We start from the raw sequence: 129,084 nt of genomic DNA on the forward strand, positions 1-129,084 counted from the left end.
CTTCATTAGAACCTATTAGGCCAATCAATTTTCCTCCTTGGTTATCGCTTTGTTTAAATGTAAAGACTGAATTGACATCAAAGTTATTCAATAAAGATAATATCCCCGCATTAATTATTAGTGCTAAATTTAATATTATAATACTCGAACATTTCATCATCGGTCTATTTTTTCTGCGACGATCTCCTAGATATTAAGGAGGGGATGAAATGTGCAACTTACAACCTAGACCAGGATAATAAATTTATTATTATTATTAAAAGTCTTATTTCTCAAATTCTATATCTCCTTACTACTGCAATAAAACAAAACAAAGCTTTTTTCTTTTTTTGAATACCTAGTCATATAAAAATAAGAGCAACGAAAAGCTGGATTGCCTTGCAAAACAGGCCGTGACAGGCAAACTAGTCAATAATTTATATAGTAAAAATGTGTTTAAAAATTATCTTACAGGCATCTTTGATAATCTGGTTAAAAAACATAGGACTTACTAAAAAACAATCATTCTGTAATTTTTTTATTGAATTTGCCGTTTCCGCTGTTAGTGAACTTCTGTAAACAACATCTCCATAATCCATAATAGACAAGACCAAACTGTTACAGAGAAAATATTTTGTCATTGACGGTATATATTTCTTAATGATCCAGAGTTTCCTCAAACGCATATAGGCAATACCTAGTTCCTTCATTTCCTACTTTTCTTTCCTACCTTTTCGCTTCACATGTGCATTAAAAGATTGTTCAGAATCCAGATAAATACCTTAAAATGAAACTTCCTTCACTATTGGAAGGCGTGTATCATTTATTTTAGGAACAAAATTCTCGGACACTCTTAAATTTTAGTTTGGTACCATCAAGAAATATTACAGACTAATTAGAAGGGTTAAGTTTTAAATTGTGATTTTTGGCAAAATTATTAAGATGATTCAAGTCAGTATTAAAACAGCTTTGTGCGGTTTGCACCTTTACTAATTCTAATCTTTTAATGTTCTGAGGGTAAACTTTTCTTTAGTTGAGGGAAGCTTCTTTCGATTATGCCTTTTTTTCGTGACGAGCCAACGCCTGATTCCTTAACCATAATCCCTAATAACACCGTATTATTATATTTGGACATAAAATGCAGAATTCTTTAGTCTTAGAAATCTACTGGTCGTGTTCTGAACTACTGAGCGTCTATCAAAGTAAATTCTTCTTTTGCATTACATGTTGCCTGTACATTTATGCTAAAGTAACCTCTTCTGTTATAGTATTCGTCTTCATGCTCAGATGGTTTCGGAACACTTATATGTGTACAATAATTAGCACAAAATGCACAAGGAAACTGATACTTAGCACTCCACTCTTGTTGTGCTTCAGCAATATTATTTAAAGAAAAACGTCACCAAATAAGTGATTTTAATTAAAACAAATTTCCCAGTTTTACTGACTGTTGTTCGATGAACACCTTCATCCTTTTCGACTCCAATTTGAAATCGAGGATCACTTAAAAATTGATGAAATATCTACAGTGCGTCCCAGGATGAGCGAATTTATACGTAAAAATAACAAAAAATGTTGTAGTTAAAATTTGACCGTTTGGCATCCAGCCCTGCTTGATTCAAAAATAAAATTTAGCATATTTTTATTTTTTAAAAATCAAGCATGCCTTGATACGAGCATTTTTTAAAGTTTATGAGCAGGTAAAGTAGTATTTTTAGGCAAGATATAAAAAAAGTTGTTTAGAATGCAAAATTATGCCCGAATACCGAATTTCATAAGCATAGGCCTACTTTCATTTTTACATTTTGTGTACCAATTAATGTTTTTATTCATAATTAATTATTATAACAAAAATTAACTAATCTATTTATCTAATAGTTAAATCACTGATCTAAGAGTTACAAACCGTCCTCAAAAAAATGTTTGTAATAAAATATACATGTAGTACGTCTAATTTAACAAGAAAATTTATTTCATATATAGGGTCTACCAATAAGAATGATATAAGTTTAAATTGTTAAAAAATAAAAACGAAATGGTTAATTTCTATGATTGATATTTCATGTTGTAGTTTATTATGTAACATTATGTTTTAAACAAAATATCATTAAGATGTCTCCCTCGGCTACAGCGGCAGACGTTTAGACGATGAACCCAATTTTCAATCACTTTTTCTAACATGTTGGGCTGAATTTCGCGAATAACCCTAGTTATGTTAACTTTCAATTCATTGATGGTTTGAGGATTGTTAGAATACACCTTCGACTTCACATATCCCCAAAGAAAAAAGTCCAGGGGAGTAAGATCACAGGACCTTGGTGGCCAGTTGATATTGCCATGTCGCAAAATTATTCGATCTTCAAAACGCTCTCTTAATAAATTAATTGTGGCTCGGGCGGTGTGTGATGTTGCTCCGTCCTGTTGAAACCAATTCTGTTCGAAGTCTCCACCATCAATAATTGCAGGCCAAAGAAAGTTTGTTATCATGTCGTGGTAGCGCTCTCCGTTGACTGTCACAGTACGCCCCCCTGCATCCTCAAAAAAGTATGGACCGATAATTCCACCGACATGCAAAGCACACCACACAGTCACTTTTAACGGGTGTAATGGCACCTGTACTAATTTCTGGGGATTGTTCTGACACCAGAAGCGGCAATTTTGCGTATTGAGAACGCCACTAAGACAAAAATGGGCTTCATCTGAAAAGATGATTTGTTTCCCAAAATCGGCATTTTGTTCCAACTGCAACAGGGCCCAGTCGGTAAACGTTCTTCGCAAACCATGGTCAGCAGGCTTCAATTCTTAAGTTAGAACCATCTTATATGGATGTAGGCCTAAGTCTTTCTTCAAAATGCGCCACAGAGACATTGGTGAAATGCCTAATTGCTGAGCACAGCGCAAAACAGACACATTGTTATTCGCGTCAACACTTTCTCTTGCAGCGGCGATATTTTCAGCGGTCCTTGCGCTTTTTTGTCGCGTTGCTGGCTTATTATCCAGAAGAGTGTACTCCCGTTCAAACTTATTAATTGTGCGCCTTATTGCAAGCTCTGAAGGCCGTCCACGATGGCCAAAATCTTCTCTAAGAGCACGATAACAGGCTCTAACCGATTGCGCATTTTCGTAATACCTTTTCACGATAGCTATACGTTGCTCTTGACTTAAACGATTCATGATGAAATGTCAAAGTATACTTAACATAACTGACGCTTGATCCTCGTCTTGACACATACCATTTTGCGTACATGGCCCACTAAACTTCTATCACTTCTATTGGTAGACCCATTACTTATTTTAAATTTATTCAATGTAGGTAGCTACTTCCATTATAGAAACATTTTTCAATATCTTTTCTAAATATTTAAAAAGAATTTCTAATTTCTTTAATTACAAGCATCTCTAATTCTTTGTTTTAGTAATTCCCTGTCATTTGGTAATGGTTCGGAATAAACAGTTTGCTCAGAATTGCTTGAGCCGGGCGGCCCCATAAATAGGAATCAGAAATGGTTACCTCAGGTGACCTTGATTCTATTCAACCATTGTTCTATTCAACCATTCTGCTACTCGAATAGTGGAGTGCGCTGGACAGCCGTCGTGTTGAATATAAAGATATATTCTTTGATCAACTGGTGAAGGTTCTAAGTATTTTTCAAAAAATCTTTCCAAAATTTGAAGATACGTTTCTTGATTAAGAGATCCTTCAATAAAGTATGGTCCAATAATACCTAAATGGTAAGATATGGCGCCCTATACGTTGACTTTTTGAAAATATTGCCTTGGATTACAAAATTTGGCGTTTCATTGGACCAAAACCGACAATTTTGGGATGAAATTACAGAATTTGTCGTGAAAGTAGGTTCGTCCGAGAATATTATTTTTTAATGAAAATCCCTGTTCTCTAAAATTTTATCGCCTAACCAAGCAGAAAATAATAAACGGTGCGATTGTTGGCATGATAAATCTTTGTAATTCAGATTTGCTTATGTTCAGCACCGCCGAGCTCTCAATGACATCCGAGGGTTCTCAGCAATTGACTCCAAAGCAAGGATTGTAGCAGCATCGTTGTCATCGTATCTCTTTTTCTGCTTTTTTTAATCTCAACACTACCCGTGGCCTCAAAAATTTTAATTAGTTGTCTCGCAGAAGATATTGTTACTTCAACTTGCGGATATTTTTCATGAAAAAGATTTAAAACGTATTTTAACGACATACTATTTCCACTACCATACGATTGCACAATGAAAATTTTCTGCTCCAGATTTAACATTTTTCTGTAAATTCTGATAATATCAATAACTTTGATAAACTTTACAATAAGATAATGACATAAGTATGTTTTTTGTAAATAACTTTGACAGTGACAATGTTTTATAATATAATAAATAATAATAAATAATTTAAACGTAAAAATCAAAGTAGGCCTACGGTTGTAAAATTCGGTATTCGGGCATAATTTTGCATTCTTAACAACTTTTTTTTATACATTTTTTTTATATCTTGCCTAGAAATACTCCTTTACCTATTCATAAAATTTAAAAAATACTCGTATCAAGGTATGCTTGATTTAAAAAAAAATAAAAATATGCTAAATTAATTTTTTTAATCAAGCAGGGTTGGATGCCAAACGGTCAAATTTCAACCTCAATTTTTTTTGTAATTTTTACGTATAAATTCGCTCATCCTGGGACACACTGTATATTTTTTATCTAGAATTTAAGGCTCCCCTGCTTGCTTTTCCAGTATTTTTAATGAAATTTTTTGCTAACCACTCCACAGCCGAAACTCAGTCCGTTGAGAATAATATTTTTACCACAAAAAAAAACAGAACATACTTAAAGCAAACAAAATAAACTTTAGTTTAAGCTACAGCTTAATATTATTCACAAAAATTTTAGCTTTTGCTATAAAAAAGGTAGTTGAAGTTCATACTAGATAAAATTCTAGTCTATTCACACTTTCCAAACTCAGCCGCTTGCTGTATTTTAGATACACATGATTTGAAAATACATAATTAAGAACAGAACAGATTTTCACTGTACAATATAGCTAAATGCTGTATGTATGGTCACCGTAGTATTATATTTTATTACTGTATATATTTTTACAGGAATAAATTAGTCTACCTTTAAAAATTACTGGACACATTTTAGGCTATTATCATCGCGATAACCTTCCTAAAAATAGCATACATTTAATTATCATTCCTTTAATTCGGGAGGTCGAGTTTTACTACCTCATTGGCATTGTTCTTTTTCTTTCTCTCTTTTCAAACGTCTACTATCTCCGTCGAACAGCGCAGCATATTGAACTATAGCGTGGCGGGACCTGACATTTAAACTTTACTGTTTATTTTTGTGTGTGTAGTCCACTCGGTTTAACCGGACGATAAAAAACTACATCAATGTGATAAACTTTTATATATCGACGTGATTTTAGTAAATTTTAATTTTGTTATTTTTAAATATGTGATGTCCCCGTGAATACCCAGTGTAAGTTTTTAGTTATTTAGAAATAACTGGTTGGTGGTTCAGTGATAAGTTTGTTTGGGAAGATATATTTTCTAATAAAAAAGGTAAATACAAATAAATTAAATTCTGTCTTCAAATAAACTTAAAGTCTTTTAGGTACAAACTTTATGTAATTGATTTTGGAAGCCTATAGGCATAAAATCCATCAATAAACCTATATATATATATATATATATATATATATATATATATATATATATATATATTTTCCTAGGTTTTTATTTGTATTCCTATGGCTTAAAGGGAATATACAAATTGTATAGTAATTTTTGTCGAATTATAAATAAGTGGATATTAATTGCTGAGTAGCGCAAGTCCCTATAATTTTTTTAACAGAAACTTGGCTTATACAAGTAGGGTATAGGATCGCCCAAGAGTACGTACTTAATTAATTTTGTTTAGTCAAAACTCAACAAAACTCAAACTGTTTTAAACCAAAACTTTATTTAAAATATTATGGGTTATATATTAATATAACCTTAAAATATAGACCAAACGATAAGTTTTAACACTGAACAGAAATATGAAGATTTTTATAAAAATAAGAAAATGCGTACTTTTAGATCCTAAAGAGTATGCAAAACAAAATAATGCCTAAAAACTATTATTATATGTTTCTATATGGCTTAATAAAGCCGAAAGTTAATCGCTATTTTGCTTATCAGAATCAGCCTGAACTTTTCTTTCTGCGCCCTTCTTTATTTTCTTTCCTTCGGTTTCTTGTACTAAACTTTCTTTGTAAAAACTTGACGATGAAATTTCGGATTTTCTTGACTTGTCTCTTCTTACTTGCACATGAGTTGCTTTCGGAAGAGGCATGATCATTTTAGGTGTAAATCGTAAAACACTTGGACCGGGTTCACATGGTTCAACCACTGTCTTAAAAGTAATTACTAATTGTGGACTACGCATTCTAGTTTGCCTTTTTTCGGTCAATTTTTAATTTTGTAAATTTAGTATTTGATCCCGTATATCCGCAAGAGTGCTTTTTATCCTCTTCATCAAATAAGTTATTAATAGGCGAACGGGTCGCTTCAATTTCCGATTGGTTTTCTTTAGTCACCTCCAGTTGCGGTCTATCTGTGATATCCGATGGCGCAAAATCTGCATCACTGAAAATGTCGGGATTATATGGATATATTCCTGTGCAGCTAAAAGATTTTTCGCAAATTTGGATAGTGGCTGCTTTGGAATAGTGGCACGTCCAGGTTTGGTAACCATCCATTTATCACATTCATTTGAAAATGCCCTTTTTAAAGGAAATGAAAAATCCCCTATCCAATGGTTAAATCTTATGACTAGCATGAGACGGTATAGGGTTAATAAAGTTATAAAATTACTTCTTGCGAATAAAATGGCACTCAATGAGCAATGAGATATATGATTAATCAGAAATAACTCAGTGTTCATGTAGCCCGAATCTGATATAATTTTTAAGGCCCAGGTGGTACTCCAAAAAAAAGTTCATCTTTCATTGGTTTCCTTCCAAAAATAAGCCCTGGTGGAACCCAACCCCTGCTGTTACTAACTGGCTTCGTTCTGCTGACACTATATTTAACACAGTTTTCTTGCCTTTTGTAGCATAAACATTAGGAAGCTTGTTTGGCACGGTAGATAGTCCTGTTTCATCTATATTAAAAACTTTATGTGGTGGGAATTTAAAATTTTCGTACACTGTTTTTAAGTTTTTGAAAAATCGTTCACATTGAACCCTATTAAATCCGATTGCGCGACCCAGACTACATTTTTTCCAGAGCTCTAAGGCGCAATTCACAGTATTCGCACAGAAAGGGCGTATGGCGGTGGCGTGGGACTGGCATGAAGCTGGAATGGAGCAAACGTGACGCGCACAATTCACATAGAAAGGGATTTAATGTAACGTACATGACTGTGTAGTAAAGTTACAATACTTTCGGATGACGAAGATGATCAAGATATGTTGAACCTTGTAAATTTAGCTAACATTCAAAGGCAAAGGAGTTACTGAATACATCCCTTGTGGTTAGATAAAGAAAAGACTGGTGGTTCGTTTAATGTTATGCGGGAGCTCAATATGTACCCTGAATGTTTTTAAAGTTTCTATCGAATGTCTGTTCAATGTTTCTATAAAATACTAGTAAGGGTTTAGTAAGAGTTAATATTGAGAAGAAACCTACAAATTGAGGAGAACTTGTCAGTTCAGAGAAAAGGTTGTTAATAACGCTGAGGTAATTTGAAGAAAATATATTTAAGTGAATTTATTTCTGGTTAATCTAAAACAAAAAAAATAACGATAATGTTATCCTAATATTAATTATTGTATTGTATAAATCTACTCAAATGAAATTCATCCGTGTTCCTGTGCGGTACTGAATCTAGATTTCTATTTACCGAATCTTCAATCCAAGATTGAGAACTATCCATTGGGATAGTAGAGGCTTCAGGAATGGTTGAGGATAGTATTTGCTTGGCTAAATTCAAAATTCCAATTTTGAAACGCCGCTTCTGAACAGAATTCATGGACTTAAAAACGCCAGGTCTAGGTCAGGAGGATCTATTATGGCATTCGTTTTCGTGCTGTCTTGGATCTCTAGCAATTGTTGCGTTTTTTCAAAGTACTGGTAAGCTTGCTGGTGGAGCTCATTAATAGCGGTTGAGGCTGCTAACTTCTTTTTTTTCTAAAATCATCTTTCTGTAGTAGTATTTTAGGTGCTCTCATTGCTATCGGTTGATCATCGATGGATGTACTGGAAGATGGTACAGGTAACCGAGAGGAACGACTGGATAGAATGTTATAAGGTGAGAGTACATCGGCATTGGAGTTGTCTTTAGACTCATTAGATTGTGACCCCGTTTCAGCTGCGTGGTGGCTCGATGATACTTCAGACTCTTGATCCACGTTGCCTTTGCTCTTACAAGACTTTAAGAAAGGATCCAAAAAGGAGAGACGTGAAGCCAAATAATATTCTTTGACTCGTTTTATTCCTTGTCCTGATTTTGTTTTTAATTTGGCTTTATATTTTGAGTAGCTTTCTCGTATGTTTTTCCAGCGGTCTTTACACTCGGTTACTGAAACAAAAGTATAATTTCTAAGGTTAATACGAGTTTAAACATCTTTTGTTAATAAACACGTACATACTTACCATTTTTACTGAATTTATTTGTTATTTTTTCCCATGCTTGATCTTGTGCACTTCTATTGCAGTAATCCGACCTTTTATAGTCGTATAGAATTGCATACTGTTGCACGTCTTCACAGAACTCGTATTAAATAAATAATCATCCCGCATTTTACCAAATAGACAAAAAGAAGCAATATAAACCGCTGTTTCCGCTATTTTATTTTCGGTATTAAACCTATGCAGAATTTTGTTTACTATGGCATATTGAAACGCCATTGACCTAACGTCTTTCATACGCAGACCATAAAACATTGCATCCAAATCTATAATATGGTCAGCTAACTCCTTTTCTTGCTCTTTTGAAAATATGGGTTTGAACCTACCCAAACTAGAAGGAACAGTGCCCTAAAATAAAAATTTTTACTTCTCGCAATCTTTTTCCTAATGTACACTCATTTACATCAAATGATCTAGCAACTAATCTTTTACTCTCTCCTTTTAAAATACGATCTGTCGCCTCATCAAGCATTTTTTGGGTGAATTTTAACGTTCTGTTGCTCTTAGGTTTGTATTTACCCATCATGAAAAACTAAAAAAAAAACTAATTGTAGAAAATAAAACCTATATCGCATGTGTACTCTTTGGGTGCGTACTCTTAGAACTCAGGCGCAGACTTCAGCATTTTAAATACAAATTTAGGCAACCAGCAAAACTTCGATTTATGCCGGTAAAGATGGAGTGTAGGAATCATTATATGATAATATTAAAGTTTTTAATCTTAATAATATTTTTGAAAAAGTATTAACTTTTAGTATTATTCTCATGTCACTTACCTAAAGTCTAAAAAATTACAAATAAACACAGAAAAACTTTTTTTTTGGGATAAACTCGATCTATTAATTTCAAATAGCCAAGAACAAAACTTACGCTTTTCAGACGGCTGATAACGAACTGCTGACCACAGAACACAAATATATAGAGAAGTGGTGGTTTCATACAAACTGAAATTCTTTTGACAAATCAGCTAGCGTCCTCTCGCTTGGCAACGGAAACTGTTGTAACTAACTTGACAGTTTAACCTGCCTAATTGGACCAATCAAAATGGTAGAAAGGCGTGGCTAAATTAAGGCGGGAAATAAAATTTCATTTAATGATAATATCTAAAACAAACGCCTAATCAAAAAGGTTACTCATAGGGAAAAGAGCCTTTTTAATTAGGTGTTAGCATCAGATATTGATCTAAATAAAAATAAAACTTTTCAGCTTTATTTTACATATCTAAATGAGTTAATTTACTGCAATAATCAATTGACCATTGTGTACGACATATCACCAATTGGACAAATGAAAATAAAACAACGTTTTTCTTTAATACATTTATTATTTAATTTTCCTGAAAAAAAATTACTTAAAATGATATACATAATATACAATAATTTATTATAACAGACATTATATAAATTAGAATTAATCTAAAAATGTTTTAAAGTATTTTGTTAGCACTGATCTACCCTAATTTTAAACAGATTAGAAAAGGTTGTCAAAATTTTTGTGCTAATTTCTCATCATACATCTAGAGGCATTCCCATTAGGTTAATAATATCCTCATTTTATTTACACATTGACTCAATAGAGGATGAATTATCCTTATTTAATATGTACTTGTATCTGTTTCCTAAAGAAAAATTAAACAGATTTAAAAAATTAATTAACAATTCTATAGCAGTATTATCTAAACAAACAATATATCCATCTACAAAACAAAATAAACTCTTTGAAAATGAAAAAAACTTTTTAATAATACTAAATATAATACTAAAATATAATACTACCTCTATACTCTTATAATACTAACAACATATCTTGGAACTATAATATTAATAAAAACTTAATTCAAGGACAGATGCTTACATAAAATAAAAAGAAACTCTTAAAAAAACACAAGTTGTAAGAAAAACATTACGTCTGATGCATTCCGGGTGCTCAGGTCCATTAGTCCATTAGTCTCTATACCTATGTCTCGTCTCAGTGAACACAGGAAGTGGTATGATACGAGCATGAAATATAATAAAAAAATAGGCAGTGCAAACCTTATAAATCAATTTACTAAATGATTCATGTGAAAAAAAGACAAAAAATTTTTTAAATAAATATGTATTGTAGTGTAAAGCCAGCAGTATCAGCATTATTAAAATTTGTGGAGAGAACTGATCAGAAGAAATTCCATAGCTCAAAGTCTTAATAAAATTTACATTGCATATCGCTCTCCATGTTTTTCTTGTAATGGGAACTGAAGGAAATTAAAAAAATCTTTAAATACTATGTTTCTCGGAACTATTTAAAATATACATATTCTTACATCAAGGAAATTTTCAGGAAAATTTTAATACATTTTTAATTGTGGAATAGAAAATGAGGCCATACATTTTGTAATATGTATTTATAATAATCAAGTTAAAAATTAAATACTTAAGTTAAAAAAGTGAAACTTCTCCATTGAAATCAACTGAATTTGATTTTATTAAAGACTAAAGATTGACAATACAAAAACATAATAGTAATAAATAAAATCAGATTTTCTTACCAGAAACCTGGAATTGCTTGCTGCAAATCAATTAAAACATTACTCCCAATATTGAAAGAGAACTTTTTAGAAAAATGTCATGAATTTAAAATAACATCCTTAAAACAAATAGCAAACTCAACTCACGCTTGCATTCATTGAAATGAAAAACAAACTCAAATGGTATGACAATGACAAATGATGTTCTCAGTCAATGTCAACAGCTGTCTGTCAATTTTGCCAAGCAAGATGGCCGACATACGATACCGATTTTTCGTTATACAAGCATCATACATGTGCTGCTGACCATAGAACACTAATATAAAGCTAACCAAATGACTACTGGAAGAGTTGGATAAGTATGCAAAAATGGTGACCACGTACTCTTAGGAAACGCGTACTCTTGTGCGATCCTACCTTACCGTTTTATACATACAAGTTAAATAGGAAATAAACATCATTTGACTCTTGTTTCTTCTGGTTTTACCGGAAATGACCATAAGTATTTTATTTTTAACCAGATAAGCACAATATTGTTACATCTTTTGACAGAAAGTAGAAAATGTGACCGATGATATCCTACTAGCCATTTTTTGATATTTATTGAATATTTTAAAAACTAAAACACAAAAATATTTTGTTTTTAGTTTTCCACGTATTTTGCCTGCCAGTAATTTTCTAATTCCTATTATGATATTAAGCTACATTTATCTCATTTAAAAACGAGCCTGGAGGTATAAATATGGTTTTAAACATTTCATGGGACCTAAAATATGAAGAAAATACATAATTTTAAAGTAATATGTCACAAAAAGCTAAGTGTCGCAAAAGTTAAATATCAGAATTTTCATTACAACCAAAATAAATGACTATATGGAGTATTACATTTAAAACAACTAAGTTATAGCTTATTTGTCCTTTTATCAAGATATTTATGACAGATGCCGAATTTCACATTTTTCACCTTATACACCACAGTTATTTTTAGTTACCATTATATTTTAAACAAATTGTTATATTTTGTTAACTAGAAAAACTACCATCGTAGACATCAATTCGAACTCCTAAATACTAACATTCTTTACGGGCAAATAGCACGGGGGACATACAATAAAAGAAAATTTAATATTAATTAAAACACTGTACGGAACGTTATACGCAACCAATATAATTTATGTATAATCAATTATTAATAATGTTTTATGGAGTATGTGGTAAAAACCCATCCCTAGTCCAATTTATGCGTCATCCAATTCAACCTAGTTAGAATATTATTAATAAATAGTAAAATATAGTACGTTTTATTTTAGTAGATTATTATAGGAAAACAATGGGAGTGGTGACATATTGAGGTCTGAAAAAAAATTAGCATTGGATACTTCCAGTTAGACCGAAACTGGTTGTCAACTAGTATATTTTAATTATCACCTTTAATATTTTTTAATTTTTAAAAGTTTCGCCATATTTTGTTGAAGTACGTATAATTGATAATTATATTAACGGTTCTACAGTTGTCATTTTGGATACTTTAAAAAATATAAATATAAAATTTAAACGGTTTATTATCTTAATTTTTATTATAGGCCAAACAACATAATTAAATACTTATGCCACAGTCTAACACATTCAAGTCACTTGACCCTTTTCGACTAACCGTCCGCACCTGCCGACGCCGTCCCTCTCGCCTATCGGAGTTTATCGATCCCCCGCATGCGGGGGATTTATACCGGTTCGTCGACGAAATGTGGTTATAGGGTTGACTCGGTTCAGTTTATTTTCGACGTTTACCGAGTGTGCCAATATTTTTTGTTTTTGTGAATTTAATATTCTGTCATTTAGTGCTAGTTTTATGGACTTTTACTTTAATATAATTTATATTAAATCCTGGAAAATGGAAAATATATGTATATAAAATAATATATAAAATATGGAAAATCCCCAAACAAGTAAAAGTAAAGGATTAAATAAAGGGTGTCTAAATTAAGTGTCTGAACCAAATGATTCCTCTTAAGTAACCAGGTCAATCAAAAAAATAAAGATAATCGGTACAACCCTACGTTTTTATTATTGAGAATAATAATGCTGGATTGAATAAAATAAGAAATAAAATAAGACTAAAATAAGAGTTCAATTTACACAAACCCCCATAAGGCATTTATACAGCAAAATAAAATAAGAAGTTGACCAAAATGCAACTAATTTTTATTTGAAAACGAAAGTACGCACGGCGTTTTGGTCAGAAAACCCATTGAAAGACAAAGAGATAAAATTTACCTGGTATGTAATTGGTCAATTTCTTGAAATATACCTGGCATGTGATTGGTAATTCCTTATTTCTTATTTTATTTTATTTTGCTGTTTAAATGCATAAATGTCAAATAAGGCCTTATTTTATTCTATTTGTCTGTATAAATTCGGCTTAACTAGTCGGCAATTAAGGTATACATTTAGGTTTACACCCTTTATATTAGGTACACCTTTATTAAGATTAAAGGGTTTTTACGGGATTCTAGTTTTCTTAACAACATTCCTAAGGTTTTGACTCAAATGTAAGCGTTTTATTAGTATTATAAAAAGAAATAAAAGCAAAGAAAAATGGCGACTGAATGCATACATAAATATATTACCTATTACCTAGTTGTTGTTTATTTAATGTGTCACAATGAATAGGCGTCAAAACTCATCAAAATATTTTAAAATAAAAAAACCTTGATTTTACCCAATAATATTATTAAACTTAATACTTTCCTTATTGCCCCCCGTAAACGTATTTCTAATGTGAACTTTGTGGACGGACTTGTATCCTGTCATGCGAGGGGTGCCGGCGTAGTTTACGAGTGATTTACGACCGCTTATAAAAAAAGGCGGCATTTTGAGGCGATCAAAGAAGTGATTCTACTTGTTGAAATCTATATACTTTGCTTATGCCGTATTATGATTGTACTATTCATCTGTGGTAACTGTAACCGCGAAGAAAGGGGGAAGCAGGCCATAAATACTGTAAAAAAGCAATTTCGGACTTGGTCTCGAGACATTCTCAGTGGGGCACACTATCAATAAAAAAAATATTGGATATTTTACCTGTTTTTTTATTTTTATAACCAAGAATAAATGCGATTGATTTTGTACACCTGTATTATTGGACTAAGGAAATTTCTTCTTAACACATTAAACTTTCAAGACACACGAAAACGCGATTGAAAGTAAATTTTTTAAATGTTTTTATTTTCATCATAGAAGCAGCAAGGGCGGTGTTTTGTTAGAAATGAACAAAATATTCAGAAAAAAAAATATATTTTTTTTAAACCATGGCGTACCAATTTAGCGTACATGTGCTGCAATTCCGTCCCTGGACAAGTCAAATTACTTACAATTCCTCAAAAAGTTGCCTCACAACCTATCATTTAAAACCTAAAAAATTCATTGAAATCGCTATCGAAGTGTTTTTAATACAGAGGGAAAAAACGATTTTTTTTTTTAAATTTCAACACTTTGTATTTTGGAAACTGAGCACTTTCGACCATTGATGCCCTATCTCAAACTACTTTTTTATGGCTTTTGTATATAATGTAGCATTTTTGACTATTTGAAAGGGGACACCCTGTATATTATGTACTAGTATTATGTATATAGGTATCGCGGTGATGATCATGAACGCATATGAAATGATAAATGTTTGTACAATATGTATGTTTTTTGACTATTTAGGTTGGATATTGTATTTACTAGTCTAGAGGATTTCCAAGGTATATATATTTTACCTTGAGAATTTATTTAAGAATACGTTTTTACAAAAACTTAGCTGTAAACAGCGTTATGATAAAAAAATCAAAAGAGTACGTAAATTTATGATTTTTGCACCTTTACAGTCATTATCTAACACTTTTTTTAGTTTTTTGAATACTTTGAGTGCATCCAGTTTTACATTAAATTAGTTAATTTAATAAGACTACAATTGTTATAATTGTGTCAATAAAAAACCATATTAAATTTCAGAAAAAACTTGACAATATAAATAATGCTTGTGAAATCATTAGCGTTAAGATTCAGCACAAAAAAAAACAAATATTTTCTGCTTCTATCTACCGCCCACCCTCCTCCGATATAAATTTATTCATGGATAGTTTAGAAGATCTTTTAAATTTGTAGGTACCCTTTTATGATCACGTAATTCTCACAGGAGATCTAAATATTAACTTACTACAGCAAAGTAACTCTACATCAAGATTTTACACTTTACTCCAGTCATTTAATTTAAATCAGCATATTACAGACCCCACTCGAATAAATATTAATGCTCAAACCAACACTCTTCTAGATGTAATTGTATCAAATAGTAAATTTTTTCCCAAAACCACTAAAGCAATACCAATCTCATAATATTTGTCTGATCACTGCCTAGTTTACAGTGTTTTTGATCTAATTGTTGACGTAGGGGAACGGTATTTGGAATATAGAAACTATAATGATCTCCATTATAACACCCTTGAATTAGATGCATATTGTTTGCCATGGGAAGATATTTATCACGTGAGAGATGTTAATATAAAATTAAAATTATTTAACTCCAACATTTTAACTTTAATCAATAAGCATGCTCCTATTGTTTGGAAAAACACTACTGAAAGAGAAAATAGACCATTGATTACTCCTAATATTAAATTTTTAATGAAATTGCGGGATAAAGCTTATAATAATTATCTGAAAGATAAGAGACTCACGTTTACAATATTATCGAGAACTGCGAAATTATACCAAACACGCCATTGTGCGGGAAAAAATTGCATATTTCAATTCAGTCAGTTTAAAAAAGGGAAGGATTTCTGGGCAACCGCAAAAAGACTTAACATTACTCAAGACTCAAAACTTCATGTTCCTTCTCTCTTGGCTGATCTAATTAAAATTAATAACTATTTTTCGAATTGTAACAATCGAGCTGATATTTCCTCCCATGATAAAATTTAATTTTACAGACACAATATATATGACAAAGTGATAAATAATTTTTTTATATCATTATAAGACGAAACAAGTCTATTGAAAATTGTAAATTCTATAAAAACAAATGCAGCCGGTGAAGATGGAATTTCTATACGTGATATTAAACTTTCTTTTCCATTTTGTAAAAAATCTTAGAAAACGTATATCTAGATATATGGAAACAAGCAAATATTATACCGTTACCTAAGATATCCAATACTGTAAATTTTAAGGATCTAAGACCAATTAGTATTTTACCTGCAGTTTCAAAAATATTAGAAAAACACATAATATCTAATCAATTAACCATTTTTTTAAATCAATGAGTGTAATTCCTGATTGCCAGTCTGGTTTTCGAAAAAAATTCAGTAGTACCACATCTCTAGTAAAATTCATTAATGATCCTAGAACTAATCTGGATAAAAAACAAATTTCCAACATTCGTTGGACTTTTTGATTTTAGTAAGGCTTTTGATACTATTAATCATGAAATGCTTTTAGCCAAACTAATATATTTTTGATTTTATAAGGATACAATTTGTTTTTTTTAAATCGTATCTTAAAAACCGAGCGCACTATGTTTGTTTAAAAACAGAATTTGGCAATACCATCAAATCCAACTTTTTAGACGATAGACAATAGACTTATCTAGATGACTCTTAGATATACCTTTCTTTTTCTCCGAGTGATTTTCCCATATTTCAACAAACTTTTAATGAGGAACTTAACATGATTAATCAGTATGCGCAAAATCATAAGACTTAATGCAAACAAATAATCGATTATTCTTTTTGGTAACAATAAAAATTCTTTTACATTAGGAAACTCTAAATCAATTCAAAAATTACAAAATACATGCATGCGTTTTTTATTTGATATAGCTTTCAAAAATCACATTACCCCACATTTAAATAATAATTCGATTTTATCAATGTTTATAATAAACGCAAATATCATATTTTTTGTTTATATACCGAGTAATAAAAAGTGGAGATCCACCATATCTAAGGGCACTCTTTAGTGCTCGTGACCATACTCACTCTACTAGAAATAAAACTGATTTTAATATTCGATTACATAAATCAGCCAATTTCCAAAAATCTTTTAGCTATTTTGCAATACAGATGTGGAATAGTCTTCCACATGATGTAAAAAAAATGTCGCCTTACCTTTACAAGGACTTAATTAAATCGGGTCTTCTGGAGGAGCAAAGGAGATAATTTAAACGTATTTATTTTAAGCATGTTGATATATTTGTATTGCATATCTTTAGTGGTTCTAAAAAGCTCCTCATAATTTAAATTATTTGTTTTACATTATTTATTTTTTGTTGTTGTTAATGTTCGCCTGCCTTATGCATATCTTGAGTTTCCACTAACAATTGAAATTTACATTTCATTACTTTGTATTTGCCTGGTTCTCGGTGTTCTTTTCTTTCCTTTTGCACACTTTTTTTCTGTATTTCTTGCTCCCTTTTGTGCCTCTTACCTTTAGCAAAACAAAGGTAAAAACACAAAGTCACGGTCTCATCAAATCCATATAATTTTTTAAATGCTACACGTGTTTCGCTCCTATCGGAGCATCATCAGGCCTAAAAAATACATTAAGATATTTTTCACAAAAATAACGCTTATATGGATTTGATGAGACCGTGACTTTGTGTTTTTACCTTTGTTTTGTTTTCGTTTGGTCTCTTAGAGAAAAAATGGATGATACGTTTCTATTCTTACCTTTAAGATGTATTAGTTTTTTTTCTAACTTACACTTATATATGTCAAATTTATATTTAATTTTATTTTATGTGTTAACCTGGTTCTAATATTTTGGATTTGAGCTATACCTCTATATTGCTTGTAAGTATTATAGAAAGCAGGGCTACTTCACACAAGCTTGTATTCAAACGAGTCTTGTGGATCGGTTATATAATCGCAAGGTGGTCCATATTTGTCATATTTTTTTTTATTATTGTGTTATAGCTATAACTCTGTATCTTGAGGACAAATAAAAAAGTTTTGAATTTGAATTGTTAAAGGCTATGATTTTTTAAAATTTGAGAAAAAAATTATTATGTTTGTATATTCAAAAAAGAAAATGAAGCTTGAGGAAGAGAAACAGTAGGTAAAAATATAATATTTTTTAAAAAATCACCAAGCGTGACATAGTTTTTTCGACTAAATGTTACAATTAGATACTGGAATGGCCTAAAACGTCACTTTTAATGAAATATGTCAAGAACCGTAAATTTAAAAAATACCAAAATATACAGAATTTTATATATATATAATAAGGTAACTTAATATCTATTTCCAAAACTAAATAGACAACCTATCCAGGCTACCAGAAATAATTTTCGTCAAAATTATTTCCTCACACTATGAATTTTACATTAATAAATAAGTTGTTATATATTTTTACATCAATGATAGTTTTAAGCAGCTTTTAAAATAATCATTTTTCCCCAAAGTTAATTTTTTTTTAATTTTTAATTCAAATTAAAAAAAAAAACAAGTAAAACAACCAGTTATAGAAATTTCTTCTTCTACCAGTTATGCCCTTAGGTCCATTCGGTCAACCAAATTCTTCAAATCTAAGTGCAATGCTAACAGTCTTAGATAAATGAAAAACAGTCTCTGATTATAAAAGAAAAAAAAACGATTACTTAGTATAAAATCATATAAGCAAATTACTATTAAAAACTATTTCATCATACTATTTGAACAAATCTGCAGGATATTAATCACGCTCATTACTAGGGACAATAAAGAAACGATTAATTATTATAAGGTATGTTATGTTGTTAGGTAAATGCACCTGAATGGCTTAACAAGCATAAAAAATTATCTTAAGTACGGTGGTTGCTCATCCTTAAAATTTAATAGATCGATGAGTATAAGTGGTATTTACAACTACAAGTCATGGATAAACCTCTATTATTATCTAAAATTACTGTTTTATGGTTTCTATATAGAATGCAAAAAGACATTCGCAAACCGGGCTTTTTATTTTTTTTGTTTATACTGACATAGAATTTGCCATTGTTAATAAGCTATGGTACGAATATCGCCATAATCGAATAGGAACAAGACCTTAGTTTAGTTTTATCCTTTAATCATTAAGGCATTTTGTATCTTTTCCCGGAATTTAAGTAAATGTCTTTTTCTGTTTGATCTTTTCTATGACAGCAAAAAGTCTTAAAATAAATTGTATTTAAACCTTTTCGAGTTCTTTGCAAATCTGTGAATGATCTTATTAACAAAATATTCTTACTTACACAAACTTACCAGCACTGTAATGTCATATTTAGTTTTTAATTGTGATCTCTTGCCCTAGCTCCCCTTGGAGACGGCCTTGAAAGGAATGATGAAAAAAAAATCAGAAAAAGACATAGTTATATTTTTATGAATTTCAATAAATAGCTGAATTTTTTGTGAGAAAAAATGAAATAAGTGTCTTTTGTAATATTTAATTCTTTAATAAATAGATTTCATCTCTGGATAATAATGATCTCCAAATTTAATCTAATTATTTAAGGCGCACTCCACAAACAATCTAAATTTAGTTGTGGTATATTTAAATTACACGACTTAATAATGAGCCAATGTTTACTTTACCTGATGTAAACATTGCGATATTAATAAGAATAAATTATTTTAAACTGGGCAATCTTAAGATTAATTAGTATAAACATAATCCTAAAGATGAACACAATATACCTAACAATTAAAAAAAGCAATATATGATGATGAACAAATTACCTCAAAACCTTATTATACATTATTAAAAAATAGCTTTTAACATAAAATGATTGAATAAATTATTTACCAACTAAGTTATTTCAATATTTATTATAATTTGTATTATGATAAATGATGGGCATCTTTGTGCAACGTCCATACTATGTAGACATATTTGAAATGTCACGCGTAAAGTTTATAGAACATGCCATTCCCATTTATAGGTAAAAGTTAAAGTATCATCCAGAAATACACTCAAGGATGTTCTACGTACGTATTAATGACGTTATTGGAACCGTCCAAAAACATATGTGTTACATAATATATTTCATATAAGTATCATCTGACGCTTAGTAAGGTGTGACATGAATTTTTGATAACGACTTTTCAAGTTAAGAACATTTCTTAGACAAAGGCGTAAAAAAGTTCTCTTATTTCATATATTCTTATTATATTTCAAATTGAGTGGTAATAGAAAATCTGATTTTTCGTTTATACAAATAGATTTTCACTATTCTTTGTACTACAAATTAAAACAATAATTAACTGGGACGAACAAAAAAATAACAACAAAAACTTGTAAAGACTTGTTGCTAGCAAATTTCGTTTTACTTGACCTGCAGGTAGTAAAAATATTTATTATATACCTAATAGATTATCAATATGTAACTCCATGGCCATAGATATAACATATTAGGGTCAGAGTAAAATGATATTCAAGGAGACATGGTACAAGGCTAATGATATATAATAGCGAGGTTATGGTGTACATACATAAAATAAAAATAGATAGAAACAAATAATAAAATCTATTTAAAACTAAATATTAAAGCTATATGGTAGCGTACTAGCTCTAGTTTCATCTAGCTCCCTACACCAATGGGAATAAACCAGGAATGGGCATTCCTGGTTTAACCTAAATAAACTCATTCATTCCAATATATTTTCCTTAATTTATCTCTGCAATGCAAAATAGGTATACTAGGTATTGAAATACACCCGCATGACAGAATAACCTCTACCCAATTTTAAGCCACACTCAAAAACAAATGTCCATCGAAAATCCAATTTGTCTTCTCGTGGTCATCATCTAGATATTCTTTTAGCCAATTGTCGTTTAATGTTCTCGCCATATGACCTATTAATCTACATTTTGTTCTAGTTATGTGGTCAACTATATTCTGTCTATTTTAGTGATTCCAAGCATGACTCTCTGCATATCTCTTTAGCCTACTCTCAGCTTCTCTGCTGACTTTTTGTTCTTGTTAAAGTTTCGGCTTCACACATTGTTTATACACTTTGCTCGTCAGACATATGAGTATTTCAATTTCCCAAAAGACCGCCTGACCCAAATCTATTCTAAGCTGTAACTCGTGCGTTTGATTATTCTATCAAATTTGTATTCCATGCCCGAGGTATTTTTACATGTGTGCCTCCTTTATCTCAGTCACCTATTCTGGTTCTCTGTGCAGGCACTAGATTAGTTATTATTTGGATTTTACTTGCATTTATTCGAATATCGATACTTTTGATGAGGCTACATACTATTGCTTCGAGCATCTGTACTACTACTTTGTTATCTGTGACGAGAAGGATATCATCTGCGAATCTAAGGTATGTTAGACTTTCACCATCGATATTGATGCCTCTCTATTCTCTCAAAGCAATGATTTCATTGCGTATTCGCAATGCTGTGAAATGCTTAGGCGAAATGGTTTCCCCTTGCCGAACCCCTCTGCCCACTTTAATTTCGCCTGTTGATTCAAGTATTGCAGTTGTGGCATTATTATATATTCCATAGGCCTTGCATATCTAAATTCCTCCAGTGCTGCTATTGATGTTAGTTCGATCATGTCGAATGCTTTATAGAAATCGCTAAATTCCAATGCTAAAGGTTTATTGTACTCCACCGACTTTTCTATTAGGGCCTTAATTGCTTGTTATGGCATTGTTTCATTGCAATGGGATTATTTCGTTTTCTAAGCATATATTAAATAAATCCTTGATCCGTTTAGTATCTTTTCTCCTTCAAGTTTTACAGCCTTGATTTCTGGAAAGTCCTCTGATCCTTGGTTTTTATTTGTTATTGCTACACCTTGGCTGATTTTTAGTTTAAAAATCTCTCTTTTTTTCATTCAATAGTTTCTTGCGCAACACCTTTATATTTTTGTTTTTTTTTGTAGTTCTTTAGTTCTTTTGTTCAGCTGTCAGGTTTTCAGATGTACTGTTTTGTTTTAAAATTTTTTCTCATAAAAAAACATTTTGCGTATTTTGGGTGAGCTTCTGTTGTTTGTCTTTATTCTGTTTGCAGTGGTGTTTGTCCGCTTCTTTAATGCCTTTAATTATATTGCTATTTATGGTTTCAATATCAGGTTGGTTATTTAGAGTCATTTCTTCTAAAGGAGCTATAACGGAATTTTCGTATTTGGAGTCGATAAAAATTATTTCATTACTGCTACTTAAAAATATTGTAAGAATGGTACAACTCATCTTATTTTGAACTTTAATCGTTTCGCCGAAGAATGAAAATTGGCTCAATTCTTTGCAAGCCTATACCGCCATATTTCTATATTATGGTCTGGATTATCTGGAAATTGTAGTCTTTTCCTAGTACTTTGCCCAATTATGTACCAAAAACATAATTTCCTTGTCATTCTTAATTTAATCCTTTGAGGACCAGTGGTTAGCTGAACTAACCACAATTTATTAAATTTGTACGTAAACGTCTAGCGGTCATTTGATCTAACCACAATGCATAGTGTGTTGCCTAAGTAGTATATTATATGGAAATATTACATGCATGCTCTAGATGGCAATAAATTCGGTTTTTATTTCGATATTTGGTTAGTGTGAAAGGATTGTTTTGTTTTGGTGTAAACAAGTGCATTTGCTTCACGTTTTGAAGTGGTTTTGGTAAAAAATGGCAGGTAAAAACATATTTTCTTTATAATTATTTGTTAGAAATTAATTGTTTCGATAGTTATCATCAATTTGTTAAGCCCATTACTTTTATTTTTGTAAAACAAATGTGTGGTATCCCGGTCTAACCACCAGGCATCAGTAACTCTGAGAGGTATCAGAAAAGTTTAAGAATATTGGTTTACAGGAAATTTACGAATGGTTTGAAATTGAATATAATAGTCTCAGGCGGTTGGTTCTTGGTGATTTCGAAATCTAATAGGAGTTGAAATATTTTGAATAATATACATTTGCTATGGATATTTTTTATTACTAGTGATTTATTTCACAGAGGGTTTATTTCTTTTTTTTTCAGGTCCGTCCAAAATTACTTGGAGGTGAGAAGAATTAGAAAATCTACCTCCTGGCGATTTTGAAAATTTAATCAGTAGCATACCATCTGATAACGAATCAGAGGTGTCTTCCGTTACCGAAGATAATATTTGTGCCGGTGAGGACATTTTGGATATTATGGCAATGGACGTTGATATATTAGAAGATGTCGAGGAACAGCAAGATATACCTGCAGCTGTAGTTATACCGAACTATGAATGGGAATCTGAAGATGAGGTTCCTTTAGCGCAATTACAGTTACAGCTTAGAAATACTACAATACAGTGGACAAAGCAGACAACATGTTGTACACCCGTTATACCACAAGATCTAGAAAGTCCTACTGATATTTTTTTTGCATTTGTTTACGTTGGATCTGATCGAAAAAATTGTATTCGAAACTAACCTTTATACCGTTCAAAAACAAGGTGGCAATTGTAGTTCATTTTTGCCAACAACTTCAGCTGAAATAAAAGTGTTCATTGGTCTGAACCTTCTGATGGGATTAAAACCTATACCCAGCTATCGTGATTATTAGTCGTCCAGAATTGAACTTAGAGATGATTATATAAGTCCTGCTATGTCCAGGGATCGCTTTGGCTAGTTGTTGAGCAACTTACATTTGAATAACAACGCAACTGAACCGAAAAAGCAAGATGACAATTATGACAAGCTTTACAAAATTCGCCCACTCCTTGATGCCTTATCAAATTCTTATCAAAATTCATTTATACCAAGCCATAGACGAATCTATGATACGTTTTAAAGGAAGAAGCAGCATTCGACAATACATGCCGATGAAACCGATCAAGAGGGGATACAAGGTGTGGGTAAGAAGTGACGAAACAGGATTTATGTCGCAATTTCAAATTTATACGGGTAAAGTTTCAAATCTTACTGAAAAATCCTTAGGTGCCAGGGTTATAAAGGACTTATCTAGAGAATTAGTTGGTAACAAGCATAAATTATACTATGATAATTTTTGTAACTCGGTTAAACTGCAAAACAGTTTACTGTTGGAAGGCATTTATGCATGTGGAACCGCCAGAAAAAATAGAAAAAATATGCCAAACGACTTGCGTGACGATAAGCATTTGAAAAGAGGAGAATCGGACTATCGGGTATCTACAGGAGGAATTGTAGCCTTGAAGTGGATGGATAGAAAAAGCGTTCTTTTTATTTCAAATTTTCACGATCCTGCCAACCTGGAAACTGCTTCTAGAAGAAAAAAAGACGGCTCTAAAGAAGATGTAGAATGCCCATCACTTGTTAACGATTATAACCGGCACATGGGATACGTCGACAAGTTTGACATGTTAAAGTCACTGTATGAAATAGATAGGAAGTCACGAAAATGGTGGCACCGAATTTTTTGGATGCTCATATGCCCATTCACACTACTTCTCTTAGATGTGCCCAATGCAGTAGCCGCAAGGAACCACATCGAACCGTATGGAAGTGCTCAACATGTAACGTCGGATTATGCCTAAAAGATGTAAGAAACTGTTTTTACGATTTCCACAAACCATAGTGAGTGACTAGTGGTTAGTCCAGATAACCGCCGTTTATTTTTTTTTCAAAAATAGACACTTATTTTTTTTACTATTTTATGTTCAAATACCCATTTAAATAAAGATTTTTTGGTAGTAACTGTTTTCATCGTAATTTAATTAATTCCATCCTCAAAGGGTTAAGTATCATAGAAGAATAACATAGAATAATAAACCTTGAATTCAATCAACCTTTTTAAAACTATTTGAATTTTTTTTTCTTTTATGATTAGTAGCACATAGATCTTTTAAAGAATATTTTTAGTGTTTAGATACAGAAAAGTTACCGGACAACTTTATTCAATTTTTAAACAAATTTCTTTAAACTATTCTATAAACTCTTAACACACCTAAGAGCTTACGAGGGCATACAATTCTATTATTAATGAAAACAAATAAATTTTTTAATTTTGTTAAAATTGAGTATGAAAGGACTGGTATTTTTTTGAATAAAGCAAGAGCAAAATTTTTAAATAAAAATTGAGCTCTTTAGGTGAATTGCTTTTTATTGTTTAAATTAATTTTTTTACATGAAACTATGGACAGATGTTTATGCTTAAGATTACTGAAGATAACTAAAAAGTACTCGTGTATTTTTAATTTAAATATACATAGAATGTTTAAAATTTAATTATTATTTTAGTAGCACTAAGAAGATTCTACGAATAATTTTATTTTTCCTGGGTCTTCTAACTTACATTACCTGGGCTTTCCCTGTAATGGAATATAAGTAATTCCTTTTTATCATTAATTGTCCGTAAGCTTTTATACAAAATAAGCATTTTATAACATTATTACAATGATAATATTTTGATTCATTGGTTTCTAATTGTGGATTAAATTATTCCTGTGTAAGAAAGAGCTAGAAGTTAAGCTTTAAGAAGTAAAAGTTTCTCGATCGCACTTGAAACAAAATTAAAAAATCGTATTTCAAAAGAATATATTATTTAGTCTTAGTAAGAACACAAATTAAAAAATCTATGTAAAAACAAGTTTTGTAATGTTTCTTAATTTTTATCATACAACTTCCTATACATTATCATGATATATTTTAATTTATATATATGCACTTCAAAGGTTGCACACCTAAGCGATATGTAGTGAATACAAATGTTCTATTAAAAAATGCAAAATTTCCTATATTTTTTTATAAGTTTAAAAATAACATATTAATTAAATGAGCAGGTTGGTTTCCGGTGCAGCTTACTATTGTTAGAAAAAATAAACGAAGGTTCTACATGGAAGCAAACCAATATTTTACCTTGAAAATGCATTAATTATTTTTATACTACTATGGACCGATAATTTCAATTTCAGCGCTTTTAAAGTATTCGAACGGGTCGAGGCCAATGCCAATGCCAAATTGATATTTGATAGCTGCATATCAAGTACGTACTCGGTCATTACAAGTTCTTGTTAATTGAAAATCCAACAAAAAATATTTGCTTATGCTCATTAAGAGATTAAAAAAAAGTCATTTTAGGTCATAGTGTAATAAGTATGGCCATGAACTATATGATACAAAATATAATTTATTTATTGGCTTATAAAGATATACATTTTATAAGTAATATGTTCTTAGGTACAATAAGAATCTTATACTTCACTAACCTTAATATTATTATTTGCGCAAGAGTTTTAAATGTAACTTTAGCAACAGATTGAACCAAGTTAACACCTATTAACATTTCGAATGTCGAGCCATTGGATTAACAGGACAATAATGCAAATACAATGTACGATAATAGAGTACATGAAATGTAAGGAAAATTACTGTCAGGGCATTCAGTACCCCAACACATATAATTTCCTAGTACCGAAGGTCTTCCGGGATAGCACCTGTTGTCGAAATAATAATTGGGACCGTTTGGACTCTTTGCATCTTCCACACCCTCTTTAACTGTATTTCCAAATCTCTCTGTATTTTTTCCTGATGTCAGTATGTAGCGCGACTCGATACTGTCGACACAATTCTGGCTCGCAGAGGCATTGCATGGTCTACCTGATCTATTTAATGCACGATGCAACAAAGAGGTCCGTGCCTGTTTCTGAACGTATTATCGCAGACTGGCTATTTGGCCATCCAGTTGATATCCATGAGTCCTTTTCCTCCAAGATATCGAGATACTATTGTTCGCTCCACTACACAGGGAGGGTGATGTTTGTATGCTCTTGTTAGAAGGGTCCTAATATTGTAAGTTCTCGATAGTGGACACTCCAATTAAACCAAGTGCTGAGCAAGCGTATGTGTTTAATACTTTAAACATATTTTTGCTGTTAAAATTGGTCCGTAATACCTGTCTCACCTTTTTCACGAACCTTGTGGTTAGTTCGTTCTTTATTGCTTGATAGTCCACTTTTCGCGTCAACTTTACACCTATACAGGGTGGTCCATTGAACTTGAGACATCGCAATATCTCGAAAACTAAACATGTATCCAGAAAATGTTTCATGTGAAGTTTAAATAGTTTTCAAGGAGCCATAAAATGACGTCATTGGTTTGACCTTGAGTGGACGTCTTCAAAATCAAATGAAGGTCAACTTCATTTTTTTGCATAGAAACCTCTATTTTTTTTAATAGTATCTGATTAAGCGTTAAAAAATAAGTAACTTTTATCTGACACTTTTTTACATGCGACCTCTCCTTTTCAAGATATTAATTCTTGATTCTTTTACGAATTTTTTCCTTGACAATGACATTTGAAACAGGAATAGCTTTGGTTCAGCAATTCTTCAATATTGTTGTGACAAGGCATTGTTGATTAATGATCAATGCAAGTTGTTATGATGCGAAAATTTTCTATAGTGAACAGATCTCACGTGTTTATCCCAGGTATTTCAGGCGATTGTAAACAAATACTGATGAATAAAGTAAATGAGAGATTATTTTGGTTTACAGTATTCGTTCAGTTATCAAGTATTTGACTATTTTGTTAAGTGACTATGGAATGCCTAACAATAAATGAAAAAGTTGAAATGGTCTTTATCTATGGTGAATCTGAACGGAATATTAATAGAGCCATTGAACTGTATACCATGCAACATCCTCAATGGCGAGTGAAGTGTGAGAACGATAAATCAATCACGAAAGAGAAGCATTTCCAGTGAAAATAATGAAATTACCGTCTTAGCTGCAGTTGCCCATAATTCTGGTGTCAGCTCACGATCAATTTCTTCTGCTTCTGGAATCTCCAAAACAAGTATCCTGAGAATTTTGAAACGCCACAAGTTTCATCCGTATCACTTGTCGTTACATCAAGAGCTTCACGGGAATGATTTCCAAAATCGAGTGTTGTTTTGTGAATGGACCCAAAATCAGTTGCATGAAAATAACAATTTCTTTATGCGCGTCTTATTCACCGATGAAACTTCATTTACAAACTATGGTGTAGTTAATCGTCATAACATGCATTATTGGGCAGTTGAAAATCCCAGGTGGTTTCGAGGGATAGAACATCAGCGGCCATGGGAATGTCTGGTGTGGCATCAGCAATGATAAAGTCACAGGACCTTATTTTATTAATGGTGTCCTTACAGGCCAAAAATACCGTAATTTTTTGCTGGAGATTGAACCAGTATTTTTAGAAGATGTGTGTTTTGAAGTGAGACTAAATATGTGGTACCAGCATAATGGTTGTTCTGCACATTATTCACGCGTTGCGCGCCAAGTGTTGGATCGTGACTTCAATGGACGTGGGATAGGTCGCGGTGGTGCAGTCCACTGGCTACTACGGTCACCTGATTTGACGCCCTTAGATTTTTTCTATGGGGTTATTTGAAGGAGATCTGATATCGCGATCCACCAACGACTCCCGAAAAAATGAAGCTGCGAATCACGGAGGTTTGCGGGCAGATAACTCCACAGGTGCTGCACTCTGTTTTGCGATTGTTTAGAAAACGAGTCGAAATATGTATAGCAGTGGGAGGTCAAACACTTTGAACATTTATTGCAATAACTTTCTGACTTTTTTTGTTTCAATTTCTTTTATTTGAACTTTGTACGTTTTATTTTCAAGTTTTCGATTCTGTTGATAATAAAATTCTATCACAAGATACTTTCACCCCTTTTGATAGATCATCAGATACTACCTACAAGGGCAAATATCATTGTCAAGGAAAAAATTCGTAAAAGAATCAAGAATTAATATCTTGAAAAGGAGAGGTCCCATGTAAAAAAGTGTGAGATGAAATTTACTTATTTTTTAACGCTAAATCAGATACTATTAAATAAATAGAGCTTTCCATTTAAACTTCACATGAAATATTTTCTGGATATATGTTTAGTTTTCGAGATATTGCGATGTCTTAAGTTAAATGGACCACCCTGTATATTTGTAAGTTCGTCACTACCCAATGCCTCGATGTCCATATCGTACCCCTTCAATCGTATTTGTCCTCTGATTGTATTGTATATTATAGTTGAATTTAGCCGGTTAGAGGATTCATTGCAAGGCAAAACTTAGTAAGTCGCCTTGAAAGATGCCTTTTTTTATTGGGACACGTTCAGTCTCTATTTTGCTACCATAAGGTACTTGCAGCTCCATAAAAATTTTAATTATTTACGGCAGAGTCGAGTCTTAAATAATTATTATTATTGTTAATACTTCAAACCATGTTGATAAGAACTTTGTGAACAAAACTTACAACAAAGTATGGCCTTCTACTTATAAGAGTAGATACGCCAAATATGAGACATTCACAAAGATCAATGAAAAGTTCATAAAATAAATGTATCTTGTTTCTCGTTACAATATAATTACAATTGTTTTTTGTCCTAAACAATATTGTAGTGAGACCTGATAAATTTACTTACCTGACTTATCATTATTTAAGCACCAAGAAAAAACTGAATCAACAATATTCTGTAAGTCACATCCCACTAGCCACATCCTGCATGCTTTTAATAGTGGCATACAATTTCATCAGAAAAGAGTATGTAGTTAAAATATAGCTGGCTTGCAAGATCACTGATAAAAATGTTAAAGAAAGTCATTTCAGGCGAGACTTCTGGGGAACCCCGGACATTGTTAAAAATGGAAAAAAAAACTTTAAATTCAACTTTAACCCGCTGGTCTCTTTTATCGAATTATGAAGTCAGCAAAAAAAAGCAGTTTATCAGTGGTACCGTCAGTGATGATGGTCAATGATTTCACCTAATACCACACTATGTTTGAGTAACTTTTTCAGCATGTTTGATTATTATATTAAAAGTAGTTATTTCGAATTTAACCGAAATTTCTATCAAGAAAGTCTTGGACTTAGAACCGATAATTGTATATCATTGATTTGCTCAGATGTAGTGATAACATAATTATAAAATACTTGTCTGATCAAACTATCTTTTTTTTGTGCCATTTTTTTCTGTGCCTACGGAGGGTGATGGCGAGATTTTTTAAGCTTTAAATTCGTTTCATCCAAGACTATAGTTTACTTTAGAATTTAAAGAGAATCACTCTATCTTATTTTTGGATACTAGAGTCATAAATGCCAATAATAGACTCCTCGTAGATGGGTATCATAAACCTACATGATACCCATAAAATGTATATGAGATATTAATAAACTATTTTTCAAACCACCAAATCCAACAAAATATTCTCATTATTAGAAAATCGTGCAATATCTCACTCAAGACAAATGAGAAAATATTAATTTTATTTAAAAATTCTTTATTAAACATATTACTTACCTGCTCTTATTAGGAAGGAAGTATATAGTAACTGAACTACACATTCGTCAACCAACACCAGATAACGATAACAATCAAATATAAGAAGACATATTATAAGCTGGTCTACTGACCTAGATCATAGATAAGATCATATTGCTGATCTACAATTATCTCTTTGAAATTGTTGTTCAGGGTTATTGTAGCATTGTAGCAATATGTTCGAATAGTTTTGGAATTGCAGAAATAATATTAATTGGTGAGTAGTTTTTAACATAATTTTTGCTAACACTAATAGTGTTACATAGTTTGGGGAATATATCAGAATCAAGACACTGCTTGAATAAATAGTACAGGGATAAGAGAGATTTCTTATGATCCAGCACCCTTATTAGCATTCAGTTCTAACGATACAATATTTTGTTTGCGGTTTTGCATATTACCAAAGTGAATACATAAATACTTTATGCAGTTGATGTATCTGCAACGCAATTATATACAATACGGCGTGCGAAAAAATCATCTATTTAACCAGTTTTCTTATTAAATTTACATATCTGTGACGTAAATAATAAACAAATTAATGTTTATTTGAAACTTTGTTTTCTTACTCAGATGTGTGTTTAAACACCCGTCTCCTGCTGAATGATTTAATTATGCAAAATAATTATATTTACCATTAACATAAAGAAAAATATATAATTGCCTCTTTTTTAAGTTGATGGTTTTTTAAAATTAAATTAGTAATAACGTTATTGGTAAATAACCCCTTGAGGTATTAAAATTTTTTATGTATTTTTAACATAAAAGTTGCAACATTTTTATCATTTAAATTTTGATACTCTGTATTAAAGATAAAAAGAGAGACGTTGAAGAAGTTATTGATTAGGGTCAATTGTCCAGTTATTGACCAGTTAAGGAAAACTTTGAAGAATAGATTTTTAATGTATTTTCGTTTTACCATTTTATACAAGTTTAGTAATTTTTCTCAACTTTTTGCACTAATAGGATTCATGCTAAGTAAAAAAAAAATCGGTCTTGCTTTGTAAAGTGAAAAGAAAAAAATAATAGATTGAAAAGACCCACTTCTAGTAATTGACCAATTGATGCTAATACTTGACCACTATATTTTAGTAATTGACCATTCTTTTATTGAATAATTATTGAACAAATTCATACAAGCCAAACGGCACTTGCAATAAAACACAAGACAAATTTCGAAGATTTTTATTAAAGGTGATTATAAATAATTAAGTTTTGTTTTAAACAGAAATAGGTTTAGAAAACTTATATTTAATTCTATCCTCAGTACCAATTAGTTCTGGGGTTTCCAATACACATACTATTTGAGACTTATAATATATAATATATAATAGCTCTCACATCATTTTCAATAACAGAAAAAATAGTCTTATAATCCCCGGTTGGTCTTAAGGCCTGAACCTCTATTTCTTCTTCACTAAAAAAGTTCTGTATTATACAAACATAATTATATGTTTTCTTCTTTCCAGGAAAAGCAGCAATAATAAATTCTCCTTTTCTTTTTAGATCATTGAAGTCTTCTGGCAAATCCTCATTACTTGAACCCGAAGAACTCCATTCTTCATTTTCACTTTCTGAATCTGAGCTTACATTTTTAATTTTTTTTTAGTTTTGGTGGTGCTTTTACTGCTTTTTCTAATTTTTCTTCTTTTTCTTATAAGTGCTCTTTGTGTCTTTGCTTCCTCCTTTTCTCTTTTATTTTTTTCCTTTTCTTCATGAAATGAAATCCATTTTTTTGATGTCGCAGCATATGGCAACCTTTCTCTATATTTTGTTTTAGCTATGGACTAATTTTTTTCAGGAGTTTCCTCGAGCCATAAAATATAATCTAAAAATGCCGAACTAATATTTCGTGAATCGACATCAATAGTACCGCTTAAATCTAAACCTAAAAGAGGACTTTGAGGTTTTACCAGAGACAAGGTGTTAGGTGTTGAAGAACTAGGCTGAGAAGGAGAGAAATGACAGGATGACTCCTTATATCCATCATAATTGATTTTATTGAGAGTTTTATTTTGAGAATGTGATGTACTTGGTGTTGCACTAGTTGAATGTGGTGAAGAATCTCTTTGATGTTGATGTAAATTTGGTTGTTTCATTGGAGTTTTTTGTTGAATTTCAACTATTTTAGCAATGGGGGAAGATGGCAATGGTAAGGTATTTTGGTTACCGTTTTTGTTTTCTTTTATTTCGGCATTTTTACAACACAATCTCAGTTTTTTCCAAACATAAAATAACTCCTTCAGATTCTTCACCTCTCCACTTTCCTGTGGCAGCTAAAGCTTCCCTAAATTCATTAGCTCTTTTAGGTAACATTGTTGATTCTAAGTATAATAAATGCGGCACGTCGAATTCAGAAGCTTTACTAGCTTTATCAGGTTCTTCATTTGAATCCATTATTTTCTGACTTCGTGATTCATCGTTCATGCATTTTGCAAAATCAATTGCTTTAGCATTAAATGGGAACAGCCCACATTTTCTAAACCCATTTTTGATTGTTTCTGCGGAGATGTCAGCCACTGCAACATTCAGCAAAGCTGGAAAGACTGCCTTTGTAACTGGACTGTTATAGTTTTTTCGTTTCCAGCTAATAACAGTATTTTTCCAATTATTTTTTAAAGGCCTAAATAAGGAGACATCTGCCGGCTGTAAAATGTGAGTTGCATTAGGATATAAAGCAAATAACAAAATACCATTATCCTTACAGAATTTGGAAAGGTTATAAGTAAAGTGCGATTTGTGACCGTCAACTAGATAGAGTACCGGTAATTTAACCCCCATATCTTTTAGTTTTGGTAACAAATTGTTACATACATAATTGTAAAACGTCTTGGAAGTCATCCAACCTTTTTTTGACCGTACAATTATTCAGTCTGGTGGTGTGTTGCGACAAACTTCGGCCGGTATCCTTTCATAAGGAAGAACGAACATTGGGGGATAAAGGTTACCATCTGCTGATCTAGTAAAAAGGACTGTTATTTGTTCCTTCTCAGAACCCGATTTTATTTGATAAAAATTTTTTATTCCTCTAGGTCCAAGCACTAGTCTGAACTTGGGATTTGACTCGAAACCGGATTCGTCGGAATTAAGGACTCTTCTTGGACCTTCAAATATATCCAGGCAATTTTCTGTTTCTAGGTACTGTTTCATTTCATTGTGCCACTTTCTAATGCTTTGCTCGGTGACAGCTGCCCTAGCATGATTAATAGATTCAGCATGTCGTTGACTCAGTTGAGGGTGACGTTTAAGAAAAAGCTGGAACCATTTATCGCCTGGAACACCATCCTTAAATGGAGTTTCGCGCTGACAATATCGGAAACTGTTTGACAAAGAGCATTTTTATTTAACGGAATTCCTTTTTTTGCATTGCTTACAACCCATTTAACAATAAGTGTTTCTTCATGAGAGGTTAAGCATGGTTGTGGACCCATTTTTCTTGTATCAGAAATGTTGTTATTCTTAAGTTTATTTATAATTGTGGAATGGGGCACATTATATGTTCTTCCCGCCTCACATACACCACATATTTTTAGTTTTACATCAGATATAGCTTTAGTTAGGTCTTCCTCGCTATATTTGAAGAAGACCTTTTTTGACTGGGCAGCCATGTTCTAAAAAAATATATGTTAGCGTTCTCTATCAAGTGATATGAATCACTATTTGTTGACCACCCAGTACTTGACCACTATAGAAAAGTGGTTAAATACTGGAAATCAACAACAAGAAGACATGTTTTTAATAGCAATGTATTTCTGTAAAAATCTTTAATTTTTTTAAATAGAGAAGCAATGAATTTCCTTATTTTACGTAAAATTCTAGTTTTTGACCACTTTTTCAACAACTGGTAAAACAAGTATTTTTAAAAAGCAGTAGTTGACAAGTCTTTTTATCTATATTTAATAATAATAAAAAATAAAACTATACACATAGAGCTGATCACTAATCTTTACTGAGCATGTTAATAATAAAAATGTTTTTACACCTAGCGTGATGGCGAAGATATGAAGAGATTTTAAGGTCAGTATCTACTTACCTTGCTTCTTATTTAAGTTAGAAAATCCACACCCGCGAAACACCCTTACTTTGTAAAATTATAAACACACTATAGACCGTGAGGCCAGTGGACAAAAATGGTTCATGGTAGAATACCATGTGCCATTTGGATATATGAATATTATGTATGTAAGAATTCATTTATTTTTAAAACTACACTCCCCCCCTGGGCTTTTCTCGAAAAACCAAATGAAAAGTTGTATGAAAATTTGTTGTTTTTTCACGGTAGTATACCATGTGCCTATCGGCCTATCGGAAAATCATCGGCACACGTGCAGGACTGCCCCTAAGGGGTCTAACGGATCCCTTAACTTGTTAAAAAAATTACAATTTTTTCATGGCAATATACCATGTGCCTTTACAAAATATTAAATAATTTTGACACAAAATGCACGTATACTAAATGGCACAGTGATCGGCCGAGCCAAAATATTTTTTAACCTTATAAACATTTGTTAAAAATTTAGGTTAAGTTTTCATGGTAGTATACTGAAAAAAACTTGTTAAAATAAAACTTCAGATCGTGTATAAACTATGTATAAAAAGGCACAAGTTTCTCGTTGAGCATTATCCTAAAAATGAATTTAAATAACTTTATTAATAAGCAAAAAATGATTATAAACAAGATTTTCAAAACTTTTTATTCATACGTTATGTTTAGGGAAGTAAATTAATTAAAACTAATTTATTACTGCCCTATAAATTATACAAAAATTATTTCTCCATCATCAGCTTCATCATATGCATCACTTTCTCTACTGTCCAGATCATCATCACTAATGTCATAATTAATTTCTTCCTGTTCCTCACTTCCTTCTCCTTCACTGTCATCATCTAAATCGTCTTTATTATTATATATATAATCGTTTTTATTTATTAGTGCTAGCATTAATTCAGTTTGCTTTTCAATGTATTGTATACGTTTAATTAACTGCTTAATTTTTTTAATTATAGGTAATTCGTTATTAGGTACTTTATAAAATTGTATTTACCTCCTTCGGCAGCAATTTCAGCAGCGATTGCAGCATTACGATGTTCGGGAGTTTCATAAACTGAAAGTATTTTTGTTTAATGTATTTTTATTGCTACTTTTGCATGGCTACAATTTACACCAAAACGTTAACTTTTTTCAATCGATGGCTCTAACAAGACGTCTTTATTTGTTTCTGAAAATTGAAAGGTGAATTTAAAATGAACTTATAGTGTGTATAAGTTCATTACCTTCTTCAACTGATGCATTTAAAATATCAATAACGTTGTCTGGCATTTGGTCCCCTTTAAACCATTCAATACCGTACTGTTGTTCGCTTTTCAATATCCATCCGTTATTAGGTGGATTTAATATGGTGGGTGCGTATTCGGTGGTTCTACACCACATGCTACTGATATACATTGTAAGCAATAAATGTTGCTGCAGCTCACTCTGACATGGAGGTATCATACTCGGCTCGAAGTTGGTCACTGTTGATTTAAATAATTCGGTGTTGTGACTCATGGCAAAGTTCTACTAGAACAAAGACTTACGAGCGGCATTCACCGAGTTGCACTTAATCAAACCATTTTTTTTTTGTGGCGTACATCTCGCACCCAAATTTTTCCATGATTTTTAAGCAGGACTCGTACGCTTTACTATTTATATCGCATGCGACATCGCTTATACTTGCCAAGGTATCAATGTATACTTCGTTACCTTGAAAAATTTTCCATAGCTTTGCTTTACCCATCCTGAAAAACGACGAAGTTTCCACGTATAGTTGTAAGTCAAAGTTTAATTGCATTACGAACGTACATTAAGCAAAAAAAAAGTAACGTTGCGAGATGGCTTCTTTTTGAATTTGTTAATGTTAATGTTAATACTAACCTTATTCAAATCAATTTCTTCTTTAGAAGATACAACAATTCCTAGAACCCTAGCGAATAGGTCTCTGTGAACCTTCATTTCCTTAATCTTTCCTGCCACCGTCACCTTCCGTTTCTTTTTGGAAGAGCTGGCAAAATTAAAAATTTTGTTTCTTTTAATTTGATATTTACCAAAACGGTTTACGTCTTCGCTGCAGGAATGTATCATGTCTTTTCTCATGGCTTTGCCATTCTGTTTAATGTTTAAACACCATTGCTCAATTTGTTCTGAAACACTTTCGCCAGTAGCGATTTGAAACAGTTTATCTTTTCGAACATCTGTTGAAAAAGGATTCATCTTTGACTTAAAATTATCCATGAGGTAGTTAAGTCGCTCTTGAAACTTTCGAATTTGACATTTTTTTAAATCATTAGTGACGTCTTGTTTATTTTTTAGTCCGCAGTCTTCGAGCACTGCTGAAAAATGGAAATTAAAGTACTACGAATACCGGGGTTGAAACACCATCTTTGTCGACCTACGATAGAATTTAACAGATATGTAAAGCCATTTAACGTTCGATCGAACGTCCCCGAACGTCCGAACGAACGGCACGGCACGATTCGACCTCTTGGAATCCTTGACTTTTTCAAACTTTAGAATTTATTTTCAGGGTTATGCTTAAAGAGAACATCGTGCCTTTTTAAAAAACACTTTATTTTATCATTATCTAATAGCAAACAAGATGGCACAAGGTATACTACCATGAAAACCAAACTTAAATTTTTGGAAACTTTAATGTTCATTTTTGAGGTTATGCTTTACCAGAACCTTGTGCCTTTTTAAAAACCACTTTATTTCATCATTATTTAATAGCTACCAAGATGGCATAAGGCATACTGCCATGAAAACATAACCTCAATTTTTGACCGGTTTGTTTACCTGTGCCACTACTTAAGAACAGTATGATCGATGTGCCAATACAGCATATGATTAATACATTCTTATTTTGTATGTTCTTAAAATGGCATATGGTATACTACCATGAAAACTTAACCTAAATTTTTAACAAATGTTTATAAGGTTAAAAAATATTTTGGCTCGGCCGATCACTGTGCGATTTGGTATACGTGCATTTTGTGTCAAAATTATTCAATATTTTGTAAAGGCACATGGTATACTGTTATGAAAAATTTTAATTTTTTTAACAAGTTAAGGAATCCGTAAGACCCCTTAGAGGCAGTCCTGCACGTGTGCCGATGATTTTCCGGCATTTGTTTATTGTAAACTTTCTTTTACGAACATAGGCATATGGTATGCTACCGTGAAAAAACAACAAATTTTCATACAACTTTTCATTTGGTTTTCCGAGAAAAGCTCAGGGGGGGGAGGAGTGTAGTTTTAAAATTAAATTAATTCTTACATACATAATATTCATATATCCAAATGGCACATGGTATTCTACCATGAACCATTTTTGTCCTCTGGCCTCACGGTCTACTAGAAACTGGTCACTGCTAGAAAATTGCGGCTGGCAATAAGAGTTGTATGATTGGCCGTCCTATAAGACCAATCAAAATGGATAAAAAGAACGGCGTTTTCTTATTTTAGGCGGTAAATTATAAAAATGGTCAAGCACTGGCTTCTGGTCAATTACTGGCAATTAACCCTATAATGAAATTTCGAAAAAAAATTGGGAAAATACAAGTAGCTCTAGGTGACGTATCTAGGGATATCTTTTATTTTTTAATAACTTTGCCTTATTTTGTGGTGTAATTTAATTTCAAGAGACTAAAATTAGCGACCGCGCAATCTTTAAAATAAAAAATTATGGTCGAAAAAATATATTAGAAAACTTTTTAAATAAATCTAAAAAAAAAACATTTAAACTTCTTCAAAAGTATTAGACCTAATAATAGTTGTAAAAAATAAAAATAAAATAGAACAATTTACATTTAATTTTAAAATGGAATTAGTCTCGGAATTCAAAAAAAATATGCCAAAATATAAAATGATTTTGCACCACACTATAAAAGTTCCCCAAGAGAGTATTTACAATTTGTAATGATATTGTCGTTTGATATAAATATAATTTTATTTATTTTTAAAATTTAATAAATATATTTTGCATCTTTTTTTGTAGTATCCCGAGGATCACAATATAAACTTTCTAAATATCGTGGTTCACACAAAAACACACTTCTATGCTTTATGTTCTCTTGACCATTAAAATTTTTCTTGATTTTGAGTAACTTTTTTTTTGTTATAAAATTATTAATTAAATATACATATTTTTTTTCATGTCATATTTCACAATATTATTCAGAAATACGAGATAATTCTGATCATAAATTTTTTAGTAGATAATTATCCGTTAGTAAAACATTATAGCTTTTTCGATCTTTTTTACTACAAATATTATGCTATATTAAATATTGTGTAACTCCCTAGAAGCCACTTTTGTTATACGAGTTTAACAAGGCACTGTTCTAAATTATAAGGCAATTTGAGTCAATTTATTTGACCTTCTTATGTTAAGGAATATTATTAACTCGTGATGAACCGTTGCTTAGTTTAGAGACTTTTTCGTACGGGACAGTTGGAAATCCACATATTTTTTTATTTTGATTGATGCTGAGTCGACTTCTTACTTAGAAAAAAAATTATCATTAAAAAAATATGTTACTAATGATCAAACCCTTTGACACCCTTGATGAGGAAAGATATCTGTATGACATTTCTATCCCCTGATTTTATACATAGTATAGGCTAATCGTTTATCCATAAGTGGACAGGCTCAACTGCCTATGGGTCATAGAAATTAATAATAACCAAAAAAATAACCAAAGCAAAAGTACAATTATTATAAGAACAAAAACTTCTACCATATCAAATTACATAGACAGCAGTTAAGAAAAAAATGAGTAATCTAAAAATCATGGAAGAAAGAAAATACTATTTTTTATTTTATCATAAAACTAGCATTGAAAATGGACCTAAGCGAATTTGGAAGACCATTAAATACTGAAGCAGTTTTAAAAAGAAAACAACTGCAAAGTAAGGCTGATCGAAAACGAATATTTATACGCCTTAGATTGACGTCCTGCACATTTATTCAGAAACTTAATTTTGCACAAGGGTAACTACAGCAGTTCATGTATGAAACAGCTAACTGATGTAAGAAAGGATCTTTTACATGCAACCAACCAAATATTAATTTTTTTTTTCAAGTTTCGGTTATATTTTCATAAATTAAAAATAAATTTACTTTACGATATTTGCAGTTTTTGCAAGTGTTCAGGAAACATATCATAGGACTTTGTATTCAAATAGCTTTTCAATCATCTGTCTCCGATTTAGGACTTGGTCTCTGGTTCCTCGACCTGGCACAAAACCTGCTTGTTCTGGGTCTATATTAGGAAAAAGATAGCTCCTAAGTCTTTCTTGTATGATATGCAATAATATTTGGTTACGTGATTTATTTGGGCGATGGTTCTGTAGTTATTGCATTTATCTTTTGGGCCTCTTTTGTGTAGTGTAATGTATACGGATTTCGTCCATTCTTCGGGCCATTTTTTCGTCTATAGTTTTTGATTTGATAGATCTGGTGCAGCAAGGTGACACCTTTGAGATCAAGAAATTTTAACATCTCCGCGATGATATTATCTGAGTCAGATTATGTGATTTTGTGTCTTTAAGTTTTTTGAGTGCTTTCTCAACTTGTGACGTGTGACCTGTGACGAGAATGTGAAAATACTTGACAAATCTTGATATTACAACCTCCGAATATATCATGAGCTTTAAAAGAATAATAAATTAAATACTGCAATATTTAACAATCTTTAACATGTCTCCTATATACAATAATTCTTTTTATCAATAAATACCTTTGTAGTGATTTTTTTTATGTATTAAATGTTTTCTAATTGATTAAATATTAAAAGGAGCTAAATCACTTTAATTAATTTATACTGCACAGATGCCGGAATGACAGAACCTTTTATCATTTTACTGGACAGCGTACCATTGAGTATAAAAGTAAAAAGATCCAAAATGCGCTTGCTCGACTATGCTAGTAACTCGGGTTTGGCTTAGAAGGAAATTTTTAATCACAAAATAAATTGGCAACCTATGTGACCTGCGAAGTTCAGTCTTGAATTCTGCTCATCAAAAATACTGCTTTGTCTAATGATCTTAAGATTTTAAACCGATTAAATCCTGCTATAAGAAAAACTGAAGAATTTTGAAAGTAGTTTTAGTAATACTAATGAAAAAATTTGACAAAAGCCAAATCATTTGGGAGTTTATCATTTTTTTTAGATTTTAGTTTATAATTTTGGAAGAAATAATTAATTCCAGGAAATTTCTCTCTTAATCTCTTAAGAAATATACATTGATCTTAGAATTTTTTTTAGTGTTTTTTAACTTCCGTTTGATTTTTTTTTAAGAAGATAAAAATATTAAGGTAGACGAGTGAATTCGTAAATTACACTATGAAGAGGCAGACACTTAACCAGAAGACAGTCATGATAGTAAAAAAGAAGCCAGGGTATGCATATGAATAGGCGTGAAATGTATTATAAATACGAGCTAAAAATGTTCTATTTGAACTCATCTTAAGAAAACTGAAGTCATAACTGAATTTCTGCCATTTTCAGACCATTTTCAGGTTTCTTTCAAATTATTGTTAATTATTTACTACTTTTTTATAAAAAAGATATCCAGTAAAACCCTCATTCACAGTGCTAAACTTAAAAAGAAGGGAAGAAATAAGAACAATCCACGAACTCGGACGAACCTGCAGGTTTTTTCTCATATGAGGCAGAGAATTAAAGATCAAATTTGATAGACAGAAAAAACTAAATTCCCTTGCAGTATGAAGACTTCTATAAAGGCTTAAATAAAACGTTGGAAGTGAGAAAGAAAAAAAAACTTTATCCTATGTGAAATTAAAACTTATTCCCTATGTGAAAATGTCCCTCGAAAAGGAGGACTAAAGATCATCGAAAATCAGCTGGTTTCTTTTAAATCATGATGTGGTATTTATTAATTTTCCGAAAAAATGATGCTGCCGCCATTCAGAGGTCTAAACTTAAAAAGATATGGAGAATTAAGAACAGTACACGAACTCTGGATGAACCTGTATGTTTTTTCACAATCTCTTATATAAAAGAAGTGTAGTATCAAAGACCAGATGTGATTCACAGAAAAAACAGCATTCCTTATGAATGAGATGACTTCTATAGAGGCTTCGATAAAATGTTCCTTGAAAGGAAGGACTAAAGATCATCGAAAATCAGCTGATTTCTTTTAAATCATGATTTGATATTTACTGTTTTTTCTAAAAAGCGATAGGAACGAACTAATAATCGAGACAACAGAAATACTTAAAATATGAAAAGAGTATTTAATGCAAAATGCGGTATCCAAGCAGCAGAGATCACAACATACCAGACGGCGGAAATAGATGTAAAGAAGCAATAATAGTGGCATCAACAAACTTAAAAATAACAAGGCTGCTGGCTACGACACAATACCAGCAGAATGCCTAAAGTATGGAGGAATACAACTTCACATAGAACTATATAAATTAATGCTAGAGAATGGAACGAGGGTCTTATTATCGCCATCCATAAGAAGTGAGACCTCATAAAATATAACAAATTCAGGAGAATACTCTCCACTGTGTTATTGAGCTGTATATCATCATATGCGGAACAGCAAGTTGGTGACTATCATCAGTGTGGATTTAGACCAAAGAGATCCAGATATTCAAAATCCGACAACTACTGGAGACGCACTGGGAATTCGATAAAAACAATTATCAGCTGTTCATGGACTTTAGAAAAGCTTACAATACGCGATAATGCCTGGATAGCCATGACAAATATAAGTATATACGACAGAAAAACATCACTCTTACGAACTTATGCATGAACGATATCAGGTGTTGTGTTAAAGTAGGACACCATATAACAGAAGAATTTTTGGTCATAAGTGGATTGAGGCAGAGAGATGGACGGTCGTTCTACTCTTTAACATAGTCCTAGATATGGCTATAAAGAAGATGAACATTACTATAGTCGGATTACCGAACAGATGGAGTAAATGATGTGCGCGAAATATAGGCCCGCCCATCGATGCAACCTTGGCAGGTTTAGACGAGGAGAATTATGCCTACTTATTTTATATTATTTTATCGTACATTTTTGCTTTGTAACCAGCTTTTTTTTTAATATAATACGGTCGCCTGCAAAATGGGTCCAAACCGATGTTGAGGTTGTGCCAGGTAATGATATAATAATCCCTTTTAAGTAATCGTGCCAGGTCAAACATTTAGGGTGTAATTGGCCAGGTTCATCAGAACCGAGCGCTACCTGAGCGCTGGAAGTTTTGCCTATAATAGTAAGGACCAATAAAAATTGTCATACCTGAGCAACAATCGAGCGCTCAGGGGGCGCTTTTTGATCATAAAATTATATAAAATATAATTTTATGATCATAATCTGGTTTTGAGAATTACTTAAGTAGCTTTTATCTTTTTTTAAATATGTGTTTTAAAATGAAAGAAGGAATAACAAGTTAGTTTATTTAAAAAAGGAACAATTACTACATTTATTTTAATACATTTTTTACACATTATGTTTATAGTTATGTAAAAAAATTAAAATTATTTCATCATCTCATCCTGGGATACACTGTATATTAAAAATATTTATTACCTGCTGCTTCTGCTGTGAACTGGACTTTTTTCACTTTGTTGTATGCTGGATGCTAGTTATCACATGTTTTATATATGTTCATAATCACTTCCTTTTCCGCAATGGTCAAATGTTTTCGTACTCTTTTCTTGGGGGGTGACAATGGAGGTGTACGTGGCACGTCAGCCATTATTTGTTAACAAACAAATTAACAAAAAAATAAACACAATCTCAACTTTTCAATATTGCGAAGATTCAAATATTCGAATAGCAGAAAATTCATCCAAAACGATCTAAAGCCGCTCGACTAATAAAATTCAATAAAACCCCAAGTCATAAACCCTATCGAGGCTCTAGGCCACACCTCCGGCGCAGAACGATCACGTGCCACTTCATCTGTTTGGTAACCCAAATAAACAGAAGTATTTACTAATCAGGCGCCAGAGATAATCCAATTGCGGATGACATTGACGTGGATCGAAGAATAATATTGTCGGAGTCAAGGAAATTTTCCTAAAACTCAAAAAGGGATATAAGAAAATGGACCTCAACATCGACGAGGAAAAAATCAAATACATGCACATTACCCGACAGCCCTCTAGGGACAGAATTGGTCAGAATATAAGGATGGATACCTATTGCTTGCGATAGTGTTGAAACAGAGGATCTACCAGGCTGTCGCAAACTGATCATCTTATATGATTGTGAGACATGCATTCCTACAAAACACAATGAGCTTCTACTAAAGCGGGCTGAAAAGAAAATCCAGAGAAGAATATTTGATTTCGACAGGGATCCAAAGAAGGAGCAATATCGCATTAAGACGAATGCACTACGATAAACAGAAAAAACAATGATTGATGACGAACTCCAAGACCTATACTGAAAGCCAGAAGATCCTAGTCTCTGAGGTAGGCTGCACATATACAAAGAGCACCTAATGACTACCGATCAAGATAGCGTGGAAAGGACACCCAGCAAGGAGGAGACCCAGATGGAGAGACTTTAAAAGAATTACAGACCATGCAGATATATGGAAGGGACCGGGACGCGTATTTACATACTATACTACAGCACAGAGCTCCATATAGAACTCGGCGGCTCTGCACTGCAGTATAATATGTACTTGAGAAATGCGCTAATTTATCACTACATACCATACTACGGTACAGAGCATTAGAACGAAAAATGTTTTATGTGATTTGTTTGGTGCTGTAAAATTGGTAGTAACACATTGAATAATGTAATTATTATTTTACGTAGAATTATTCATACGTAGAATTTCACGAAATTTAAAGATGAATAAAAAAAGGTGCTTTCATTTGAAAAAATGAAGTTGATGGTCGTAATTTATTTCTGAGCAACCCTGCATATACAAACTTCACGTACAAAAATGCGCAACTTGAAATAAAAATCGATGGGTCCAAGCGTTTTTTTTTTCGAACACATCACTGAATTTTAAATGAATTTAGACATAACTTTTGGGATACACTGTATAAAAGACACGTAGTATCAAAGACCTGATCTGATAGACAGAAAAAATTATGGAAACTTTTATATAGGCTTCAATAAAATATCTGTTGGAAGTGAGGATAGAGGATCATAGAAAATTGACTAGAATGGGCATCTCTAAATCAGTCATAGCAGATGCTGTTCGAGAAGCAATACTTTCGAGAAGCAACCTACATATCGCAGAATTCTGGAGACTTCTGGCAAGCAAGTATATACGTATCTTCAACGTACATACGGTGATCATTGCTGTAGACTCAGAATCACGTTCATACTTAATATGAATTTGCACATCATAGCCCACTTCTAGAACCTATAATTTTGTAGAAAAGAATTAGTATAAACTTACTTCTTGAATTCTTCTTGTACTTTGACGACTTCTTTGAATATAGATGTGGCTTTAAGGATTTTTTTAAGTTAATTGTAACCGCTTGCATCGAGATAGTTAATTTCAATTTAAAGGAATATAAAATTATGTAAAAAATAGTTTAATGCAGGAAAGACTAAATAATTTTTTTGAAGTCGGGTTCTATTAAGTGAATTTTGATACAGTCATAAATTCATTTGCAGAATCAAAAGCAAGAAAAGATTTTAATTAACTTAAATAAAATATAAAAAACTATTAAGTGAATAAAGAATAAATAATGCTTGGAATTGTATTTTCCTTTTTATGAATTTTAACCTGTATATTTCTAATAATATTAATTATTATTTTATATCGCATGCTGAATTTTTCTTAAAACTTGCTGGTAAAATACAGAATTCATTCCGCAATTATAAGATCGTAGAACAAGTATTACATTTAAAGTACTACTAAAAATTTCTTTTATATAAAACATTATTTAAAAGTTGCTATATTTTTGCCCAACCATATATTTGTATAAAATATTTTTTTTTAATTAAAATTTGAAAACTTATCTTTGGCTTCATTCTTATTAAAATGGTTGCAACCAAGTTATTTAAAGGCCTTAGATAACACTGTTGCCAGAGAACATACTTGTTCAATCAACTGTAAAGGATTTTCTGAAGGGTTAAAAACTAAATTGCTTTGCAATTAATTTGTTAAATAATGCAAAAAGTTCCTCGTTGTTATCTTTTGGAAGTGCGATATACGCATACTTAATAAGAATATTTTCCTACTACAAAAATTATTTTGATTTTACAAACCCGATTTTCTAAAAAAAAGTAAATCCTCTTAATAAATCGATCAATTCAGCTTTCTCACACGCAATATTGTTAATATTAAGCAGAGCACAAGGATCTGAAATAAATTTGCTATCGGTTAAAAATAAAAAATAAGCATATCCTATAATAGATCTGGACAATAGAGTTTCTTGGTATTTATAGTACAAAACCCCAAAAATAAAGTTGTTAAATTTAAAAATAGATTTTGTATATATTAGTCAATCAAGGGATACATAGAAACGATTACGTAAAAATGGGTAATTTGTCAATTTTGTGTATAAATAAACGTGTGTCAGGAAACCAATTAATTCGATAAATGAACGTGACTGTTTTATATAGATGATATTGTATGTACATTACATTACATTTACCATATGTTTTATTTTACATATCATACCACTTATTGTATGTGTTGATATAATTACAAAATAATTTTTTTGTTAAATTTCTTTAATTCTTTTTGGGTAGTCTTGATACTAGTTATCACATACTTCTATAATGCCCTGAATTCATTAGGAAGGCAAATAATAATTATTTTCAAGTACACTTTACCTTCTAAACTCATGTAAGCTAAATAAAACTAAAACAGAACTCGCCATAAAAATACCCCTAGTTGACATTGATGAAAACAAGAGTAATTTTTTTTTCGGTTTCAGTGTCTTATGACCGCTAAACTGCCTTGACACAGAAATCCGAAGGAACTCATTACTTACTCGAATGCAAGTAATTGATTTATTAATGCTAAACATGGCTTTATGTTTAACATTTATTGCTTGTGCAGGTTGATTTAATTTATTTTTCTTTTAAATGATTTATAAGACATGACGTCTAAGTATTAAATACAGTAGAGCATTGTGATAATGTTATGGTTTTAAGTTACAAGAGTTAAAAATGGATAACTAACCGCTTATATGGCATACGTCTTAAAAATCTTATTCTCACCATGTAACTCGTAAAGTATAGAAACATTTCAGTTTTTTAATAATAATACGCATTAAAAATGGCTCTAAATATATGCAGGGACAGATCCGTGACTTTTTTCAGAAAGCGGTTAGGTATGTGCTTTCGTTAGGAAGGAGAAAAAATCCTTATGCTGAGACCTGCAATTTGGAGCTATTTTGATAATAGATAAAAAAAATAAAGTTTAATATTAAATAAACTCTGCACAAAAAGATTTAGCCACTTATTAATGTAAACTAAAATTTTACGTAAACCAAAAATACTTATAAAATAGTGCAATTGTGTACACTATGTCCCATTTTGTAATTGCAGGGTATCTCCGTTATTTTAACAAATGTATTAACGTTAGAAAATATGTCAAAAAATATTCAAAGTAGCTTTTCCCTTTCTTCATGCTTTTCTCTTTCTATCATATATAGGATGTGAGCCATGGCAGAACACTAAAAACTGAAATTTTTCATTTTCATCCTGCCTCGAAGCGACAAGACAAGTTAGTTTGAACCTGTTTGCAACATTAATACTTTAATGAAAAAATAGACATAAGTATGCAAAAACTACAAAATTCTATCTTTGAAGTGTTCTTCTAGGCATTTAATGCATTTTTTTAGTTAGTCACAGTATCTCTAATTTCCTTGACTTTTCTCCGATGAATTTTAGTATTTTCAAGTGAAAAATTCTAGTGTTCAAATTCCAGTTTTTAAGAGTTTTCCGTTTAGGCCTTAAAAAACATTTCAAACAAGTTAAAACAAAATTATAAACAATTTAAAAATAAATTAAAAATAAAAATATTAATTTTTTTTAGCAATAAATGCTAATTTATTTAGATTATTTAGAAAAGCTATCCTGATAAGAAAAATTAAAATATAAGTTCTGTTCTCGTGTGCGTAAATGACCTTTTGTATATGATGTATATGATTTACCTTTTGTATATGATGGTATCATATACAAAAGGTAAAAATAAATGCATCAGATCCTATTTAGGTAATTAATATTAGGGGCCGTAGTGGCGTAGTGACACATTTCCGGACATGGGTTCGTATACTCAAATGGATTCTACTGTTGCGCTGAACAACCCCTAGAAGTTTGATCCCATAGTTCTGAAACACCTTGTATAAAGTCGAAATCTTTACTTTACGTTTGATAATAATTATCATAACATTTAAGTAACTTAGCATCAGTATCTAAGAGGTCCATAGGTTTTACACTCATACTTCTAATCTTGTGGTAGCGGTTGGATTCTCGATGAGTCTTATGTTTTTCAGTTCTACTTTTTTTTTACAATTATAACGTAAATTTTTGTATTTATTTACATACTGTGAATGTTGTAAAGTGATTTTTAAAGGTTTTTAGTGTTTAAATTTTATTTTATTTCCACTGATTTTTTTGATTTTAGGCCTGACTATGCTCTAGCTAGAGCGAAACGCATATAGACATTTATTATATTAATATGAAAATGTAAATACGTTAATTATTCTCCTAGTTTTTGTACTGTTTTATTAGTATTCTGTAGTTAAAGTTGATTCGTAGGGTTTATTTAGGGTTCTACTTACGTTTGGCTTATTATTTTTTCTATAATGTTTAGTTTTTAAGTAGTTCATTATATTATTATAAATCCCTGTAGTTTTAATTTTCTAAAATTTTAATACTTGCTTGCTTTAACTGTCAGTATTCTCCTAAAATTATTGGTCTCTTTCGGCAAAAACAATGAAGATAATTCTAAATATTTCGAAACTGTTCCATCGGTTTTTAAAAAGGACGCGCTTCGTGATATTTCATTCAGTTTTAATTGTTTAGTCAGTTTTTACCTTGAAAACAATTAAACGACAGCCAAGGCGAGTTAGGTTACTGTTTTTGACGTTGACAATAAAAGTGTGTTCCCGAATTTCGTTACAATATGTTGTAAGTCTATGTCTGTTTTCGTCGATTATTACTTTAAAATATTTAAATAAATAATTTTACCTAAAAAACTGTAACTACATGGAAAACCTACTAAGTAAGAACTTAAAGAGTAAATTATTTTTAAATTTTTTTCCAGATATGTGTTTCGCTTAAGTTGCTTTAAAAAACTAAAAATCACTGAAACTACCTATTTATCTATAAATTCCATATAATTGAAGATACTTTTTATTATTTTTTATTAATTCGCCGCCAGCATTTCTTGGGAAGTATCCTTTTATTAAAAATACCCATCCTGATACTTTATCCTAATGATCACCCCAAAAATTTCAAATATCAAGAGGAGTCGTGGCATGCCTTATTTTAAAGGTCTTTTTTTGCTATTAATTTATTAATTTTAAGCAAAGGGAGCACCAAATGCTTTTAACTTATAAATAGACGAAAATAAACACAAAATAAATCTTTATGCCTGCAATCTTTTGTTATACAAGTACCTATCCAAAGAATTTGAATTAGTTGGTTACTAGAAACTACTGGTACTTTATTAGAAAATGAGCATTTATTTTAATAAAGCAGACAAAAATTCAATAGTTTAAAATATTAACTAATATTTCTTTACATAAGTTTTTTTACGTGGAGAAGTACTGTATTAACTTCTATGCTAACTATAATGGTTTATTCTACTGCAGAGAGAGTTGACATGATAGAGTTTTACTTTCGATACAACAATTGTGCATCTAGTACGATACAAGTATTTAATGATCTTCATTCAGAGAAACGCGTCAACAGAAAGACATTCTGGATTTAGTGGCTAAATTTCAACATGCTGGTATTGCTAATGAAGTAATGCAAATAGCTGTCCTAGATCAACTTCATGCCGAACCAGGAATAGGTGGCGACGAGTACAGGAGTAACCAAAAGTTGCGTTCATAGGATACTTAAGCAAAACAAATTCCATCCTTACAAAATTCATCTGGTGCAAGAACTAAATGCCGACGATTATGGCAGACGAGCGTAATTTTCTAAGACCCTTAGTAAGTTATACATACATAACATGTACGTTTTTACTTAATGGAAAAGTAAATTGTCATTACTGCCGCTACTGGTAAGATACCAATTCTAAACAGTTTCGCCAAGTTCATACCCAGTTCCCTGAGAAATTAAATGTATGGGCAGGAATCTTTGGGGACTCCATTATTATGACGTTTTTTCTACCCCGAAACTTTAAGTAGTGAAATGCATCAAGATCTTTTGGAAAATGCGGTCAATCCAAGAATATTATAAATTATTGAGGACGGAAACGATTGGAAGGAGGGATGACCAGCTAGGTCGCCTGATTTGACGCAACTTGAGTTTTTTTATGGGCGCATTTAAAAACTAAAGTTTTCGCTACCCAACCAGAAATTAACGCATTTAAGATTAAAATAGATAACTTACTCAAAATGCCTGTTTCATTTTTTGCTATTTTTAGAATTTTGAACAGCTCTTATATCCAGAGAAATGATAGCAGCCCCTTCAAACTTAGCAGTTATATTCAGAATTAAAAGAACTTTAAAATAAGCTATCACACGACCTTTTTTTATTTAGAATTTTAGGGGTGATTCAGTTTCCTAGGGGGTTACTGGCATGAGGGTGCCTTGCTCACTGAAAATTGTTCCCCTCGAAAATAAAATTGACGATATTATTCACACCAAAAATGCATGTATTTCGTTTTCGCTGAGACACTCTATATAAACATACTATATGAGACAAATCTATATAATAATTTTTAACGTAGCACTTATTACACATAATTTGCCGAGTAAAGATTTTACGATATACTGATAAAGAAAGTAAAAGGAGCCGACTAAGTAGTTAAGGCGGATTTGGAAATTAAAACAGATTAAAATCTTTTTCGTTAAAACTTTTATCCGTAATTTAACCCGTGTAATCCTTGTTTTATAATTCCTTTTTTGCTAAATCCGTGTAAATAAAAAAAAAATATTAAGATACTAGAAGTTATAAAAGTATATCTTATCTATATTATATGCTTTTTTGAAGATTTTAGTCTGCTCTATTAGTGGTTAGGGAAAACTAGAAATTTTAAAAGTAAGTATTTTAAAATAATAAAGTTACATTATCTCGCGGCATATATTTGATATAATATTTTGAAAAAATTGCTAACAACAACTCCCTCACAGCAACACGTCACATGAAATACATCTTGTTATTATCTCTATTAGTCATTATCTCTCTTGTGACTTCTTAACAAAATAATTTTTTTTTCGTCATTAAAATCTAAGCACTGTACTTCGCCACCTCCTACTTATAGACCAACCTTAATGACTTTCGCTCCAGTCCAAATTCTTCTGCGGATAGCATATGAAATTCTCCAGTGAAATAGGAGAAAGTGTCTTACCCTTAGTGTTCTCACAAATATGCAGTAGATATAAACAAGTATTTAGCATGTGTCAAAAAGAGTCCAAATATGTTAGAAACAGTCCAATAACTACAAACCAGTACTAGACTACCTATCTCCTGGCTACCTTGATACGTACCATGCAATAGATTATTGTAAATAAGAAATAGGGTAGATATAGATAAGGAGTCCAATAGAATACTCTGCACTATGCCAATGCTAATCACACTTTCTGCTAATATCACCCTTTCCTTCCAAAACCTACTGCCTTATACTGCCTGCCTACGTGTTATCACTAGCATCAAAATTGCCTAAATAATGAGAATAATTTACAAATAAGATATTATTTACCTTTTGTTTATAATATTAGTTATTTATAGGGCTTATTTAAAAAGCATATGTAACATAAACTTACGGAAATTGCATCCTTTTTTTCTAAGTTTTACTTCAAAATGAATTTTCTATTCTTTTGTTTGTAATATTACATTTTCAAAAGTTATTAACAGTTTCTTATTGCTTAGTTCCTTTAGTCTTACTGACTGAAACAAACAGGTAGAGAAAAATTAATAAACTATTTTTTAAGGAAACTTTTTAAACCAAATTTATTATTTTGTTAAATGAATAAAACCCTTAAATTATGGTGCCGTATGTTGGGCACCAAAAATGGTGCTAATGTTTGCCACGATTTTCTGTCCTTAATTTCTCTATTTTGAGTAAGAAATATCCACTTCAGTTGATAACCTAGGCACAATTCTAAGATTGATGATTTGTTGGTGAAATATTTTATGATGTATTGATCAAAAAGTAAAAGGAGCCGACTAAGTAATTAAGGCAGGTTTAAACAATTAAAAGAGATTAAAATGCTTTCCGTTAAAACATCTATCCGTAGTTTAATGTAATGTGTAATCCTGGCTTTATAATTCCTATTTGCTAAATCCATGTAAATAAAAAAATATTAAGATACTAGAAATATAACACAATTCAAAATATAACTTGTCTATATTATATGTTCTTTAGAAGATTTGAGTATGCCCTATTAGTGGTTATAGAATAATGAACATTTTTAAGGCAAATATTTTAACATAATAAAATTGCATTATCCCACGGCATATACACACATCAAAATGGTCTAAAGAACACATACATATATGTTAATATTTTTGAGAAGTATTTTGTATTTAATTATTGCAAAGAAGTATTTAATTATTGCAATTTTTTTAGATTATTCGAATAAAATAATAATATAATTATTAACTTTTTTTTGTAGAATATAATTTACTCATAATTTAGGGCCCAAATAAAAATAAAGAACAAAATCCTATTTATTACAGTTTATTAAAAAAAATATAAAAATAAAAATTTACCAAATACAAATTAAACTAGTAGCCAGTTGGTCCACCTCTATTATTAATAACACTTTGGCATCGCCTAGGCATACTTAAAATTTAATTATTAATTAATTCTTGGAGCAACTCCTTCCAAACATGTGTCACAGCAAGACGAAGCTCCAGAGCGCTTCGAAAAAAGTCAAATCGTTGAAGAAGTTGCCTTTTTAACCAATCCCAAACATGCTCAATTGGATTAAGGTCCGGTGAGGTAGAGGGCCAGGGTAGAAGATTGATTTGATTTTCCTCAATAGCGATTCGTACAAGCCGTGCTCGATGTAGTGGGGCATTATCTTGTTGCAACAACGAATTTGGGCCCATTTCGCGTAAATATAGAACAATTACAGGCAGTAGTATATTATCCCTATAACTTATTCCAGTCAATGTATTTTCCACAAAAATGAGGTTCGTTTTTCCGTCAAGTCCAATGCCACCCCAAAACATTAGTGATCCACCACGTTGCCTTACTACTTCCCGGGCGTGACGCAAACGACTTTCTATTTCCTTCCTCTCTCCAGGCACGAATTCTACCAGAATCAGGATAAAATGAAAATCGAGACTATCGTAGACATCCGTAAAAAGAACTGTGGCCCATCTTTCTTGATTCTAATTAACATGTTCGTGGCACCACGTTAATCTTGCACCTCGATTTCCTAAAGTTAACCGAGGAACCCTTAGGGGTCTTCTGGCATGAATACCTCTCACATGCAAACGATTTCTAATAGTTTGACCTGAAACCTCGAAGTTATGCACTCGTGAGAGCTGCTGAACCAAAACAGAGGCTGTTACCGTGGGATTTCTTTGAGCTTGCAAAGTTATAAAACGGTCTTGGGCAGGTGTGGTAACTCGCGACGGGCCTTGATGCCGTTCTCTAACATCATTTGTCTCTCTATATCTTGTCCACAAACGGTTAATTAAATACACTGGGAGATGTATCTAAAGCTCTTGCAACGTCTCTTTGACTTGTTCCTGCCTCAAGCATTCCTACTGCTCTTAGCATTTCCTCTCGAGTTAAATGTCGTCTTTCCATTTTTATGGAATAAAAACTAAATCACAATTGTTCGGTTGGAACCACAGAAAATGCGATATTGCGTTAGAATTTAAAAATTATAATCTGCGTTATTTCGACAAAATGTGCAAGTAGCAAAAAACGCTGTTCTGGCATGATTGTTTGTACCCAAATATTTATTTTACTTCGTTGGTATCTTAATATTATATCTATTCTTATATCTATTCCGTATGAAAATATAAATATATAAAAATTTATAAGGCGAAAAAAACTATTTTTCTAAGTATTCTTTAGGCCATTTTGATGTCTATATTCGATACACACTTGCTTATATGCACTTTTCACTAATTATTTTATAGTGTTTTTTATTCAAAGAAAATACAGCTTTGTTTTTTTCACAATATTTAAAAACAGTCCAATAACTACAAACCAGTACTAGGTCCTTGCCTGCAACCTCAGTAACATCCTTTTGTCCACCTTGACAGGTGAAATGGTGGTATAATCAGCAAACAGTGAAAACTTTTCTTCTTATTTACTTTTCTTCTTTTACCTCTTATTGTAGATAAGAAATAGAGTACATGTAGTCCAGTACAATAACTTAATTACATCCAAATACTAATCACACTTCATGCAATTAAAAATTATTAAACTATTTATTTTAAGAAAACTTTTTAACCAAATTTATTATTTGATAAATATATAAAACCCTTAAATTATGTTGCCTTATGTTGGGCGCCAAAAATGTTGCTGATGTTTGCCAATATTTTCTGTCCTTAATCTCTTTATTTTGACTAAGAAATATTTACTAAATTTAACCGACTTTAGTAGATAAAATAGGCACAATTCTAAGATTGATGACATTTTTTCAAATAATACTTCTATCATTCTAAATAAATTTTTATTAATAACTAATTTTTTACTTAACAGTTGACTACAAAGTATTTTTCAGGAAACAGATTAAACGACGAAAATATTAAAAATAGTAAATTATCAAGTTCTAGATAATGGTAATCATCATGCATAATAAAAAGAGCAAACAGACTTATTATCAGAGGTATGCTAACAATACACTTTATGCAATCTGTTTTATAATTTCGGCTTTTAAGACGGTACAGTTCGATTCAATACATACTTTTTTATATTTTTTAGGGTTCTGTGATAACATAAATCTTTGTATAATTTCTTCAAAATTTAAACTCTAATTAATACAATATCACATTAAATTTTCTGATGATATTTTACCACTAAATCCATTGATTTATTTCTTAGAATTTGTCGCATTTCTCGCTGTAAATGGTTATACTATTAAAATTAATTTATTAAAAACATGAACTGAAAACTTTTATTTCCAAGTTAGTTCTCTTTTATACAAATTAATTAATTAGATTTTAAGCTTTAAACACCACTCTTATTGCTGTAAAATGAACTTCGTAGTTTTGTGGGAAATAATAAACTATTAAACATTGATACTAGAAGATTGTATTTACATAAATCATTTTTCATCTTTTTTTCTTGTATTTCCAATTTTTTAAAGATCTTTGTTTTTATCTTATACATTAGTTTTTGAATTTAAATATTTATTACTTTTTTTATATTTCTATAAGGAAATGTCTTTTCTATTTTTATAGAATAACCGAATAAGTTTCTGTAATAGTAAACAAAATATTGGTTTCATAAATGAGGTGGTTTTTTACATTAATTAGTATAAAAGTTGGAAGAATGTTTTATAACTAAATTATGAATAACCACAAATTCTTTTGATAAATAATTTCTATATAAACAGGGTAAATTTAAAGTTAAGTTATCTTTTACGACTCACTTTATTGATTTTTACTTAATAAAGTTTATATGGATGCAGTTTCAAAATATGGGATAAAAATGTTTACAATTCAGAAATTTGTTTTTGTAATAGATCCTTTTTTGATTTTTTTTGTTTTATAATTTATTTCTGTATTGATTAATCTTTTGAAATTAAAGATATGAATAATAATATTTCTGGAAGTCATCGTTTTCCAAAGTTTAACCGAATTTGATCAAAGAGCTGTTTACACTAAAAGTGTTTGGGATCCTTTTGATCTTTAAAGAATCTTGGTTTGTTTTTTTATTTTCTTTTTTTTCATTTAGCTACATATTCAAATTTTATAATGTTCAAAATTACTGTAAATCTTGCTTAATAATTACAAAAGCATTCCCCTAGATGCCTAGCATCCGTATGGGAGGAAATTTTAAAAGAATTACCTTAGTATTTAGGTATAGGAATATGACATATCATCTAAAATGGGTTTTACTATTTTTTCAGATCATTCAATATTATATAGTATGTTTCATAAAAATGAGTTATGAGCATTTTCTTATCTAGTGGTTAAATCATGCACCTTAAGCGATCTTGTATAATTCCAATACCTAAATCAAACTAATACAGAGAATCTTGAGACACAGAAAAAGGCTTAATTAAATAAATGTCTAAACTAAAAAAAAATAATCGATAATTATTAATTCAAAAACCGTTAGAATCTCAGTTTCTCCTTCTTGATATTCGTTTTTCAATGTGCTTAAAGGTGATGCGAATTTTTGATACGAACGGCAACTTTGCATCGCGAAAAATAATGAGAAGATAGTTAGATCACGAGCAATTAATTCAAATTCATTTATTGGTGTAAACTTGCCAATAGCCTAACACACGTCAAAGATAAAAGATGGATAATAGTTCTACTGAAAGACATTTAAATGCTAGTTACATATAGATAAGAAAAGATATATACAAATAAATAAAACACACAGATCAAAATTGAGGTTTTAGATATTCTTCACTACATTTCTCACTAAAATTTCCTTACATTTACTTTTAAATTGAGTTGTGGGAAGATCTTTTATATTACATGGCAATTTGGTGTAAAATTTAATTGCCCAATACCCTGGTCCAGTCTGACAACTCCTTAGCCTCCAATAGGCTGGAACAAGGTCACACCTCTGTCTAGTATTATGACCGTTTACACCTCTGTGGGTCTCAAAGTGCTCCCCATGCCTTTTAACAAACATAAGGTTCTCAAAGATATACAATTAAGGGTGCAGTAAAAATTTCCAGAGTCCCATCGGCAAATCTACAGTCGTCCCTAAACCCAAGGCCTAGGGTTTAGGGCTGCAAAGAAGACCGTGGTGTCATCGGCGAAGAGTGTGTATGTAGCGTTTGATTCAATGCTTGCAAGGTCGTTAATATAAATTAGAAATAATATGGGTCCAAGGACGGAGCTTTAAGGAACACGTTTAACAACACTCTGCCCCGACAACAGCCCAGACACCCTCACAGATTCTAGCCTGTTCCTGACGTATGACTGGATCAATTTGACACTCGACTTGTAAACTGAAGTTGTACCTCTGTAGTTTTTTCAGAAGTATCTCATGGTCCACACAATCAAACGCAACCTTACTCAAGTCGCAAAACATAACAGTGCTGAATTGCATGCTATGAAAGGATTCCTAAATGCAGGACACCAGGTCAAGAATACCAAGAGTTGTGGCCCTGTTCTTTCTGAAACCAAACTGTGATCCAGAGAAATAGTTGTTACTTTCAAAGAAATTTGTCATTTGCAAAGCCATCATCTTTCCTACTATTTTAGAGAAACTGGGGAGCAATGCAACCGGTCTATAGTTCTCAGGATCGTCAATTTCTCCTTTTTTAAATATGGGTGTTATAATGGCTTTTTTTAGAACTGCTGGAAATGTATTCTCTTTGAAACATTGATTTATCAAGTTTGTAAGAGGGCTTATAATAATATCTTTTATCACCTTAGTAATGCCAACGTTCAAGTCATATATATCACAACTTTTTTGCCTTTTAAGCTGCCTATGATATCCAGGGTTTCGTTGAATGACACCTCAGAAAAGGAAAAACTCTTTGAGTGATTTACATTGATGTTCTTTAGATAATCCGCGTTTAAGTCAGTTATGTGCTTTTTTAAGTTGTGAGCAATCCGAGAAAAATTATTATTAAACTCATCTGGAGTGATGTTATTAGCTCGAGGTGAAGCTGCAGGTATTCCTCGTTGCCTATTTATTATACACCACATGTTTTTTGGAGAATTTCTTGAGGTCAGAATTACTCTGTCAGTAAAATTAATTTATGCCTTTCTTATTTCATGTTTGTAAAGCTCTTTAAAATCATTGAGTATTTGTAAGTTGTTTTTAGTTTTGTGTTGTATGTAGTACTCACTCAAGAATCTGACATGTTCTCTCATTGCTCTCAATTCATTTAAGAACCATGTAATTTACCCAGCTTGGTCTGACCTTACTTTAAATACTTTTTGAAGAAAGAGTTCTGAAAAACATGATTCAAGAATGATATATACTTAAGATGCCAAATTTTCAAAAAAATCCAATGTCCAAATCAATTTTTCTTGAACGTGTAACTTACCATTGACTGTGATAAACCATCCACATCTAAAAAATCAAATAATAAAATAGATAGACATAATATACTTTACCGACATGCTTAACATTGCGGTACGCATTTTTATCTGCTCTTTTACCTTACCCTAACGTACCATAAAAATCTTCTTCTAAATATACAAACAAATATTCTACAAATCTTTTCAATATAAAAGTGATCCAATAAACAAAATTTACTCCAATTACCCATGTATCATTATAAGGATAAACACGCAAAATGACGATATAAAGTTCATTTTCGAGCGAATCTGCCTATAAACGCGATTATCATGTGATGGAATCATTATAATCAGCGCAACGAGCAAAAGACATACCGACATTTAACAGTTCTCTCTGGAGGTGTGGTGAGGTAGATTAAATTTTAAAAGTGCGCGGGTGGACTTTTAAACTTTTTATTATTAAGGTAAGGCCCTTTGATAACTTATAACCTATTTCAGCTCATTAAAATTTAAAATTTTTTTATTAACAGTCATGTATTTATAGCTTGTTTTTTTGGAAAAGTTTCTTAATATGACTGATGTTAACTTATTATTTAAGAACTAATTAATTACCTGCTATTAACAAAAATAGCTTTTGTTTTATGGAAGATTTAATTGGCATTGAAATGATTAAAAAATCCATTTGTTTACTTATTTGACTGTTAAAAAGGATGGTATAAAAGAATATCACATGATATGTTCAAACAACCGATGCGCGTGACTGTCACAAGTGTAAGTCGTTCAGCTAGACGAACAGTGTATAATAAACGAATAAATTAACGGGTCAATTTAGTTATTAGACTTAATTATATAAGAATTTTGTTGCTGGTTTTTAGGTGTTCACATTTAATTATTTAAATAAATTCTAAAAAAATAATGAAAGTATTTAAGCAATAATAATTAAATTCACTAAAACATTTTCGTCATATTTTGTTAAATAATATGTGAAGTAAAATGCGTCTTTTTTAATATGATGCGTGCATTTTTATAAAGTTTGGTTATAATTGCTTTGAAATGTTTTCATTCAAATGGTGTTTCTTAAAATAATGAAATAATTAGGAGCGAGTCCTTTAATAATAATATCTTTATTCAAGCATAAAAACAAACGTTACATAAAATAAGAAGGCAACGAATAAACAAGGCCACAAAAGGTTACCCTTATTCGTGAAAGATTTAGAATAATCTAAAAAATATAAAAACTGATGAAATAGAATAACGAAAAATAACAAAATCAATAAAACAAACAATTAAAAAAAAATGAAAAGTACCTACAGCTAAAAGATTTACAATCGATAGACAGGGATATATTTAATTATAAAAACTAATTATTATATATTTAAAAATATTAAAACTAGTTACAATTATAAGAATTTACTTCCTTTGAAAAGTGACAGATTGACTACTTGCATTTTATTCTTCTTTCTATTTATTTTAAGCTGCTTTTAATATAATTTAAAGCTTTATTTGGAAGTTTTACATGTATATAGTCTAAATTGGGTTGCATAAGAATATTACGTCAAGTCAGAATATGCGTTTTAAGTGTCATAGGGAATTCTCATTCTCTGAAAGAAATATTGATTAATTAATTTTTAATATTTGTATTACTATCTATAAAGTTTCGCGAATGTTCAAATATCCACTTTTTAAGTTTTGCCTTTAATAAATAAATTGAATTTATTATTAGGAAATCTGGGGAAAGTGAAGCATGAATATTTGGACTTATATGCATGTCACAACATTGTCCTAATGTAGTTTTAACTTTTGGTAAGCAGCCAGTAATTTTTTTAATTCCTGTTGCATGTGTAGAGGTTATGGCATTTAATGTACCATATTTTTTTAACGTTTTTATCTTATTTGAAAATCAATGGATTTTAAACTTGGTAGTCTGTTTTTAGCTTTTTGGAGAGTCTTTGTGTCCTTGAATTCTAGAAAGTCGGTGGTGACAGTGTTTTGTGATCTACCCAAGGCATTTAATGGTGTAGATCATCAAATACTGTTGTCTAATCTAAATAAATATGGTTTAAGGCATTGCAATCCTATCTATCGGGTCGTACTCAGAGAATACGATTGGAGAGTATCTGGGTGTTTGTGTGATTTTAGATCCCTTGAGTCTGGAGTAACTCAAGGTTGTTTGTTGTATGTAAATTAGGCTCATTGAGACTGCAGGGCAAATTGGTTTAGTTTGCTAATGATACTATCATATTGTGATAATAAAGATTCTGATTACATAAGTTTTCAAGGATTTTAAAATTTTATCAGGGTGGTATATTTCAAACAGGTTATTTAATTTATTATGGATTATTATTGATTGTTTATTATATTATATTGCGACGACATTAATTACGAAATAGGAAAGCGTTAAGAAATGAAATTAACTGAAAGAAATAATTATAAAATAATAAAATATAAAGTAAAAATACTATCCTGTAGTATCAAATTTAAGCATTATGGCGATGCATAAATAACATTTGAGTTGTTTAATTTTTTAATAAAAAGCATTTAGTGAGATAATAATAATAATAATATAAATAATAAAACATCTAAAAACCTATATAAAGCCATCAGCACGTGTATTCGTTCGGGGTGGTATCCTGGTATACCACTGACCTAGATAGCATTAACAGAAAAATAATAACACCTCTGACAAAATTTAGAATGAGCCACCCAAAAACTGTGATAGAGAGACATACTCTTCCAAGAGAACTACATCCAATCTTCCACAAGCTACATCCAAATGCCGTAATAATATAGAGTAATCTCGTAATAGGATAAAGGCATCATAAGAAGTGCCCCATAATAGACTAGATATAACTGTAATAAATAGAAAAGAGAATAAAACTTACCTTATAGATATTTTCATCGTACACAATAACAACGTGGATATTAACTACAGAGAAAAATTTTGAAAAGTATGTGGAACTATTAATTGAAGTGACGAAAATGTGAAGATTGCAATTTGTCATTATAGTTTCAATCACAATCTCGGCCACTGGTGTCATACCTAGTTATAAATGCAAAAAGCAGCAATACTAAAAACCATAAATCTTGTAAGATCCTTTTTACTTCAACTCTAATTGATGGAATAAAATATGTACTTAGAACAACAAGAAAAAACTATGAAAAAAAATGGTAATAATAATAAGCACTAGATAACGTTACTATCACTGAAAAAAAGTTACCGAGCAACATCTCACCAGGTACTGGTCAAACATATGGGCTATATCGAAAGAGCATAACCGAAATGCAAGATGGATTCAGACACAGCGGGATGCCATTATAATACTTCAAATGAAATTTTAAAGCTTTACAAAAAAGTCACCAACCAAGAACACAGATAATTGGAAGTCGCCAGGAGTAGGCAACATCCACAATAGTTGGTATAAAAAATTTGACGTCCTCCATGAACATCTCTCATGAGTTTACTGCAATTATGCACCATCCAGAAAGAACATCTGCATTTTTTATACTGGGATAAACAACTATGCTCCCGAAAAGCAATAGGACATATAGGTCCGTCCCAATATCGACCCCTTACGTATTAAATTTACTATCATAACCAATAATCTGTTAGCTGAAGAGATGCATCATAGGCTGTAAAGAACAACTTGTCATCGAATCGGTAATATTAAGGCAAGGTCAGGAAAAGTAACAAAACCTCCACACCATCTTTATAGACAATAACAAAGCATTCCATAGAGTGCTCCACTCCTGGCTCCTGGACGTGTTGGAGATATAAGATTGACCCTACCACTATTAATTTCCTAACCACTATTAAGCAATAATACAGAACAAACCTATATCTATTTAATGCATCACGGTCTCTCCTCACCAACGAAATATATAATATTAAGAGAGGAATTTTTCAGGGTGACTCGTTGAGCCCACTCTGATTTTGCTTGGCCATGAATTCTCTGTCCAGGATGTTTAATAGTAAAGAAAGAACAGAGCAATAGGAACAATAGAGCTAACAGAGAAAACCACCAAACAATCTTCCATCATACATTGATGACATCAAGCTCTACAGTGCAAACGATAGGCAGATAAAAGACCTAATTGATGCGATTTACACCTTCTCAAACGCCATTTGGATGAAATTCGGAATAGAAAAATGTAAAGTTGAAAGGGGCAAAGTTCATAAGGGTAATGTTGCGCTACCAATAGGGATATACTTCAAGCTACGAACGAGTGAGATACTTACAAATCTCTGGGATTTCAACAAGCTAAATTGCTCCAAGGCGAAACGCGGAGCAAGGATCAGTACGTACCTCCAACGAGTAAAAGCTCTATTAAGAATAGAGTTAAATGCAGGGAGTCTCATTATAGCAATAAACACGTACGCTGTGCCTGTATTGACTTATAGCTGGAGTTCTAAAATGGACCAACACCAGGTTGAGGAACTGGAACAAACCTTAACTATACGAGTAACTTTACCTAGAACAGAAGGTGGACAATCACTGAATAACCTAATAAATCTGCACCCTCGATAGCTAACGAAATTGAGAGAGTGCTCTTCAACAGTAAGGTGCAAACATCAGATGTTCACAGGATCAATATATTGAAGCCCAAAAGAAGGATTAATGAAGTCAAAAATCATGACATGGACGACACTACAACGATTTAAAACAGTCACAGAGAGCGATCCAACAGGTGGCTGTAGGATGGGGTACTATTCCCTGAAATAGAAGGATTCGTAATGGCTATACAAGATCAAGTCGTGAACACACGAAACTACACCATCACTGGGATTCTTAAAATTATGATTCGACACGATTACTCGATATGACTAGTTCTAAATAAAATTTTCAATCGTGAGTGTCTTGCGGATTGCCTAGTTTTTAACGATTTGTCAACGATACGCTTGGGTAATTGTAAGCACCAGACGATATAGCTTCTTCCTTATTTAATACGCGCATAATGTGTCAGCATCCTTTTTTAAACGTATTTTTTTCATTAATTGTTTACCAATACCAGGTTTTCATTAGCATGTAACGTAGTATGTATTCAAAGTATATATCAAGAAGTTTTCTTAAACACAACAACTAGTAGATCTAATTCGACCCTATTTTCCACAACCTTCTGTTAATAATCGAGGCAGAGGAAGTAGAATTATCATTGAATAAGCAGTTTTAGTATGTCAAGCTTTTATGCCACAGATTGTTTCCAAAGAAGCATTGTACAAGATTTTAAATTTGGAATTAGCGAAACTACTGTAAGTCGTTGGATCCATTAAATTACTGAAATTATTGACAATCGCCTTGCTCACCGTTTCATTAATTTTCCAAATATAAGAGATAAGAGACAAATTAATAAATTAACATTTATAGAGAGATCCAGTTTTCCTGGTGTTATAGGTCCTATTGATTGCACCCATGTTGCCACATTAAACCCAAAAGTGGATGAACGCAACAAGTTTTTGTAATTTTCCATCATATTCCATTATTACTTTTCAATGGGTAGTGGTGGATTTAAACGACATTTTTTTATTATAAAGAAATAATATAGGCATATATTTAAATAAAAAAAAAACGGAGGCGAAAAAACTTAACAAAATAAAATAAATTAATATTCTTAGTGTTTATCAATAGAAAAGACAATTGACGTTTCCATCTGTCAAATATTAGGGAAAATAATAAATATATACCAAAAAAGATAAATCATATCGAATAAAACGAGTTTAGCCGACGAAATTGAAATTTAGAATCACCCTTCTCGTCACAACTGAGTCGCGATCGAATTTAAAGTCGTGATCGTATCGAGATCGAGTCGTGATTTTAGAATCACAGCCCATGTTTATTATTAAAGACAAGTTCATTGAATCTGATAAGTGCAAAAAATGCAACGAAAGATGACCATCCAACATATAACAGCTGGCTGTACTTACTTGGCTAATGTTGACTACCTGCAGTGACACAACCGGATGAGCAATATCATATACCAAACGTTAGCTAATAAATATGGGTTACTTAACAGCTATGTACCCTACTATAAATACCAGCCTACTGAAGTGCTTGAAACTGATTCCTTTAAACTATTATAATTGTAATTATTATAACCGACATACGGGTGACGAATAATGACCTGATGTACTGGTCAACAGGGGAACGGAAACAGCATATTTGATTGATGTCGCCGTACCTAACCACAACAACATGCTGGACAAATACCAAGAAAAGAAGACCAAATACGCGGGCTAGCCATCGAGATGCAGCAAATATGGCAATTAGATATGGTTTATGTAAAATAAGCACTAGGTCTGCATTATAACACCTTCATCGACATCCAGAAGGCAGTTCTGCTTAGCACCTGCGACATAGTTAGGAATTTTTACAGGACACCGACGACACCGACGACTAATCTACTTTTTTTGATGCATGCATCCGGGAGAGCCTATAAGCCGACTTCTGTTGAAAGACGGAATGTGAATTCTAAATAATAATATTAATTTGTAAATTACACTTATGATCCACACGTTTAAAGGTGTGTTTACTTATTAGCCACCTTAATGTAAAATTTATTTAAATATATCTTATTAATCCTTAGTAAGAAATGTAGATTTCATCAAAATAATTTTTGATGAAAATCAGCTTCGAACTTATTGGAAAATATTCAGTTTACGAACGCCACTGGTAAAATATAAAGAAGCAGTTAAATAGGATGTCCTGGTTTAACACTTTTATGGGTATCTATGCTGATTTGCCATTTTTCGCAATGCTTTGCTACGTTTTCGTGAAATTTAATATGCCGACTTATGAATTTAATATCCACCTTTATCTCTTTGATCTTGCCTTTTCTCTTATTTTTTATTTAAGGCCTTAAATAATTTCTCACCTTCGATTCTGTTTATCCTTATCTGTTTCAAAGTTTTTATATGCAGAGACATTTTAAAAATTAACTTTTATTTTACTTTAAAATAATTTAATTAAAAAATAAACGTATTTTTATTAATATCCAAAATTTAAGCCTGTTAATTTTTCAAAATTTTGCAATTTTAATAATATTCCGTGTTAATCACTTATTTCTAAAAGTTATTGAAAAAAATGGATGAAAATTTTTCTGTGAAGAGATATAAGAGAAAAATATAAAAATAAAACATTCAAATTATAATATTTATTTAAGGAATTTACAGCCACCATTCAGAAAAATCTTTTAATACAATTTAATAAAATTCCATTATTTTATAGTCTAATTATAATTCGAATAAAAATAAAAATATATTATATGCATGCACAGAACTAAATACTATTAATTTTTAAAACCATGAAAATTTCTGATCATGCATTAAAACCATTCTTAATTTTATACGCTACTCGACTAATTAGCTATAGCTTTTGTCTACATGAAAATGTATATCTAATGACGAGAGAATAGACATTACCCGATTAAAATCTATTTTAGGAACTTGCTGTTATAAATCCAAAAATACCATTTTGCATGTAATTTTTTGAACTCTTTAAAAAAGTTTCTTGATACTTTTTTTAATAATCAAATCGAAGTTCGAATATTCGAACCTCATAAAACGGTTGTAGCGGAAACCTACGTTCTAGCTTCTAGCAGTTCCATGTTAAGTTTCTATCAATAAATTGTTTATTTTAGCCAATAGAGCTATATCAATATTTATGCTTATCACCGTTGTGACACCATCCGCTATGATAACAATAGTTTTTATAGCTAAGTGATAGATTTGGAATGTCTTTTTTCTACTTTATTTATTTATTTATCTTTTTTGCTTTCAGAGTATTTATCCTAAGCCACCAAAATGGGGGCAATGTTCAGAAGCCAAGAAATGGCCCTGGCGCAGCTCTTTATCCAGCCAGAGGCCGCATATTTTGCACTATCAGAGATGGGTGAAGTTGGTTGTGCTCAATTCAGAGATGTGAGTATCTTTACATTAAAAACTAAATTAATTAACTTATTTTTTGTATGGACTCTATTTTCAGCTAAATAAAGACATCAATGCATTCCAAAGAAAATTCGTAAGTGAAGTGAGAAGATGCGATGAGTTGGAAAGAAAACTGCGATTTATAGAATCAGAAGTTCGTAAAGATAACGTCAGAATACCCGATGTCAATGAACTACCAAAAGCACCAAATCCAAGAGAAATTATTGATCTTGAGGTAAAAACAACTAAATTTCTAAAATTTTTCCAACCTGCTTATAAATGCCAGATAAATTTAGAACTCAACCTGTACACAGTTAATTTTAATTACAACTTACACATACGACATATTTTTTGGTATTTAATTATGCATTTACGATATTTATAGATGAAGTTTGAACCACAGTAGATACGGATGTAGTATTAATGAGCTTTCATTATTGCATACATAATTTTAATAATAAAAGCCTTAATTAGATATTTTATTTTATTTTAAAATCTTAAAAACTTAAAAGATATGAGGTCAGTACGGCTATTATAATAGTTGCGTGATTTAATGCTTTTTAAAACATTAAAAAATTACAATAAGCTAAAAAAAACGAAAAAATCTGACAATAGTTAAAGCACTAAAACAAAATAGCCTCTTTAATTACAATTTCAATAATATATTGCCCTTGAATATACTATTGAATCTTTACAGAAATCTAAGTATTATGGAAATTCATCCAAAGATTTTATTAATTTTAAAGTAATAATAAAGGTGAAAAGTCCAACCAAAACAGTCATTACAAGTTTACTTATAAATACAACTGTTTTGGAGTTATTGAATGTTTTTTCAATTAATTAAAAAAGCGAATAGAACGATATTGTCTGCGAAACAAAGGAAGCTCACGTGTTCTCCATTTATCTGTATCCCTTTGGAGTCCCCATCAATTTTTTTAAACATATTTGCCCTACCTGACTCCTCTGCTGAGTTTAATTTTCATTTTACAGTCCTTCAATGCAACTCGAAAATATGCTTTATCATACATATTCTTAATAAAAGTTGTATATCTCTACTTGGCATTTACTTAGGGCGTTTAATACAGCCTATGTTTCGATGGAGTCGAACGCTGTTTCATAATCCACAAAAGCTCTCCAAAGAGAAAGATTAAATTCATTTGCAAATCTACGATTGTTCTTATAACTCGCTCTTTTTGGAAATTAACACTACACTTTTCTAGTCCGCAGGTACATCACCTGCTTGCAGGTATTTATTATAAGGTATATTTGGGAGCTTTCAATTTGATCCTATCTTCTCCTGCTGCTCTTCCTTTTGGCATAATTGATGTAGGTATTTTAATCTCTCTACAACTTATATCTTATTTATAACTTACTTCTTTTGAGCTCACATAATTATCTCTTTTTGCTTTTCGTTTGATTCACTTCGCGATGGAGTGACTTAGCTTTCATATAGGGATCGATAGAAGTCTTCTGTTATTATTTTTATTACTTCGATGTTATTTTTGTTTATGTATTTTGTAATGTGGGCTCGACTGTGAAATCTACTAGCATTTTCAAACTCTTTTAATCTTGTAACGTCTCCTTAATTTAGTGAATTTTATTTTTTTTTCTTTCAAGTCTTATTTTTTTTCTTGTGGTTTTATTTGTTTCAGTAATTTCGATGCGACTTACCGTCTCTAGATCTATTGCCTGGCATTTCGGAATAAGATCTATAGTTTCTTTCAGAAGTAGAGGTTTTTTTATCTGCCACTTTATGTGCTGTTTCTGGAATTCGCTATGATATTCGCTCTCTATTCAAGAGAGTCCTATGGTTGGAACCTTTGGAGTGACACTCAAATCACAAAACAGTTTTACCTCTATTTATTTTATTCTCGACACGTCTTTCGCTATTAGCATCGCCTGATTAGCATCTTCGAGAGAAAATTAAAACTCGCTAACATCGTGTTGAGTGTATAGAATAAAATAAAGAGTTTCGGTTAGTGGTAAATTTGTTTTGTGCTTTTTCTCTTTAAGATGTAAACAGATTGAGTCTGTAATATTGTTCTATCGATGTTGTTGTTCAGTTGGTGCTAGTATTAGTCCTGTTTCAGTTTAAGTTCCTTGATTTCAATACTTTTAGACATTTCTGTGATGGGTTTTTGATCGTTCTATTTGTGTACTGAAATATAACTTGATTGATTGAAATATATATTGATCTAGATTTGATCATTCGATGGTCGCTCTCCATTTTGAGAGATTTAAGGATACTTGTATCTAAGAAAATGTTTTTATTATTGCCTGTTGTAAATCTCATGTTTGCTTATTCCATTTGGGTGTTTCCAAGTTCAACACCAACCTTTTCTTCCCTTGATGTAGGTATTCATAATATACAATTTATTTTTCTTAATGTAGCTTAGCAGCATGTCGCCTTTCTCCTTTCTTGTTCCTAAGCCAAATACACTTACTCCTTTTTCTTCTGGATCTAGTCTCTTTCTGACTTTCACATTAAACTCTCACGTTAAAAGGACGTAATGTACCCTGCCACAATTTACAGCTTTATTTATTTCTTCATAAAATTTCTTGACTTCCTGATCCTCGTGGTCTCGCTTCATGTTAAAGCTATGACAACAGGCACCTAAAACCCTCTACTATCAGTACGGTCCACTAACTGTTACTTAAACGCCGCAGTGCACCATCTGCTACGACCGATCTATCATTATAACCAATTGAAATATTCCCTACAACAAGCCGAGTATAATAGTTCGACACAAAAAGAAGAAAGAGGCGGTGATTATAGATATAGCAATACCAAACACGCATAACCTGCTGAAGATCAAATAAGAAAACTGTGGAGACCTGAAAAATTAACGGTTCTGCCTATTATATTATTATCCATAGGAATCATACCCAAAGACCTGCACAGAACTGAGATCATTAGACTACAGACTACATAACCTCTTTCAGCTACTACAGAAAGTCGTGATTTTAAAAACACACGAATAGTCAAGAATAGGTGACAAACCTTGGTATTGCACCTGCTTTTCGCTCTAAACTTTAGAAATATCTAGAAATAATAATTGCAATAAAATATAAAGTTTGATTTTTTTTGTACTAGCACCATTCACGTTTAACTATCCTGTTAGGAGACATAAAAATATGTTGGTCACTTCAGAAATTATTTTGCAAACGTATTCATTGGTAACTCGTAGATCTAATGATATTACTCTCTCGCTTTTACATTGTATGACGTAGTTTGCTATATTTTTTTTTATAAGAATTCTTACTCTATTGATCTTGCTCGTATAGTTTCCTCTATAAAATAGCATATCGCTGTTTTGCAATGTGATGCAACATGCTAACTTCCGACAATCCAACTATATGCCAGTTTATATCTTTTAGCTCTTCATCTAGTTCTATTATCCTTTCGCCAGTAGATTATGTACTGAGTGTTTAAATAAATTTTGAATTCTTTTATCTTTGTTAAAATACTAATATAGTGTGGTTTTTAGGCTCACTTGGAAAAAACGGAGGGTGATATTAAAGAACTAACCGAAAATTCGGTCAATCTGAAGTCTAATTACTTAGAACTCATTGAGCTGCGCCACGTCCTGGAAAAGACACAATCGTTTTTTCTGGACCAGGATGAAGTTAATGGACATGATCCTGTTCATAAGGTATACTAATCAATACGTCATCTGCTTAAACATTTTACTAAGATATTTATTGAAACAGGCTCTTATCCCAGATGAACTGAACGTCTCAATACGGGGCCATCTTGGTTTTGTGGCTGGCGTGATCAATCGGGAACGAGTTCCTGGCTTTGAAAGAATGTTATGGCGTGTCTCCAGAGGGAACGTTTTCCTAAGACGTGCTGAGATCGAAAAGCCTTTAGAAGATCCACAAAGTGTAATCTTTTATAAAAAAACGAAAAAGCTCTGTTTAATATATTACAATTTTAGGGCAATGAATACTATAAAACTGTTTTTGTTGCGTTTTTCCAAGGTGAACAACTAAAAACAAGAATTAAGAAAGTATGTGCTGGATTCCATGCTTCTTTGTATCCCTGCCCCAATACACAAAAAGAAAGAGTTGAAATGCTGCAGGGGGTGAAGACGAGGCTGGAAGATTTACAAATGGTTTTGAATCAGACTGAAGATCATCGGCAAAGAGTACTGGTAAGTACACTATCACAGATAAAACAGGCTTTAGTTAAAAAAATCCTTGGTTCTGTGCGGAATAATTGGTTTCTTTTTAACTTAACTAGCCTTTTAATTAAAAGAACAATTATAACATAAAGGTGTCATGTGGAGACAAATTAAAATACAGGTTTCGGGAATTTTTTTTCTGAAGATGGATACATCGTTAACAAAATATATGCAAAATAAAGTGTTTGTAATAGTCAAGTTTTTTTAGTAAAAAAGAAATTATGTGTATTTAAATAAATGCTGGTTTACTCGTGAATTTACGAAAGTCCTCTGTGGCTAAAAGAAAGATGGAACCGTCTTTAACTACTATGTTTGTTTCTGATATCTGCTTACTAGGTATGCCTCCGTATAACGGATTAATAATCGCCTTAATATCAAGATTAAGAACTTCTAAAGCTAAAACTAAACTTCTTCACTATCTACGTAGGGATTCAGAAGTTTTACTGGCGGATAGTATACACCCGATATACCCCTGGTACTACAAAAATTATCAAAAAAATAAAATAAATAGGGATGACTTTATAAGTAGATCAAAATTGAGGAGATAAGCTACAATTTTTAAATTGCTAAAAATCTATAAAAATCGTTTTTTTTATAAAAAAAATATTTTTAATTTATACTTGATAATAATGACGAATTGTTGATGACAAGCAGAAAGTGAGTGAGATGTTAACTTCACTCCACAGGGAAGCATTGTTAGGGTGATTAGGTTGGTGCTTACCAACCTAATCATCATGTTTGCTTAAACAGAAAATAAGTCTTGCCCTATTAAGGTTATCTTCTCGAGATGTACTGAAGGCAGTAAATCAATTTTCAGCTCATGCATACAAGGTGAAGAATGCACTTTACCATTGTGCTGAGGAAGTTTTTGAAGAAAAGGAGGAAGGGAAAATTAACTTGATAATTAGTTATGTTCTTTACATAACCAATTTCACCACCCCAAGAAACTAACGAAAAAACCGAATCTAGACCTATTACAAGTTTTCTGTTTTAATGTAGGTGGCTTGAAAACAAAAACTGATGAACTGCATGGTTCAATATTATGCTGTAATTATGATGTTTTTGAGTTTGTTGCGAGTTGGCTTTCAGAGCAGTTTGCGGATGCTGAATTAGCTGTGAATACCTTCAACTTATATTGTTGTGATAGGTCAAGAGCTGCAATAAATGTCCTAGAGAAGGCGTAACTATTTATGTTAAAGGTTACATAAGGGCTAAGAAATTTAGTCTAGAATACGATTTAGTGAAGCACTGATTTTTACGCTGTAGAATGAGTTGCAATGACTTTATTATAGGTGGGATACACATTTACCCTAATTCAAACACTAAAAAAAAACGCGACGCGATGTGAGAGCCTACCACCTCCCCCGGCGCTTTTACCTGGTCCAAGCATCCGGGCCTCTCTGGCAGACGTTCTTTCGGGCCAGAGGCCTAATAAACCCTACAGACATCTCGACGTGAGACTACAGACCAGCTCACATTCGCCCTGCACCCCGCTATACGCATTAAGCGGGGCTTGGGTCATCTCATCCTGAAAAGGAAGAAGAACATATTTCTTGTTAGCGTGATGGCTTACTGTCGTCCTTGTGTTGTTCTTCGGAGTTCTCTGTCGCGTGTTGTCCTGGTCGGGACGTCAGGTCCGGGGGGGCCGGTTGGTCCTAGAGGGCTGGTGTCCTGGAGGGCCGTGCGGTTCTAGAGGTCCGTTAGTCCTAGAGGACCGTTGGTCCTAGAGGGCTGGGTAGTCCTGGAGGGCCGGGTGGTCCTGGAGGGCCGGGAATTGGGATTTAGGCCTTCAATGGTTCGCTCTTCTTCGTGCTGCTGGATTGGCGTCGTAGTCCAGTAGTTCTTCTAGTAGTGGGTGTCGTGCTGCTTTCACGAAGTACTTCTGTGCCTTTTCCTTAAGGTGCTGTCTCAATGGTGTCCACTGGAGGTCTCTGAAAATGATTGTGTTACGCACATACCAGGGTACGTTCGCTGACGTCCTCGGGAGCCTCTTCTCGAATCGTTCTATCCTGAGCAGGTGTGATTTAGCTGCGTATCCCCAGGCTAGGGATCCGTAGGAGAGCTGGCTTCGGGCAATCGTCCTTATAAGCATGAGCTTGGTCTTCAGGCTCATGATACTTTTACCGCACATGATGGGGTAGAGCTGGGCCATTGCTTGCCTAGCCTTGGTCAGCACCTCTGAGGTATGCATCCTCTAGGTCAGTTCTTTTTGTAGAGTTACGCCAAGGTACCTTGCTGAAGGACTCGTACATCATCCTGCTCGATGGTGACGGGTCGAGGAGACGGGCGCCTCCTTTTGGTAAAGAAGACGCCCTGAGTCTTCGCTGCGTTGATCTGGATCTTCCAGGTGATGCCCCAATCAACGATCCTATCCATGGCCTCCTGCAGTATTCCACGAACGGTTTCACCAGCGATGGCAGTGCAGGTGACGGCAGTGTCGTCGGCATAGATCGCCAGTGTTGTCCGCGGGATCCTGGGGATGTCATGAGGAAAGATGGATTATAGGAGGGGCCCCAGGACTGATCCCTGGGGAACTCGCGCCTCCAATTCATAGACTTTCAAATACTGATTTGTATGAAAGACATTGGCACACTCTAGGTATTCTCATACAACAATATGCTCAGTATAATTTTTTATATTTTTGGTGATTTTAACGTCCTGGATACCTTTTGGGAGAATGATGATTTTGGGGTGATTGTTAGCTGCCCCCTTAATTCAAATGGGTTAATTTTGAAATGAACACATGCTTTTCTTAGTTTTTTTTAGAAAGAATGGATACTATATCACAGGCTTATGTATTTGGATCTTATTTTTACTGCAGCAGGTTATCTAATTGTAAGTGTAGCTGTTGACTACCTTTTTAATGATGCATAAAATCATAAGGTTTATAATTTTCAAATAGAATTGGATAAAATAGAAATAAAATCTTAAGACTTTAGAAATGCTGACTATATTGGACTCATTTGTGTCGATTTGATTCTAAGTTTATGATAGATATTTGTTACTAAAACTATATTTTGAATTGAGATCACCTATTATATCTGACCCTAAAGGCTTCGACAATAACTTGGCTGTGACAAAATTTCAGATGGCTTTGCTCAATTTTTATCTACTGTTTATAGTCAAAATGATAATCATGTATCTTTTCAACAGATTAGTGAGAGTATATCCATTCCTAATTCATATTTTACAGTAGAATTAATATTTGACAATTTATCTCAATTACCACCAAAGCTAAGTTCAAGGCCAGGCAGTATACCAAATTACTTTTTGAGGAAGTTTGTAGGTACTCGTGCTTATCTTTTTTAGAAGATCATTAGATTTAGCATTATTCATTTCTAACTCATTGGAAATACAGTTTTTTGATGCCAATTTTTAAACCTAGGAAAAACATGGTTTTGGTCATGGTAGGTCTACTGTGGCCCATTTGCTGTTATGAGAGTTGACAGAGTTGCTCGATATTCTGTTGCATAAATTATCCCAATTAGGCTTTTCTTATGGTATCGTTTCTTGAATTGAAAGTTTTTCTTCTATGTTTCAACAGTTACGGATAGGGAGTGCTAGATCACGCCTTATCAGTGTATATATTTTTCAGTGTAATTTGTTGTAATATTTTTACCACATATTTTTACCAGTGGAATGCTTCCAATAACTTTATTCTTAAGTGTTCAAGTAATATGACCGTCCGAGATTTAAGAAACATTTTTAAATAAAACTTTGCATACTTTAGGTTTATTTCCATTTTCTAGTGGTAAATAGTAAAAACGAGTTTTTTCTCTCCTTGATTCCCCTTCATTCTTTTTTATGACGTCGTAAGATATTCAAAACTTCTATAAAAAATGAATATTTGCAGCTTAGAGATTAAATGATGTTAAAAAATAGAATTCCTTCATTACAGTTTTCTTTAATTTTTTAGTAACCTTAATATAGCACTTTAATGAGCAATCGCTATGAAAGTTTTGAACGGTCTTGGCAGCAATTATTTTACCTTGCAAATTAGGATGATCTTCTTCTGTTGGTTTTTTTCTTTTGGCAACAGTTCTGTTGGGAAATAACACCATTTTTTGCCATGAAAATGTATTCATGCAATGTATTCATATTTTGTTTTATTTTGTTTATGTTCACAATTTTATGGACAACATCGATACTTAAAAAGTTCCCACAGGTCATAAAATAATCAGTTTCAAGTGATAACTTTTAAACGCTAAGACCATAAATATAACCCCTGAATTTTCATGAAACTGACAGGCTGGTAAGAAGACACAAGGTCAAAGTTTAGTTGTTACAGTCGATTTCAGTTGTTGTTACAGTCAAGTTGAGGCACAGTCGCCGAGAAGTAGTGTGTGAGTTGAGTCGCGTGTCGTAATCGCAGTGGAAATGAGAAGTTGCTCACGGAGTTTTCCCTATTATCCCTAATACCCAAGACCAGTTTCTCTCTTTCTCTCTCTTTACACCTTTAGTGACCAAGTTTATGATCCATGATCCCTTATAACCCAAAAATAGGCTATAGTCAGAAGTGCAGTTACCTGCTAAGAAGCAAAAGTGAGTGTAAATAAGGTTAAATTAAGTATACATAAAGGCAGAAAAGACAATTTACACTTGGTTATACTTATAGTGTAGTTGCTATTATTATAGTTTACACTTGCCTACTGAAAAACTATTCTTTTTTTCTACCCATAGATCTAGCAAATGAGCATATTTTGTATTGTACAAGCCTAATTCATTTATTAAAATAATAAGTTCAGCGTCATATAAGCTGTGGTCCTTCGATGAAGAAGAAAAAGTAAATAAAGACAATTCACTTGTATTCTCCAGAGGCACAATCCAACATTGTATCCCCCTTTATTTGGAAAAAAACCAGACAGGAGTTCTTTTTTGAATAATTTCTTTTAGATATTTTTCGAAATCCCCATCTTTTTGGTTATGAGAGTTCAGCTAATTTGTTGGAACTGGCATCTTGGTCACTAGGTTGGGATTCGGAGCCAGATTCTGCAAATGGGTCTTCTGTATCAAATATGTTGATATCTGAAAATAATAAAGATAGGCCACAATCATTTTACCTACTGCATCTTCAAAATTATTTTTATATTACTACTATTCTCATATTAATGCATAGAAGTCTAACCGACGGTATATGTGGGTTAGGGCGACTTTACATTTTAAATTATGAAAATAATTTTAAATGCCTAACGAACTTACGCCCACATCTATCGATGGATAGCTGAAAATACTTAATTAACACATACATTTTCTGTAATAAACGTTATTTGGTAAATTTGTGTGTTAAACCACTTTGCATCTCAGACCGTCATTTGTAGGATGGTATTAATCTATTTCATTTACTACGCAATTAAATTTTATTTAAGTAATGAATGAAATAGTAAATATCATCTGAATAAAAAAAAAAACGCGTGGTCTGTGCAAACCTGGGCGGAATGAGATTGTTTGCTAAAATGTGGGATGCTGGGTACCTAGTTTGAGTGTGGACAGAAAATCAAAATATATATCGGGGCGGATCTTTTAGGTTGCATCTGAGTTAGAATAATTTGTGGTATTATATTTCAGACGACTTTAAGTGTTAAAAATAAAAGTCTTAGTCCCTATCTTTAGCAGTTATCTTTTAGATTGTGTAGCTTGTCAAATACATATATTACAAAGCTGATTTCTAACTGGCAATATTTAAAAAAAAAATGAAAGTTAGGATAAAACATAATCTTATAGAATTTTCAACATTTCTCCTACCTAAAAATTAATTATAAATAATTGCTTCTTCTAGGTTAGTGTGGCAAAAGAATTACAAAACTGGAGTATAATGGTTTGCAAAATGAAAGCAATTTACCACACTCTTAATCTCTTTAACATGGACGTTACTAAAAAGTGCCTTATTGGAGAGTGTTGGCTGGCTTCTTCCGAAATACCAGTTGTCCAGAAAGCTTTAGCTGATGGCTCGGTAAATATTCATTTACAAAACTCAATTTTTTTTTGGATAGATTAAATTTTCTTAGAGTGCCAGTGGAAGTTCCATTCCTTCATTTCTTAATATAATTAACACCAACGAAATGCCACCAACGTATAACAGAACCAATAAGTTTACCAGAGGATTCCAGAATCTTATTGATGTTTATGGAATAGCATCTTATCGCGAGTGTAATCCAGGTAAAAAAATTAAACACTAAATTTTAAGATATACTAACCAATTTAATCTATTTTTTTAAGCATTATATACGATAATTACTTTCCCATTCCTATTTGCTGTAATGTTTGGAGATTGTGGACACGCAATTATAATGGCAGCTTTTGGTTTATGGCTAATCGTATCAGAAAAGAAAATTGCAGCGCAGAAAGGCAAAAGCGAAATTTTCAATATTTTCTTTGGAGGACGTTACATTATACTTCTTATGGGCATCTTCTCATTTTATACAGGGTAAATATGGCTTAAAGAAACATTTACTTTATTAATAATTTTTTATTCTAGGTTGGTATACAACGATATATTTTCGAAATCAGTAAACATATTTGGATCGGCCTGGCGAGTTAATCAGTCTACACTACCATCGGATTTTGCTTTCCATGGAGAAGCACACACTGATACAACTTACGAGGTACAGCTTACTCCCAAAGATAATTATCGTGCAGGATCTCCGTATTTTCTTGGTTTGGATCCAGCCTGGCAGGTAAAATTTGTAGATTTTATTAAAATAAATGTGTTGTTATAAATTAGTTTCAAATATGACTGAAATTCGATGAATCAGTAATAGAATTAAAATTTAAAAAGCTTTTGGTCTTTTAGTAGAATTCGATTTAGAAGTCAAGAAGGGCTCAAGTTTGAGCCTCGTCATTGACATCGTGGAAAACTTAAGTTATGCAATGGTTATTTAAGTATGCAAAAATTATTTTTTTCTGGCGTAGGTTCAGTTTTTGTTTCTTACAAGATTTAGAAAATCAAAGTAGTAGTCTTTTAGTAGTCTCAATGTAAAAGTCTGATATCTTGATGGTAGTTAAATATGTTTTTGAAGGTGGTAGACAATGGTACAGTGAAAACATCTTGTCGAACTTGCATTGTCTTATTTATATAATATATAATAAATAAGACAATGCAAGTTCGACAAGATGTTTTCGGTAGTTAAATAGGTGCATACTTATTCTTATTCTATATTTTAAATAATGAAAGTTTATCTTACTCCTTTGTTCAGTTAGGATCTATTAAACTGGCGTGGTTATGTAGGCGAATAACTAATCACCAGCAAAGTATCTTAGCCGTAATTTTAACGAATCTTATGATGTATCAAGATTCTTCTTTCAGAGTCACTGATTTTTTGAAGGCATTCGACAGAATTTAAAAAAAATAATTAACATTCAGTTATGATAACTAATCTAATAGAAAAAAGCACGTTAAGAGAAACTGTACTTCCCTTAAATAAACCTAGTAAGAAAAAACGTAGAGTTTGATGATATTAAAAATCTCTAAAAAATCAACTAGAATAATTTAATAAGCCATACACAGAGCGAAACAAAAAAAAACACATTACTGGTTTAATTACGCGGAAAGTGTCAATATCAGAAATCAAAAATCTTCAATATTAATCAATATGGTCTGATGCGATCACAGCGACTAAAAAATAAATCCCATGGAGCAATTTAAAGAGGTTTCCATAAATCTTTAAAATAAGCTACCAGAAAATAGAGGGATTACGTAGGTTAAGTAAGAGTAGCCACACGGCTAGACTTCGCCTCTCATATCCCTATAGAAATGTATGAATGATACTCAAAACTGTAAATTATTTGTTTGTTAAATAAAAGACGTTTATTATTATTATTAAATCGCAACAACTTATTCCGTTAATCAATAGTCTAATATAGACGGTTGTCTGAAGATCCTGCAGAAAACAATCAATAATTCAATTATCGTGAATGCTTGTTTATTGTTTTTTCATTTTATTTTAAATGTACTTATTTTTTTTATTCTTAACTTGAATTTGCTTTTTATACGTGTTAATCTACTAAAAAAATTAATTACAGAAAAAAGACTAGAAAACCTAAAAGTTAAATGACAAAAAAAATATTTATCAGCATATAATTATTTTGCTATTCTGTGATGAAGTTTCTATCATGTAATGATTCATTTAAGTTTTTTAATAGTGTGATTCCAGAAATAAGTTCAATAGGGCGTAGAGAATAATGTGATATTGTACTAATAACTGTTTACAGTCCACCATTATGTAATGTATGGGATTTTTATAAATTTTTAGACTTCTTAGAGTCTTAGAACATTGAAAGGCTAGAATTAGCATTGCCATGGAACTATGGTCAGTTGTTTTTCTTGCAACATATCTAAAGTAATGATGCCAAATGCTTATATAGAAATGGAAAAAAATACATTTCATAATATCATAAAAATTAGTCACCTATTTTGACAGGCACAAAACAATACTACTGTTCCTCTTTAACAAAATATGAAGCATGTTCTGTAATTAAATAAAATATGATACACTATAAAGACGTTAATATTCAAAGTTAAATAAATTTAGATAACGTCCCTATATTAAAGAAAAAGGCAACAGCGTCACAACGCCGCTAAGCGGCGATCACTAGATTCCATTGACATAAGAAATCTTTACCAGTGACGTCGTAAAAAATATTTACATGAAAATATTTATTAGTAATAGATTATGCTTTAAATAATAATTAAATTAAATTAACTATATTACCGTTTATGAACTTTTTATACGTTTTTTAATGTACTTTATTAGAGTAAGTACCTATCTAACAAAAAACAATTTTTATGGAAATTAAATATTTTGTAATTATTATAGATTTCTTAATTAGTTTTTATTATTCTACGTTTATGATGACGGTCTCATGATGTTATGAAAGTATCTGTATTTACTTGTGAAATGATCGGTTTAAATCACATTGTTTCTATGTTTTTACCATCGTAACAGTTCACAAGAACACTCAAATGCTTCCTTATTCCTTATGCACCCAAAAAGTAAAGAAAAAACACAGAACTTCACAAATTCCGAATATAAACACAAATTCGTTTGACAAGATGACATTTCGAAAGATGACATCAGTTTTTGTTTGCGGTATTGCCATTCGAAACGTTTTAGAAGCTGTTTTAGAAATAAGAATGTTTTAAATTTTTGCTTGAAAGATGTTACTTCTGCGCCTAAAATAAGATATATCTATTTCTACTTTTTATTTTTAATCTAAAATCTTATGTTAGATTTTGGATAAGTTATATTAACATTATTATATGTGTTGGACAACTAAACATTTACTCGTTTGAAAAAGTGTGTAAATTTGACAATAGAGAGCATCGCTGTATATGTTTGTAAACAAAACACCCCTTTTACCCGTGTGCACATATTGAACTGAAACAAAGTTGTTGTTTACTAATTCTAGTCTTTCAATGTTGTAAGAATACGAATGAGTCTTAAAACGATCCTAAATAGGCACTATTACTTATTTTTTCCCTAATAACCTTAATAAGGTATCTAACATTAATAGGAGATATTTCGACTAAGTTCTATGCAGACATGGCTTGTAAAAAACTATATAGCACCCTTATAACACTTATAGACAGGTCTGTATGCGCGTTAAAAAATAGGAGTGATAGATTTCTTTGCTGGTATAATAGAGAAGTAATTGGCAAACTTAAATATCATATTTTCTTGAGTTTAAAGGAGTAAGGAAAAGGACAGATCAATTAATGGGGCTTGCTTATTATAAATATATGTCCGGTATAGAAAATAAAGTTTTATCTGATCCCAAGTCTTTCTGTGGATATGTCCATCAACGTAAATATTAGTACAATACTAGCCTGCATGTTATATGACAACAGATCGGTAAATACACCAATGGAGGTTGTGACTCCATTTGCAGAATATTTTGGAGTATTTATACTCCTAGTTTGGAAGGGAATGAATTACATTTTAATTTGCGGATGAAAAGCAATAGTACCATCAGTTTCCCGAGCAATAAATAAGTCATTAGGGTCACTAAACGGCTAAAACCAAAAATGTTTAGTTATCTGATCGATTACCCAGTCTTTTTTATCAAAGACACTATCCCAGTCTTAGCTGAACTGTTGGGTAAAGTATTTAATCTTTCATTGAGCAAGGGACTTAATCCTGAATACTGAAAACTCGGAAAATTCTGTCCTATTTCTAAAAAGAGGATTAAGGAAGATATTTAAAATTATAGGTTAGTTTCTGCAATATGTGGGTTCTTGAAAATTTTTGAGATGCTTTTGCATGAAGTATCTAATTACAAGGATTGTACCTCTGCTTACGTCAAACCAACACGGCTTTCCGAAAGGTCGGTCGACGGCAACTAAGCTTGTTTATTTTTCACAAATTCTTCCTAATATTTTGGATAGAAGGGGTCAGGTGGATGTGGCGTTTATCGACCCTTCTAAGGCCTTCGATAAGATTAACTATGGTATACTACTTATAAGACACGAGGCTTAAGACTGGTATATCAAACAGTTTTCTCATTTTCTTAAGATCTTATTTGCAGGGTCATAGACAGTTTGTTTCGTACCATTTGGATTTAGATCCGCATAATTTGTAACAAAATGGAGTGTGCCGCAGGGCAGCAATTTTGGCTCCTGCTATTTTTGATCTTTATAAATGACATCGCCGATGTCATAGTTGTCCACTTTCAATTATCTGCAGACGATTTAAAATTGTACTTGACCGTAGAGACTTTTTGACGAGGCAGACGAAGCTTGCAAGAAAATCCAATGTAGCTTAGATGCTGTTCAGGAATGGTGTGTTCAGAATAGGCTATTGTTGAATGTTGACAATTGTTAGTGGGAAGAAATATCCTATAAAATAAGATTGTCATGTTGATGATTCCCATCTGGTCAGAACGAATAGCGCATGAGATTTGGGGATATTAATTGGTCATCAACTTTCTTTTTCTGATGCAAGACAGATGCTAGGTTTTAATAATGTCAATGCCCTTATAGCTCCGTTTAACTCTTTAGTTAGAAGTAGACTAGAGTTAAACTCTAGTCGTATTATATATTTTATTATAGTCATATTATATATTTTATATATATATATACTATAATTTTTGAAGTACCGGACATTTAAGGAGGATCTAGTATATCGCCCAAGAGAGTCAGGTAGTAAATAACTACTATAAACATTTCACTTTTAAAGTCTACTCAAACACAAACAATTACAGTCAATCTAGTTTTTTTATAAGTTATTAGGTGGTGTCACTGTGTGTCGCTCTTTGTTGAGCAGAATTAATTTTAATGTCTCAGGAATTTCTGCTAAGCAAAGCAACTTTTTCTACCTACCATAAACTTGATTCAAGCATTACCAGTGTATGGAGTCTGCTGGATATTCAATAAGGTTGCAAACCAAATTGATCTAAGATGGCCTTACTCGAGATTCATTCGAACAGTTAAAGATTTGTTATAAATGTGTATGCTGTTTTTTTGTCATTGTGCGCAGGGCCGTATCTGGACCAAAATTTTGGAGGGGGGTTAGGCCAGTGACATTTGAGATATTAGGGATAAAAAAAACTTTAATTATAAATAGGTTTTACTAAAAGAAGATACCAGTTTAAACTAAAAAACACATTTAACAACGTTAAAATTTAAAAAATAGTAATTATAATAACAACTGAATATTTCTTTGCTTCTCCCTCGCAAAACGATTTAAGACCTCTGCGGTATCAATTATAATATTTCTATCCACGCTTAAAAGGGCAAGTCTTGTTAGCCGCTCTTGACCAGTTGAATTGCGCAAATAGTCTTTTAAACGCCTTAGCGATGAAAATGATCGTTCTGATGAGGCTGTAGATACAGGTAACATAGCCAGAATTTGCAACAGAGTATGAATATTGGGAAACAAAGATGGATTACATGCTGATAATGCATCAAGAGCATTTTTTGGCCTTTCTGCTTGAGGCAGCTTAATCCATTTTTGTTTCCACAACTGTAGTTCTGCAGATAACGTATCTATAATATAATATATATAATATAGGTCCAAAAATTCCTCATATGGTAACAAGTCTTCCATTTTTACAATGTGTGCTTCGCACATATATGGTGCTAGACAATATAACAATGAAAGTGGTTTTTCGTGATTTGCAAATCTTGCAGATTTTCATCAGTTCTTCTATAAATTGATCAAAAAAAGGAATTGCAACTGTGATTCGAAAATATTCCTCTGCAGTAGCTACCATGGCATTAGAACGATTCTGCTGTCGTGAAACTATTCTAGGTATTTTTATGCATTTTTCATTATCTATAGACTTTATAATAGCTTCAGATTTTTTACAAATATTTTTGAATTCTATATTCAGTCTCATATTCCTGACCTGACTAATAACAGTATTCACATGCTCAACAGCGCTAAATAGATCAAAATCCACAGTCTGGAGAATTCTACATAACGGTAGAGTAAAAGCAAATAAAGTGGACGCTGTTAACATACTGATAATAAACTCACTGGTCATAATAGCTCGAAGGAACTGCAACGCTTTTGAAGAAGTTTCGATGTCTCTTACTTGTTTTAGTTCTTCTAATGTTTCAATAATGGGTTTAAAAACTTCAGTAAACCTAATTAGTCCATCATGATTTTCCACCCACCGAGTTTCACACATGGATGTTAACTTACTCCATTTACTATTTGGAACATGTTCTTTAATTTTATTTTTTAATATCTCAGTGCGCATACATAGCTGATATTTATATAAAATTTGCAATAGATTTTATTGTTCCAATGCAATTTCTGATACTCTGAACCTTACAGGAATGGGCAAGAGCTAAATTTAAAGAATAAGCACTACAGTGCACATATATTGCTGCTGGATATTTTTCTCTAATTATAGCCTGGACACCTTTAAAACTTTAAAAAGTAAATTTTAAAAAAAGAGTTATAGTTACCAGTGGTTTCAATTTTATTTTACGTTATAAGATTATCGGGGGGTGGGGTTGAATCCCCAAACCCCCCCCCCCTAGATACGGCCCTGATTGTGCGATATACAATGTAATTATCTAACTCATATAATTATACTGTCACAGTACTTTAGATTAATTATTATTTTTTATTTATTCATGTAATGTTATACCAGCCCTATTAGTCGTTTACTTTGGGTTGTTTTTTAATTAAATAAATAAGTAAATTCTTTTCTTGCCTAAAATAATCAAATTTATTAATTTTTACGTGAGTTAAAATACATAAATAATCGGAATTTTCGGATAGTTTTAATGTAAAATGTTACGTTATATTGTTACTTTCTTTGTTTAAATAAGTTTATATGAATATTTAAAGTTATAATTCTAAACTAATTTTTTGTTCTCTTTTAAGGTGTCTAAAAATAAAATTATCTTTTTGAACTCCTTTAAAATGAAGCTGTCTATCATTATTGCTGTGGTTCATATGATATTTGGTGTTACAGTCAGTACATTCAACTTTGTGTAAGTATATTTATATAGTATTTTTGGTTAATGGGTCATTATGCCAACATTTTTTTATAAGTAAATTTTAGAAAAAATAATTTCAGTCTTATACACAGTTAATAAAATTAAAAAGAAACTCTGTATTTTGCTTCTTTATGTAAATTAAATTAGGTTTATTTAATTTAGTTTTTTATTTAAATATGTCTTCTTCAAAAATTATGCATCCTAAATGTTAAGCAATTCAATGAAATGCTCAGAAATGATCAAAAAAATATTTTCATGAAATATTGATTTCTTAAAAAATGTGTTAATATATTTTTATATTCCTTCTTTATAGACATTTCAAAAAATACTCAAGTTTACTCCTGGAATTTGTTCCACAAGTCCTGCTTCTGTGCTTCCTTTTCTTGTGGATGGTGATCATGATCTTTATTAAATGGACATTATATGCTGGTACCAACGACGGCATTGGTAAATACCCTAAAATTTAGTAGTGAATATATTTATTGTTTTTTTTTAATAATACCTATAAAACTATAAAATTTAAAAAAAATTATATGGCAATGTTTTACAACAAGAACAAAGTATTATCACTTTAAATGGGGGGTAAATCAACTTTTTCTTAAAATCTAAACTTACAAATATATATTTGAGATTAAGTCTCTAGGTTAAGATTTCATTATTAACTATTTACTTAAAATATTTACAGATTCAAAACACGGTTCAGCTTGTGCGCCTTCAGTACTGATCTATTTCATCAACATGATGCTGTTTAAGGAATCAGAGGCGCCATTCACAGGTTGTGATGTTTACATGTTTGAAGGTCAGCCAATCGTCGAAAAAATTCTTATTTTTGGTGCCTTAATTTGTATGCCGGTCATGTTGCTCGGAAAACCTTTCCTAATTATGTGTACTAGAAAAAACAGTAAAAAACTTGAAGTTAATGTAAGTTTTCCTAATTAATTTTAGAACTAAGCTACTAAAGTTTTTTGTTTTTAACATCTTTAGGCTAAATCAAATGGACGTAATGGCGATGTTAATCAAGGACTGGAAATGAATGAGGTTACTGGAAACGGTCCGGAAGCAAGTCAAGTTGTTCAACACGCGGATGCGTACCATGAAGAGGAAGAACATGAAGAGCCCATGTCTGAAATTTGGGTTCATCAAGGAATTCATACTATTGAATATGTGTTGAGTACAATTTCTCACACTGCCTCATATCTGCGTTTATGGGCTTTGTCTCTTGCTCACGCACGTAAGTTAAAACACTATAATAAACAATCTTTAACAACTATTCAAAAATACTGTCAGTGACCTTTAAATACATTCTACTTCATATGCGCGAAGAGCCCTTGTCGCTTTTCCAAGTGATTTATGTGTTTCTTTGACAAACATTGCCGTATTTCTAATGCATCGAATTAGGGCCTCCCTCCGAGTGTCGACTTTCACTTTGTACATTTCATTTTTAAACCAGCCCCACAAACAATAGTCCAGTGGTATGAGCTCTGGATATCTTGAAGGCCAACTAATAAGACCACCGCGACCAACCCATAGTCCTGTAAACTCTTCGTCCAAATAATGCTTGAGCCGATGAGCGAAATGTGCGGGAGCTCCATTGTGCTTATAATACATTTGCATTGTGAATAATCGACTAATAAATGAGATAAAACTGTGGACTGTAAAAAAAGAGAAATGTTGATATTATCCACCATTAAGCAGCGAAACAAAGGGGCCTTAACGACTTATCCGTGAGGATCTAGTTGCTGAATCTTTGTGCACTTTATAGTTGTCATGAATTTGAGGCGCCTTTGTTTACACTAATTTTGAGTTTGTAGAATTAAGGTTTTTGCGGTACCCAAAAAGATAGTGGTACTTTCAACGAACAAAACGAGAGAGATACTGCTGCTTATTGCAATCCAAAATTCTTCGCGCATAGCGTATGTCGCACAGGCCATCTTTTTTTACTAACGCGCAAAGATACCGAGTGCAATGATATATTAAAGTTACTTTATTCATTCCTTGCAATAATCAATTATAGATTAATTTTACTGATATCAATCCCAACAAAAATAATTCTCCATACTATAAAGTATTGACCACTGATGTTTAGAGGAGCTTCCTCTAATAATGCTTTTATCCCATTTTGTAAAAAAGTAATTCTCTATGAATTGGTTTTTTAAAATATGTAGGTTAATTAAATAGCTATCAACCATACCATACCACACACCTTATACCGAAATATTGGGCTAAAAATTAGTTTCGACTGTTGCGAGAGGATTTTCGTCTAACCATACATTAAAGTTGCGACTATTATTGCCATATTGAGTGAATATTGCTTCAATTGTAAAAAGTATGCGCGATACAACAGGAGAACTATTATTTATCCAACCACAAAATCGCTTACACCTAACATAATGTTCCTGTTATAGGTGTACATGGTATGAATATAGGCTTTGCACGTAGAGCCTGTTGATAACTCATTTGTGTAGAATGACCAATAGTCAAAGTCAAACCAATAGTTTCAAGTCTTCGTAAGCTGGTCGTTGCATCATTTTCTATCAAACAGAATATTTTCTACTTCTTTTAAACCTTTTCTAGTTGAGATGTTATGTTAGTACTGGGAGTTCCAGTCTCGCAAAGTTTCTTAAAAACTCTGATAAATACGTTTTTGTCAGCTGTAGCGGCCAAAATTTTAATAGATGTGCGGCAATTTATACGACTTTAATAGTACAAACTTAAAAATAAACCCGTCAAACACACTGGCACTAACACCAATGCATACCAGCACAACGATGCTGAGCAAAACGGACCAAACAATCGGTACCTACGGCACTTGTTAACTATTTAAGACACTGGTAAACTATTTAAGAAATTTTTGTTACGCTATAATTTAAAAACAAAAGAAAAACGAAAAAGAATATGAGTTTTTAAAAATACTCACCTGGAGTTTGGTGCGTTTTTTCTGGCGCACCTTGTATAATACGAGTATCACTAATAGATAAAGCTAAATTATAAAATTTTACAAAAATAAGCAACTAAGCGCTCATTTCCTTAATTAAAATATTTTGTAATGTCAATGCATTAGATATAAATGTTTCAATTTAAAACTCATCTCGCTGCATTAGGCAACGGTAATTAAAACCCTAGTTTTGAATAAATTACCCCAGACTCGTTTAGTTTTCTAGACCAACATCCAATAAGTCTTTCAAAGTAATCGCCTTGCACAAAGCCTTGCATACTTAACTGCTACTTCAAATAATTCTAATTTGCTGAATGGCATTGTCTTAGAACATTGAAAGGCCTTTCAATGTTCTAAGGGCATTGTAGAAAAATATTGCACACTTCTTCTACTGATAAATAAATTGAAATAGAAACCCGTCATGTTTCTATTTTTACTGAAAGTTTGAAAACGTTCTTTTATACCCATAGCTTGAAAAACTGACCAAAAGAATCATTCCAAAGTTGGTCTATGATTTGCATCCCTTGGAGTTGGTATTCTTGTTTTTTTGTTTCTTTTTACATTTTAAACTATTTAATATACCAAATAAAGCTAGAAAGTCGCATATCTGCTTTTATTAGGTATGGCGAATTCTGCTTGAAAGCCATTCTGCTAGAAGAGCCATTGTTATACAGGTCTGGCCAATTCACGTCTTAGATGCGGAAATACCCATGCATTATTATGCAACAGAAAATTATAGGCAAAGCGTTAAAGAGATGTCGACGATGCTTTATTAACTCTATTTGATCATCACTTATTAAAAAACAATTTTTGTTCATATAAATCGATATTTCATTTTTTCTTTTATTGTTTCTCGCATAACTTTAAGTTGCTTGTTTGTAAAGAAAATTCATCGACTACTAGATTTATCGGTTCAGTGTCATGAATTCAGTGTCTTTGATTCCCGCCAGCTGCTGCGGCTATTTTTCGCTTTTTAACTTGTTACTTACATCTTCATGGCAAGTTAATACATTAATTTCCGTACCCATGGTCTAATTCAGCCGGATCGGAATATGAATGTGTTTGTCGAATTATTATTATTTATTTTCAAACCACATTTTAATACTTGTTAATACAAGGAAATATTAAAGTGAGATTTGTCCAAATAATACCAAACTATCGATCTGTAAAAATAAGAACTTACGATCCATAGCCGATTACCGATCTCTACCGACTCGACCAAGTCTTTCTAAAAACTGTCGGTCTTTGCCCCTAAACTCAATAATAGCCATTTTCATAAATGCTCCATTCATTCCGGGATACGTTTCACTCTTTTCAATATTTTTGTCGGATTATGTTACATATTAATCCGAACGAGTCAAATACTTCAGCACTATTAAATGAAAAGCCAGACTAATGAAGAAAGCTTTATGGCTATTGTGGTGACGCTGCAAACAAATACCCTAATTTAAATTAAAATATTATTAAAAATATCTGAAGCCGACATATTTATTAGCCTTTTAAACCTTAATATTGAATTTCATAAGTTATACATTGAATATTCAATATTACGATTATAAAGTTAGACATGCTTTAAATTTAGCGTCATAATACGTCAAGATTTTTAATAATATATTTTTTCTTTTTAAATTTTCTTTCAAGTTTGAGGAAATTTTAGTCTCCCAATATATTATGGGATTTAAGAAAATCATTCATGTGTTAAAATTCCCTAAATCTCGTAAATTATTTTTTATCAGCCATCTCGAAATACTTTTTACTATAACTGCAATGAACACAATAGATACCGGGGACTTACGTCCAAACAGTTTTTTACTAGCCAATAAGTAATATGAATTATTAACGGTTATTTGACTTAACTTGAAATTGCAAGAAAAATTCTTAGTATACCCCGCTTTTGCGTTTAAATCCGAATGCGACAAGGACAATTCCCTTAGATTTGATGATCTTTTTGATTTCACCATATCGCCCAATTTAGCCTTAGTTATTCATTGTTTTTATAATGTGACCGTGTAGATGTTTCCTTGTATATATTTAATTTTTTTATAATTTAATACCATCTTTTGGTCAAGCTTTAATAGGAAGTGACAAATATTATATTTTAAGATATATATATTGGTAAATGAAGCTGTTAATAATAATTTACATATTATAGTTAAGGCTATTTGGAATTTAAAAGATCTGATGATGCAATTGAGCGAAACACTTGTAAATTAACCTATAACTGTTAACTACATACTTGTGAGACCTATTGATATTTTTGGCTTTGCTTGGATAATGAAGTAATATGCGTTTATGACTGCATTTCATACATTTCATGATTTCGTCGTTAATATTCCTTAAATCTCATAAATAATTCTCTACCAATCTTTCTTAAATACTTTTTACCCCAACTGCAGGGGATACAATAGACCAATAGGATACAAAAGTTGCAGTAAAGGCGTGATCCGCTTGGCTATTGTTTTGAAAAAGCTTAAGCAGGATGATAATATGATAGTGTATGAAGATATACGGAAATTAATATTTTCTCGGGTAATAATAAATTCATATAAGAGAGTTGTAGTATGTAATATGCATTGCATTTTCTTAACTTTGTCCACCAGCTAAATAAAGATACATTTCTTATCTATAATTTTTTGCTGCTTTAAATAATTCCGTTGATTTAACTGTTAAAGACGATTATATGACAACTTCAGAAGAAGTATTGCCTATATATAAATTTGAATTTTATTTTTTGTAATACGTATAAATATTCTTTTTTCCAGAATTATCAGAAGTTTTATGGGGCATGGTCTTCCAAATGGGCTTAAAAACAGAAGGTTGGATTGGATGCGTCTTCATCTTTATATTTTTCGCAGTTTGGGCGGTATTTACTCTCGCTATCTTGGTACTAATGGAAGGATTATCAGCCTTCTTGCACACCCTCCGTCTGCATTGGGTCGAGTTCATGTCCAAATTTTACGCTGGTCAGGGATATGCCTTTGAACCCTTCAGTTTTAAGAAGATTTTGGATGAAAACGAAGAGGAAGCCGGTTAGATTTCACAATATTGTACAGCGATGTTTTTCATAATATTTTTTAAATATGTTAGGAATTTATATTTAAAATATATTTCTATGCGAAGCATATCATGAGCGCACAATATTGTAGTTTACGTATATAAGTTATTTCATCTAACTGTAGTTAAAGAGGGACCACAATTAAGCATTTTAATTCCATAGACTTATAATAGTGCCTAAGTGTTGAAATACTTGTTTACATTTTTTTTTGTTTGTCTTATTCAGTATTTGAAATGTTTATTTTATGTTTTAATTACTTTTAATTTTGTGACGATATTAAGTCTTTTTGTTTGAATTTATATAAAAAATAATATATTTCTCCTTCAATAGTTTACAGGATATTTTAGTGAAATAAAATTTTTTCAAAACTTTGCTTTTGTGCCTAATATTCAACTAAATTTAATAGCTAAATTAGCTATATATTTAAAATTGCGATTAAATAGCAGGATCATAATACCGTAAGAACACTACATATTCCAATAGTATTCACCGAAGTTTGGTGTATGAATATATTCTATTTAAAAAAATTAAAGTAGTGCGACAACTTAAATTACTCAAGGACATAGGTGTATCGGGATAGTCCATCATAGTACAAGTCGAGAAGGAAAAGAAAGGATGGTACCATTATTACTTACGGAGAATCCTGAAAACCGAATGAATATTATAACATACTTTGCTTTTTTTAGTGTATCCGGCAATAAACTTTCTTATCTTATCTATAAACGCTTATATTTCTTGAAAATTTAAAGAGTTTTTCAAAAATCAACAAAATCAGACTTATTTGCTAAAAAGAGACTTAAATCTGTTGTAGATCAACTTAAAGGGTTATTGTTTTTTTTTTGTATTTGTTTTTGTATTGATTTTGTATTGTATTGTTTTTGATTTTGTATTTGTTATTGTAAGATGTTTGGAGTCTTTGAAATAAAGTAGATATCGTACTAAAGATATTTTATCTGTCACTATCTCTTTAGAAAAGTGTGATATACTTAGTGTATCAAAATTAGTTTTTTTTAGATAAATACACCTTCATGACCTTTACCAACTGAAAGAATCGGCTGCTGCCATAAAGTTATAATAAAAAATATAGCCATTAAGCCAATATTAATTTTTAATAAGCAGACAAAGATATTTTGCCAAATGAGTACCTGTGATGGAACCATGAGTGTTGATGCTATATATATAATTAAATATTCTTTTAAGACTAGACGCACAAATTACTTATGCGTGTGTCATATATGTATAATTATCAATTATTAAAAATAAGCAAATGCTTTTAATTTGTCGTTAGTCGGAACAATAGAAAATGAGAAGAAAATGTACGCATCTACATATATGAAAGAATAATATCGTAAATTATTCTTTATTACTGGCACAAGTATATCTTCTTAAAGGTTTAGTATCCACAAGTTAACATTTCGATTAATTTTAGAGAATTTATTATTTTTTAGTTTCTGAGACAATCGATTATATTTTTTGGGAGCTAAGAAAACCATACTTTTTTAAACTGCGGTAATGGATTGATGTATTAATATGAATTTTCTGGTTACTAAGGTGTAATTATGGTGTTTAAATATAATAACTCGGTATGATGCATTATATTTTTTGAAAGAGATATTTTAATTTTTTTTCCCAGTTAATTTTAAGAGGATTCAAAAAAATCTTACTGGCAGCTTCCCAAATACAAATTCCATAGTTAATAGTACCAAACCATTATATATGTTTACTATTATTGTATAGGGAAACTGGGTAATAGTGAGACACGGGGAACAATAGGACATTCGAAATTGCTCCGGTTCTTTATCCAGTCAAAATATGTCACTACTTGTGTATCTTAGTTACATCCTATTCGTTTAATTTTCATTCGTGTTTGAATTGAATTCTGTCGCGTTCACGTGCCTTTCGTGTGCAAAACGTAAATAAAACAGGTAAGTTGAGACTTTTTTGTAAGTTGAATATCTAGCTAACAGAATAAGGCAGTTTAATAGAGCAAAAGAAATTTGTGGTTAGGGTTATGATGTTTTTTTTAGCTTTAGCGACAATGCGTAATAGTGAGACATGTCTCATTCTTACCCAGATATTATTAAAGAATATAGAACGGTTATAGTCGGTTCTTTTTTTTAGAATTTTATAAAAAAAGTTTTTAGAATGCAGAGGAATCCACCTAGGAAAACAAACTATGGAACATTTGTCGAGAAAACTATGAAATGGGCAGTTTAAGCTATGCTTAGCGGACGTAGCACTAGATCTGTTGCAAAACAAGGAAATTTCAGTTTCCAGACCTTATCTAGGTAAAAAAGTTAGTTTAATCACACTTACCAAATACATACAATATCTATTTTTAGATATGTGCGAAAGAGAAAATCCAGTCATGATGAATTGATTCGGTGTACACCTAGTTATGCAGTAAATAAAGTATTTAATACCGAGCAAGAAAAAATGCTGGCTGATTATATTATTAAATGCTCTCCGATGTTTTATGGGTTCCCTCTTTGTGATTTCCGTAAATTGGCCTTTAAGCTAGCATTCATAAACCATTTTAAGATGCCTCCGAAATGGTCCGTTAATAAAATAGCAGGAGAGGAGTGGATGAGAAATTTCATAAGAAGAAATCCAAATGTTTCTTTAAGAACTCCAGAAGAATGTAGTCTGTCACGGGCCACATCCTTTAATAGGCATAACGTTAATATGCTTTTTAATAACTTATGCAAAGCAATGAAACGCAATAAAAGATTTAGCGATGGGACGCGTATTTTTAATCTTAATGAAATGGCTACAGTGACTGTTCAAAAAAGGTTTTAGCCGAAAAGAGCAAAACAAGTCAATAAAGTTACAAGTGGAGAAAAGAGCGTTCTTGTAACAACATGTGCAATAGAAAGTGCTGCAGGAAATCATCTCCCTCCTGCTATGGTTTTTCCACGGGTTCACTTCAAAGAACACATGATTGTTGGTGCTCCGGCTGGTACTTTAGGTCTGGCATCTCCGTCTGGTTGGATGAATGCCGACTTGTTTTTAAAAGTAATGGAGCACTTTATTAAGCACAGCTCTAGTTCGAAAAAAAATCTAAGCCTTTTACTTTATGACAATCATAAGAGTCATCTATCCATCCAGGTTATCAAACTTGCCAAGGAAAACTGCGTCACTATTGTGACATTTCCACCACACTCGACCAATAAGATGCAACTTTTAGACGTTGGCATTTTTAAGCCTTTCAGTATTGCTTATAATGCTGCTATGGAGAGCTGGCTGATGCATCATCCTGAAAAGCCAGTTACCATTGATCAAGTTGCAGGTTATGTGGGGGAAGCATATCAAGAAGCATTGATTTCAGCAAATACTACCTTCGCTTTTAAAAAATGCGGAATATTTCCTTTTGACAGAGAAATATTTACAGATATTGACTTTTTGCCATGCTCAGTCACTGATAGACCTCAACTAGAACTGGGTAATCAAACTCCTCCTCGTGAACCAATTGATGATGAAACTAAACTAAACGCAAATAGATTTATAGCCCTGGAAGAAATTCGCCAGTTTCCTAAAGCTGAGCCGAGAAAAGAGACATCCAAAGGTAGACAAAAGGGAAAAAGCATGATACCCACTGATACTCCTAAAAAACTTGAGCTGGAAGAAAGACAGGCTAAAAAAACGATACCTTCAAGCTCAATAGATGTACAGAAAAAGAAAAGTGTGAAGCGAAAGATTCAGGACAGTGATGAAGATGATGAAGAATGGCATTCTGATGCATCATCTGAACATCTTGAACCTGAAGTGGATCCAAAAGTGGATCTCTTCTGGTTGAATTTAAACCAGAAAACACAAAATCAAAGTCTGTTTACTACATAGAAAAGGTGCCTTCTTGTGTTACTGAGACAAATGAGGCGAATATTAGTTTTATGAGAAAAAGCCAAAAGACTGATTCAAAACTTTATTTTCCCGTTATCCCAGACATTGCCACAATATCAGCTAAAGACGTTAAAATGATTTTAACAAGACCCCTTAATTACGGTCATACTAAGCGACAAAATTAATTTTTTTCGTTTGAATTAAACTTTAATTTGTTGCATATGCGTTAATTTTCTTTTAAAACATGTTTTCTTATTTTAAAAATTAAAGTAAGTTTAAAGCCACAATTTCCTTTGATGTTCTGTTTAAAATCAAAATTGAAATAAATTAAGTTGGAGTTTTTATTTTGTTTTAATCACTAATATTTGGGCAATTACATATAGTGTCTTACTGTTACCCATGCATGGGTAACACTGAGACAAATGACAACTGGATTTTATGTGTCAAATTCAGAGATCTTAAAACAGGTACTGCTAAATTATATGCATATTGTGTTAATAAAAGGATGTAAACATACAGTCATTAAAATTTTTTTTTTATATTTGATAGTAATGATCTTATAGTAAAAAGAAGAAGTGTCTCACTGTTACCCAGTTTCCCCTATGTGACAAACACTGTCTTAGCATATAGAATTTATAGCTCTTTTATTTTACTCCCATTTTAGATGTCTATCGAAGTATACACTCAAACAACCTTACAAGAATTTTACCTGAAATAAATTGTTCTATTATTTGTTACACTGATGATACAGTAATTCTAGTAAAAGCAAAATCATGGTCAGAAGTGCAAAAGCTAGCTGAAAAATATATCACATTAATTAAACTTTGGAAATTTCTCGATTTATAACAGTAATCAGCAAGAAGAACCTGTGGAACTAACAATACATACTTTTCCTGTTTTTGCAAATCAGATTGAAAATTGTACTTGTGATTCTAAGATTTCTTCAGTTTCAAACACAAAATACCTCGGCGTTCATATTGATAGAAATTTAAGATACAATATGCACATTGATTACATAACTAAAAAGATAAGGAAAACAACTAATAGGTTTTATCAACTACGCGAATTTATGCCTCGTGAGTTGTTGGAAGTGGTCTATGAGGCTCTGGTTGAATCCATTCTAAATTATAGTATAAGAATTTGGGGCAGTGCGTGTAGCACAATGTTAACAAACCTGGTTATCACTCAAAAATATATACTTAAAATAATAAATAAAAAACCACAAAGATACCTAACAGTTAATTTGTTTTTGGAAAGTGGTGCTCTGACTGTAAGAGAACTTTACCTGAAGAGCACCCTTAACTTTATGAAGAATAAAAACATTTATAAGATTTTACCCCAACGCCTTAATATTAAAATCTGTCACGAGAGAACATGTTTTCTTGAATAAGATAAAATTTGTCAACATCATATTTCTTATGTGGAGCCAAGATTTTTTAATTTTATACCACACGCTTTTAAGGCTATAAGAAAAAAACTGTTTAATATACGCGTAACCGAATGGATCAGGTGTAACTATAAAAATGTTTTGTTATAGCTACCTTTTCTAACGTAAACAAATGTTATAATTAAAGGTATATTTGCAAATATTATTTATTGATAGAATAGAAGAATAAATTAATTTAAATATTACTTTTACAAATTTAATCTAAGTTAATTTAATTTGGTTTCTATAACAAGCTCTCAAATTTATTGTTAAATAATTATTGTATTCTGAAATACTGTGTCCCGATAAGTCACTTGTGACTTAGGGCACAAACACTAACTTTGTAACAATATTGTACAATTTTAAGTAATATATTTGAATTTGAATTTCAAATATGTAATTTCGTTGACAGCACTAATCCGCACACAATTACAAGGTTTTACTACTGTTTGTAACAGTCGCAAGGTTATAAGGTAATCCTGCTTTTGTCATGAAGTGACACATGAAATGATTCTAGTCAATACTAAGCGACAATAAACTAAAATCTAGGCTTTTTTTAAGCTTGACAAGGACTTGTTCGCCTTTTTAAAATATTTCATTTTATGCGTCACCCCTGGCTATCAGATCGGTATTCTCAGCATAATAGACAACTTGCACATTCGTTATTACCGAAAATATACTATAGAGAGTAAACAATATGGGCCAAGGACCATGCCCTGTGGAACACCACGTCCTACTGAAATTTTGCTGCTATAAACATCGCCTATTTTAACTTGCTGGTAACGATTTTCGAAAAATTAATGTTCTTAATAAATTTTATGGCATTCCTCTTATACCTAGCTTCTAAGCGTTCCAGCAAGATGTGGTGTGGCACTGAATTAAAGGCCTTAGCCAGGTCTAGGCATATTTTTATATTAATGATGTCGTTAGTTATCGTTAACATACCTCTCTTAAAACCATACTGATTTGCATTTAGTAGGTTATTTTTGTCAATATAGCTACACAATTTCAATTTAATAAATTTTTTTACAACCTTGCTCATGCTGTTGGTGAGAGCCACATGGGTCTGTTATTTTGTCTCATCCCTTGGGCCTGATTTATGAAGTGGTATAACTTGAATTACTTTTTTTGGTATTACCCTGAAATATGTTTTAATATTTCAGGGTAAACTTAGACTCAGATAATATTTACCAGATGTAAAAGAGGTACTATCAAGTAATTGTTATATTATATCATATTTAATAATTTTCTTTATAAAATTATTAGATATGCCATCATCAATATTTGAGTCTCTATTTCCCAAAGATCCAATTTTCCAAAATAGGTTTATGAAAGAAACTACTTTTACAGTTATTTTCAGGATTAATAATATAGTTTTGAGGTTTTTTATTTTAGCAGCTAGTTTTTGCCCTTCCTTACTAAAGTATTTATTAAATTCTTCTGATATTTTTTGATTTGTTGTAACCAAACCTGACTCCTCCGTTACACTAATTATTCTCGGTTTAGTTGATTTTTGAATGGTGGCATGTTTTATGTTATTCAACAACTTTTTTTTTGCTTTGTTTACAAAATTTAAAAAATTTGCTGAAATATATAGTTTTAGCTTTACTCATTACTTTTGTTAATTTTTTTTTGTAATTTACAAATATTTGCTTGGTATTTAAATCATTGGGGTTAACTGCTGATATTTTTTTTTTGATTTTTGATTTCCTATATAAATTGTATGCATTAAAAAAAAAATGATACAGTCCGGTCGAGTTGTGATGCGAATCGAGTTTGAATTAAATAAAGATTTTAGTGATATATGATTGCATCTTAGCTTATAACCCTCTTACAAAAATAGTTAAACAAGTATAATTATGAAAAAGAAAAACATGAATTTTCCAATATTAGATGTTCGGGATTTTAAACTGGAAAATAAAAAATTTCTTCCCAAAGAACTGGCATTCTACGATGAAGAAAAAATTGGTCATTTTGTGTTTAAACCTCCATTCGCTTTGGATCAATTATCGAAGCAAGTGATTAAGGAGGCAAAATGGACAATGATCAAACAACACTATATTCCTTGGTATGAGGGATATAGCCCAGTTTATGAATTTTCAGAAATAATTAAAAATCTAACAGATAAGAAAAATATAGAAAAAGTTTATATAAAAGGAAATGAAATGTATACATATATTGTGTACATATGGTATTCAATAACACCAGTTATGGAAATTAAGGATGTAGAAGAAGAAAAAGAAGAAGAAGAAGAAAGAGCAAAGAGAGAAACGCTTTGTTTCCATCACTTTCAATCACCTTGTATTTGTGCCCTTTTCAATATATATACAGTAATGGCCAAAAGTAGACAGACAAATGGTTTTTTAAAAAAATCAAAGGAAAAAAAAATTTTATAATAAAGATATTTAAGTATATTATGGGCAATATAAACATGTATAAAAATATTAAAACATTCTTTAGAAACAATCACCTAGTTTGGTAAATAATAAGAAATAACTAAATATACGCTGGACAAAAGTAGATAGATAAATTTAAAAAATAACCAATACTCTTTTTTTTTCGAAGTATTTTTTTAAATTACAAACTAAAACATCTATAATATAGACAATAATGGGTATTTTGTAAAATACCCATTATTGTCTATTACAGCCTGACATCTACGTGGCATTGATTCAATAAGATTGTCTATGAGTTTAAAACCAATATTTTTCCATTTCTGTTGCAACCGTTCGAATAATTCACCTTTATTTGAATAGTTTGTATCTCCAATATCACGATCTACAATTTTCCATAAATTTTCGATGGGATTAAGATTGGGTGACTGGGATGGCCATTTTAAAACTGGCATTTTTTCTTCTTCGAAAAATTGCTTCATATTTTTGGAGGAATGCTTCGGGTCATTATCTTGCTGGAATTTGAATCTTAATGGTAAATTGTCTTCGACATAGGGCAACATGACATCTCTAAGAATATCCCTGTACATAAACCTGTCCATTATGCCCTTTATGCGATGTAACGAGCCCATTCCATAATCTGAGAAGCAACCCCAAACCATCACTGATCCACCTCCATGCTTAACTGTGGGTTTTGTGTACTTGGGATTGAAACGCTGGCCAGAAGGACGTCTAACATATTGAATTCCATTGGAATTAAACAAATTATAAATTCTATTCGTCGCTCCAGCAAACACGTTTTCATTCATGCTTTGTCCAGTTTATATGCTGACGAGCAAATTCCAATCGGGCTACGCGATTCTTTTTTGAAAGCAATGGTTTTTTTGCTGGCCTACGTGCAAATAGATTCTCTTCTACCAACCTTCGTCTTACTGTCCTTGAGGACACATTACAAATCCCTAGAGCTTGTAGGGTCATGAAAGGGTTATTCTGGCTAATTTGTTTTAATTTGCGTACAGCTCTAATGTCCATTTTTTTTGGTTGACCAGATTTATTTTTTGGCTCTAATGATCCTGTACTTTCATATCTTTTGATAATTGCCCAAACAGCTTTTCTTTTAATATTAAATCTACGATCAATATCAATTTGACGATCACCCGCGCGATATGCATTAATAATGCGTTGTCTTAAATCAAGAGAGAATCTAATTCCGTGTGGCATGTTGCACCTTGAGTTAAAGAGAAGGAATACTATACTAATTTTATTTTATAAATATCTAGACAAAAAAATAATTCCAAAATTGTTTTTGTCTATCTACTTTTGACCAGCTATATTTATATTATTGCTTTATCTGATAGCAAGCAAAATATTTAACTGAAATTTATTGGTATCTTTTTATAGACCGCCTTACAAATAACAATAATTTAAAAACTAGGCGACCTGTGGGTAAATCTTTAAACAATTATATGAAAATAATACTTTGTCTATCTACTTTTGGCTACTACTGTACCTTCTATAATAAGGTAAAAAAAACAAATTTCTCTCTCTCGTAATCATTTTAATAAACTACCCGTCAACCAAGATTTCTTCTTTCTATATTTACCCTTAAAATAAGATTCTTTTGTAGATAAACCAATGTATGATTTTAATTTCCAAAAAAATAAATAAGCACATTCACCTGGTCATTTTTCTTCAAGAATACTTTCCCAGTTTTCTGGTCAAAAAAATACATTTAATTCTTAATCAACTCTTTTTAAAATCAAAAATCAACTTTTATTAAATAATGAACTATATAGTCAATCTATTTTAGTAAATTCATTTATTTTGCTTTTAAATTATTGAGATGAGACTAAATTCTACCAATTAACCCAAAGACAGACAGTTAGCATACAGAGTTAAATGATAAAAGCATAGACTTATCGGGATGCTCCGTACGATGGAAGAAACAAAGGTGATACCTGCAGACATGTGTTTCTGCCTATTGGTATCTAAAGGGGAACTAGAAAACCAAAAGAAAATAGACAAAAGAAGTACATAAGAGAAGCAAAGACGATGAGATTTTCTTTAAGACTATGTTACCTATTTTACAATTCTTAAAAAATAATAGACATTTACCAAGGAAACTAGCTTAAACATATTAATCTAATATATTTTACTTAAATTTTAGGTGCTTCTATAATTTTGCATCCCATATAGATTACATTTCTTGATTTGTGGAGAAGGAGATTTAGATTAGCAGATATGGCGTCAATGTTATAAAATTTAGATTCCAGATACAAGCAAATTAAGAGGCATAAATTCCAAAGTGCTAAATGCCATTAAGCCAATGTGACTCCGTATTAAAATATTTAACTTTCGCCTTTTATTTGTTTGACCCAGTGACACTGAAATGACGTCAAGTATTCTAAATGGGTAATAAATGAAAGCAGAAAAATAAAACATTTTTGATCTATTAAAAGAATAACAATTTTCTAAAAAAACAGGAATATTTTTGCAAGATTATAATGGTTTGTGGCAGTAGTGAGATCTACCTTTAGCCAATGTTTTGCTTTAAAATAGTGAAAACAGTGTTGATATACTTAAAAAAAAACCTCCTTTTTCTCTCCCTCCAAACCTCCACTTCCGACAAATATACAGTGAAAATTAAGATAAAAAATAGAAATATAATATCATTACGCCTAATCTTTAATTACCTCTTTCTTTCGTATTTCATTCAAAGTATTATGCATTTTAAAAATATCAAAAAATCAGCATCTTGTATGGCATCAAAGCCTTTTGAAAATTTTAATGTATGCTTGTAACTTTCGATATAATTAAAAAAATTTCCCTTAGAAAATAAATGCATCATATTTGGTTTTCTCCAAATCAATCAAAATTTCTATTTTTTTTCATTAAACTTGGTTCACACTATTATACCCGTACATGTGTTCAATGACTTGCCATTAAAATCATAATTATTAGATAGAACTGTTTCATAAAACAGGCCCACTTCACATCAAATTATTTTCAAACACCCACTAATTATCTCTATATTTGATGTGTGAACATTATGACTCTAATTTGCTACTAATTAACGACAGTACTATGGCATGGTTATAATATTTATTAATTGGCAGATTTAACATAGGTTTAGATAAATATAGAAACCATAATTTTATGCAAAATGTAAGATCCGGGTGTTAAGTTCTTAGTAACTTAATTGAATAGATTTAAAACGTATTTATTAAGATTAGATTAGATTAGAATAAGGATGAAGTTATATTAAGATCTATAGTGTGCATCTTTGTAATTACTGCTTAATGTTAGTCTCAAGTACTCAAGTCATTTCGTACAATCCTATTGCTTTGATAAGGGTTGGTAATTGTTATAACAGCTTTAGTGATGGAATGATTCCTTCTAAAACTGTATAGCTACCAGTGTGCTACCACATGCACGATTTTTGGCAACGGTTTCGCATACAGTTACTAGGTGTTCTGGGGTCTCTTCCTATTCCCCGCTGAATCTGTGTTACACTTCCTTATTCTAGTTTCAATTTCCTGCGGTGCTCAATGCCCCTTTAAAAAACCTGTGAGAATACGTAGTTTACTTTGAGTTAAACTTACTAGAGCTTTGGATATTTTTGATTCGATGGTTTCAAGGAATATTTTGGAGCGTTCTCTACCACCCGATGAAAAGATTCTAGGTCAACTATAGTTTGCGTCTTATTGTGCTTTACTTTGTTGAGTCATGTCACACCACTGCCCCGTACGTGATTATGGATTTTAATATCATGGTATACAGGGCGTCCCAAATTCGAGGATGACCATTGGGATCTAGGAAACCGTAAGTTACGGGATCGGTTAAATGAAGGCAAAGTTGTGCAATTTGGAGCTTAATAAAATGACGTTTAAAAAATATTAAAATTCCGGGTACTTCCGGAGATATAAAAAAAAACGAAATTTGTCAAAATCGTTTTTACCTTTTACCGACTTTATTTAAAGAGATATCGGAAAACTAAACACAGTTTATCATTGCCACTTTTTATACTCTACAACAAGACGCAAAAAAAAATAATCCGACGTTTCGTTTTTTTTTTCGATCATCAACTATATTTTTTCTTATAGGCGCCATATTGGATTTTCTCATTTTTAAAAGGTATTTTTAATTGCCTTTAAAATGAGGTATGGCACTTACATGTCCGTACTTCCCATAAGAACTCCATGAGTGCAAGAGAGAAAGATATATCAATGGGATTTGCAAATAAATTGATTTTATATAAACTAAAGCTATAAAATACACTGAATTTGATATAGTTTTGTTTTAAACCAATTTAATGAAAATGTATCCTTTTCTAACCTAATATTTTTATTTTTTTTAATTTTTATAGTATACGGTTAAACTTAATAAAATGAAAGGATACATTTTCATTGAATTGGTTTTAAAAAAAAATATATCAAATACAGAGTACTTTGGAGTTCCTATGGAAAGTACTAGAAGGAGTAATCGAAGTGCGATACCGCATTTTAAAAGCAATTAAAAATACTTTTTAAAAATGAGAAAATGCAATATGGCGCCTATAAGAAAATATAAAGTTAATGATGATCGAAAAAAAAAAACGAGACGTCGGATTCATTTTTTTTTTGCGTCATGTTGTGTATACAAAGTGGCAATAAAAAAGTTTTCAGTTTTCCGATGTCGGTAGCAGGTAAAAACGATTTTGACAATTTTCGATTTTTTTCGGATAACTCCGGACGTATTCGGAATTTTCAAATTTTTTAAACGTCATTTTATTAAGCTCCAAATTGCGCAAATTTGCCTCCATTTAACCGACCCTGAAACTCTTACGGTTTCCGAGATTCCAATGGTCATCCTCGAATTTGGGACACCCTGTACATCCATGGCAGTATTTTGGGAAAACATCCCAGTTTTTCCCCGCTAGGTTTCTGCAAATCAGCTTTAGTGGCTTTATTTACGGTAATTTCTAGATGTTTATTCCAACAAAGTTTGTTATCCAGTATCACTCGCAAGTATTTATTAAACTATAATGTATAATATATACAGGGTGATTCGCGACCCATTGTACATACTTATGTGGAGTATAAGGCATGCCTGGGGTATAACGAAATGCATATTTGAATTGACTAATTCGGCTTTATTTATATATTTTGGTAAAAACTTATTCACCCTATAGCCCCTAAACAGCTAAGCCGATTTTTTAAAAATTTTGTATACAAACACCTGTTGGGCATCTACACATATTTCTAAAGAAAAATATGCCACTATGTTGAGTAGCACACTAACGTTTATATACGAAAAAAAATCTTTAGATGATACATACGTCTCTTTAGCGATGTGTGCATTACAGCTTTACCTAAGCGGTACTAATAAAAACATTAAGAAAGCTTTAATGTATATATACTTACGGTTTCTAAAGAAAACATCAATTAATTGCAATAAATTTTAATGCCTTAAACTAATCAAGTAAGTCTGGGATTTTTGACAGACGTTTTTAAGATAACATTTATGTTGTACCTATTTCGTTTTTGTTTGACGTTGCTTATTAAAAGCACTAATTATTGTTCTCCCTTTATAAAAAGTTTGTACGTTTCAATTGTAAAAATGATGTTTTTTACAAATTTTGATTATCCACATATCGTATTTGTATACGGATTTTGTAATGGTAACGAAATGGCTTCAGAAGAATACAGAAGACGATTTCCCGAACGGAGAATTCGGAGAAACAGAGAGAAAGGTAAGTTTCCCTCAACCGATGTTCATGTTGAAAGAGTGGGTGCAAATAACGTGGTTCAAAGAAGAGAATATTCTCAACCTTGTAAGAGAAGATCCAACCACTAGCACTAGGCGGATTTCCGCTTAATTAGCGGTATACGAGTATCGAGAACTATAAAATATTAAAATTTATACTCTTTCCATGTATAAGCGGTACAAAGATTACAAGAAGGTGACCACTTGCCTAGACTGAGATTTGCTATGTGGATAACAAATTACCGAAGTAGTATTTTCAGAACGTTATTTACTGATCCGTTATTTCTGAACTCCAATTCACAAGGGACGAAGTCTTTAATTTAAAAAAACTCTCATATATGGGCAAATAAAAACCTCCATCTTGTACGATTGACTAATTCTCAACGAAAGTTTTCGGTGAATGCTTAGTGCGGCTTAATAAATGATCCTTTTGGACCAAATTTTTTCCCCGAACGACTAACGGCTGTTGTGTATTTAGACTTTCTTCAAAATATTTTACCGAACTTGTTAGAAGAATTAAATTAAAGAGGCATCTACTTCCAAGCGATGGGGTAACCGGTCATTTTAGAATTGATGTCAAAATATCTTGATCAATAATTTGCTGATCGGTATATTGGACAGAGAGGTCCACATCCTTGGCAGCTAGGTCGCCAGACTTTAATCTAGCCGACTACTTTTTATGGAGCATCTAAAAAAAAGTGTTCAGTGTTCTAATCGAAACTAGGGATCAATTAATAAATCGGATAAATGTGTATTGTGACGAGATTAAAGAAAACCGTCAAATGACCGCTCGATTGCAAACCTAGAAACGCGTGCACAAAAATGTACAAAGATGGGTGGTAGGTACGCATATTGAAAATATTTTATAGATTTTAACGCATTAATATGCATCTCCTGACATGTCTTTTATGAACTAGCCCCATTTGTAGTTTTGTCCTTATCTAGGTTTTGGTTTTATTGGTTTTTTTTTGCAACTAAAAATAAAAATCAGGTCAAGCAGTTAACATTTTTATTTCATGGCGTAGCTTTAATGCACACATCGCTAAAAAGACGTGTGAACCATCTAGAAAGATTTTTTTTGTATATAACCCTTGGTGCGCCACTCGATATAGTGGCATATTTCTCTTCAGAAATGTATGTAGTTTTTAGGAAAAAGGTAAACAAAAGTCAATTTCGATGTACAGGGTATCTTACAATTAAAGGGCTATTTGGGAATTGACTAAATCTGGCCCTGGAACTTTTCTATTTTCTAAGCGTCAAAAAGTGTAGATGCTCGAAAGGTGTTTGTATAAAAAAAATTAAAAATCGGCTAAGCCAATTAGAGACTACAGGGTGTATAAGTTTTTACTAAAATACGAAAATTACCCTGTATGTAGGTAATAAAGCAGAATTGGGCAACTTAAATATCCATTTCGTTATACCCCAGCCTTATTCACCCTGAGTCGCGATTCACCCTGAATAGTATATTCGTCAAGCAGGAAAACTTTTTTAAAACCTAAAAGCTCAAGAAAAAATCACTAATAGAAAAGTTCTGATGAGAAAAAATTAACTGCTTAAAAATTAAAGAGATAAGGACCTTTCAAATATCCTATAGTGTTTCCATATTTACAACTATGGCTCCGTTAACTATAAAGAAATAACTATTAAAAAATGTAAGTTGTTAGAACATTGAAAGGCTAGAATTAGGATTGCCATGGAACTATGAGCAGTTTGCTTGCTTGTAACATCTCTGATGCAATGATGCCAAATGCTTGTGTAGAAATGAAAAAGGAACACGGTTTGTAATATCATAAAAATTTGTCACTTATTTTGGCAGGCGCAAAATAATACTTTTCCTCTTTAATAAAATATGAAGCATTTTTTTTTCATAAAATATAATAAGATACTCTATAAGGAAGTCATTTAAAGTTAACTGAATGTAAATAACGTCCTTATTTTAGAGAAAAAGGCAACAACATCGCAACGCTGCTCGATCGCATTATTGATTTTGCCGACACAGGTAATTTTTACCAGTGACGTCGTCAAAAAATATTTACATGCTAAATATTTATTACTAACAGATTCTGCTTTAAATTTTAAATAATTTACCATTTATGAACTCTTTATGCGTTTTTTTAACGTACTTCATTAGAGTAAAAGTACTTATCTAATAAAAAGCATTTTTATGGAAATTAAATATTTTATTGGAACATTATTATGAGTTGATATACAGGGTGTCTTACGACGAATACACAAAGAAAACCAAAACTTACCAATAAATAAAGGCTACTAAAAGGGAGTAATCAATAATTATGTTAGAGCTTATAAACATAGGTTTTCACATGAAATTAAAAATATGTCAAAAACGGTTACACTTAGGTATAGGACATTATACACAAAATATACCTAGAATTTCACGTGGAAGCCAAAAATGTAAAAATATATAGGGTGTCATATTTAAAATAACGAAGTTGACACCTACTTCCGGTATAACCGGAAACGTCACAACTGTCAAAATATTTTAGTTGTGTGGCCCCTATAGACCGTGCCATGTTGATAGATTTTCAAAATTTTTAAAAAATTAATTTCCGAAATATTGATCGCGTCTATTCGTCGTGAGATACCCTGTATAGCTGAAAATTTCCTCTTTTGAGAATGGGTGTAAAATTGACAACAGAGAATCGATAAATATGTTTGTCAACAAAACACCCTCCTTGCCCCTGTGCACATGTTGCACTTAAAGTTGTTGTTTACTATAATTCTGGTCTTTCAATGTTCTAAGTGTAAATTGTTATTTTCGAGATTTTTAGAACGTCTCTAACCTGGCACAAAGCCTATAGAACTATTACACTAATACTTAGGAACTGCCCACACCTAATACCTTTAACAGACATATATTTTATTTTGATCTTATTGGTGATGCAGTAGGGAATGCCTCTAATATAAAAAAAACAAATATTTAGGAGAATAATAAACAACAAGGATCCAAGTATTTATTTTCTTGTTAAATTCAAAATATTTTATTAATATTTTTTTAGTAGATAGTTAAAAATTAAATAATGCGTAAAATCAGCTTTTTTTTTTAAATTTTAAAACGTCTAATATGAAGTTTGAAGTAAGGAACAATTTTTTTATTAGTTTATTAACTCGAAAACATGTTTTAGGTAATTGGTTTTCTATTGCATCAAGGGGTCTATTTGGTCTATACATTTATAATAGCCTGCTTCATACTATTAGGTTTCTGCTTTTTTTAGGTAATTTCTTACTCATTGTAGTTGTACTAGAGCAAACTTACCTTTCCTGTCATGAAAAAAATATCACAGGTATAACGAAACATTTGTATTTGTTTATTTGCTTGGTTTAAATGTGTGATAATATGCATGCCACATTTTGTATTTGGAATTCTGTTTCTTAATATAATTAATATAATATTAAGAAACATTTTATAAATCCCAATACTGATTAATCGTTTTTTTATATTGTTTCTTCTGATTTTTAAGCAATTGTTTGTAAAATTGAGATCTATGGATATTTGCTAATTTTAATTTGAACTTACTATTATTTATCTCAAACATACCAACATGAAACCAATAGTAATTACAAATCCACATTTAGTACATTTTCAAGAATTAATTTTTATCTTTGACTCAATGATTGTTATGCTTGTAATCTGTAGTAAGTATATGTAAGAAAAAAAATAACATTTTAAGGTCTTCCAGATAATTTTTTGGTTATCATGCATCATAGTCTAAGCAATATTTCAGAATCTGTACTGAATATTACCATATAGGAAAAATACTATTAGTTAATTGGATTCAGACATTCACAGAAAAAAATTATTTCGTAAAATTAGATAAATTAATATTTAAATTATTTTTACATGAAATAAAAGGCAGTTTTTAATGTTATAAATAATAACTAAATTAGTTTAAGCCTTGTCACGATACTTGATTAAGTTAAAAAAATTATTCAAGTTAGTTTATCAATTACTACCAATTGAGCTACTTACCAATACTCGTATATGAGTCAGCCCTCATTGAGCATTATGAAATAGTAATACTCTTCTCTGATAAAGATTAGCATCTTGTTTACGTTGATATTAACACTTTACGGAACAAAAAGTCTACAAAGGAAGCGTAGTGTAATTAATTTTTTTATCAAAGGTCCTGGATTATTCATTACTAAATACGGGACTAAGTCACCCTTGATCTTACATCCTGTACATTTATTTAGAATAAAAAGTATTAAATAATAAACAAATATCCAATGAATATTTTTTGTTTTATTTTCCTACCCAGTTTTTTGGTTCTAGGCGAACTGGTTTGACTATCCTTAATCTTAACCCTAACGTTTAACCTAACTATCGCAAATGTGTAGATATATTTTTGTCAGCTATATATTTTTCATAAATTTTATACAAATCCAAGACAGTTATGCCGAGACATCATTAAGATATTTTTACACTGATTAATAATCATGATATTTGAATAATACTCATACACTCACTAATATTTCCTGTCTAAGTTATATTTTACCGATAATGATGACGTTTTACTTTCTCACAACCATGTTGCAATTCTGAATATTCTTATATTCTGTATATCCTTTTCGGAGTATTTTCAAAATTAATTTACTTAAAGATTGCTAAATAAGAACAAGAGAACAAAAAAAGAAAACAAAAATTATTAAATATTAAACCACTTAATTAAAATAATGGGTTTAAGCAATACATTATTATATTGAGAATCTTTCATTTATATAGTTAGCTGAAAATGGGACGTACGCAATATTGAGACCTTCAATGCATAAATTTCATTATTATTTTCTCCAAAATAATTATAGTATATACATTTAATTAACAACATACGACAATGCGCAATTACAGTTTGATTATTTTTTTATCATTTTTTTTAACACAAATCAGCGAAAATACTCTCATTAGTCTGAATTATCTTGGCATCAGGCCGGGAATCACAAATTAATAACAGGGTTTTAACCTTGACCGCCGGATAAACAACTCGAGTGCGGAAGTGGTTTACACATCAACGATTTATCTCTATAATATAATTAAGTAGAATGTGACCACTCTGATGTCACACAGTAAACCAGAAATATTTAGAGGTTTAAACAACCAAGCAACAATTAACAACAGTATATTTTATCAATATAATTCTACAAATCTACTTGTATTAATATTTGAAGCATTTTTTTACGATGATAGTACTACATCTTGCTATATACAATTATATCAGACGTAAGAACAATAGTTCCTTCTTATAAGGAGAAATGGTAAATTTCAGTTTTTGCGCTCATCTGAGGTTAATTCCGGTTGAGGACATAATGTTTAAGCATACGTTGATAATCTGATAACTCAATTAAAGAACGTGATAAGGACAAACTCTTATAAGACATTAAATGCTCGTTATCAAGTGGGCGAGAATAAACGAATAAATCTCAATCCTCATTTAGAATTATCAAGTCATTTAAATAAAAAAGTAATTAGGATGATTACTCTATAGTTTATTCGGCTTACAGTCATATTTAAAATGTAAGGTTAATAACAGTTCATCATTGTATGTGCTAAAAAGTTCTTTGGAACCTAATTACTTTAAATTCTAAGGTTTTTAGTTTACATAGATTGATCAAACTTGATTTTTAAACATCGTAATTGTGCCTCAAAAGACGAATAATGGTGTGAAATAGGGCATAACACTCTCTGACAACCCTATTGAAATAAACTCCTAAGAGACAATCCGAACTAACTTTGTACAGGGCAATAATTTGCCCGGTAGTTACTTATGATAGCGAAACCTCGACTCTCAATCAATGGGAAATAAATAAACTTCTTGTGTTTGATAAAAAAGTTCTCAGAATGATGTTTGGACCCGGTAGAGATTAAACAACAAGAGTGTGGAAAAGAAGCCACAATGCTGAATTGGCGGTAACGTTTGGCAGTGAAAACATGGAAAGACTATTTAATCAGGTATATAAAAGCAAACCGAATAAGATGGGTAGGTTATATAGTAAGATCTGAAAATTACAGATTGATAAAGGCAGTATTCTTTGAGAAACTAGATGGAAGAAGATCAATGGGTAGACCGAGGATAAGATGAAATGATACTGTCGCAGCAGATTTGTCTAGGATAGAAGTTCAGCAGTGACAAGTGGAGGCATAGGATCGTAGGAGATGGAGAGCAATAGTGGATGCTGCTACGATTCACAGAGTTGTAAAACCAGCAAAAAAGAAAAACAAGAAGAAGAAGAAAAATAAGTAATTGGGCCTTTCACTATAAGAAAGAAGAAACAATCGGGTTAAGACCAACCCTTATTCAAATCTAAAATTAAATCATCTACGAAGGAAGCAAAATGCTTCATGAAAAAAAGCAATGCTTTGCAGTTGCTTGAACAACACTAAAAGTCTGCCTTTAAAGCCTGACTTGCTTAGTTATTACGAATGCCTTTACAAAGATGCTGACAGCTCTATCTTAAGGAACTGGCTTAACTGATCAAAATGAAATCAATATAGCTTCTGAACAAAATATGCGACTGGATTGTGAAAGTTCTCTCTACAATTATGCCATGAACAATAACTTATTATACACCAAGCAAATAAGAAAATCTAGAAAGGTAACAAAATGTCGCTGAAAGAAAAGGATATTCTTATCATGATTCCGACGATTCCAAGAATAGTTTAATATTCACTAATTAAAGCTAAGATACACTGTATAGATATTTATTCATTGGTCATAGATTCCAGGTAGAAATACATGTCGAAAATATTGTTCGAGGAAGGGCTTGGTTTTAAAAAGGACAGAAATGTTTCTACTGTGGGGCCAAGTGGATAGTGGACCTAAAGGGAGTAGAGAATCGAAGAGACTAGCGAAGTCATATGCCAAGACATTATGCTAGATTATTAAATTAATCCAAATGATACTGGGATAGGTATTTACCAAGTGCCTTCATATCGAACTTCATTTGAAGGTAATATGCTTGGTAAGAAAGACATAATGGCTCTAAAGGAAGTATATACTGACACTTCAGACTGAGATAGCACATGCATGCTTGGCGTGAGAAAAAGTGATAGATTGGGCATCATTATTAAGTGATTAACTTAAGCATCAAATTTAAAAAACACTCTCCTCAATAAATTCGTTAAAATCATTAATCAAATCAAGATTGTTAAAAAGGTCAAATTTTTTGACGAAATTATAAATATATTTGAGCCATTATAAGTAATTCTGAGCCAATATTTAGTTGCAATAGATGATTATCTGATCAATTCTACCCTAACATACTACAATGACAATACTCTAATGACAGTTAATACGACAGTCGTATAATGTATTGCAATAGTGCTAAGATCCCACCTAATTTCAGTGGTGGCTCATGTCTTTTATGAAAACCTGACTGAGGTTTACTATCAAATTTTACTAACTTAAGATATAAAGCTCATTTAAAGAAATTACGGGATGGGATTTTTTGGGATTTTCTGCAGCAAGTTGGAGGATTTACGTATTATCTAGTATCCTACTATTATTTTTTTTAAATGCTCGGTGATACTAAACTCGCTCCTTGAATATTGTTAGATTATTCTGAAACTGATAGTTTCAGAGTAGTCTACTTAATTGTGATAACTCTTGTAAAAATAGCAACTGCCATATCAAAAAGAAAGTTTTTTTTCGGATTTTACTAAATAAAGAAAAAGTATTTTTTGATGCTTCAACTTCATTAATGATTAACTAATAAATATTCTGTATTTTTCATATTTGATGTAATATATTTACAGGCATGCCAACATGTCTTAATATAAGGAACGGTATGGCAATATATTAATCATACTAAACAATAAGTCACTTTTTCAGTTCCACAAAATCCATTTAGGTATCAGCGACGCGATTAATTGTGCGATATTTAGCAAAAAATTTTCAGGAATTTTCCAAAGATTTGGAGCAAATTTAGGCGGCCGCTGATAGATTTACAAGTGGAATAAAATTGGTCCATGTGGATCGGAGACATTATTCCTGTGTGGTTGTAAAAACAAACACTTGAAGTTAGATATGAAAGCGACATCGATATTTTTATCGTTACATCGAATTATTTGACAGGAAATTTATAAAATCCTATTGAAGTTATAGATTATTGTACTGACTGATTTAAAAGGTTTTCAAGTTACCATTATTTCTATTCTGCGATAAATAATAAAATACAAATTTTTATTTTTTAATGTATATTAACCGACAGCATTATTTAATAAATAGCGTAATGAAAAATTTATTGTATGACCATAAAAAAAACAGGAAGACTAGACTTTTAGTAACCTTTAATATTCTCCAAATATCAAAATCAAGGACAAATTTTAAAATATAAAGCTACAAATTATTATTAAATCCTAAGAAAGAACTTAACTAGAAAGATGCTGTCTACCTCGAAATACCTAGCTAAAAATAAAATCCCTGTGATTTTTATTAATTAGCAGTTAAGTGTTATCTGTATGGAATGACTTCAAGCAATCTAAAACTGAAACTCCAATAGAACTCAAGGCAAATAAATCATAGTAAGGCACTTCTGAGAGCACATAACAGGATAAAGTAGGTTCATTAAAGCCAATACTCTTTGATCTTCTTTAGTTTTTCTACCAATGTCCTTAAGTTGACCCTACGAAAGGCCTTAGAAAAGTCAGTGAAATTGTTAACTTCAAAAATTTGAAATCTTCACAGCACTTTATACGTCGCATCAAGCTACGAATCTTTCGTAGATCTTTCGCAGTAAAATCCTGATTCGCTAACTAGTTAAGCCATCAAGTTTAGAATGCAACTACTAGCATGCTCACTATTACTAAACAATGCTAGACTTAAATATTAGCGTAAGTAAAGTATACTTCCAAGATTCCGAAAAAGTAAAAGAGGGGTAAGTGAAAAATTAATTGGAGAGGCTAAGCAATTGTAAAAACAGAATTTCTTAAAAACATATTGGGTATATTACTTTCAAAAATAATCATTCGTAACTGATATTTTAAACATACACCGTTCAAAGTCTACTTAACATTGAGACATTGTTGAGATTAATTTCTTTTATTGCAGCACAGTGCCTAAATTTTCAATTAAGATCCTTATGCAGTGTTGTTGGCCATTTGAATATGTGCCAAAATTATTTAAAAGCTTGTAAAAATAAAATAAAATTATTTAAACATTTAAACATTTTGATATTCTGTTTGATAAAATAAGTTTAAAAATGGTCTTAAAAATATTAGCCCGAATGATCTTTTTAACAAAAAACCAAATGTTTTCATTTTAATGTTTAGATAAACTTAACTAAAGAAATAAGGCAAAATAATTTTCCTAAGAAAATTTTTAGTCTAAATTAATTTTATAGCTATAGAACTCGTCAAAAAACACATTTTGAAGAATCTATCTTTTTGTCACTATATTATACTCTCTTATCTTTTATATTTAATCTACTATTACTATTTTTCTAAAAATTAATTTCATACGTATATACAGCAATGGAAATATTTCAAAAAAATTAGAAATTAAAAAAACATCGCTATAGCTAATGAAATGAAAAAGAAGTTTAGAATACACTCTAAATACCTAAGGCAGAGACTTCTGATTATTATGAAGGATTTATTCCTTCTACTTTCAATGATTCAAAAATTATAAACACATACTTTTCGTAGTTCTCTACATATAATGCACCATCGGATCAATAATTAAACCGCTTAAATTTCTAAACTGTCACTATAGCAGATGTTAAAGAAATTACTTTTGGGGTGAAATCAATAGCAACTGATCCCATTTCCGTTAATCTTAAAATGTTGTATATGTGTTGTCCAAGGATTCTGTCCAAGCTAACAAATATAATGTTTACTAGATTAATTATTTCCAGAAAATTGGAAGTCTTATAGTCTCTTACGTATTATACCTATTCCAAAAGGAAATCATGTTTCTATATTTAATGACTTAAGACCTACAAGTATTCTTGCATGTTTGTTGGGTTGAGAGAAACCAAAGTTCAATTTTACAACTTTAATCTATAAAAACAAAGTAAAGGAAGTTATTGCTAGCAGTAGCGTAACATAGATTACATCAATTAACAATAATACAAAACTTGACAAAGTTTGTCAAAAGCCTTAGAAAAAGTAATAAATTTACAAATATCTGATTATATGAGAACCTACAGCATGCTGCCTGATTGTCAATCTAGTTTCGGCCTGGTTTATGCTACAGCTGTGTTAAACATAACTAATGATATAGTTTAGGCTACGGACGACAACAAATGTACAGCTCTAATTTAATTAGTCTACAATAAAGCGTTTGAAATGATAAACCACGAATTTCTCTTAACAATTTTAAATATTGTGGGGTTCTCAGGGGATGCAGTTCTGCTTCTGAAAAGTTATCTTTCGAATAGATTCTAATTTACTGAAGCTTCCAGCGGTAAATTAGATGTTAACGGAGTGAGCTGTGGTGTTCCGAAAGGGACTATACGTTGCTTTTTAATATATATACAAACAATCTTTTATCTTGTATCATTATTTCTATTTGTCTAATCTAATATTGGAAAAACCGACTATTAAAGAAGAAGAAGATCTGTTTACTTGACTTCTTAAAACGTCATAATTAGCACATTAGCCCTTTTAAATCAAAGCTTATGATTTAAAGGGGTTAATTTGGCAAGAATAAAAAGTAGGGTGAATCGGTGATTAATATTAGCATCAGAACTGAAACACTTTCTTGTGAGAAGAATTGTAAAAATGTTGGCTTATTTTTAGATGTAGATTTGTAAATTTGTAAAATAAACACATTAATACTATTACAATAGTATAATTCCAATACACAAAATTTCAATATTACAGGCATTTCTCAAATCGTCTGCGATGAGATAATATCCGTGGACATAAGAAACCTAAGAACTGGTTCTCTTTTACGATAATACAAAGAATTAATAAATTTAAATTACGAGACAGTTTTACCACTAATTAAAGCCGTTCTAATCTTTTCCCGAAGATGCTAACATCGTTAGCGAAACACGTGTCGAGAGTAAAAATAAAGAGTTTTGGTTTTTGGTAAAACTGTCTCGTAATTTGAGTGTCCCACCAAAGGTTCCAACCCTAGGTCTATAAGATAAATTAGTAAAATAACAGTCTTAATAAATAATAGAAAAATATCCAAAAATACAAATTGTAGGAATCTGAGACAAATTATCAAAATAGGACATAAGGAAATCTGGAGAAAAAAATGTAAACCTTAAAAACTTATAAATCTTAGAACAATGGATTCAAAATTACCGAAGTTATAATAAAAAAATAAGAATAATATTTTAAATAATATAATAAAATATTGTTACAACAACGTACAAAATACTGCTTTATCTAAAATAATTCGTATATTTTTTAAATATTTTGTAAAAATTATAAAAAATTATAATTTTTACAGAATATTTAAAAAATATATATATTTATAAATAATATTTTTGTTGTGAAATCTTTTTTACTTTTACAAGAATACCAGATTGTACTTCCCATGAAAGATTTTCTATATATATATAATACTCTTCGATTTACCAGTTTTTTACTAAATTTATTAAAATATCGATACTCGCAACATTTGTAAAGAAATCGTTTTAAAATATTACTGGATTTGAAACTGGAGCAAGTGCATTTTGGTAAACAAGTTTGCTGGAATTCGATTTTGAATATTAAAAATCCATCGGATGAATTCTATACGTTTTCTTTACATATTGGGTGAAGGTTACATTATAACAGACCCAAATTTTATACGATGCAAAATTTATCTAGTAGCAACTGTTCACACAATCATTAATGTTATTTTGGTTATATTAAGTAGATAAATTTTAATTGAAGCAGATCTGACACCACATCTTGACGTATAATGTGAATATTTATTTAGTTAACAGACTAAACTGTTTCTTTTGCTAATTAAAAATTGCTGTAACTTAAAAATGTAATTTAATGCTGAATATAGTAATGTTATTTATCTTGTATAAATTTTATTTATATTTTTCGTTGCTATGTTTAGTTTGAGATTTGATAATTGCTAATTGGATATTAATAAGTCTAAAACTAAGCTTGTCAATTTATATTTTGTTATTTTTCATTAGCTTTCTGATTTCTTTAAAAATGCGGATCATTGCTCTGATAAGGGTAATTACAATAGAGTACTATTTAGTGAACAACCAAAATTAAAATTATAAATATTGTTGGATGCTTGGAACAAGCAGCAAATGTGAATTTGTTAGTCGCAGTCTCTGGTAACTTCACTAAGACATTTTATATAAAAACTGGAGATATAGAAAACAGGACCAAGCATAATTAATATTTCAATTTTCTGTCAATATAGTTGACACTTTTTTCATAACTAGCTCAAATATTCACAAACAGAAGTCTTCAAATTTGTATCTGCTTTTTGTATATATTTTATTGCGTAAATAAATCTGAGTAGATTCTAGGATTTTTAAATATAGTTGTAATTTTTTTAATCCGGTTTCTATGTAATGTCTAGGCATTGTAACATTTAAATGCGAGAACTGCTTTGCGTATCTATAATTTGACTATTAAATTCTAATGTATGTGTATATTCATATGATAAGTAGAAATAGGTATAATTTTTAAATTAGAGAGACCAAGAGATTTTAATTTAAAAGGAGTGTTAAATATATGTGTTATTTTATCTTATTTGTAGCAAGACAGTTATTTTTACTTTTACTAGTTTAGGCCACATGTTCTTATATTAGGCAGCACGAAAGAATGTTGATGCAAATGTTGCCTTTTCAACATATAGTTTTTCCCCATATATAATTCATTTTTATGTTTTTTCTAATTTTAAAATTTTAAATTTTGATTTTACTTATCTATTTATACAAGAACAGTTATTGATTGATTGATTGATTATACCTTCTGATATAAACGTAGTATGTGTAACTAAAATATACTTGATTGACATTAATCTGTCATCGCTAAAGTTATGTACACACCGAATTCCGATTTTTATGGTTTAAAAAAATTGATTAATCTTTTCCTCAACAGTTTAAAATTTTTAATATGACAGATACAAACGATCCGATCCTACAATCTATGAGAATACATAGGGTAATACCACATGGTGACTCAGTCACGCAGTTTTCTTTGTTTTCATACACGCGAATTTGATTACCATTTTGTTAGGGTGGTTTTTGTGCTGCTATTCACCCTTAAAGTTTAAAAATCAATGCAATTTAGGCGATATTACAAAATGTTACGACACGATCGTGATCTATCAACTATAGCATATAAACAAACGATCCCTTTCTGGTAAGGTTCATTGACTTTGAATATAAAGAATGGTCATTTTGGGACGGATGAGGACCGGCCATTTAATTGGTAAATCAAATTGTTGCTTAAGGCTTTTTTTCAAATTTGGTATTAATAAAAGAGGATATACGGTAATTAAAACATTCATTTCTACTAAAGTAGCAGGGTGAAGGAATTTATTAAAATAATATAAAAGATAATTTTAGAATTTAGTGGACGAAGTATCTTTAGTTACCCATTGATAAAAGATAATGTTTTTGTAATGAAGCTATAAAAACAGGGATCGCTGAGATAGCTCTTATTGTATTTTAACAAAAAAGTTATTTGTTTTTATATCAAAACTTTTTTTAATTTGAATATAGAATTTGTAATAATTTAGTCTGAATAGTTTTTAAGTAAAAATTTATTTCAGTTCTAAGCCTATACTCTTAACAATTGAGCAGTTCTGATCAAAGAACTATACTTATCAAGTTCAAAGATCTACAACACAACGTTAAAGCGCCCGTAAGTAGTCACTAGGAGTATACATATGTCGTAGATTTTGCGTTTAAAGTTTCTGGAAATGTGAGTTTTCGTATATATGTTTAAATCAGCCAAATACTATATTAGGGTCGTTCTGAATTTGGTTTCTGTAGTTTCATTTGACAATAACGCTATGCAAATCCCAAGCCTAGAGGGCTTAATCATGCAAGAGATGAGGCCGAGGTACTAACACCTGGCTAAAAACTGGAGTTTAGCTGGCTCTAGCTGATAGTACCCTGTAAGGTTCTCTTGTTCGGAGATACGGTTAGAAATCACAATGACGAGAAGAAGAAAGCGAAGAACGAGGACTTGAATAGGTGTCGTTGTTATTGTACAAAACTTATTTGGCATGCACGGTGTTTAAATGCGATAGATCTCTACCATATATCTATGCTGGAATATCGGGTCAATGTACTTAGTTGAAAATAAAACGAAGAAGTATAATAGAAATGATAGAGAGATTGTATTTATCCAATTATAACATAGACGGCATCCATATACACAAGCCAAATGTAAGTCAAGACGTATAAGCGTGTTGAATCCTAAAGCTAACAATACAAATGGTCAAAAGCTCAATGTAGACACATATTATGTAATATGTATAGTATATTATGTATGGTATTTCCAGCTTCAAACAACTATATTTTATTTCGCAAAATTAAACGTACTTCAAAACAAAATTATATTTTCAATCAATAAATCAATGAATCAAGTTTATTGGTAATAATACATATCTAGCATAACACATTTTTACGAGTCAAATCCTTACTAACTAAAAGCATTTATAACTTCAATGCTTTAATATATAGGACTTATTATATAAAATTTTAATATGCAATTTAAAACGTCACATTCATTGTCAATTCATTGAAACAAACGCAAACTAAAGGTATTTTAAAACTTTTAAATTATTAAAATTTGAAGCGAAGTACTTCTCAAAAGTGTAAAAAGCATTGTTAATTAAGGATGTTTTGATTTTAGTTTTAAAGCATCTGATATCAAGTGCTATGTGGAGGAAGTTTATTGAAAAAACTTATTCCAAGGTATGTAGCACCATTTCCAGTTCTCTTTCTAGCTAAAATACTAACCCTCATTATTCCTTGTAGAATAATAACGAATGCCCTAATGAGTTCTATAGAGATAAAGAATTTGCTTTATGTACAATAGACATTCCAGTATATTATATAGATAGTAGGGTAAGGATTCCTAGAGATATGAAGCTCTGACGATAGTTGTCTCTATAACCTAGTCCACAAATAATAGGAACCCATTTGCGTTGCTATCCAAAGACTCTTTTCATATGACAGGAATGCCTCCATGACAAAAAGGCATATGATTTATTTGAATGGCAGTATCCATGATAAGCCATTGGAACAGTCTGCTTTGAAGTCACCTTCATAAGATTTTGAAACAAATAGAGGTACTGAAAGAGCTTTTTAGACAAATGTATAAAGTTCATGATCTGTTATTTTGAGCTACTGGGGGATAATTTATTGCACAAGAACCACTCAAATGTCTCTTTCTGTAAAGACCAATATGCCATATTTCTCAAAAGGTTTATTATAGGTATATACAGGGTGTTTCATAATTAGTGAGACTAACTTGGATGAGTTTTAAAGGCTCAACATAAGCAAGTTTGCGCCATAAACCCTTATCCGAAAATGAATAGATTTTGAGATACGGCGTGATAAAATTTTAAGAAAAAATCTTATTTTTTACATTAACAATGGTAAAAATTGATTTGCTGGTACCAAATTTCACATTAAAAGGTTTTTTTTTGTTCCTTATAATAAATACCGTAAATATTATTAAACCGATAAAACTAAGAATTTAAATTTTAGCGAGAAATAAATTTCCAACAATGGATTTTATTTTTTTATGTAAAAGCGGTACGTTAGATAAAGCCAGGAGACAAAAATTACTTTAAATTAAATGAAGATTTAAAAGGGGCGTACCATTTTGTTTAGAGAGTTCATTAGTTCGCATGGACGCCCCCGGTAAAATAAAAAATTAAATTATGTATCAAAAAATAGTACTAGATGCATAGAAACAACCTACTAATTTTTTTAAAAATATCTATAGGGATGTCAAATTTATCGTGAAAATTAGATTTTTTCTTTGTATCTCAAAATTTCATCATTTTCGGATAGGAGTTTTTTGCGCAAACTTGCCTATTTTGAGAGCCCGTATAACCCCTCCAAGTTTGTCCCACTAATTATGGAACACCTTGTATATATATCTAATTATAAGCACATATAAGTTTTTTAAATGAGCTAAAATATTTAAGAGTAAAATATTTTTATTCACAAGATTATAATAGTTTAACATTATCTGCTTCTAATCAAGACACTAACAAAGTAATGACGATCGATATTATTTGATACAGATATCAGCACTCTATTTATCCACTACAGGGTAAAAATTAACAACCTACATTCCCTAAAGCATAACAAAATAATCCCATGAGACTATCTGCCGATGAGCAATTGTGTGAATAAGCTCAAGTAACAAAGAAAATCGTGATTCAAGTCTGACCTAGGCTAGATAAAAAGGGGTGGCAATAACCCACTTTGTAGTAAAGAGGGGTGGAAAATTAATGGCTAGAGGGGCGTTCGAAAAAGTGCCCGATGACACTAAATAGTGCATAAAAAGTGTTTAGAAATCAGTAAGCGAAGTTTTTTTTGTAGTAATAGAGAACCGCAAGGCATTAAACCGGTTTTCTGATAAAAGACATTGACCTTTAATTAGATCTAAACTGCTTTAAAAAGCTTAAAGTTTATATCATAACAAAAAAGCGTCGTGTTTCGATCGTTACCATCCTAAGAACATAATCTTTACATTTTACCTATGAACTACATTTTTTATATAAGGGCACAAAATATGACATAAAAGAAGACCCGAATCGCTTGTAAAAGAATCCCTTCCTATTCATCGAAATCAAAAGGCTTTGTCCATATAACTTAAAAAAACATATGAATTTTAGATGCCTTACATCTCCTAGGATTGAACTTATTACAAACTCAGACCAGATTTTCTCATCTGTGGGTTCAAGGTCATCGCTTAAAGAATTTACGTAAAATTATAACGAGTGGTTTAAACAAAATAATTTATGGTTATGGCTGCTTAATTACTGTTATCTTTGCGAATACTGGTTCTTTGCGGTCTTAAATTTTAACGTAAAAATTGATATGATAAAAAAGTTTATTTTAAAATGTAAAATTAGGATTCTTTATTGCGCTTTTTTTTAAGTTAAAGTTAAAGGTTAATTTGTAAAGTAATAATAAAAATAATAATAATAATAATAATAATAATAAACGTCTTTTTGTTAGGCTCGGCGAAGGGCAGCCATGGCTGTTTGCTTAACCGAGCATACAAAAATCAAATATTACATAATTACAATATTGCATAAAATATCGGCAAACATCTAACTAAATACATTAAATTCTAAATAATAACAGTCAAATGTATAATTCAGCATTAATTAAAAACTACTATGTTACAATATTTATATTCAATACAATATTTTTATCTATGTTACATATATAATTTTAAGGGAAAAACAGGTGAAAAAATACTTATAAAGATACCTACTACTTATACGCGAGAAAAATAATAATGCTTCTTAAACAGTTTAGAAGTTTTATTCTTATTTATATTTACCCAGCAAGAAGCCCTTTAGTCGAGTTTTAAAACCCGATGAACTGAGATTTTCAAATTTGTTACATATTAAAGTGTTATAGCACTTGGAAGCCAAAAACGAGAAACTGTGCTGAAACATGGCTGTTCGATGCTTTGGCACATTTAAGAGATTATTATGGCGTGTAATCCGATCATGTGTAGAGGATCTGTACGTCATCTGAACCCTTAGATAATCAGGAATAACCGTCATTAATATTCTATAGATAAAACATGCAAAATGAAGAGTTTCGCGGTCCTGAATATTTAGCCATTTTAATTCTGGCAACTTGTATCTTACATGATCTCTTGCTCTCAAATTATAGATAAAGCGAATACAAGAATTTTGAATGCGTCGTAATCTCTTTCTTGGTATTAAGTCAAGTGAAGGTCCATATACAAAGTTACAGTAGGTAGTATGCGAGAGTACCAAGGACTCACACAAAGTCTTTTTAAGATGAGTACCAAGAACGCTTTTGCTCTTGTATAAATTGCGTAATGACATATAAGACCTTTGCACTACTTTTGCCACCTGTGATCGAAATTTAAGACCAGAATCCATTATTACACCGAGGTTATTAGATTCGTGTACTGTTGGAATAATGCTCTCGGAAATCTGGACTACCAAACTTTCTGCTGCCCATTTGTGATTAGGACCAAAGTATATAACAGCTGATTTAGAAGGATTGAGCTTTAAACCGTTATTTTCTGAATAATTTGCCACTCTTTCCAGGCATTGATTCAGTTGACTGATGGCCGCATGACTCTCAGATTTAGAAAAACTCTTAGAGATTTGGGTATCGTCAGCATATCGATTGCCAGAGCAGTCATCGCCAATCACAGAGTCTAAATCAGCGGTAAAAATGACAAATAATAGGGGTCCAAGAATAGACCCTTCAGTATTCAGTATTCAGCATATTTTAATATTGAAGCTTCAATAAACAAACTTTAATAGAGCAGTGTTGGTATGTGCTATAATGAATCTGTGTTATTGCAGATGATTAGAGAACATGTAAAAAATCAGGATAATCACAGATATGGACATCTAAGTTTACACCTAGATATTTGACGTATATTGTAAATGTCTTTTTCATTTATTTTTGATTACCTACTAAATACCCAAAAAGTTGACTTATTTGCACTTGACTTATAACTTAATTTATTATCACAAAGCCATTTAAACAGGTCGTTATTAAGTTCGTTGCTTATTATAATTGAAAAATGTATATTTTTCTCAATTACATATATCATTGTGTCATCAGCAACTAGTATAATTTTACATATTTTGAGCACTTTAGCCATATCGTTTATGTAAAACAAAAATAATGTTTATCCCAAAACTATACCCTACGGCACACTAAAGATTTCACTAATAATATCAGACGTTTAATTTAAAAACTTAACACCTATTAGACAAATAAGACTTAAACTACTTTAAAACACCCCTAATTGCTCTTATTTCTCATTTTAAAATTTCCTGTCAATAGTTTCAAACTCTTTCTTAAGAAATATCGCTAATGCAAAATTATCACCATCAAGGGATGTAAGAAAATAATCATATATAATAACAATAATAGATTTACGTAATTCTCGCGTAGAACCTGACTGATTAGAATATTATTAAATTTTGTTCACAAAATTTAAAAAGTTTCTATTGAAACCTAGCAAATGATATTCTACTTAACCAGCCATATATATATATATCTATAATGTAAAGGAAAACAAAAGAAAATCAAAAGGTTCTTAAACGAAATATCAAAAAAAAGTATAATATAATATATGTATTACTCTTAGAAAGATAAGAGATAGCAAGAAGAAAATTAATCATTCTTATTGTTGGAGTAGCAAGCAGCAATAATCAAGCATATTTATTTTAAAATAACTTTGCAGATCACATTTTAAAATCAAATAAATCAATCGGCACTTGATTTGGACTTCAAATAAATGTGTTTTTAGTTAAAATTTTAATTTACTAAAGTTATGCGATCAAAATTCATCCAGAAGTGAGTTGAGTAATTTTACTGGGTTTTAGGCAAAGGTCCTAGTATAAACTGTGTGAAAACGAGGCATAGAATACTTACAGAATGTGTAAAATGATGTGCCTTTAAGGTTTTGCGCGAGATATTAAAATTACGATCATAATTAACTAAAAATGGGTGAAATTATATAAATAATATTCCTATGTATGTATTTTCTATACAAAGCTATTTCAAATCAATATTTTTTTGAGATATATGATCATCTTATTTTAATCAAGGCAAGAACAGGATAAAAATTACAGTACTTACATACTTAAAGAAGAGGCGAATCTCTTACCATTTTCAATAGACAAAAAATGCCTATTTGTAAAAAAGAGTTTCAAACTAAAAAATACCCTTCATCATCAGTATCATCAATCATAGTTGAGAATTTACACAAACACCCAGATTGCAAGCAAAATCGAGAAATTGCAGTTTTATAATGTGTTTGTAGATATTCATGTAACCTAAAAATATATTAAGATTGTTGACACTGGCACTGACATAATTATTCTGACTATTAGGGAAATGTTTTAAGTAGGTAAATTTTTTTTTACAGAAACTAAACAAAAAACTCTAGAAATCTCTGTTACCCAAAAGCTGTAATTTTCCAACTAAATGTTGAATAGAATATTTATAGGATTCTTATATATATTGATCGATTTAATGATGACTACACTAAAAATTTGATCCTCCTTTTGAATTATTTTAAATGCCGCTGATATTCGTCTAATTAAGTCTAGCTCTGATTCTACTGGAGTTTCGTAGACTAAAGACTTTACATATCCCCACAAAAAAAAATCGAGCGACGGTAAATCGGGTGACCTAGGAGGCCAAGAAACTGCTCCACCTCTGGCAATCCAACGGTGTCCAAACCGCTGAGCCAAATACTCGCGTACTTGTACAGCAAATTGAGCCGGCGCTCCATCATGCTGAAACCACATTTGCTGTCTAACGTTTAGTGGAACATTTTCAAGAAGTTCTGGGAGAACTTCCTCCAAGAAACGCAGATGAATAGGTCCTGTTAACCGTTCCAGTAGAAGGTATGGCCCAATTAAATAATCATCAACAATGCCTGCCCATACGTTGACAGACCAACGATTCTGATGTTTTTTTAGAAAAATTGCATAAGGATTTTCTTCGTCCCAAATATTACTATTCCTACTATTAAAAATACCATCTCTTGTGAAAGAGGCTTCATCGGTCCACAAAACATATCGTAAAAAATTTGGTTGTGAAATGATGTGATCCAGAAGCCATCGACAAAATTGAACTCTAGGATGATAATCGGCTGCAGTCATACCTTGAACTTTCTGAAAGTGGTAAGGATGGAGTTGTTGCTCGTGTAGTACCCGCCAGACAGAAGCGTTACTCGTATTCATATTCTTAGCGACGTCACGTGTGCTATTTGATGGTTCATCGGCAACTCGCTGAAGCACCTCTTTTTTAAATTTGACCGTTCTTACGGTTCGAGCAACACCAGTATCATGCATCTTGGTCTTAAACATGCCTGTTTCAGCGAGCCGCCGATGAACCGCAATAAACTTTTTGTATCCAGGATGCTGTCGTTCGGGATAACGTTCATGATACAACCGCGATGCTGCTCGTGCATTGCAGTTTGTTGCTCCGTATGCCAAATGCATATCCACCAATTCTTGAGTGGTAAAGTTTTCCATTAGCAATAAATCTTTAAAAATTGTAAGCTATAAAATTTTTAAATATGACATTGATACGCGTTGATTTTAAACAATTGTTGTTATGGTATCATGTACAAAAGGTGAAAATAAATGCAGCAGATCCTATTTAGGTAATTAATGTTTTTTATAAATTTTACCGCGTCTTAGGGCCGTAGTGGCGTAGTGACGCATTTCCGGACATGAGTTCCTATACTCAAATGGATTTTTCTGTTGCACTGAACAACCCTCAGAAGTTTGATCCCATAGTTCTGAAACACCCTGTATATATGGTTAGGGTAAATGCTCGTTGTTGCATAAAATCACTTTGAACGAATAGGACATAGAAGATCTTGACATACCAAATTTATCAAAAAATTTTTTTTTTTATTGTAAAGTAATAATACATCTCAAAATTATTGAATAGCTTTTAAACAGAAAAATTAAACAAAGAAAATTTTCAATTAATGTATCCTTTTTTTTAACGCATTATTAAGGAATATTTAATAATTATATAAAAGCTCTTAAATAGTTATGTTTCCATCTTTATAGCTCATTAAACTTTTGAAATCTGCAAAATATGTTAAAAATAATAATTAACAAATACGTAATTTATAATTTTCTAAGGATCGAGATAAAAGGATTTGTACATTTATAAAAGCTTTATTCAACTTTTAAAGTTCTTATCACATACATTTTTTACATTTTTGAGTCAGTACCAAATTGTTGCCAAAAAAACTAACTGAATAAATAAATATCTAACTGAACTAACCGAATAAAACTCCGAATATAAATATCGTTTCTACACTGTGATTAAAATACTTACCCTTATTTTTAAAGACCCTTTTTATAAAATACCCCAGTTACCTTTTTCTAAAATGACTCCCTGGGGTAACAACATATTGTATCAAAGGCACCGAAATATTTTCATTTAGATATGGCTAATATTAGGAAAACGGTTTATTGCGTGCAAAATTTTGTTTGCAAAATTATTTTTGCCAACATATGGTCAAGTGTAATTATGACGCGTTTCCTTTACGAAGCAAAATATATACCCAAGGCTAAACGAGTATGTTCCCTGCACGCATATTTTAATTTTTGCCAAGAAAGCCCTATTTGTCGTCTATCGGCTTTCCCTTTATTTATCATCAGAGCTCCTGGACCCTAAAGTTAAACAAAACATTAAGCTAGGGAGTTTTAGGAGTGTCACTATAGATATAATAGAGTTAGAAAAGTGTATTGCAGAGACGATAGAATGACGTCCTAGATAAAAATATTAAAATACATTTTAATTGTGTATCCCAGAATTCAGATATATAAAAAAATGTGCATGATTTTAAAACAAAGCTTGCAAATATTTAATACGCTGCTCTGGTGTCATTATTTTTTTACGTTTTTTAATAAAGGAAATGAATTCATGGCCATCGAATGAGTAATTGCTTGAGCCGATCAAGTTACTAGATCGAATAGAATGCATCTCTTTGACTAATTATGTTATAAATTATTATATAATCAGGTTCAGTATGCTAGATAAATACCCCTCGACCTCGATGGGTAGACCGAACCAGCTCGAACTTTTATGTAAACAATCACTTGGGTGTAATTAAGAAATTGTTATTCAAGATTCATAAATCTCAGATCAGATATTTTTTACTGTGAGGAGTTTGCAAAGGCAATTTTGGATTTTTCAAGGAGTTTGAATCAAATGGCATGCTAGAAAAAGAACTGTGGCTTTTTACTATATTATACTGCACTACTGTTTTTTCATTTTCTATAATGCCATCAAGGACTGATTTTATTTAGAAAAGAAAACTAGGACCAATCAGAAAGGACACTTTATTTAAAAAGTCTATTGAGAAGTAGTAAACAGTCGTTCCATATTTATGATTATTCAGATTTAACGATACACCCGATACAGTTGCAGTTCATCTGAAATATGGTGAAGCACTATCATGTTAAAAATATATTTCTGCATCAAACAGCAAAATTGGTAAAATATTTTGAATAAATTTAGCCGTTATTTTATTATGAAGTCCAATAATATGCTCACTGATGTATAGGCCACAGCATACATTAACATTAAATTTATGATGTGAGTGTGCTTCTCCGGTATTCTAATCTATATCTAAATTTTCTTTGATTTTGAAAGACCCACCTGCTGCAATTCATCTCCGAATTTTGTTATCGGTTTCTAACATTTGAACATGTTGTAACATGGATAAAGTCTATTGCTTGCTTGATTACTATCATTGATGCTCATTTAATTTTACTGTGGAAAATGTACCGTGTTATAATGTGAGGTATCCAAACTCTCTTGAAAATATTTGGAAGTTGGACAATCGTTTGTTTTTCATATACACTGCTATTACAAAGCCTGTATACAAAAACCATGTCGGTACACTCCTTATTGAAATATGGCAATTTAATTATTTTAAGTACTGAAATTTCAAATTAATTATATACTTGAATGTTAAAACTTTTTATTGGATTATGTTCACATTTTTTTATTAAGAACATCATCGATCCCTAGAAAGTTCCCACATGTCATAAGTTGATACTTTTTAAAGTGGTAACTCTAACGCTAATACCATAAGTAAAACCCTTCATGACTAATCAAGGTTAAATTCACTCTAGTCTCTAAGAGAGGAGGTTTAGTCTTATGTCCGCATCAACCACATAAATAATTCATTTAAATTTTGACTCTTTATCTGTAAAGGCGATTACCTATAGCATCGTGTTAGTGTAGAGATTATGCAAAATGAGCGAGGAACCAAAAAGTAGTATTTAGGTTGTAAATGATTTATGCCAAATTTCAAATTTTTATATAACCGCATTCAAAAGATAAGAGGGGAGGCACAATTAATAGCCGCACTGTATATTTAAATATTTTTGAGTTTTTATTTAGATTTTCAGTGTATAAGTATACGTTCCTATTCTAATATGAGTTATTCTTATTTGAATATCGTTCAATTTGTTTGCGACAAGCGTATTCTAAATTCATTATTTATTTTACAAATATATATTTTGCACACTTTTTAGGAACGCAATATATATGTACTTACTATAATTTACTAAAACATTTAATAATTAATACAATAACATATTTTTAGATATTAATTTTGCAGTCTTTAATAACAAAAATAGTTAAAACGATACACAAGTACAAATCTGTCTTAGTACCAGTGATATCAAATATAAGGCTTCTAAATAAAACTTATACTACTGCTTAATATTAATATTGTATTATAATATAAAAAATTCCTCTATTGTAAATTGATAGCAAAATAATTTGCTACTATACTGAATGGCCCAGGATAAAGAAATGCTCTACAACTGTTTCCTTTTTGATGAAATGAAATACCCTTTCTTTTTAAATAGTTGTAAATAAATATATAAATAAGTTACGAAAAAATTATTTTGATCTTAATATGTTTTTCATGTCTTTTACACAACTAAAAAAAATATTGGAAGCATGCTTCGTATCTTAACCATACAGGTAACATAAGAACTTTAAATATATGTGTAAATATATGTTATTTAGGCTAATCAGAAATTAAAATATAATAAATGAGGAAATTCAGGAGATTCAGACTAATTTATTATATTATAAGGTATAGCTTTGTATTATGTATATACAGTAACTAAAACTGCATTCAAATGTTTGCATGTTTTATGTTGAGGGGATGTTATAAAGTTTTTATTTCATATCTGAATTGAATTTCCTGGTATAGTACCCTGGACATTTCCTAAATATAATTTTGTAAAATAATTATAATAAGACTCTCATAAGATTCTTTTAGCTATATCCAACCACTTCAACTTACGCACCTTATCACTCACACCTTTATCGTGCTTTCTTATTTCATTTATTAGCCTTATGCAACAACTCTGGCTGTATTGACTACGGATTAAACGCTTTGACCATATACATCGCAATAAGTGAAGTGGAATAATACAACTGAGACTGTCGCATAGAACTTTTCTAAGATCTTTATTAAGTAGATATCTTTGACTATAAAGTAATTTTAGTTAAATATATGCCTTTTTAATGCAATTGTCAATATGTTTAATTTTTAGCTACTATCTATATCAAATTTTACAAGGTTTTTTCCATTTTTTCCAAAGTCCAAACTAACTAACTCAAGATCACCAATAATAATTGATAATTTTAGAATCATCCAATAATACCAAAGTTGTTAATTCACTACGGTGAGCTGCTTGCAAGATATCATCCATTAATCTTAAGAGGGCAATGAAACAGCCGTAGTCCCTGCTAAACCTAGATTAAACTGAAGGCAAAATAACAAATCAGATACTTGATTTACCAAAACTTTCTCTAACTGTTTGGAGATGGAGGACGGATGCTAATAGGCCTAAGTTTGGATAATTGACTTGGTGATACTTAGAACATTGAAAGGCTATAATTAGCGTTGCTGTAGAACTATGGGCAGTTTGTTTGCTTGCAACATTTCTGATGCATTGATGCCAAATGCTTATGTAGAAATGTAAACAGACAGACTTTATATTATCATAAAAATTTGTTACTTATTTTGACAGGCGCAAAATAATATCATTCCCCTTTAACAAAATATGAATCATTTTTTTTCATAAAATATGATAAGATACTCTATAAAGAATATAGGTAACGTCCCTATATTAGAGAAAAAAGCAACAACATCGCAACGCCGCTCGATCGCATTGTTGATTCCACCGACACAAGTAATCTTTACCAGTGACGTCGTTGGAAAATATTTACATAATAAATATTTATTATTAATAGATTATGGTTTAAATTATAAACAATATTACCACTTATGAACTTTTTATGTTTTTTTTTAACGTACTTCATTAAAATAAAAGTACTTATCTAATAAAAAGCACTTTTATGGAAATTAAATATTTTATAATTATTATAGATTTCTAAATAAGTTTTTATTATTTCACATTTATGACAACGGTTGTTTCTTGCTATGATGTTATGACAATGTCAGTATTTACTTGTAAAAAGATCGCCCTAAAACGCTTTTTTCCTATGGTGCGGCACAAACGGCACAAGTTTTTCCTACCGTAACAGTTCATAAAAACACTAAAAGAACTCGACGTTTTTCTCTTTTTAACCAAAAACACAGAACTTCACAAATGCCGAATGTAAACACAAAGCCATTTGTCAAGATGACATTTCGCAAGATGACATCAGCTTTTGCCTGC

General features: G+C 31.4%; 3 protein-coding genes across 6 annotated transcripts; 2 read left to right on the top strand and 1 right to left on the bottom strand.

Annotated features, from left to right (window-relative positions):
- Positions 1-5,333: 5,333 nt before the first annotated feature.
- On the top strand, positions 5,334-89,668 carry LOC126733783 (V-type proton ATPase 116 kDa subunit a 1). 4 transcript variants are annotated; one of them, XM_050437181.1, is made up of 15 exons: positions 5,334-5,551; positions 65,527-65,666; positions 65,731-65,907; positions 69,161-69,325; positions 69,384-69,557; positions 69,611-69,826; positions 75,633-75,806; positions 75,862-76,012; positions 76,073-76,280; positions 76,332-76,530; positions 83,191-83,300; positions 83,620-83,753; positions 83,992-84,227; positions 84,291-84,537; positions 89,004-89,668. In XM_050437181.1, exons 2-15 carry the CDS (start codon positions 65,550-65,552, stop codon positions 89,273-89,275), a joined length of 2,580 nt encoding a protein of 859 aa, XP_050293138.1. In that variant the 5' UTR covers positions 5,334-5,551; positions 65,527-65,549; the 3' UTR covers positions 89,276-89,668. The 4 variants fall into 4 exon arrangements, with proteins under 4 accessions (XP_050293138.1, XP_050293140.1, XP_050293139.1 ...); XM_050437183.1 differs by having other exon boundaries at positions 5,345-5,468; XM_050437182.1 differs by lacking the exon at positions 5,334-5,551 and adding an exon at positions 50,595-50,665.
- Positions 23,833-24,666, top strand: LOC126734279 (piggyBac transposable element-derived protein 4-like). The gene has a single exon (XM_050437828.1). It carries the CDS (start codon positions 23,833-23,835, stop codon positions 24,664-24,666), a length of 834 nt encoding a protein of 277 aa, XP_050293785.1.
- LOC126733785 (uncharacterized) lies at positions 35,187-36,308 on the bottom strand. Its single transcript, XM_050437184.1, has 2 exons — positions 35,711-36,308; positions 35,187-35,655 (listed from the first exon to the last, which is right to left on the bottom strand). Exons 1-2 carry the CDS (start codon positions 35,982-35,984, stop codon positions 35,609-35,611), a joined length of 321 nt encoding a protein of 106 aa, XP_050293141.1. The 5' UTR covers positions 35,985-36,308; the 3' UTR covers positions 35,187-35,608.
- Positions 89,669-129,084: the final 39,416 nt, after the last annotated feature.

Source organism: Anthonomus grandis, chromosome 3 (genome assembly GCF_022605725.1).
Source record: "Anthonomus grandis grandis chromosome 3, icAntGran1.3, whole genome shotgun sequence".
Classification (NCBI taxonomy): domain Eukaryota; kingdom Metazoa; phylum Arthropoda; class Insecta; order Coleoptera; family Curculionidae; genus Anthonomus; species Anthonomus grandis.

What these genes read in the sequence shown, in the direction of transcription:
- LOC126733785 (XM_050437184.1), bottom strand. Translation starts at nt 35,984, where the DNA reads ATGAGTCACAACACCGAATTATTTAAATCAACAGTGACCAACTTCGAG. An exon ending in AAATGCATCAGTTGAAGAAG is followed by an intron (nt 35,656 to 35,710) that starts GTAATGAACTTA and finishes TTCAATTTTCAG; the next exon opens with AAACAAATAAAGACGTCTTG.
- LOC126733783 (XM_050437181.1), top strand. Translation starts at nt 65,550, where the DNA reads ATGGGGGCAATGTTCAGAAGCCAAGAAATGGCCCTGGCGCAGCTCTTT. An exon ending in GAGAAATTATTGATCTTGAG is followed by an intron (nt 65,908 to 69,160) that starts GTAAAAACAACT and finishes TGTGGTTTTTAG; the next exon opens with GCTCACTTGGAAAAAACGGA. An exon ending in AAGCTTTAGCTGATGGCTCG is followed by an intron (nt 75,807 to 75,861) that starts GTAAATATTCAT and finishes AAATTTTCTTAG; the next exon opens with AGTGCCAGTGGAAGTTCCAT.
- LOC126734279 (XM_050437828.1), top strand. Translation starts at nt 23,833, where the DNA reads ATGACAATTATGACAAGCTTTACAAAATTCGCCCACTCCTTGATGCCT.